Source organism: Ochlerotatus camptorhynchus, unplaced genomic scaffold (assembly GCF_037179485.1).
Source record: "Ochlerotatus camptorhynchus isolate MF236.1 unplaced genomic scaffold, CSIRO-AGI_Acam_v1.1 ptg000038l, whole genome shotgun sequence".
NCBI classification, from domain to species: Eukaryota; Metazoa; Arthropoda; class Insecta; order Diptera; family Culicidae; genus Ochlerotatus; species Ochlerotatus camptorhynchus.
Window position 1 is genome coordinate 139,386 of NW_027040529.1, and position 144,179 is coordinate 283,564.

General features: G+C 39.9%; 3 protein-coding genes across 4 annotated transcripts in view; all 3 read right to left on the minus strand.

Moving 5' to 3' along the window:
* Nucleotides 1-35,630: 35,630 nt before the first annotated feature.
* Hrs (Hepatocyte growth factor regulated tyrosine kinase substrate) lies at nucleotides 35,631-38,848 on the minus strand. Of its 2 annotated transcripts, XM_065234431.1 has the most exons (4): nucleotides 38,680-38,848; nucleotides 38,487-38,571; nucleotides 38,134-38,398; nucleotides 35,631-37,768 (listed from the first exon to the last, which is right to left on the minus strand). In XM_065234431.1, exons 1-4 carry the CDS (start codon nucleotides 38,711-38,713, stop codon nucleotides 35,918-35,920), a joined length of 2,235 nt encoding a protein of 744 aa, XP_065090503.1. In that variant the 5' UTR covers nucleotides 38,714-38,848; the 3' UTR covers nucleotides 35,631-35,917. The 2 variants fall into 2 exon arrangements, with proteins under 2 accessions (XP_065090503.1, XP_065090512.1); XM_065234440.1 differs by lacking the exons at nucleotides 38,134-38,398; nucleotides 38,487-38,571; nucleotides 38,680-38,848 and adding an exon at nucleotides 37,893-38,006.
* Nucleotides 38,849-44,911: 6,063 nt separating this feature from the next.
* Gyc32E (Guanylyl cyclase at 32E) lies at nucleotides 44,912-99,780 on the minus strand. The gene is made up of 18 exons (XM_065234590.1): nucleotides 99,508-99,780; nucleotides 95,776-95,906; nucleotides 94,843-94,954; nucleotides 94,590-94,772; nucleotides 94,412-94,529; nucleotides 94,199-94,345; nucleotides 93,974-94,130; nucleotides 93,803-93,893; nucleotides 79,487-79,639; nucleotides 79,101-79,423; nucleotides 78,917-79,031; nucleotides 78,791-78,860; nucleotides 46,798-47,206; nucleotides 46,573-46,742; nucleotides 46,335-46,512; nucleotides 46,137-46,277; nucleotides 45,413-46,065; nucleotides 44,912-45,351 (listed from the first exon to the last, which is right to left on the minus strand). Exons 1-18 carry the CDS (start codon nucleotides 99,778-99,780, stop codon nucleotides 44,996-44,998), a joined length of 3,780 nt encoding a protein of 1,259 aa, XP_065090662.1. The 3' UTR covers nucleotides 44,912-44,995.
* Nucleotides 99,781-138,907: 39,127 nt separating this feature from the next.
* LOC135711853 (D-3-phosphoglycerate dehydrogenase) overlaps nucleotides 138,908-144,179 on the minus strand; it is a 10,085-nt gene continuing 4,813 nt past the window's right edge. The window contains exons 3-6 of the mRNA XM_065234826.1: nucleotides 140,051-140,205; nucleotides 139,619-139,971; nucleotides 139,320-139,538; nucleotides 138,908-139,221 (exon numbers count right to left, since the gene is read on the minus strand). Of these exons, the coding sequence (XP_065090898.1) occupies nucleotides 139,085-139,221; nucleotides 139,320-139,538; nucleotides 139,619-139,971; nucleotides 140,051-140,205 (864 nt within the window). The 3' untranslated portion in view covers nucleotides 138,908-139,084. The remainder of the gene's footprint in view (nucleotides 139,222-139,319; nucleotides 139,539-139,618; nucleotides 139,972-140,050; nucleotides 140,206-144,179) is intronic.

The following is a 144,179-nucleotide window of genomic DNA, read 5'->3' on the forward strand; positions in this document are numbered from 1 at the left end:
CCCTGTCCAATTACTACCTCGGTCGTCCGGTAAACAAAGTCGCGAGAATCAACACGATCGCGTCAAATGTGAAGGTATGTAGCGCGCCTTCCCATGTTCCTGAGATCATATTAGACATGCAGAGTCGCGTGCTGTGCACGAGGTTAAGGGAAGCTACAATTTAGCTGTCGTGCGACAAAGCTGTGCTACATTACGTTGTGCCGATGATACTGGCACATGCACAGTATAAAAATACTCCAATATTACGTTTCATATATTTTTTATTCCATCAAAATAAACAAAAGTAAATTCCAGAACTACTCAAGCTAACACAAATTGATATAATTAGACCTGTAGAATAGTATTGGCAATATTTATGATTTAATTATAATTCGAAATGTGTCATCAAGACAAGTATAAATCAGGGGAATGACACTCATTCCGATGTATTTTATTTTAAAAAAGAACTAAGGGTTGTGTAGGACGTAGGACAACGAGATATTTTTTTGCTGCTTCATTCAATAATATTTTAATAACAAAATAAATGGTTTAGAAATTTCAACTCCAAAATGAACAATTTCTTTGTTATTTTTTTTGTAATTGGGCGATTGTTGAATAAATCGTGAAATTCAGATTCAATTTTTGAAATAAAGTTCCTTTATTATTCATAATTAGGTTCTAAACATGTTCAGCCATCTTTCGGAAATTAACTAATGCAAGTCATGGGAAAAAAAAACTTTCAAAATCAAAGTACACCTGACATCACAAAGCTTGATGCTGCAGAACTATGGCAGACAAGTGGCTATCAAATAAAATTTGTTTAAATTAACTTAAATTCATTTTATCTTTACCTGTGCTCAATTTAAAATCTATAAAATAACAAGCGTTGTTATTGAATCAATGGAATGTCAGCTACGGATAGAACTCTCCTTATACCTTTTGGCAAATTTCTATAGCTGATTATCCATAAAATGTATAATTCAACTAATAAGCAGACACCTTGCAAAAAGTTAATGAAGATCATGTGTCAAATGAAATGTATAAGCGGTCACACATACCTTTTATGCATTCCTATAGGACCTATGTGGTTTGTCTTATGGAATGTCTTCTTTCCTTTATTTAACGTCGGTCTCTGTTCCGCAATCTAGTGCAGAACTGTTCGGTAAAAGTTTAAAAATCAGTGAAAAATCCAATTATTAGAAAATTTATTCTGAACTTGTACAGATTTTGTTCGGTTTACCCCATTTATTGATGAAAAATAAGATTTATAAATTTGCTTGATTTCTCACGTGCAACGGTCATTTGAAAATTTTAACGACTTGTTCTGCTGTTCAAAAACCCGGTAAATTCCTACCGACTTCGGTGATCTGAATTAAGTGTGTATAAGGCTGATGTTTTGGCAAAAATTTATAAGTGAAACCATGAATAAAATAATTGATTTTCGTTTCGTGTATGCACTCACTAGAATGGATTAAACCCAAATTTTTTGCCTTGATTTGTTTTCCGTCGATCTTGTTTTCCGTGCTGAGTACCAATGCTACCGACGCCAGGGAGGCAGCTCCCACACCTGGACCCTACTTATCGACCCATCAGCTCATAGACCGGGGACAAACGACATAGCTTCCCTTCCGTGATCAGAGATGTTATGCCTCAAATTGTCCCCTACCTGTTAGTGGTGTTAAGTAAGCGTGTGCGAGCTACCAGTTACGCCAAATCAACGATCAAATGCATTGTTTACAAAAGCTGATACGTCCCTTTGAAAAAGTAATCGAAAACTAGTTGGCATTGAATACAAGGAACTCATTTTCTGAGAAATATTGACCATTGATCATGTCGTTAAGTCTGGCAAGGGTTATTACTAAATAGTTGATTTTTGAAGAAAAATAGCTTTAAATGTCGTCAATGTTTATTTTATTTTGTTTATTGTTGTTTTACATCAACAGGCTGGATGAAGACCCAATGATGTTAACCATATAAACTATGGTAAAAAAAATACATTCAAGCATAATCATAACATAAAAAACATTAAAAAACATATATCTTATAGTCAGTTACTCCTGCCGCCGAAAAACAGAAGAAAACTTTCGACGAAGCGCATCACGGGAGAGTCCGCAAATCGCACCGTGTGCTCCATAATTTGTGCGACGTAGAGGCAGTCTTAGCAAAAGGTTATTACGAAGCGGTCGGGGTTGAACATTCAGGTCAATTTGCCTCAGGATAGCCTCGCAATCTGTCCTTCCTTGCTGATGTCGGCCACGGCTAGGGCTCTGCTTGTGTCTCTTATAGTCCGGAGAAGTTCTAGGTCGATAAGTTGACAACGGCTTTCGTAACTGGGTAATCGAAACGAACCATTCCAAGGCAATCTACGCAACGCAAAACGAAGAAAGCGACGTTGAACAGATTCAATTCTCCCGGCACCGTTGTTGTAGTTTGGGTTCCAAACCGCTGAACAATACTCAAGCGTCGATCGAACAATCGACCAATAGAGACATTTTAGACAGTAGATATCAGTGAAGTTTTTAGCTATCCTAAAAATGAACCCTAAAGTTCTTGACGCCTTATCAACAACGTATGCAATGTGTTGCTTGAATGAAAGCTGTGAATCCAAGATCACACCCAAGTCTTTCACCTGATTCACGTGTTCGATTGTCGAGCCAAGCAGGTCATAGCTAAATATTATCGGTTGTTGTTTTCGTGAGAACGTAATAGCGGAGCATTTGGCTGGGTTCACTACCATTCTGTTTAACCTGCACCAACTAGCGAATACATTCAGTTGACGTTGAAGAAAGTGACAGTCAGCAATGGAGCAGATTCGTAGGAAGATATTGAGGTCATCTGCATATGATAACCGAGGAGCTTCGATGACCAGATGCACGTCGTTGAAGTACGGTATAAAAATTAACGGTCCCATGTGGCTTCCCTGATGTGACGAAGAAGCTAGCTGATCTGCAATCTCCTATGGAAACCTTTAGTTGCCAACCGGTAAGATATGATCGAAACCAACTCAGAAGATTACCCCATACACCGAGCCTGCCGAGTTTAGCAATCGCAATAGCATGGTTCAACTTGTCGAATGCTGCGGATAGGTCTGAATAAATAACGTCCGTTTGAACCCAATCCGACATGCTTTCGGTTCTATACGATGTGAGACACAGCAGATTGGTGGTTGTAGAGCGGCTGACAGTAAACCCATGTTGATCAGCACTCAAATACTGCTTGCAATGGGACAGCAACGGTTCCATAATCACTAGCTCGAATAGCTTCGAAACGGCACTTAACGATGTAATTCCTCGATAGTTATCCACAGCTCGTTTCCTCCCTTTTTTGTGGACGGGAAACATGTGCGCAAATTTCCAGCAAAATGGAAATATGCCACCTGAGAGAGACATTCGGAACAGGCGAAGAAGCGGAATTAACAAGCCAGCAATATGTCTCTTCAAAAATACAGATGGAACTCCATCAGGTCCAGGATTGAAGGATGACTTGAGCAGAGTCGCGGCCTTAGAAATCATTTCTGCATTAACATCAATTGCACCCAGCGTTTGATCGATTACTGGAACGTTCCTGGCAGCCAGGTTAATATGGTCGTCAGTTAGTGTCTCATTAGTGAATACACTGGCAAACTTTTCGGAAAAAGGTGGCATATATCCTGAACAGTGGCAGCAACTTCTCCGTTGAATTCCATAGACGATGGTAGGCCGGATTCCCTGCGTTGCTCGTTCACGTAATTCCAAAAGGATTTCGGGTGTAGCTTAAGTTTGCGCTGGATGCCTCGTTGGAAACTTGAAAAACATTCACTTGCTGACTCGCTGGTACATGTGATTCAGCCTCACATAATGTAGTTTCAGAGGAAGCGTGCGATACTTCGTAAATCTTCTCAATGCTGCTCTCTTGATTGACTACAACCTACGTAGCTCTCTCGTCTGCCAGGGAGGGTGAGACACTTTGTGGTGAGTTCTTTTCGGGACGAGTCTGTCAATGACATGTGAAAAGGTTTGCGCTGCAGCCTCAACGTCATCTGAATCAAGGATGTTCTCCCATACCCTGCTAGACAATACATTCATGATGCTACGGTGGTCAGCTTTACGGAAGTCATAAGAAACCGTAGCAGGATAGTTGTCGAAATCACGCACGAGTTTATCCTCAACAGTGACAATTAGAGGAGGGGGGAGAGGTAGCTCATCGATTCTTCGGGTTCACCTCCTAGCATCGTGCTATAAGGTACCAGGCGATAACCAGGGTAGTTGATCGATAGCTCGATGACGTCATTTCGTAGGCGTCTGCAATGGAAAATTCTCATAGCAGGCGTTGACGATGGGACGTTGTCGAGTTGTTGAATAGCAACTATCGTGGTAACTCACCGATTACCTGTCGATCTGCCAAATTTGGAAAGACGTCTGCATTGAATTGTCTCATATAATAATATTCCGCCCACTATATCACAAGAAATTTCGAGTGGCTGAGTGGAATGGAGATAAGTTAAGCATTGGGTACAGGACCAAGTCTCCCCTGGGTGGTGCCAAAAGATGAGCGCAATAGAATCATCAAGTTGCCATAAGGCACGGAATGAGACTATTGCATGGCTGGGTAGTCAAAGTCTTCCATTCGTTAGTCATTTCAGGTGGATTAGAACAGGTTTAGGTTTACGGTGGGCGTTGGCCAGATTTGGATTTTTCAGATGTAATCCTGGATAGGACCCTGTCATTGAACGTCGCGTGAAAGTGGAACTTAATGAAGGCCTAAGTACTTTTTCGTAGTTTTTAGTTTTCGGATTTGAAAGATCGTCGGTTACAGTGGCCTGCTTACTGAGCAAAAAAACGCGGTCCCAGGTCCTTACATATCAAAGAGATTTATGGTAAAATCGCTTGTGTATCGTGTATTTTGCGAAACTCGTTGTTGTCGTTGGTTCCGGGTTTGAATGGATACATAAATTTGAGCAACGGTATTATGTGATATGAGGGGCTCGGTGGCCTTAGAGCAACCGTTTTTGCTTACTGAGCAGAACATCATGAGTCTAATCTCAGGCCCATCCACATTCAAGATTCGTCAATCGTTTTATTTGTTAATATGACTATATGGTAATAACAGCAACTCGGTGATTAAAAAGGTGCTCGTCTGCCTAGTGGCAAACGTTTTTGCTTACTGAGCAGAAGACCGTGGGTTTAGTCCCAAGCTCCTTCGCGTTATATGATCGTTAGGACATCAATTCAGCTTATCGTTTACCAAAACGAACCCTGCTGCAAACCCAACCCTCTTATCCAACATCCCAGTGATTCCTCGTGGAAGTGCAGAGGTGTTCTCGGCTTCCATCAAAGTGAGTGTCATGTCAACACAATCCTTCCCATTCCTTTCTTGACCTGTGTTCGGGTGCGGCCGGCGCTGGTATTGCCTAATTTAAGATCACCAGTTTTTACACATTGAGGATGATTGCTAGTCTCAAGCATCGTCTATTGGTTCTCTATGTAATTACAACTGATCTGGCAGTAACAGAGTAGCAATCGTGGGCGGTCAATCAAGCTCAAGCTCAAGCTCAACAGTGACAATTAGAGGAGGGTCATGTGGAACTAGTTTAGTTAGTGCACAAGGAGCTGAAGAAATTGATGGAGCCCTGTCCTGTGTGCTCACGAGGCAGAGGTCCAAACTACGATCATTTTCTTTAACTACATGGTTAATTTGAGATATCGTCGCTGCGCTGTAGTTGTCGAGAAGGCTAATAGCTCCTGCGTGAAATGTAGAGCTATCAGGATCTGGGTACAGGAATCCGCTATGAGATGGACTCCACGAAACGCCTGGCAGATTGAAGTCACCAAAAATGAATATCTCATCAACTGGAGTGGCGCTTTCGATAACTGTGAAAACTGACCGACAGTGAGTATCGATGAGTTTATTGTCGCGAACTCGATCAGATGAAATGTACAGAGCGCATAGAAATAGTGTGCGATCATCCAGATTGATGGCTGTCCAAACCTGCTCCACATAGTTCCATGAATCGTTCTCGATGGCCTTTGCCTCCAACCCGCCACGGACAGCTACAAGGACACCTCCACCAGTAGATTTACGGCTGTTGTTAGGATCCCAATCGCAACGAAAGACCTTGTAGTCACTTAACATGTTTAAACACCATTCAACATATTTCAACCATTGCCACTTTGTGCAGCAAGTATTTAAGTACACAGAAAAATAAATCAATATAGAAAACCTCAAGTTATTTTTTATTATTTTGGCAGCTTTTTGCTCTGGGTGCACCTCTGTGAGTGTTCCATACCAAGAGATTTTTTAATAATATTTCTAGGAAATTTCAAGATAAATTATGGAGAAAATTTTAACCAATTCTCGCCAAAAATTATAAAGCATACGTTGATAAATAGGGGAATTTACGTATTCTCGGCAACCTAAGCAGCGACCTTCTTTCTATAGCCTTTTTCTCTATGGAACGCACACATATGCAGTATTGGTTTGTTTACAATCTTTTGCTGCCAGCTGCTCTAACAATTTCAGTCGAAAGAATTGTCAAAAACTGTTTTGAAACGCTTTTACAAAGCTCTAATCTTCTCTAGTGAGAGCGAGTATTGTCGGCAACCAGTTTTTCTTCGGCAACCGTTCCATTTGAACTGCATGTAAATCTGCTGTTCTATTATCGGCAGCTCGAAATCAGCTACAATTTGAAGTGCGTGTGTTTCATTTCAAGAAAACCCTGCTAGATTGCTTTTTCTCAGTGGTAAAAATATAGTCAAATTGAAGCTGAAAGCATAAAGAATCGTTTGCATGCATTCATCGAAGTGTTTTCGTAAGAAAATCCAGTGAAAATAGTGTTTCAATTTGGGTTGCCGAAAATAGTATGTCATGCCGAAGCCGTCATTTCCCCTATTACATTAATTTCCAGAGTATTCTGGTGGGAATTCCTAAAGTGCTTTAATTTCACAAAATTCCAATAAGCTTACTAGGAAATACCGGAGACAATTGACCACTTTTTCAAACAGTTTTGGAGTGAATTTTTACCAGCGATTTCACAAAACTGGACCAACTAATTTCTATTTTTTTATGAAACGCACAAATGTTGGCTACTTTTCTTGTGGTTCTAGAAGAAAAATTCTCAAAATAAGTTCGAGTGGTAGTAAACGTCATTTTAACTGCTCGAATGAAGTGGTTAATTTCTGGGGGTAACCCTGGCGTAGTGATTAGCCTCCATACCTTTCACGTCAAAGTCACAAGTTCAAATCTCACCCTCGAACAAGTCACGAATGACCCAAGAGCGTTAAAGTGACAATAATAGAAATAAAAATAAAAAAAGAAGTGGTTAATTATAGATCTATCTCGCTTAAGAAAACAAGTTAAAATATCATCACGAATGACCTTGACCTAAAATGAAATATTTTTGATGATTCCTAGGGAACTAACTAAAACTAACATAATATGAAAGCTCTAGGTGATGATGGAATTTTCAATATCCTCATCAAAAAAACTCCCAGAGAGTACCTTGTATTACTTGGTAAAATTATTTAACAGATTTTTCCATTTGGCATACTTACATTAAAAAATGGAAAAGTGCAAAAGTTATTCCAATTTTGAAGCCAGATAAAAATCCAGGTGAAGCTTCTAGCTACCATCCAATAAGTTTGCTATCTTCAATAAGTTAACTTTTTGAAAAATTATTTTCAATAGAATAATGCTTCACATCAATACGAACTCAATTTTTGCAGACGAGCAGTTTGGATTCGCCAAGGGCATTCAACTGCTCATTAACTCTTAAAAGTTACCAATTTAATTCGTTCAAACAAATCTGAAGGCTGCTCAACTAGAGTTGCTCTTCCAGACATAGAAAAAGCATTCGACAGTGTTTGGGCATGAAGGTTTGATTGCTAAATTGAAAAAGTTTATATTTCCACTCTATATTATGAAATTAATTCAAAATTATTTAACTGACAGAACTCTGCAGGTAAATTATCCAAATTTAAAGTATGAACGACTACCTGTTAGAGCTGGAGCATTCTTGGGCCTATATTTTTTAACATTTTCACTTTGGACCTCCCTGATTTGCCTCAAGGTTGCCACAAATCTTTATTCTCTGATGACACAGGCATTTCCGCTAAAGGAAGAAGTCTTCGTGTTATTTGCAGCAGACTGCAGAAAAGTTTAGATATTTTCTCTACTTATTTACAAAAATGGAAGATTTCTCCCAACGCTTCCAAAACTCAACTTATAATATTCCCACATGAGCCTAGAGTTTCCTTTTTGAAACCTAGCAGTAGTCACATAGTCACTATGAACGGAGTTCCAATTTCCTGGTCAAACCAAGTCAAATATCTTGGATTAGTACTTGACCAAAAATTAACTTTACAAGCTCACATTGGGGGCATTCAAGCCAAATGGAATAAATATATAAAATGTTTGTTTCCTATTATAAACAGGAAATCCAAACTTTGCCTGACGAATAAACTTCTAATATTTAAACAAGTTTTTGGACTGGCCATGCTTTACGCTGTGCCAATATGGTCTAGTTGTTGAATTACCAGGAAAAAAGCACTTCAAAGGATTCAGAACAAAGTTCTGAAGATGATTTTGAAGTTGCCTCCCTGGTACAGTACTACCGAGGTACATAGAATTCCGAATGTTGAGACTTTAGAACAAAGTCCAACAACATAATTAATAATTTCAGGCAAAAATCGTTGCAATCCTCAATTGCAACGATTAATTCCCTTTATACTTAGAAAAGATTTAGTTTTATTTATTTTTTTTTTAATCTAATCCTGGAAAATGATGGATATTCCTCCATAATTTTTCTTGTCTATGTTTCACATCGAAGATGCGTCACACATATCAAAACGGTCAGGCCTAATATGCAGCATTGAAGGGGCAAGATGATTCAGAAAACTCGGGTGAATGGATGAAACGTGGACATCTCTTTTTTCCTTTGGTTTGTTTTTTCCGTCGATCTTGTTTTCCGTGCTGAGCACCAATGCTACCGACGTACCAGGAAGGCAGCTCCCACACCTGGACCCTACCTATCGACCCATCAACTCATGAACCGGGGACCAACGGCTTTACTTCCCATCCGAAGGAAGGCGTGATCAGAGATGTTATGCCTCAGAACATCCCGGCGGCGCCGACTGGGATTGAACCCAGGCCTGCTGGGGTGAGAGGTAATCACGCTTACCACTACACCACCGGCGCCGTTGACGTGGACATCTCGTACCGTACGTTCCGTTTTTGATAATTATATGATTGGTTGGTTGTTGGAAGCATCAAAGCTAGAAAGGTTAAGTGATGCTCCATTTGCTTCTGACGGTTGGGACATGAGCACTAACTCTTGTCCTAGCCTTCTATGGCTTATGGCTATAGCGCCATTACTCACTTTCTGAAAAGAGAAGAGGGAAAGGAAAAGGAGAAGGACAAAGGGAAAAGGATTATGTAAACTCTAATTTTTGATTTGAAATATACAATATAGAAATGCATAACGACGGTGGTCACTACCCGAGTCTTGTCACTATTATCAAGTCATAAAAAGTAACAAGCACTAAAATGCAATCCTTTGACTACTGGAAAATCCTGATTTCCTGATCCTGAGTTTGAAGTTGTCACGACTAGGGTTCGGTGGTAGATCTTATACCAGTAACGCACCACAAAAAGGTGATCTCCCAACGTTACTGGTTTGAAAAGATAAAAATTTACAAAATGCAACAACCTCACCAAGTTTAGCCAATTGAACCTGAAGGCTGCCTGACATGTGTTGATATCGAAGTCTAAATTGTAGACGAAGCATGACGAAGATCAACATAAACTAGTCCGGTTTATGGTAGTTGCGTGGAATGTTTTTTGAGTCGATTTGAGATAAAGAAATGTTCGGATGTATGTAGTCGATTTTTGATGTGCATTGGCAAGCCTTTTCGGGGCCAATAGTCAGGTTCAATGCTGCGACTCAACGAATGATGGAACTAATGTAGGACGAATGATGGGACGCCTCGTGGAGGTTCTACTTGGCTTCGGAACATCTTCTCAGCGACAAATAATAGGGACTGAGGAACTAGAAATTGTCTCCTGGGCCTGGTTTTGGCCAGATCAGCAACCGATTATAGATATAAAAAAAACTCAACGAAAAAAAAACAAACACCAGGTTCGATCACACGTACAGCCTACTCCGTAAGTTTTAGTTTTTTTTTTTTTTATTTTAAGATGTCAATTGTCAAAAGAAATCTAAAATGTAATGAATCTTTAATAAATATCCAAAGGTATGGTCAGTTAAATTCTAAAGAAATAAGTTAGTTAATTCAGATATTGAAAATCGTCTCCTATCAGAGACGTGTTGGCAACCCGTGATCTCTGCTATATGCAGTCCGTTTATGTTTTTCTTCAAATGTCTAGTATAAGAATTTAATTTCTTTTGTCTTTTGTCTCTCTTTATTAGTTTTTGTTTGTCTTGTCCCCCCGTCTCGATGAGTCTCATCGTCGCCCACTGGTCACCCACCATAGCCGGTCGAACTCCGGACGAAGCTAGAACAGCACTACCGTTCATACTGGCGACAACGCTCTGATGAGACAACGAAACCCTACCCCAAGCTCCTCCCCTGATCCTATCCTTCGAAAATGTACCCTTCTAACCTCGAGTAAGCCGCGAGTAATCGGCCCAACTCCTACTAGACATAGAATTAAGTGAATTTTGTTACACACAGTGAACAATGAATTATCGGCTCCGTAAAGCTAACGCGATTGAGCCTTCCAAATAAACGAACTAGATAAAAAAAAAAATTGAAAATTGTACTTGATTTTTTCTGATGACTTTTAATCAGTGGAACCAGCCACTAGATTCCGGTCACAGATATTCAAGTCAAAGATTAATACATTTTTGTAAGATTAGAAGATTTTGGTAAAAAAATGAAGATCATGGTTTAAGAAAACTTCAAGCTTAGTTTATTCTGAGTTATTAAACGCTTCCAACAAATTCAGCATTTGCTTCGTGTACTCAAGAGTAGCGATCTAGAATTCTAACTCTCTCTATTTCCTTTTCTCCTCCCGAAGGAGATATTCCTTCTTGCATCGAAATTCATTTTCTTCCAGATGGAACTGTTTCGGTGCATACTTGGCACATTGCTCCAAATTAGCAGTAATCTGCCTTAGGTATTCAGTCTGATGTTGAAATAATTTCGTTGATTCGATAGCCTTTCTCTTTTTGTTTCGAGGCGAGATCCACAGCTGGTGCCTGCCGATTGAATATTGTCGATGTTTTCAATATCTGCATCGTTATCATCTGTTATCATCATTGATAAGTGCAGCGTGCTCCAAATGCAGGTGCTCTAGCGGGGCCATTATCAGCAGACCATAGACTGAACCTACGTATATAAAAGGAATTAAATGATTAATTATATATAAAAAAGTATTTATGACACATTTACCTTCGTGGATTACTGCTTTGTCTAAGGACAGCAAGCTAATGATAACCGAGAAAGTGTACATTTGACTGTGACCAACTCTAGTAGCCCTGGCCACATTTTTGTTCTCAATCAACGTTTTTTTTTTTTTGCTTTCAATTTAAAGTGCGCGCAGACTTGTATTAATCAACAAAAAATATTAAACGGTGGAAACAAAGCTGTTATTTGCATTCATACATTCTACCATTCCGAAACATATATGGATGGTGATTCAAGAGCGTTAAACGCGGCTGTAGTGTCGAGCCACGTCGATAAAAAAAAATAGGCTTATGGCAAGCAAAACATACAAAATTTAAATCTATTTACTTTTTGACTTCCATTTTAACACGAGTTGATGGCAGATAGGGAGACGACTTCAAATGTTACAAAGTGACTCGAGTCACCTCACCTAACGCGTGGTGCAGAATAAGCCTCTATTTTATTTAATAAACTTTTTTCATATATTTGTCGTGTTGCGCCAGCTATAAATTCTCGACAAGTGCCCTGCTTTCATAGATAACCATGCAATCACAAAGGTGACTAGTATAACCAGGGATGCCAGAAAGTCATTTCATATTTTGTGAAGACTTTTGAAGACCTACAAAGACATTCGAAAATTAATATATTATAGCACACAATTCTAGTTTTTTTTTTAAAGATAACATTTTGACTTCACATTTTAAACAGTTTTTTTAAAATGGTAATTCTGTGCAAAAGTGTAGGAAAGTCTAAAAATATATGGGGGAAACCTCGAATAAAGTGATCATACTTTAAAAAAACGACAGCATTGAAAAATAATTTGATGTATTTTTATCTTAAGAAAACAAATTGACGACCGCATTTCTTATTTTTTGTTCAGATCAAAATATCGAATGAATGTATCTTGGTTTCAAGATTATGTTTAAGTCCAATTTTTTTGAAATTTTTTGTCTCACACATTTGATTTATTTTAATTTAGAAATTAAACAGTCCAGCATTTCGATTATTACTCACAGAGTCTTGATGACATGCGGTATTAAAATCTGACAATAGATCACAAAGTTTTCGAAGTCTAAAAATCTTGAAAACTTCCTCAAATGTGGATCTTGATTTTAATTCTGTTTATAGAATATTGATAGTATGTTTCGGTACTCTTCTCTAGTATTTCATCAATATTGTTTTCATATATTCTAGGAATTGACTACAAATCCTTTGGATTCCCCTTCGAAATCTCAAAATAATTCTCATTGAATTTTCCTCAGTGTTTTATGAGTATTCTCCCAAAACTTCAATGGAATTGATTTTAGAATTAACTTTGCTCAGGAAATCTTTGAAATGTTCCTCTAAATTCTAATGGAGTCCTCATTTTTGGCTCCATTGAAATTTCTTTCAGAATTTCGATAAAATTCTCCGAATCCCTTTAATACACTCTTTTCCGCTCATTAGGAGCTCTTTTTTATTTCTTTGGAATACTTCTCAAAATTCTTTTGGAATTATCCTCAACCTCAAGTTATCCGCAGAATTATACTAGACCTCTACTCAAAACTACCTTATCATCATATTTATCTTGGAATTCAACCAAATTTAGACTTAACAAAACAATTAGATTCAAGGACTTGGATAATTTGTTGCGATCTTAAGGGGGTAGTACACTTTGAACGTCCAAAAAGTAAGGAATTTTCGTTATTTTTTTCAAGCAATAAAACACTCAGGGAGGGCAAATATGTTATAACCCATTTATTAGTCATCCTTCGAACTACAATTTGTGGCGTGGCCGGTGCACCAGGTCGCGCGGGCATCCTCGTGCGGAAGTCGGAAAACAGCGTGGGAAAATACTCCTTTCCATGTGATCCTGGAACATAAATCGAGCAAAAATCCTGATTAGTAATGAAATTTGGGTTAGAAATACGTATTCCGATTTTTTTTTAAATTAATTTTTGCAAAAGTTGTGGCTTTAGGAAAAGAAAGTCCATTTTTCCACCCTAAAAATGCTTACAAAATCGTGGATTAAAAATCCATTTTTGACAAAATCGAAAATGTGGATACGTATTTCTAAGCAGAATTTAATTTTGAACAAGAAAACCTAGGCAATATCCAAATTTGATGATAACTGGTTAGAGTTATTTCCCACGCCAGTTTGAAAAACCCCGTTTCGAGATAAACGCGTTTAAAGATAAAATTGCTCTCTCAGCGCGCCGGTACATGTTTTAGGAAATCGCTTCGCAAAGTGGTAAGGAATATTCTGGTGGACTTTGAGTCTTTTCTAAATTAAAGTATACATCCCAAGGAACATTTTAAGCCAAAAAAAATGCATTTTTTTTTGAAAAATCAAAGTGTACTCCCCCCTTTAGGGATGTCCATAAGCTACGAATATAGTTTTTCATACCAAATACAGCATTTGTATGGACTTTAGAGCAAACCCATCTGACCCCTCTAGCCAGTCTACGTAGTTGATGGACAGCCCCTTAGTAAAAATTCAGAAACAGTAAATTTTCAAAATCCAAATAATATATATTTAGAGATATTTTGTTGATCTTGTTAAAGGCATTTCTTAGACGTTCTGGCATCCCTGACCAGAGGAGATAGTACACTCAAAATAATCGACACGTTGAAACTACGTGCAAAATCACGTAAGCTCTCACTTTTTCCTCTTCCCTCAATTCAACGTGACTCACGTAGAATGTACGTGATAGCCCGTTGAATATCAAAGGGAGTTCCGATCAAGCACACTGACTTAGTCAATGCAATTTACGTGATTTTCACATACACTGTTTCTATGTGCGTTTATTGTAAACCTTATGTTATTTTCACGTCTGGATTGTGATGTGTTTATGTCCGTTATTTTTGTAAACTAATTTACAAGATGTAAGTAAAATTTGGATTATTTTTTAACATTATCAAACATACTGACTGTTTTATTGTGCTCAATAGAAAGACGGCAAACGATCTGGCAGTGTACAAAGAAAACTCGTCCTCTCCCCATACTTGTCTTAATCACCAGGAATGCTTGGGTTCCATATCGGATATCATAAAAAAAATCAACGTTGTGTTTTTGGAAAATGTGCATCAATAAATAACGAAATATTATAAGATTTTTATACAGAATTGATTTTATATTATTTGTGAAAACAGAAACAAAATGTAATACTGGTATCAACCAGTGAATTTCATCTACAAATTCACGTAACTTCTACGTAATAATCAAGTGACGTTTGGGCTTAATAAAATGAGTGCCCCTACTTGACAATCACGTAGCTCTTACGTGAAAAATATGATGAAAAAAATTTACGTACGTTTTCACGTATCATTGACGTGAAAAATATTTTGAGTGTAGGAGGCAGATCGTAAAATTATTGACTGCTTACACTCAAAATAATCGACACGTTATTGTTACGTGAAAAATCACGTGGAGTCTCTCTTTTCACTTTTATGTTAAATTTACGTGACACAAGTAGAGTCTACGTGATACCCCATATGTATCAACGGGAAGTCCCTTGATATTCACTAGGTTTTTTTTTAATGGAACGCACGTGATTTGCACATACACAAATTCCATGTGCATTTCACGTAAACCCTAAATGATTTTCACGTATGAAAAAAATAAATGAGTGCCTCACTCATAATGGTACAAAATATGGTGGAATTGCAAGTTGCATGTTTAGGTACATGCCAGTTAAAATCTTGAGGCTTATTTTCGTGAGACAATTTCGTGTTGTAAGTATAATGGCTGAATATTTTATCACACACAAATTGTATGGTGAGAATAATTTGTAACATGTTTCTTTGTTTTAGTCTGACCACAAGGAGTACCATGGATTGAAATTCGAGTTAAATGCCTTTGTATCATATGTTTCCCATATCCTTCCCGAGTCCAGTTTCGCTCGAATTAATTTCATCTTCTGTGTGTGAATCTACTCTGAAACTGTAAAGATACTGCTACTGTAAAGATACAATGGCCAAGAAATACTGTAGGATCTTTTTTCATTTGAAATCTAGAAAAACATTTAATTTAATCCGGAATAAAAATTATTGAAAACCACCAAGAATTCCATCGAAAGAATCACATAGCTTCTACGTGATAATCATCTGACCATCTCGCTCACTGAAATGTGTGCTTTCATATGAGAATCACGTAACACTTACGTGAAAAGTGCGATGGAAAAAATCTATGTATGTTTTCACGTAGCATTGACGTGAAAATTATTTTGAGTGTAGGCTGAATGTGAAAGCACTACACTGACAAAATTTCAAAGATTGTTTTTATATGTCCCACACATAAATTTTTGTAATGTGATCTAGAGTCGGTGTATAATGAGTCACGCCAAGAGAAAAACAGTTTAACTCGCATCACGGTTTTCGAAAGATTCTCTTTCTTTTCACTTGGCAACAGAGGACTTCTACATCAACTTCAAATGACTTCTAGCGTGAAAAAAAATAGCGGCTGTTGTAAATCATTATTATCAGTGATTTTGTCCAATTATCTGCACAAAAAATAGTAGAAATTCTCATTACTGATTGTTAACAAACGTATCCCATGACAATTTAATGCTCACTGCGTGTTTATGATCATTTATTCAATTATATTTTATATTTTATTGCAATACCTTTCGTAGACCTTTCATAGCATCGTAATGTATGTTTACTTTGCACGATAGGTAGCCGGTTTGACAGTTCAATAGGTAGACTTGGCTTCACTCTTGGCGAGACTCATTATACACCGACTCTAATGTGATCAACAAATGATACCTATGTGTCGGACACATACTTAATATGTGTACACAAGTTGGGCATCTTAGTGGAATACCTGGTTAAAGAAAAAGGAAGGATTAGTAATTTCCATTTAATTCCACTACCTTATTTACATATACGTGACAGATACGCGTGCAGACTTCTTCAGTGTCTTGTTCTAATACTCGACTGAAGAAAACATCGCAACTTACCGAATATACATTAACCAGAACCATCTCGAGTTCCATTTGAGCTTACAAGGAACATCGTCTGGCAGAAATATGCAACGGCGGTGACAATCGGTATCGAATCGATAGAAACACTTCCACTGATCTTATTTGACACCTGGATGGGACGAAGCAAGCACAAAATTGTAGGTAGAAATATCTGATCTGATGCTATCAACACTTTTCGTAGACACAAAACCTCCACATAAAAAACGCGGTTATTGGCACAATATCATCGAGGGACTCTCAAGAGAAACCTCAATGAACACCTTGTTGTGGAGGGTGGTTCGCAATATGCGTAACCGCTCATCTTCTAATGAGAGTGAAGAATACTCCAACCGATGGATATTCGATTTCGCTAATAAATAAGGTCTGTCCGGACTCAATTCCAGCACAACACATGCTTCGAGAAGCGTCTCCGAACAGCGGCTCTCTGACAGATGGCTCTTCTTTCATCGAACAACTTCTCACAGGGAAACGATATGATTGAATTCAATCTTCTGAAAAATCTCCCAGATATCGCTAAAAGACGCTTGCTAGAATAATTCAATTCCTTACAAGAAAACAACATTGTATGGCCTGAATGGCGACAGGTCAAAGTAATAGCCACTAAAAAAAACTTTGGAAACCAGGGTCTGGCCATAATTCATACCGTCCGATTGCGATGCTTTCGTGCATTAGGAAATTGTTGCAGAAAATGATCCTTCGGAGACTCGATCACTTACTTACCTTACCAATCAGGCTAAGGCCTTGTTGTGCTCTGCTGTCCGAAGAAGTCGTCTCCACTCTACTCGATCCATGGCCACACTTCGCCAGCCTCGTAGTCTGCGAAGGGCCCGCAGGTCGCCTTCTACTTGGTCGATCCACCTTGCCCACTGCGCGCCTCTTCTTCTTGTTCCTGTTGGATCGCTTTCTAGAATCATATTCACTGGGTCGTCGTGCGGCATTCTTACGACGTGCCCAGCCCACCGTAGTCGTCCAATTTTTGAAATGTGGACGATGGATGGTTCTCCCAGCAGCTGGTGCAATTCATGGTTCATTCGCCTCCTCCACGTTCCGTCATCCATCTGCACTCCACCGTAGATGGTACGCAACACCTTCCGTTCGAAAACACCTAGGGCACGTTAGTCCTCCACGAGCATAGTCCAGGTCTCTTGCCGTAGAGGACCACCGGTCTAATCAGCGTCTTGTAGACAGTCAACTTCGTGCGGCGGCGAATTTTATTCGACCGGAGCATCCTCCGGAGTCCAAAGTAGGTATGATTTCCTGCCATAATGCGTCTTTGAATTTCTCTGCTGGTATCATTTTCGGCGGTCACCAGTGAGCCCAAAAACACGAACTCATCGACCACCTCGATTTCGTCACCGTCAATCTGAACTCGATGTGGGAGGCTAACTGTCTTCCCTAGAACCTCTTCCTTTTATGTATTTTGTCTTTGATGCGTCCAATCCGCCTAGCTTCAGCCTTCAGTCTGATGTACGTTTCCACTATCGTCTCAAAGTTCCGTGCCATGATGTTGATTTCATCAGCGAAGCCAAGAAGCTGGATGGACTTCCTGAAGATCGTGCCACTCGTATCTATCCAAGCTCTTCTGATCACGACTTCTAACGTGATGTTGAATAACAGACACGAAAGTCCATCACCTTGCCGTAGCCCCCTTCGAGATTCAAAGGGACTCGAGAGTGTCCCCGATACTCGAACAATGCAAATCACTCGATCCATCGTCGCCTTGACCAATTGCGTCAGTTTATCCGGAAATCCGTACTCGTGCATAATCTGCCATAGCTGATCTCGATCGATTGTGTCGTATGTGGATTTGAAATTGATGAACAAATGATGTGTGGGCACGTTGTATTCGCGACATTTCTGCAGAACCTGCCGAATCGCGAAAATTTGGTCAGTGGTATTGCCCCACGAACTCTCTTGCAAATGGTGACAGGTGGCGGCATAGAATTTGGGAGAGTACCTTGTAGGCGGCACTCAGCAATGTGATCGCGCGGTAGTTGCAGCAATCCAACTTGTCGCCCTTTTTGTAGATTGGGCATACTCCCAAATCTTGGCAGTTACCCAGTGCAGCGCTCTAGCCAGTGCTTCACAACCGTATTTTAATAGCTCACTTGGTAGTTGATCTACACCAGTTGCTTTGTTGTTCTTCAGCCGACTGATCTCCTCCTCAACTTCTTGAAGATCAGGGGCCGGTAGCCTGTCGTTTTCTGCGCGAGCATCACTTGGTCGAATCAAATAACTTGCTATCAAATACACAGTTTGGGTTCCGCAAGAGCAAAGTAACAAACGATTGCCTAGCGCTGCTTTCCACTGATATTCAACTGGCCTTTGATTCAGTTTCCATTGAAATTCTGTCAGTCAATCTGCACAGATGTGGACTTTCTAGAATTTTAAATAATTTCTTGTACAATTTTTTGTCAGAAAAGCAAATGAACTTTTCACTTGGACAACTGACAACTTCCAGAATTAGCTACATGGGCCTGCCCCAAGGCTCATGTCTCAGCCCTCTTCTTCATAACTTTTATGTCAAAGATATCGACAACTGTTTGGCAGAACAATGCACGCTAAGACAACTTGCAGATGACGGTGTGGTTTCCGTAAGAGGTCCACATGCCGTGGACTTGCCATTGACCATTGCAAAGTTTCTTAGATAACTTGTCTTCTTGAGCTAGGAATCTAGGGATCGAATTCTCGCCGCAGAAAACTGAACTGGTAGTGTTTACTCGAAAGCGGTACCCAGCTCAAATGCAGCTTAATCTCATAACTCAATCATTGTCTTTCAAGTACCTTGGAGTCTGGTTTGATTCAAAGTGCGCTTGGAATACCCACACACTTAGAAATAACTAATTTTACACGAGACGGAATCCGTCTTTGACATAAAAGATGAGACGTAAACAAAAATGTCATGTAATATTAAATGCTCCGAGACTGAACAGCTCGTTGCTTGACGGAAAGTACGTATGATTGAGCTATATTTCACGTCTGTTATGACACAACTTTATGTCAAAATTGACGCTTGTATATGATTTTTTCTAAATGTGTATATTACGTATTTAAAGCAAAAATGTCAACAGAGAAGCAACTTTCTCCGTTCAATTTGCGGCACATGGTGGGGTGCTCATCCGGGAGACCTCATAACGCTTTATAAAACAACTATTCTCTCTGTTCTAGAGTACGGCTCTTTCTGCTTTCTCTCGGCAAGAAAATGTCACCTAATAAATTTGGAACGAATTCAATATCGTTGTCTGGGTATTGCTCTTGGCTGTATGCACCCAACGCATAACATGAGTATCGAGGTTCTGGCAGGAGTAAAACCTCTCCAGAACCGTTTCTGGGAGCTCTCTGTCAGAATACTAATCAAATGCGAAGTGACAAATACACTTATAATTGTAAATTTTTAAGAAATTCTTGGGCTGAACACACAATCTCGATTTATGAGAATCTACCACCACTACATATCGTCGGATATGTGTCTTCCTTGTTATACTCCAAACCGTGCTCAATTGAATATGATCTGACCATGAAACAAGCATCTCATGGGATTCCCGAACAACTTCGACCTGCGAATTTTTACTAAAAAGTACCAAGACGTCAATTAACCACTTTATTCGAGCAGATAAAATGACGTTTACTACCACTCGAACTTTGAAATGAAACATTATTTTGAGATTTTTTCTTCTAGAACCTCGAGAAAAGTAGCCAACATTTGTGCGTTTCATAAAAAAAATAGAAATTAGTTTGTCCAGTTTTGTGAAATCGCTGGTACAAAGTCACACCAAAACTGCTTGACAAAGTGGTCAATTGCGTGAACAGATATGTTACTATACAGACGGGTCTCGTCTCAGTGGATCCACTGGATTCGTTGTCTTCAATGAAAACTCTAGCGTCTTCCGCAAACTTCTGGAATCTTGTTCCATTTATGTCGATGAGCTGGCAGCAATCAACTTTGGATTGGGGATGATTTCCAACATGCCCGCAGACCATTACTTCATCTTCTCGGATAGTCTCAGTTCAATTGAGGCTATTCGGTCGACGAAACCAGGTCGGCACACCCAACCGGTGGATGTAAGATTCGCTTACAATTATGTGGGATTCATCATCAGAGGATGTAAGTGGAGACCGCATGAACCGAGGATGCGATATACCTAGCTGCGGTCCGATGTAAGAAAATTGGAGACCGAAAAATGTGGAGTTGTATTAATGAGTGAAATTAATTATGTCGAAAAAAATAGAAAAAAGGTTGGCGACTGGACTCGAACCACGGACGTAGCGACTATCAGACCTGTGCTTTCTCCACTGCTCTCTCCATGCTTCTGAGTATGGATAGCCTAAAAGCAAACATGAAGCGCTCATTTTCTTGCATGCTCGACTTCGTATGCTTTTTCTGCTGGAGAGATTCGAGATAAGTGTGTGCGTCGTTCTACAATGTTCTACAATGTGCGTCATTCTACAAGCTTACTGGTATAGTCGAAAGCGTAGATGCAACACGAAATAAAAATGCTCGACTTCGTAAATGCTTTTTCTGCTGGAGAGATTCGAGACAAGTGTGTGCGTCGTTCTACAATGTTCTACAATGTGCGTCGTTCTACAAGCTTACTGGTATAGTCGAAAGCGTAGATTGAACCCGAAATAAAAATGCTCGACTTCGTATGCTTTTTCTGGGGGAGAGATTCGAGGCAAGTGTGTGCGTCGTTCTACAATGTTCTACAATGTGCGTCGTTCTACAAGCTTACTAGTATAGTCGAAAGCGTAGAAATAACACGAAATGAAAAAGACAAAAAACCATTACATCGCCTGTAAGGTCAACTTCTAACATTCGCTGCGATGTTCATGAACAGAGGATGATAGGAAACGGAACTAACATTCATTGTAATAGATTTTTGGTTTGCGTGCACTCATTTTATTTTCTTCTAAAGGTAAGGGAGCAGATGAGTAGGCTGGTCGAAAAAAAATTATATGATTACCTTTGTATAGGCCCCCTCACCTTGCTCAATCCCAGGCAATGAGAAGGCGGATTCTCTCGCAAAGATGGGTGCGGGAAGGCGAATTGTATGACAGGCAAATTTCACACTCCATAGAAACCTCGTGGACAGCAACATCTGTCGGAGTGGAAACGGTTACAATGACATCGATCACGCCGGTTGGCAATGTACGGATAATGACACCGCCTGAGAGCGACTCTGAATACCCTCGAGGCCCAAGGAAGACAACCCTATGTTCCTATCAGAGACGTTTTGGCAACCCGCGATATCTGCTATATGCAGTCGATTTATGTGTTTCTACAAATGTCTAGTGTAAGAATTTCATTCCCTTGTCTTTATTATCCTTATCTCTTTATTAGTTTTTGTTTGTCTTGTCCCACGTCTTCATGAGTCTCATCGTCGCCTACTGGTCCCAAAGCCGGTCGAACTCCAGACGAATCTAGAACCGCACTACCGTTCATACCGGTGACAACGTTCTGATAAGGCAACGAAACCCCATACCCAAGCTCCTCCCCTGATCCTATCCTTAGACAATGTACCCCTCTAACCTCGGGTAAACCGCGAGTATCCGGCCAAACTCCTACTAGACAAAGAATTAAGTGAATGTTGTTACAAAAAAGAACAATGAATTATCGGCTCCGTAAAGTTTACGCGGATGAACCGTCCAAGTAAACGAACTAGATAAAAAAACAAAATAGATTTAGTTTGTGCCATCCGCACTTAGAAATTTTCACACTATTAATTCATGTAGAGGCCCTTATTACGAGTGTCACTTCACGGTGAAAACGAAGTGAAGTGACCATTTGTCACTCACGGTGAAGTCATTGCCGTGTAAATCAAATGGAAATCACTACACCGTGAGTGATAAGTTGTCACTTCACCGTGAAGTGAGATCGGTAATAAGGGCCAGAATCGTGAAGTTATGTAACATGATTATCACTTGAAATGTAACTATCCCAAGAAGCATTTTTAAGTTTTATTAAATACTACAAAGCTACAAGGTCAAGGCTGTTTGGTCATTGATGCATCAACCAAAACCTCATTAAGACTGGAATCTGTATAGTTGGCTCACCCTGGAAAAGGTTCTGAAAGATGTATTCTCGGAGCTTTTCAAGATTGATTCAATACAAGAAGGTTATATGACGAACGCATTGAGAACCATTTGAAAACCGTATTTAAGCTACAATAAAAGCTATTAGGCAACAATAAAACCCTTTCTTCGGCCGTTTTCCTTAGCCGCTTGCCAAATACACTAGAAAAACATCAATCAAGATAGAAGGGAATTCATTATTACCATTCGATCTCACAAAATAACTAAAATGAAAACTGATCGTATTAAAATCCTGTTGAATCACCAAAATTAGTTAAATGGTTCTCATTAAGTGGCCTAGTTTTAGGTGCTATATTAAATCTTATGTGAAATGTACGTGATAACACCGAAAAAAAAATTAGTCCGCCCTCGGAAAACGTCGATTTCACCAATTATTTTATATTTAAGTAAAAACAAAATTATTCTTAAGATCGATTATCAAGCTTAGCCAAGATTTTTGACGTAGGACTACGTCTTTAATTTCTATACTGGGGTACACTTTGTGAAAACCGAAAATGGGACATGAAACAAAATTATGAAAGATTTTGAACATTAATAACTCAGCTGCCCCTGGATCAATTTCAATAATTTTATCACCAATCGATCAGAATTATGTTTATGCATGTTCCACTTGATAATTTCAACAAGAAACTATTGAAAAAGTGTTAATGTCAAGCATTATCCAAAGTAAAAATAAAAAGTGATAATTTTTTCACTGTTTTCATGAAATAAACGTTGTTCCCAAACCCAGTCGTAATAATAGAGTACCACTTGGTTGCACATCATTCTGCTTTATTCTGAAAAGATATAAAACAACACTGCTGTCTAGCCTCAAATCATTTTCGCTTTGGACGCCGTGGTGAGCAGACGGCAGAAGCAGCAAAAGCAGTCGTCTGGCTCGCCGTGGCGGTGTCAAACGTGTCTCCGGTCTGATCACTGAGGTGTGCTGAAGGTGTTCTTGGAAAATGAGATCCGTGATGCTGCCACCTACACTGAACACGCCAAGCGTAAGCGGCCATGGATGTGTCGTCTACGCTTTGTAGCGACAGACGCACTCTGTACGGTTTCGGAGGTTAAATCATCGCCAAGTTTGGCCCCTTCTCAGGGCCACCAAGCTTAAAACAGTAAAAAGTTGGAATAGTATTTATCTGTGCCTGTTTGTCCATATTCAGAACCATATGTCCCCAACGACCACACAAAATGCTCTCCAGAGTTGTAATCTTGTAACCAAACTTGGAAGCAGGGGTGCAAGTGATTTTGAACGATTCTCTTCATCAACTTTCTCTTTGAAAAAAAAATACTACAAATTTGGTACGCCTACAACCCAAACACGGAAAGAGTTAAGATAATAGATGATCGATCAATTAAAAGAACTAAATTTTCTTCAAATTTGTTTCGTGCCCTAGCGGTCCTACGTCAAGCTTCCGTTCGTGCCCCTTGGCACAGACCCTTCTACTTTTTTTAAAAAAGATTTTCGCATTTTAAATAGCAAAATTGCTAAATTGACCAAAATAAAGTTATATCCAAGGAAATGTAGATTGAAAACGAAGATTGTGAAAAACCAACAAAATGATTGTAATATTGCGGAGGCATAAAAGTTTATTTTCATGGACCATCTGTGAAAAAGTTGTTTTGCTTTCAAGAAATCCCTAACAAATTCAAACGGTTTTAAAAAGGCTTTATGAAGAAAACTTGCAGACTGAATTGTATTTATCTAAAGCCATTTTGCTTGATCCTAACCCGTTCAGATTTATGGCAGAATTTATGGAGGCAAATCTGCGAGCAAAAAAATAAACGTCAAAGTTTTTTTTTGTTTTTTTTTTCTTGATTTGTTTTCCGTCGAAATTGTTTTCCGTGCTGAGCACCAATGCTACCGATGCCAGGGAGGCAGCTCCCACACCTGGACCCTACCTATTGACCCATCAACTCATGAACCGGGGACCAACGGCTTTACTTCACTTCCGAAGGAAGGCGTGATCAAAGATGTTATGTTATGCCTCAGAACATCCCGACGGCGCCGACTGGGATTGAACCCAGACCTTCTGGGGTGAGAGGTAATCGCGCTTACCACTACACCACCGGCACCGCTAAACTTCAAAGTTTGTTTATCTTTCTATAGTTACGCAGTGCGATCCAGCGTTCTTCCAGGCAATGGATTTAACTCAGAAAGTGTGCGATATAGTATTATATTTAGCATTTCGAACAGCTTGTTCCCGGAGAAGATCCCCTTCTTCCGGATGGTTCCCGAAGTGCACCATCAAACGACGCAGGAATGTATGCTTGAATGAAATTTTTGATGAGTTGACCCTTTCGCCGAATAAAATCGCTGCCATGGATCGCAAATCAGCTAATCTCTGCTAACTGGCAGTTTGGTGGTTTGCTGCCGGTACTGATCCAAGTAATTCCGATCGTCACCTATTGGTACCGGTTCAACCGGACGTGCTGGTTCTTCTAAAGAAGTAAATTTTGCTGAAATAGACTTCCCTTCAATCGTTAGAATCGCTTGAATTTTTCATCCTACTTCGTCTATCCTTCGAGACTTCCTTGTCATAAATTTTAGTTTTATTCACTATGAGGATCCATATCTTTTAATTCAATTTGTAAACAGAGTAATTGTGGATTTTATGATACACTTTAAAAAGACTAAAAAGCCACTTTAAAAAGACGAAAATATGCCTTTTGCTCTCATTTAAAATCTAAAGATTTTATGGTTGATTTTTTAATGATAGAACACTTTTATAGAGTATTTGATCAAGAAATTAATAAATAATTGCCGATGAAGTATATGATTGAATTGCTGAACAGTTTTATGAAGGGATTGAGAACTGCTTTAAATTTATTTTTAAAACAAGGCAATCGTCGAATTTATCGCCGGACTATAGAAGGTTTTTGAAACAACAAAAAGCTGAATTACTAAACAGCGAAACGCTGTATTTAAACTAAATGGATTGTTCATTGCCATTATAAAACCATCATAAATTATAGTGGATGGCAAATGGTTGCTGAATTGTTACTTGGGATATATAATCTAGTTTCAAAGCTTTTCAAATTGTTTTTAATACAATTTGTAATGAATGTTATTAACATCATGTACATTTCAGATAATTTTTAATATCTGAAGCCTACGTGCTGTTTGCACTGAAATCCGTATGACGAAGAATATCCAATGGCTTTTCAATGCATTTGGACGGAATTGCAACTCGTATGACGGAATTGGGATCCAGAAGCAGTGCAAAATTCTTAACAATATCCAACAATTCGACTCCTTATCAAATCGAACGGTACGTTTTAGAAATTATGTTCAAAATACACCGGTAAACGCGGGTTGTACTTAGCAGGACGGAAATTAGATCTAGAAACCTAATGGTAAACTTTGTAATTGATTATCGTGTCCAAGTGTCATAAAAACGATAAGCTTACATTAGCACAATGTTAACAGTGGCATTATATTAAGTATATAAAGGTAATTCAGCATAGAAGAGGTGAACAAAACTTACACAAAGAAAGCAAATACAACACATCTATATTGCACTGCTTGGTGGCTGTTCATTAAATACAGTTTACATTTTTTTTGTGATTCTTGCCCGTAAACAATAGTCCGTACAGAATTAAAAAAAAGGTATGGGCCGTGGATAATTGCCAAACAGCCCCTTGGAGCAATACCAACAATTGGTTAACATAAATTGCTTACGGTTCTCCCTGAAAGCAACACCACAACCTTCATATCTCGACATCCGTACAAGTTCATTGTCATTTCCAGGTAGTAAGCACAGTGAAAGTGTTTTCCTATCCTTAGTGCGCTATCTGCGGCAAAGTCCGTCCTTGAAGGTAATCTCAACTCTTAACCCTTTTTTTCCCAGCCCAGCGAACCCGGGTTCATCGCTTCTACATTCAAGTCACTCAATCGTACGCTGATCATGAGGTGCATACAATCGAGGCATGGGTCGCACGTATATGCAATAATAATCACAACGGCAACGAAATTGAATCAAAACAAACAACAAAACTGTACCATTCAAGTTTATTCACCTTCCCATCAATCTCAGGATGGCTTGAGCGATTACACTGACCGTCCGGTTTGCCTGTTCTGGTTTACCTTCATTACCATTCTAAGCACGAGACGACTCGATCGATCGCAACGTGCATGGCTTGTGATCAAATAAAAATAAAAATCATGATGTGTCACCATCAGGTATGGACCTGATAAAATTCAGAACAGAATCTAAGCCGAAGTAGAAATGAGAATTTATGGTGGTTTCTGCTGTGTAAATACATGCACTTAAAAGTGACGCAAGTTACAGTCTAGATAGGTGAACAATTTGCTCTATAATTAAGGCGACATTAGAAAGACCAGCCTCGATCTTGGACGGAAACTGGTTTCAATTTTCCGCAATATTGGACGAGGAAACTGCGAAATGCGAAACAGAGTAAAGCTCGTTGCTGTTCGATCAGATCAAATGTGAAAGATCAACTTGCGTAGACAGGCAAACTAACAAGATGGACTAGTTTCCTGAATAAGAAAAAGTAGATGTTAAATTGCATTTCAAAAGACCAACTGTTTGATCTCTCTCACTCACTTCAATTTCGTGAAGCTGATCTTTGCAATATATTTGAAATAACTTGCTCTCAAACAAATGGTTTGAACTTGTCCTAGAATTAATGCAATCACTTAGTTGAGCAGTTTTGAGTATAGTCGCTATATTCATAGTCTGGCGGATATAATCTCGGGAACCAACTGAGCTGTCAAATAGCGGAGCCAATCGAGCAAATCACGACCAACAACAGAAAAGAGCACATTAGCTATTGCGAACAAAACTTCGGAAACGCTTTTCTCGTGACCAGTGTTGGGAAAATAACAAAAAATCAAATCTCACCAACGCCCAAGATCACGCTTGATTTTCGTAGACAAAAATCAACAAGCAAACTACTGCGGTTGATTTTGCTAGCTGTGATATCGCAGCTCGGAATATCAAGCTAAGAAAACTCACCAACTGCAAATCTCACCAAACTGTGGTGAGATTGAGTTTAATGATTTTTGCTTTACACCCGAATGCAACCGAAACTTCCATAACGGCTTGCAGCAGTCCCTTAGCGTCTGCCATCGGTGAAGATTAAAAAGAGATAGTTTGCTCTCTCTTTCTAAAAAAACGATGTGCAATGGAATCATTTTTGTGTCGAGTCATCTCTCAGGTTGATTTTTGCACGTTGTGAATTGTCTCGCAATATCAAAGGAGCTTGTAAAATAAATATCAAGCATGATATTTTGTTCCAATATCACGCGTGGGTTGGAGAAACTCAAATTTATGTCAAAATTGACGCTCGTTTATGTCACTCTCAGAACACCTACATTTACATGAATATTTCCAAGTGTGTGTAAATTCCAAGTATATCGGCTTGTTATTCTAACGACAGACCAAAACGCTACGATGTTTTATGTCCAAGGATTCGTCGTTTTTCGCTTATATCAGTTCTAGTTCCAGTCATCTCCCAATTCGAATTCTTTCGATGTACCATGCGAACTTGTGCCATCCTCCTCTAAACTTGTCTTTAAGATTGGTTCTATCATATCTTTAGAACGGTTACACAAACCTAATTTTACATACTAAATCCAACTGATAAGAATAATAAAAATGGAAACCATCCAGTCTCGATGGTAGATAAAAATTGCAACCTATTTGTTAAGCAATGGTTTGTCGTGGAGGTGTTGTGAAATGAACTTGGACAGAATCCCATCCACCTCAGGCCAGCTGCAACTAACGAACGGATCCATGCATCTTTCAAACAGCCGTCGCTGCATCCAGTCGCATTTTAAGCAGCTTTCCATCCTTCGCTCCGCTTCATTCATAAGGTGTCACTGGCATGCCTATCTACAGAGAATACAACTTGTATGTATATCTGAAAACGAATATCACTTAGGCAGGAGATATTGAGGAATAAGCATAAACTTAAAACAGGTTTGGTTGGTCCGATAAGGCATCTAGAATGCAGTTAATTAAAATAAACACTAGTAAATGCCACACCGAACGCTATGTAGCTGATTGATTTAGTGTTGGAAATCGGAAAATCAAAATCAATCACTGCTGTGGTAAATGGAACTAAATTAGAACCAAATGTGAACTATAGAGCAAGCTCATTAGGCTCAGTCTGAAATTTAAGACTAAGGTTGTGTGTTGCCAAAAATCACAGAACGGATTGTATTTCATCACTGATAACAATATTTTGACAATTTCTTGTATCGAAGTATCGAAGTTGTTTCTAAAATTATTATGTTGAGAGAAATAATTATCCCTCCCCCCAGGGTCGGTTAAGTCCAAGTATCAATTTAATACTTAACAAGCGTTGTTGTTCCAATGATTTCAATTCAACAAAGGTTTAAGCTATAATTAGCATAAGCATGAGCATGAGCATGATTGACCGCCCACGGTTGCTACTCTGTTATTGCCAGACCAGCTGTAATTACACAGAGAACCAATAGACAATGCTTGGGACTAGCAATCATCCTCAATGTGTAAAAACTGGTGATCTCTTCTTCTTTCCTTTATTTAACGTCGGTCTCTGTTCCGCAATCTAGTGCCAATCACCGACGGACATCGATTGCCATCCATTGACGGCAATCGAATGTGCAGGAAGGAGGCGCACCCATTCAACACACATGGGCCGGGACCAACGGCTTTACTTCCCTTCCGAAGGAAGACGTGACCAGAGATTTTTATGCCTCAGAAAAATCCCACCGACCTCGGCTGGGATTGAACCCAGACCCAAAAACTGGTGATCTCAAACTAGGCAATACCAGCGCCGACCGCGCCTGAACACAGGTCAAGAAAGGAAGGGGTAGAAATGTGTTGACGTGACACTCGCTTTGATGGAAGCCGAGAACACCTCTGCACTTCCACGAGGAATCACTGGGATATTGGGTAATAGGGTTGGGTTTGCAGCAGCGTTCGTTTTGGTAAACGATAAGCTGAATTGATGTCCTAACAATCATATAACGCGAAGGATCTTGGGATTGAACCCACGGTCTTGTGCTCAGTAAGCAAAAACGTTTGCCACTAGGCAGACGAGCTCCTTTTTTATCATCAAGTTGCTGTTATTACCATGTAGTAATGTTAACAAATAAAACGATTGACGAATCTTGAATGTGGATGGGCTTGAGATTAGACTCATGATGTTCTGCTCAGTAAGCAAAACCGGTTGCTCTAAGGCCACCGAGCCTCTCATATCACATTGTAGCGTTACTCAAGTTTTTATGACTATTCAGACCCGGCACCGACGACAACGAAAAATTTTACGAAATACACGATAAACAAGCGATCTAACCATACATTTTTAATATGAAAGGATCTGGGACCGCGTTTTTCTGCTCAGTAAGCAAGCCACTGCAACCGACGATCTTTGAAATCCTTAAACTAAAAGCTATGAAAGAGGCCTTCATTAAGATCCATTTTCACGCGACGTTAAATGTTTCGATTTTCTCTTTACGCATGGTTCAGGTAATCATAACAAGCTATGACAATTGACGTGACGATTGTTTAAGACCTGGTTGAACAAGCTATTCAAATGAAATTACGTTCTCGAATTTTACTTGTAATGAACAACAGAATTACGCGATAATTCATATTTTCAGCGGTTGGTGGTTAATTTTAAATATACTAACGGTACTGACTACGACTACGACGGCGATTACGACAGCGACTACGACGGCGCCTACGACAACGACAACAGCGAATTTGTAACTTACCATTTGTCTAGGATAAACACCTTTGCCCGGCACCTCCACTGGTTCTTCATTTCCGCTATCTGTCACTGCAATTACCTTCCAATACCAATACTTCCTGTATTGCCATGGTCATCTGGGAGGAGAGTCGCATCTAGTGCTTTCCCCAGGAACCGTTCACGGCCACCAGCTACTGCCCGTCCAGTCTTGGGCGTATCCAGCGAGGCATCCTTCAGATTGCTTACAATCTCCGACACTCAATGCAAATCGCAGGCACACTTACGCTAGTTACAAAAAAACACACCCGTGCAAAGAAACGGATCAAATAAACGTCACTCTCGCGAAAGCACACCCGTCGTCGTCAAACGGCAAAAAAAAAGGAATCGGTGGGCAATTTTGTGTTACGGATTTTCAAAATCAACCGAGAATGCACGAATTTCACCACACCCAACTACGAAACACGTTCAGAAGCACTTTTGGTACACTTTCGTTCGAAAACACTTAATTTTTTTCAAAAATAGTTGCGAGTGAACCAACATCATCACCGCTTAAATAAACTAAAATTAAAATCATCGGTCGCGATGCCACAAATTTCTGGACCGGGAGAAAAAATCAAACCCGCTCCCTAAGCTATAATTAGTTCGAAAAAGTGGGAGTCTTAGCATAAGACTGTTGCGTAGTGATCGTGGTTGAACATTAATGTTCACTTGTTGCAGAATTGCTCGCAGTCGACTCTTCCTTGCAGAGTATCGGCGATGGTTAAGGCTCTGAAAACATCTCTTCTGATACGTAAGGGCTCGACATTGATCAATTGGCAGCGATTCTCGTAGCTTGGAAGACGAAGTGGGTATCTCCAAGACAGCTCACAGAGCGCGAGGCGAAGAAAACGTCGTTGCACAGATTCAATTCGCTCGGCGCCATTATTCTAGTTCGGGCTCCAGACTGCAGAGCAGTATTCCAACGTAGATCGTACGAGGGAGCAATAGAGCGATTTCAAGCAGTAAATGTCTGTGAAGTTCTTAGTAATCTTGAAGATAAAGCCAAAAGTTCTGCACGCAGAAAAAACAGTGAGGCATAAATCAATTAAATATTTTGTTCTCGATTTTGTTATTATTAAATGCGAAATTTCTAATGGTATCGACATCATAACATCGTTAGTAAAAAAGTTTCTCCGTATGGAAAATCTGTCTTCGAGCATAAAGTATAAAAGATAAGTCTTAGTTTTTTGTTATGTCTATGTATAAAGTTTCTCAACTAGCAATCAATCTTAACTAACATTTCAGTGCTGACGTGTGATAGGGCATTGTAGAGCTATGATGGATTCATTATTTAGCTTCAATACCTCACTCAGACGAATTGGCAACGTCGTGTGCTTAACGATGAGACTTTTCAGCTAGCGACTCGCGAAGCTGACCGGGAGGAGTTGCATAAGGATTCGATTCGGCGAGATAGTAAAAATGGTGATTCCAACTTTGACAGAAGCTGAATAAATTCACCAGCGTGGGGATCGATGATTTGGAAATGTTTGTGTTTGGACGAGGCTGAGCATACGGGAAACTACTATTAGATTTTGATGTGGAAGGTGAAAGGTTCAATACTACTTAGGTTCAAAATGAGCATTTTCAAATATTCTATCATTACAGGAATTCCTCCTCTGCACCGCCGAAATGCGTCAAAATCGGCATCTGCAGCAGAATCGGTACCAGCAGCACAACAATCGTAAAAATTACCACCAACAATAACATAAGAATCTACACCATGGTGCACAGAAAGGCGCACAAGGGCACCATGTTCTTCCACCAATTCTCGCTCCAAATGCAATGGACTGATCAATAAATTAATAAACAAGCAGTGGCTTAGTTGGAAACCATAATTGAAAATGTGGGTTTATTTTTCAATAATGACAGCTAATCTGACCAGGGAATTTAAATAAGTTTGATTTTGAAACAATAAAAATAACATTTCAATCCAACAAAAACAATAATTACTTTATATAAGGCTTCAATTTGATTCAAGTAAACATTTTGTTAATTCAATAAAATTCGATGTTCAATTCAATAAAGTTAGTAGTATTATTACAACTCAATTTTGTTGTTGAATTGATCTATCAATTTTATTGATCCATATTCTATTCAAAATTTTGTTTAAAATTAAACATGATTTGTTTGATTGCACTATGTTTTTTTTTTCTGCGTGTGGACGCTTTGTCGACATATGTCAGGTGTGAGTATGTCAGCTTTGAGTCTACACGGTTAGAAAAAAGTACCCAAAATTAAGTTCTTTTCACTCATCTCGACACTATAGTGCAGGAACCCAAAAGTAGGTAAAGCGGGTCAAAGTAATTTTCATTTACTTGTGTGCAGTTCGTATGGAATTTTCCACTGTCTTTTTAACCAAAAGTAAGTTAGTTGTACCCAACAGTAGGTAAATATGATTATACTCAACGTTGGGTTCCCACACTTTACTACCCCTGTTGGGTGGTTTTGCTCCTCCGTTTTTGACAACATTAGAAGGAGAAAAGGAGACAAACTAGTCAAAAGTAGGTAAACGTGAACTTTCCGTTGGGTACTTTTTTCTTACCATGTAGACAAACGCCTAAGTCTTTCACCCGTTCGATAGTCGTGCCTAGTAGGTTGTAAAGGGTGATACGGTCAAAATTTGGTCAATATCAACTTGACGTATTTCTTTCAATTTTGCATTTAAAAAACCTGAACACCCCTCATTTTGAAGGTGTGTGTGTGTAGAATGTTGCTCCTATTTTGATTTTGGAATTCACTCTTCAGTTGTCAAAATGCCGTCCAAGCAAGAAGAGCAGCGTATCAAAATTTTGCTCGCGCATCGCGAAAATCCGAGCTACTCGCACGCAAAGTTGGCAAAATCGCTAAAAGTTGCCAAATCAACCGTTACAAATGTAATTAAAGTGTTTGGGGAACGTTTGTCGACAGCCAGGAAGTCTGGATCGGGGGGAAATCGAAAACCGGAAGCCGCTGAGACGACAAAGAGAGTTGCCGGTAGTTTCAAGCGAAACCCTAACCTCTCTCTCCGAGATGCCGCAAATAAGCTAAGTGTATCGTCTACAACCGTGCATCGAGCCAAAAAACGAGCCGGACTATCGACTTACAAGCAGGGCTCTACATTTTCGAAGCTCTAAAATGAACTCGTGTTTTTTTTTCTCATACATACGTGTTCAACGCTTCATTTCTATAACGCCTAGCTAGACTATCAGCAAGAAATGATAGTGAAAAAGAAGCACGCTTAGAAGGAAACGCTGGCTGTGGAACTTCTCGTCGTTGCTTTGCTCATCGCTTTCAATGTAACTAACGTCGATTTTCTAGTTAAACGAACCTCATTATGGCTTTCAATCCCCTTTCACGAACACTCTATCACCGATCTTTCAATTTGTTTAAAATGCGTTATGTCCCGTTTTTGATCTTTTTTTTTAGATAAATATATGGATGGAAGATAAATTAAAAATATTACGTGTAATCTTCACTTGTTTTCACGTGAGAAATGCTTTAAATGTGTTATTTCATTTTCCGTCATATACGTCATGAAACCTCTGTTGATGTGTTTCATGAAAGAAAAAACTATCAAAGTCGAGCGCTCTTTCGCTCATCCGTTTCACCGAAGCTTGAAAGGAAGACCAATGGAGCGACGGGAGAAAGAGAGACAAGCGATTGAACATTTCGACAGTGAGCATTCATAAGGGCGTATACGCGATGATCGATTCTCTTCATCGATTTTCTCTTTTGTTAATAACTCGCTAGATTTAACGTTTGTCGGTGCGTTTGCTGTTGCTTTTGATAGCCAATGCAACCTGTTACAACTCTACATTGAAAACATTCTACAAAATTGTTTCGCTTAGCTGTAGCAATGCAAAGAGAAAATCGATGAAGAGAATCGATCATCGCGTATAGGCCCTTATGCATGCTCACTGTCGATTTGTTTGTGCACGTCGACTGAGGTTCTAGAATGCTGCGAAGCTGTTCGACTTTAACAGAAAAAGAAAGCCAGCAGTCTCTTCGTCGCATCGATTTGGTCGATTGAAGCTGATATTGTGACGCCCTGCTTACAAGAAGGTAGTGACTCCAAATCGCGATGATAAACAAAATACGACGGCCAAAGCGCGATCCCGGAGGCTGTACACGACGATGCTGACGAAGTTTGACTGCGTGGTAATGGACGACGAAACCTACGTCAAAGCCGACTACAAGCAGCTTCCGGGACTGGAGTTTTATACGGCAAAAGGAAGGGGAAAGGTAGCAGATGTTTTCAAGCACATGAAACTGTCAAAGTTCGCAAAGAAATATCTGGTTTGGCAAGCCATCTGTACCTGTGGCTTGAAAAGCAGCATTTTCATAGCTTCCGGGACTGTCAACCAAGAAATTTACGTGAAAGAATGTTTGAATAAACGTCTGCTGCCTTTCCTGAAGAAACACGGTTGTTCCGTACTGTTTTGGCCGGATTTGGCATCTTGCCATTACGGTAAAAAGGCCATGGAGTGGTACGCCGCCAACAACGTGCAGGTGGTTCCCAAGGACAAGAACCCTCCCAACACGCCAGAGCTCCGCCCAATTGAGAAATACTGGGCTATTGTCAAGCGGAACCTAAAGAAGACCAAAAAAACTGCTAAGGGCGAGCAGCAGTTCAAGGCAAACTGGCTTTCTGCGGCGAAGAAGGTGGACAAGGTGGCTGTACAAAATCTGATGGCAGGGGTCAAGCGTAAGGCCCGGCAATTCGGATTTGGAAAAGCGGAAGCCTAACTGAATATTTTTCCTGAATTTTATACTAATTGAACTTGAAAAAGAAATTTAATTTGATTTTTTAAATAAACGATTTCACCGATTTACACGCGTTTTCCCTTGACCAAATTTTGACCGTATCACCCTTTAACACCATCAAGCTGCTAGGCGCTTTATACAAACAAAGGTGACATACAAAGAAGAAGTTTTCGTTTGTTTGCTGAAATGAACTATGACAAGATGTATCAATTACGTAGGAAATTAATCAGGCAAGGCGTTTGTAACTGGCATACTCCTTCCGGTCGTATGAAACAGGTCCAAACCTGCCCAAATCCGTCCGTATTTCGCATTCCTTCCGTGCGTTCCAGTTCACCTGTAGGCCCTTCTTCTTTTAATTCGCATTTCAAGCTTATTACGTAGCGCATATTGCGTGCTCTCAACTTAGTGTTCTAAATGCACTTCCAAGGCTATTAATTGAGAGCTTTCGATGCCAATACCAGTGCATGAGTTTGTATATTGTGTGGCAAGCACAATGATACTCTATGCCCAGGGAAGTCGAGAAAATTTCCAATCCGAAAGATTCCCCCGACCGAACCGGGAATCGAAACCCGCCGCCTCCGGATTGGTAATACCGTGCCTTTACCGGCTAGGCTATGAGGCCCCCGGTACTGTCCCTGCTTATGTGGTTGGCTGCAACATATACCTACCATGTTTACGTAACTGTAGATTGAAATAAAAAGTGACTCTATACGTTTGAAATTTTATTGATTAAATTGAAAAGTGCACGTACATTTAACATTATGGGAACAACAATTGAGGTTAAATTACTCACGATGATTGCATTTGAAAAGCTACCGGCTTTGCTACGAGATAACCAGATTTTCAAAATATATAAGATTCGCATAGATTACGCAATCATTAATATTCGATATCATTAGCGCTTGGTAGATATTTAAGAATGGATATAATAATCTTCTATGCATACTGCGCATGTTCAAAAACCCTTGTGCCATTATGGATTAGTATAATTTTATTGAATGTTGCACAAATACGGTTCTGTAAATATGTTTAATCAAAGCTGATCAGTTCGGCCGTTGCTGGTTCGGGAGCAGACGGTGCTGCTGGAGGTTGAACTGGAGCTGGAGCTGATATCGGAGCTACGACTGGTGCTGTTGGTGGACCACTGGGTTGTTGTACAACTGGTGGTGGTGGTTGCTGTTGTTGTACTTCAGCACCACCGGAAAGTCCCTGCGGAGGCTGCATGTGACCACCGGGTGGTAGCGTTCCTGCAATACCCATCGGCATACCTTGCGGTGGCTGTTGTGGAGGTACCATCATTGGAGGACCAGGTGGAGGCATTTGACCGACTCCCGAAGGCGGAATCATGTTCATGCCGGGCGGAGGAGCCATTCCCGGTGGAGGCGGAACTTGTTGTTGCTGTTGACCTGGCTGTCCTGACGGTGGTTGCTGAGGATGGTTAGTATTGACATCAGGTCCAGGAGGACCTTGAGGCATACCAGGACCCATAAATTGGCCGCCACCGGGCATTGATTGAGGCCCTTGCTGCGGAGAAAATAGTTGCTGACCCATTTGAGGCGGCATACCGGGCTGACTACCCGGAGGGCCATAGTGGGGAAGTGTGCCTCCAGTTGGCATTTGCTGATAGCCATATCCAGGATAGTTTGCAACTCCAACATGAGCTGGGGAATGTTGTGGTTGCCCTTGGTTTGGAGGGGACATGAACGGGAAGGCGGTTCCCATGCGGTATTGCGCTTTTTGCTGCTCCTGACGTAATGCCATCTCTCGTTCTTGCTCCTGGATGCGCTGCAAGGCCAGCTGACGTTGATACTGAAGGTATTCTTGTTTCTTCTTTCGCATAATTTCCAGCTTCTGTGCCATTTGCATCTGCTTCTGTCGTTCCTGCTCTTCGGCAATTCGACGCAACTTCTCCTGGTGTTCCTGGCGAAGAACATCAAGAGCAGCTCGTGAGTCCTTGATTTGAGTTAGTTTATCCTGAAGCTGCTCGTACCACATGCGTTTATCGTCCATGTCTTTGATGAATGTCAAAAGACGAGAATGCAACGAAGTCAAGTTCATGAACAACGTTTGCACGGAGCTATCAGTAGAAATGCTGCGTCCACGGCTGGAGTTGGACTTCATGCGATTAACGAAAATCTCCACTTGGGTCTTCATCAGCTTTGCAAATTCATCTATCTCGGCATCCTCAGCGCCCATTTTCGGCACAATTAAAGTGGGCTGAACGGGCATTGGACTCGGCATCGGACTTGGAGCGGAAGGTGAAGCCGGGGAGTCTGCCGTTTGACGCTGCTCCCAGTAATTGCGATTCAAATAACGAGCGAGTTCCGGATCGGAAGGAATTTCCTCGATCGGACTTGGACTACGTTGAACCTTGACAGGCTCAGGACTCGGAGACTTATGAAACGTTTTACGAGGTTGCCCAGCTTTTTTCGTCTCCGCTTCTGACTGACTAAGAGCCAATGCCAGTTGTAGTTCTTCCTCTTCTCGCAGCTCCTCATCCGTCTTGCGAACTGGCGCTTGAGTTTGCTGAGCCAAAGAGCTGCTTAGATACTCGGCAGGCAAATCTTCCTCCTCGGTAGCCTTCTTCGTCAGAGTCGGTGTCGGACGCTGCAGTTGAGCATAGCATCCATCGCAAACACGGACCTCACGTTCAATGCCGAACTTGGGCAAAGTGCTGTTTTTAGAAGAGCACTGATGGCAGAACACCTGACCACAGTTGCGGCAATGATGTTTTCGCTGCGTGAACGAAAAAGCCACTCGACAACGGTGGCAAACTTCACCATCGGCCCAATCAGGGGCATTCTCCGAGGTAAACATAGCGTCCGCTTCCTTCAGCTCAGGGAACTTGTGTCCTTCGCTCTTCAAAATGTTCATAGTATCCTGGAATGGAAATAGGCAATAATGATATTATATGATTCGAGGTTGTATTGCAATCTTTAGGAAGATGAAAATGGTACAAATTCAATATACGAATAGTCAACCGATCTGCTAACTCGTTTATTACCCCCATTTTTTCAACTTTCAAACCACAAGCATAGACAATGAATATGAGTCACTTGCAAATTAGATTATCAAACAAAAATTCTCCACTTTATCACGTCTACTGCAACACATCAGATTGTTACACTCTCCAGACAACACTGAAAGTCTCTCCCGATTCGACACTTTCTACGACCGTTCGTTGTCACCTCAACACACACATCAATAGTGATAATTGAATTAATCTTGCGTATTGACGAACTTACCCGAATCGACCGATACTTGAACACCGTGCGGAAGGCACAAGCCCAGGCCTGAATCAGTTCTAGCATTTTCATGCGAACCTCGTCGTGCGGGCTGCTGTTCACCAGACTCTGGAACATCTCGCAATTGGCCTTGTTCGAAATCTCGTCGTGAATGGGAGCCCCACAGTTTTTGACAACACTCTCCAGCACCAGTAGGGCATAGTGCGCCGTGTGCGGATTCGGCGAAAACATCTTTTTCTTCAGCTGCTGCATCACGTATTTGGCCCTGAAAGATATAGGGAAAATCGAAACAAGAAAAACAATGATTCATCCGAGAGCAAAATTTTCGCGAAACAATGAAAGCTTCAGCTTACGTGACGTCACCCTGGCGGATGGTATCGCAGATGACCATCGTTGCTTGCCAATCCGGTTCCAGGATAAGGTTGCTGGTGGCACTATCTGTAAATTGCACGATTATTATTTTTAGAAAATTGAACCATTGAAAAATCATAAAATTCAAAACAAAAACAAAAAACTTCCACGGCACAAAATCTTCCTTCCACATACCCAGACTTTTATCGAAATTAGACGAACGGAACATGATGATTCTGTTTCGATAACTTTTCTAGGCTGTCCAAAATGCGACTCCCGACAATGAAACAGTAAAATTGTATGGAAATTCAGCAATATTTTGAGAAAAACAGTCCTCAAATTTTCATTTGATCTGACGTATACAAAAATTTTCACTTTCTTGACAACTTCGTCACAGCTGATAAGAACAATTTTGACAGATGCTGCTGTGTGACGGTCGTGTTTGGATTTGGCTGTGTGAGTGAGATCGGCTAGAAAGATCAATTTTATTCATGCTGAACATTGCATTAGGTCCTAAGTAACATTGATCGATTCTCTTCGTCGATTTTCTCTTTCTTTAATAACTTGAGCACAAAACCGTTTCTTGTTATGTTTGTCGTATAAGATGCTGGATAAAAATTCTTTTATCGATATGTGTACCGAAAAAAAACTCGAATGTGGGGATACAAAGAGAACGCCGACAAAAAGAATCTGACAATGTTACTAAGGACCTAATGCAATAATCAGCTTGAATTATTATGGTGCAAGCATTTCATTAGGGTGAAACTGCTTTAGAAAAAAATGATCTCAATTACCGATTTATCGCAAATAAAGTTTACTTATGCAAATTAGCTATGCCAGCAGGTAGAGAAATCATTCATCTACCTGATAGTGTCTTTAATTTGCATGTGAGTGCATTAATTCACGACACATTAGCGACTAAAACCATTGATTGCAAAAGCAATTTAGGCTTTTTGAAATGTTGGCACTGAATAATTGCACTCGCCGAGGGGTGCGCTGAACCTGTTTATTACATGACAGATACACTGAGGAAAAATCAATCATAGATTATTTCATGCAGAGTCGATGTTATAATAAGAGACCCGACAAAAGAAGATGTAGTGAACAATCAGCACTGTTTGTTATTTATTTTTCGTCAGAGTAAACGGCAACCAGATTTTTTGCTACTTTCATTCTAAAGTGAAAAATTTCCTGTCGATAACGGAGCTTCTGGGAGACAAAAACAATTGACCACTTTGTCAAGCAGTTTTGGCGTGACTTTCTACCAGCGATTTCACAAAACTGGACCAAATAATTTCTTTTTTTTTATGAAACGCACAAATGTTGGCTACTTTTTTCGAGTGTCTAGAAGAAAAAATCTCAAAATAATGTTTTATTTCAAAGTTCGAGTGGTAGTAAACGTCATTTTAACTGCTCGAATGAAGTGGTTAATTAAATTAATTCCATTAACTACTGCTTTAATTACATTAATTGCGTTGTTTAGGGGTATTGAGGTAAATACATAGTCGTTATCTGCATTAAAAATGGAACCGAAAGCCAAAATTTCATCAATTTTGGTACACTGGAACTTTTTTTTTAATAAGTACGATTACATTAGCAAAAATCATCATCTTAGCGCTCCTTGGTGGGACTTTGTATGGGAGCGTGCTGTCAACGAATAGATCTAGTGTCAATGATCAAAAATTTAAATCTTGATTAAAAAATCGGGATCTACGGGATCGATAAAAATATCGTTGTGCTCAGAAAACGAAGCTCTATCAGATGATGTATAAACATTGTTAAACAACCCAATTACACAATATAGAACAATAACTACTTTTTAACTCCATTAATTACAATTGAAATTTCGTAATTAAAGTACATTAATTATATTTTCAATACTTTTAATTACATTAATAACGGATAGATAATTTTAATTACCGTCAGTACTACCAAAGAAGGAATACTAAGATGAAACAGTCGAAGGAAAAACTTTCTATTTTAGTGTCCTCTATTACGGTCCCTTTCATCCAATGAATACCTCCCGTATTCTAGGTAATTTTGTGTTTTTGCTGCCCCCTCGGTAGAGATGAAATTTTGCGCTCATTTTTATCAAAACCAATCTTACGAAAATCAGAGATGTCCCATTTTTTAACTACTCGATTAACAATTAATCGATTATTGTTTGTTCGCTGTGCTGTCGTTTTTCCACCCATTAGAGTGCAGCACATGTTTGAAACGATGGGTGACGATCCTCTGGAGAAGTTAATGCTTGTATTGGCATGATATAACCAATTACAAATATTGCACTATTCGGTTCGTTAATCGATTATTCGAATGAAAATCGGCCATCACTAGATGAATGTGAAACGTCATTTCAAATATAAGGAATAAATAATGATACAATTTGAAAGGGACCGGGGCTAATCGCAAATTACGTCCCCACGGTAACTGAAATAAACACGAGTGCGGACCGGTTGATACAACCAACAATCAATACGAAACTAACGATTTTAAATTGGCTCACCACTTTAGTAGCCTATTGGTCCCAAGCAAACGATTAACGTACCCTATTCTAGTTGAAATTCTATTACTACACTATGTTTGTTTTGATTCGCTATGAAAGTTTGACAGATAACATCAGGGGTGTGTGGATTCATGCAGAACATGCAGGGGTGAGTGAAATAGCTTGGGACTGCTTGGGACCGTTGTTCTGGTACTGAGTGAGCCAAAAATAATAATGATTTTCTTCGGGACCCAGCGGTCTTAGAGTTACCTCTATGATACAACCATAGAGGTAACTCTAAGACCACTGGGTCCCGAAGAAAATCATTATTATTTTTGGCTCACTCAGTACCAGAACAACGGTCCCAAGCAGTCCCAAGCTATTTCACTCACCCCTGCATGTTCTGCATGAATCCACACACCCCTGATGTTATCTGTCAAACTTTCATAGCGAATCAAAACAAACATAGTGTAGTAATAGAATTTCAACTAGAATAGGGTACGTTAATCGTTTGCTTGGGACCAATAGGCTACTAAAGTGGTGAGCCAATTTAAAATAGTTAGTTTCGTATTGATTGTTGATACAACTGTCGGTACACGGTAACCACATAATACCCAATAATGACTACAAAGTACACGGCGAATGAGAACGACCCAAATTTGAGTTTAGTTCACTCATAATCGCCAAAAGTGCAGAAACTCAGCGATGAGTAAATTTGTCTCGTGGTTTCCTGTGGAAAACCTAAAAAATCTGCCGGAAAATGAGGAAATTGACGAAAATTTTATTCAGTCTCGGAGTAGTACCAATAGACTGAATGAATCCATTTTTTACTTTTCTCAAATTCGGGAATTTTCCCCTGGAAAATCCTGGAAAAACCTGGGAAAACATGAGACAAATTTTACTCATCGCTGAGTTCCTACACTTTTGGCGATTATGAGTGAACTAAACTCAAATTTGGGTCGTTCTCATTCGCCGTGTAAGCATTTTCGAGGAAGACTGGGACTACCCATTAAATGAGTAAACATATTACCCATTTATGAGTATTTGTTACTCAAAAATGAATACTTACTACTTATTTTTGTAGTTGTAATTACTCATAAATGGGTAAAATTTTACTCATTTAATGGGTAGTCCCAGTTTCCCTCGAAAATGCTTACTTTGTAGTCATTATTGGGTATTTTGCGGTTACCGTGTAGACTGTGGACAATCCTCGCTGTTCCCCTTGATCAAGTTTAATAACCTCTAATGTTCTCAACCTGCTAATGTATGAAGGGCCAAAAACGTTTGGGTGAATCCATAGGCAACATCGCCCAATTGGGTTCTTTAAGGGTATTGAGGTAAATTCATATTCGTAATCTGCATTAAAAATGGAACCCAAACCCAAAATCTCATCAATTTTGGTACACTGGAACTATTTTAAATAAGAACGATTACATTTGCAAAAATCACCTTGGTGATGGCCGATTTTTATTCGAATAATCGATTAATCGATTAACGAACCGAAAAGTAAAATATTTGTAATCGGTTATATAATGCTGATATAAGCATTAACTTCTCAAGAGGATCCTCACCCATCATTTCAAACATGTGATGCACTCTCATTGGTGGCAAAATGACAGCACAGCGAACAAAAAATAATCGATTAGTTGTTAATCGAGTTATTAAAAAATAGGAGATCTCTGATTTTGGTGTGATTATTGTTTTGATAAAAAAAGAGCACATAATTTCATCTCTACCGAGGGGCTGCCACAAACCACAAAATTACATTGCATACGGGGATATTCATTGGATGAAAGCAGGCCAATGACAAGGCCTATACCAACCGGTGAACACTCGTGTTTATTTCAGTTACCGTGTGGACATATTTTGTGATAATTTGTATCATTATTTATGTACGATCCATATATTTGAAATGACGTTTCACATTCACCTAGTAATGGCCTATTTTCATTCGAATTATCGATTAATCGATTAACGAACCGAAAAGTAAAATATTTGCAATAACCGATATATGCCGATATAAGCAATAACTTCTCCAGAGGATCATCACCGATCGTTTCAAACATGTGCTGCACTCTCATTGGTGGAAAAATGGCAGCACAACGAACAAAAAAAAATTGATTAGTTTTTAATCGAGTAATTAAAAAATGGGACACCTCTGATTTTGGTGGGTTTGTTTTGATAAAAATGAGTGCAAAATTTCATCTCTACCGAGGGGGTAGCAAAACCACAAAATTACCTTGAATACGAGGGGTATTCAATGGATGAAAGGGACCGTGAAAGAGGACACTAAAATAGAAAGTTTTTCTTCCGACAGTTTCATCTTAGTATTCATCTTTGCCTATACCAACAGCAGCGTTTGACAGTAGGCAGCATGTCCCGGTCGTTTATTTTGCTGTGCTGGGCCCGCTGTCACGGTATAACATGTTGCCTACGCGCCTGCCACTGGGCTGGATGAAAGGGACCGTGAAAGAGGACACTAAAATAGAAAGTTTTTCTTTCGACTGTTTCATCTTAGTATTCATCTTTGGTTGTATTGCTACACTGAGTGGTAGCACCGACGAACCGACATGCCACTGGACCATTTCGTTTGTCCACAATTCTATTTGTCCAATTAGCGATTCGATCTGTCAAACGGGCGATCAGATCTGTCAAACGAGGCGAGAAGCAAACCATGTCAATGTAAATTTTACGTGTGTTCGTGTCCTTTCTCACGAAATGACGCGATCGGATGAGTCTTAAATATGGCGTCTTGGGCAAGAATTTGAATGTAGCTCTTTGAACTGGCACGTCACTTCGTCGGTGGTGGTAGTTCCATAGAGGTAACTCTAAGACCACTGGGTCCCGAAGAAAATCATTATTATTTTTGGCTCACTCAGTACCAGAACAACGGTCCCAAGCAGTCCCAAGCTATTTTACTCACCCCTGCATATTCTGCATGAATCCACACACCCCTGATGTTATCTGTCAAACTTTCATAGCGAATCAAAACAAACATAGTGTAGTAATAGAATTTCAACTAGAATAGGGTACGTTAATCGTTTGCTTGGGACCAATAGGCTACTAAAGTGGTGAGCCAATTTAAAATCGTTAGTTTCGTATTGATTGTTGGTAGTTCCATTTCATATCATAATTATATCAACATGATAATAATAGACTTATAATACTTGTTCAATCAGGCAGTGCAGTGGAAACTAACGATTTTAAATTGGTTCACTACTTGACTATTGGTCCCAAGCAAATCGATTAACGTACCCCATTCTAGTCGAAATTCTAGTACCACACTATGTTTGTTTTGATTCGCTATGAAAGCTTGACAGATAAAATGAGGTGTTCGTGGATTTTCCTATGTTTCGAGGGGTGCATCGATTAGCTTGGGACCGAAGAAAGTACCAGAGCTGAGCCAAAAAGTTGAACGCGTTTCTTCGGGACCTTCTAGCCTTAGAGTTACCTCTATGGTATAAGTTAGCAACTAAATGAGCTTAAATGTTAAATCTTAAAGGACCTGATTTGGCGTTTCCAGAACAACATGTGAAAAGGGCATACAAGCTTTTTGTAAACAAACCTTTGTAGGCCCTTTTCTCACCAACCGAGGGTCGCCCACGCAAACCAGCAATATCATCGGGAAGGGGAAAGTGTCCCCTAACCGGTGATGTTGAAGGTTTGCGTTGGTGTCATATGGGTGACGAGAAAAGAGCATAAGAAGGTTTGTTTACAAAAAGCTTGTATGCCCTTTTCACATGTTGTTCTGGGTTTGTATTAGATTAAATTAGATAAGATTCCGATAATCAGAACCTGACTGACCTGACCTGACTGGTGGAGCATATTACACATGCTAGAGGAAATTGATCCATTCTTTCAGTGATCTATTTTTATTAAACAACATTTACCACCGGCAAAACATCTATTAACATTCAATATGACAACCAATATGCATGCTGTTTTTATATAAATTTGTATAACGTTTAGCATTCAGTATTTGTATGAAACCGGTTCGTTGCTACGATTACTCATCAGTCCTGTGGTTCACTGCATAAACGTTATTTGTGGAGCCGACCTCGGCTCCCGGATGGTTCTAACGGTCATCAGATTATCATTGTAATAATCAAACAGACAGTGCTGCCGGCGGCAGGTGCAAACGGCTTCGTCTCCAGCGTTACCAGCTCCGTTTACCGAATAACTCTGTGATGATGCATGTGGAATCATGGGCATTTGATAGACTTTCCGCTTGTGACAGATGTAACAACCTATGTTCACGGGTACATTGCCTGCAGGCAGCTCCTGGTCACTGCAGGTATGTAAAGGTTGTCGAGAGGATGTATAACGTAGCTCGACTTGAGACTGACCGGGAGTGCAAATCAAATCTGGGATAATCGATAATGCTGCAAAAGTTAAATTAAGGTCATACACAACAGTACTGAAACAAATAGAACATAAACTTACACATATTTCTCACAGCTTCATTCGATCCGAATCTGTCCATTCTTTTTTGGTCATCCTCTCCAACCAACCAAAACGTCCGCATATCACCTTTTCCCTTAACTTTGATTACACCTCGTTCCTCGAACCTGTAGCCACCGATCTTCTTCAATAGGTTATAAGTAACCGATGAAATATGAATCTTCATTGATTCCCCAGTACTTTCCATTCTAGAAGCTGTATTCACGGTATCTCCAAAGAGGCAATATCTAGGCATCTTCAGTCCAACCACACCGGCAACACACTGTCCGGAATGGATGCCGATCCTTATCTGAATAAACTCCCCTGGACGATGCCGAATTTCCAAATTCGAAAGTGACTTCAGCAAGTGCAAAGCCAGCGAAGCGATTTCCCCAGCATGACGATCTCCGTTCCGTATCGGAAGTCCAGAGACAACCATGTATGCATCACCTATTGTTTCCACTTTGTACACATCGTAGCTGGAAATGATGAAATCGCAACACGTGTACAGATCATTAAGCATTTCCACTACCTCGAACGGTGTACTTTGGACACACAGCTCGGTGAACCCAACTAGATCGCTGAAGAAAATTGTGACGCAATCAAAACACTCCGCTTCGACGCGTTCTCCACGCATCAGGGACTCGGCGACGCTTCTAAAAGCAATATATTATAAATTTCGAAATTTAATCCACTGTCCAAAGGTGTAAAGACTATATAGGTATACCTTGGTAGCATTCTCAGAAGAAGGGATTCAGTTTTCTTCTTCTCCTCCGTCAATTGGTTAGTCCGTTCCTGAACGATTCCTTCCAGGTTGTATGCATACTTCTCCATAATCGCTAGCATGTTGTCAAATATATTGGGTTTCCTGTAGAAAACGAGAACTCCTAGTAGAAACTCAGATCAAGCAATAAGGGTAACCTACAATCCAGCCTGCATTGGCTTCAGCTTGACCCGTATCAAGCGGATATCAGGACGATCATCTGGTTCTTCCTCCCAGCACGCTTGCAAACATTGAATAACGTAATTCGGAGCGTCAAGACCACGCAGCGGAGGTCGAAATATTCCGTAGTTCTGCGGTGAAATCACCCGGGCAATAACTTCTGCAGAATATCGAAATTTACACAATTCACAATGTAGCTATTTAACATTATTTTCTTTACCTTGGTAATTAAGATTGATGTCTCCCCAGGGCCCTTTCCGGCCTATAATTTCGTACAGAACTATTCCAAACGAATATACATCACCTTTTTGGGTTCCTTTGCTCGGAGTGTTCGGGTTTCGTAAGATTTCTGGTGCTTTCCAAAGACTTCGGCGTAGTTCCTTTTCAAATCTACAAACGGATAAAACTTGGATTCAATTTCCTTTTGTCAGCACTCCTAACCTACTTATTGGGTTCTTCCTGCCCAGATTTGAATTCATGCAGTCCAAAGTCCGAGATTTGGGCAACCCATCGCGAATCAATCAGGATTTTGCTCGACCGCAAATTGCCATGCGATACGACATCGCTATCGTGCAGATAGATTAGTCCCTTCACAATATCGCTAACCAGTGACGATACGAACATATGATCCAGGGTAAGATCCTCGTTGGCCAACACATCGGCCAGGCTGCCGCGGGCACAGTAACTCGTCAGTATTGCAACAATGCCATGATCAACCGAAGCGCCGATAAATGTGATCAGATTTTCATGCCGTAGCTCTCGCATCTGCTTCAACTCCTTCCGAATGGTTCTCGTTATGTCGACCGATCGCTTGTGCAGATAGTTGATGGCAACTATGTTTCCACGGAAGAGACCTGGAATAGGAAATTGACGGAAGAACGATCTCGAGTTATGCTGTAAACACTATATAGTAGCTCTATACTAGATTTTGCAAAATACTTTTATGTCATAATCATTCCATCTTTTCAAATGATTTTTAAAATCCGCGACCTTGAACTTTCCCACAATACTGAAAATGTTCTGTTATAGATCTTGAATTTCTTTTGAAGGTTCAGCCTCTTTTTTGCATTGTTCCGGACATACTGCGACCAGTAATTTATTCTGTTGTGGTAGGGGAAATGGCTCTAATGTTGGCCATGGATCTGAGATTGGGCCCATCGCTAAAAAATCTGCTATTTATCAATTTTATCTAGTTTAACGATTCATTAAGACGTTACAAAGAGATATTTTACAGACGGGTCCCGTCTCAATGGATCCACTGGCTTCGGTGTCTTCAATGAAAACTCTAGCGCCTTCCGCAAACTTCAGGAACCTTGTTCCGTTTTTGTTGCTGAGCTGGCAGCAATCAACTTCGCATTGGGGATGATTTCCAACATGCCCGCAGACCATTACTTCATCTTCACGGATAGTCTCAGTTCGATTGAGGCTATTCGGTCGATGAAACAAGGTAGGCACTCATCTTATTTCCTTTCAAAGGTAAGGGAGCAGATGTGTGTGCTGGTCGAAAGATCATATATGATTACCTTTGTATGGGTCCCCTCACATTGCTCAATCCCAGGCAATGAGAAGGCGGACTCTCTCGCAAAGGTGGGCGCACAGGAAGGCGAATTGTATGACAGGCAAATTTCACACGATGAATTTTACCATTTAGTGCGTCAGAGTACCTTTTCGAGTTGGCAAACCGATTGGGACACTGGAAATCTTGGACGGTGGTTACATTCAATTATTCCTAATGTTTCTTCGGGAGCGTGGTTTAAAGGCTTGGGCTTAAGTCGTGACTTCATTCGCGTGATGAGTAGACTTATGTCCAACCACTACTCGCTAGATGCTCATCTCAATAGAATAAACCTCGTGGACAGCAACATCTGTCGGTGTGGAAACGGTTACGATGACATCGAACACGCAGTTTGGCAATGTACGGATAATGACGCCGCCAGAGAGCGACTTTTGAATACCCTCGAGGCCCAAGGAAGACAACCCTATGTTCCTATCAGAGACGTGTTGGCAACCCGTGATCTCTGCTATATGCAGTCCGTTTATGTTTTTCTTCAAATGTCTAGTATAAGAATTTAATTCCTTTTGTCTTTTGTCTCTCTTTATTAGTTTTTGTTTGTCTTGTCCCCCCCCCCAGAGATGCCAGATCTACGGAAATCTCCGTAGATCTACGGTTTTTGCAAATTTTTGCGGAAATACGGATCCGTAGGCAAAATCTACGGAATTTGGTACAGTTTCTATGGATTTTTTCTTCAGTGAACGTCTCTCTGTGATAATCGACTGCCATTGCTTCCGATATTTGCAAAACAATTACAGTACCAAACTAAAATGTCATACAACAGGCTCTGTCATACGACACTGTCGCCGAAGGCCGTCACAAATGTATTTATTTTAGTTTTTAATATACTAAGAGCTGCTGATGTTGTGCTTGTGTAAATTCTGAAAATAGCAAGCAACGATGTCCTAGTTACAACATTTCTGATCAGAAATGGTTTAATTTACACCAAATTGAGCAATTAAAACGAAATCACATGTGTCACTTGATAGTTATTTGATAATTTTCTTTTTGCTCGAATGTTGTCCTACCGTTTGCGTTGTGTAAGAGAGACGACGCTCTCTTCCCTATCAGCTCGATGATGATCAGACCGTCATCAAATAGCTCGCAATCCATAAGTCGTCGTACTTGTCCGACTTTATAAAGGAAACTACGGTTAAAGCGTGGCTTTCTTATTAGATTACGACACCACTATACCGCCGCTACGGGATCAAAATTGATCAGATCGCCATAGATGGACTTGAAACCCCTGTAGTGGCTCCTCAAATTGAGCTGGAAACCTTTGCCGTGGATAATGAGTCAGAATGGCTGCTTGGGCAACAGGAAACGCTCCTATGGAATGAGATGTCTGGAGATCGCTCCCGCGCAAAACAGGGTTCCTCTGCCATTAATATATGATGAGCACACAAAGAGATAGCTTTTCCTGCCATACGTTTCGGCCATCTATGGAAATTCAATCCAGGGGTTCAGGTGACATATTTCATGATGGCATCCAGTGAAACTCGTCGTCAAGACAGCTGTTTGGCCAAACCACAACATTTGTTGTATATGACAATGAAAGCCTTAGAGTTTCCGAAGACTTGCAATGCACTTTTAAGTGCACGGGGACTGCAAACATTACAGGTGTCAACCTTAAGGACCGCCTTATTCATGGAGCAGTGCATTGAGCGAAATCTATCCTTCCTCAATACCGAATTCAGTACAGTACAAAGGAAGAGAAATTTGTTCACCATGATGTGACAATTGGGAAAGCCTACAATGTTCCTCACACTCAGTGCAAATGAGATGAAGTAACCCCATTTGTTGAATCTCCTACATCGATTGTCAGAAGGACACAATGGCAATGACTTAACAAATCCTATCCAGGAATTGACTGCACTACAAAGAGCAACTTTGGTCAATGATAATCCAGTCACGAGCTGTGTGTACTTCAACAAGCTGGTTGACACGATTGAATTTCAGCACCGTGGAAGTCCTCACGCGCACATCTTGCTATGGCTGAACAGGATCCCCGTGAAGCCATCAGTGAAAGTATGTCAAAAACTTCAGGTGCAACAGTATCATGGTATTCATGCCTGTACTACCATCGGCCCTTTTCAGGGCCACTAAGATTTTCCAAAAGGGATAAATTTCTGAACATTTCCCAACTAAAATTCTTATCAACAGCTTCTTTTCAGGGAAATCATAGTCATAGATCAAATTCCCATTCCCACACAAAACACAAGTCCTGCCGCAGTTAAAAAATAACTTTATTATATACGACCACGTAATCCAACGTCACCAACGTCCAACGACATAGAATTAAGTGAATTTTGTTACACACAGTGAACAATGAATTATCGGCTCCGTAAAGCTAACGCGATTGAGCCTTCCAAATAAACGAACTAGATAAAAAAAAAAGACGTTACAAAGGGATATTGTTGGTCGCTGTTGAAAATTTAGTCGATTGCTGAATTTATGTATGGGCCCAAATTAAGGGCATTTAGGCCGACATTACATCCATTTCTCCTATTCGGATTTGATAGTTTCCATTCTTATTTTCAACGCAAGCAATTCCAATTGAAAGGTTCCACTATTTATTAGAAATACTCAGAAGGAGAGATAGGCGAAGAAAACAAAATACAATTTGGCAGCAGGGATTTGTTCCTAAATTATCTTGCAACCCATAGCTAGAAGCTAGCATTTCAAATGACTTTTATTTTTGATTGGATTTACGTGCAAAATAATAATTGATTACATTGCAATATTTTGCACATTTCTTGGTGCCATTTATTAACCAACGAAGATAAATTAATGAAGAGCGTTAGAATATTGTTTTTGGTTCCAAAAACTAGTTGAATTTGAGAAGCACACAAAACATAAAGGAATTTCTGTTCGATTGCAATACTCTCAAATTTATTCTAGTAAGAATAAAAAATAATCGGAAAAATTCTAATTGGAATGTCCGATTGGCTCAGATTTTGACAGTTCATTTGGCTCAAAATATTCTCTCCGCCCATCTCTCCCTCGAGTATTTCTACTATTTATATACTTCGAAGAGTTAAAGCAACAATCAATACGAAACTAACGATTTTAAATTGGCTCACTACTTGACTAGCCTATTGGTCCCAAGCAAATCGACTAACGTACCCCATTCTAGTATAAATTCCAGTTCTACACTATGTTTGTTTTGATTCGCTATGAAAATTTGACAGATAAAATAAGGGGTTAGTGAATTTTCCTAAGTTTCTAGGGGTGAATCGATTAGCTTGGGACCGGAGATAGTACCAGAGCTGAGCCAAAAAGTTGAGCTCGTTTATTCGGGACCTTCTGGTCTTAGAGTTACCTCTATGGTTAAAGCACCCTCCAAATCGCCAACCCTTTACCAGTCCAAATCGGATTCCTTAGCAAGAAAATAATAATGGGCATGAATTAGGGTCGAATCGAATTCAGTTTTTTACTCGACATATGACTGACGATCAGCTAATGTGCTTGCAGTTAAAAAAAATCAGTGGAATAAATATACTCAATTTGAGCAGCAACAATAATATACTGGACATGCAATTACTCAAAATTGAGCAGCTGTTTATAGGGGTTTAAAGTAAAATAAAGTTAACAAATATTTAAAATCAATAAATTCAGTGTTGTCCTAAATTAGGCTAAAACTGCCCAGCCTAAAGTTAAAGATATCCTAGTATAAACTACCCAAACATAGGTTGAAAATACACAAATCCTGCCATTCAAGATCAACAATTGAAAAGGCTTCAATTTCATTTTGTAAACAAACCTTGTAAGGCCATTTTCGGGGCCATTTTATCGCGTACCGAAATCTGCATTCGCAAATCTAAAGCACAAACGGGTAGAGAAGAATTTCCCCACCTGTTCATTTTGTTTTTTTTTTTAACTTTTTATTTGTTCCAAATTTAAAATAAATTACATTTCATTTTTTTTAACCTAGGTGCTCCAGTTACTGCAGTAACGTACCAGCCTTAATTGTTATGATATATATCTAAGTGTTTTTACATTGTTCATGTCTTGGCAATTCAGTATTTTAAACAGGTTTTTTAACCTGCATGTCAGTATAACAATTGATATCTTAAAACTAAAAACTAAAACTAAATCTTATCTAAGTATAAAGGGAATTAATCGCAACGGTTTTTGCTTGAAATTATTAATTATTTTGTTGGACATTTGTTCTAAAGTCTCAACATTCGAAATTCTATGTACCTCGGTAGTACTGTACCAGGGAGGCAACTTCAAAATCATCTGCTTTGAAGTGCTTTTTTCCTGGTAGTGCAACAACAAGACCATATTGGCACAGCGTAAAGCATGGCCGGTCTAAAAACTTGTTTAAATATTAGAAGTCAGGCAAAGTTTGGATTTCCTGTTTATAAGAGGATACAAACATTTAATATATTTGTTACATTTAGCTTGAATGCCCTTAATGTGATCTTTAAAAGTTATTTTTTGGTCAAGTATTAATCCAAGATATTTCACTTGGTTTGACCAGGAAATTGGAACTCCGTTCATAGTGACTATGTGACTACTACTAGGTTTCAAAAAGGATGCTCTAGGCTTTTGTGGAAATATTATAAGTTGAGTTTTGGAAGCGTTGGGAGAAATCTTCCATTTTTGTAAATAAGAAGAGAAAATATCTAAACTTTTCTGCAGTCTGCTGCAAGTAACACGAAGACTTCTTCCTTTAGCGGAAATGCCTGTGTCATCAGCGAACAAAGATTTGTGGCAACCCTGAGGCAAATCAGGGAGGTCCGAAGTGAAAATGTTATACAATATAGGCCCAAGAATGCTACCCTGAGGAACTCCTGCTCTAACAGTTAGTCGATTAGATTTGGAATTTTGATAATTTACCTGCAGAGTTCTGTCAGTTAAATAATTTTGAACTAATTTCATTATATAAAGTGGAAAATTAAACTTTTTCAATTTAGCAATCAAACCTTCATGCCAAACACTGTCGAATGCTTTTTCTATGTCTAGAAGAGCAACTCCAGTTGAGTGGCCTTCAGATTTGTTTGAACGAATTAAATTGGTAACTCTTAAGAGTTGATGAGTAGTTGAATGCCCATGGCGAAATCCAAACTGCTCATCTGCAAAAATTGAGTTCGTATTGATGTGAAGCATCATTCTATTCAAAATTATCTTTTCAAAAAGTTTACTTATTGAAGAAAGCAAACTTATTGGGCGGTAGCTAGAAGCTTCAGCTGGAATTTTATCCGGCTTCAAAATTGGAACAACTTTTGCATTTTTCCATTTATCAGGAAAGTATGCCAAATGGAAACATCTGTTAAATAATTTTACCAAGAAAGACAAGGTACTCTCTGGGAGTTTTTTGATGAGGATATAGAAAATTTCATCATCACCTGGAGCTTTCATATTTTGAAACTTTTTAGTTATAGACCTTACTTCGTCCAAATCAGTCCCCCAGGAATCATCAAAAATATTTTCCCGAGAGAAAATATTCAGAAAATCCCGAGCAACCTGGACTAGGACTAGTAAGACCCAAACTGAAATTATGGGAACTCTCGAATTGCTTAGCAAGTTTCTGAGCATTTTCCAAATTTGTGATCATAATTTTACCACTTTCTTTAAGCGCTGGAATAGGCTTTTTAGGTTTTTTCAAAATTTTTGTGAGTTTCCAAAAGGGTTTGGAACTCGGGTCTAATTTAGAAATATTATTTTCAAAAGTTTTGTTCCTCAGGGCAGAGAATCGCTTTTTAATTTGTTTTTGCAAATCCCGCCAGATAACCTTCATGGCAGGATCGCGTGTTCTTTGATATTGTCTCCTACGGACATTTTTAAGACGGATCAAGAGCTGAAGATCGTCGTCTATTATAATTGAATCGAATTTAACCTCGCATTTTGGTACTGAGGCAGCTCTTGCTGCAACTATAGAAGTAGTCAGAGATTCAAGAGCATTAATTTCATCTTTGGTTTGCAAAGGAATGTTTGGATCGAAGTTATATTCCATAAATGTTCGATATTGCTCCCAATCAGCTCTATGGTAATTGAAAGTAGAGCTGTTGGGATTACAAATTATTTCTTGGGATATTTCAAAAGTTACTGGAAGGTGATCAGAACCGAAGTCAGCATGGGGAACCAGTTGGCTACAAAGTTGACATGAATCAGTTAAGACCAAATCAATAGTTGAGAGATTTCTTGCTGAAGAAAAGCATGTTGGGCTGTTTGGATATTAAATAGTGTAATAATCTGCAGAATAATCATCAAACAGAATATTAACATTGGAATTGCTTTGAGCATTATTCCATGAGCGGTGTTTTGCATTAAAATCACCAATAATGAAGAATTTAGACCTATGACGGGTAAGTTTCTGGAGGTCGCCCTTGAGAAAATTCTTTTGCTGGCCTACGCATTGGAATGGCAAATAGGCAGCTATAAACGTAAGTTGTCCAAATTTTGTTTCAACAGAAACTCCCAAAGTTTCAAAAACTTTGGTATCAAATGAAGAAAGAATTTTATGTATGATTCGTCTATGAATAATGATGGCAACGCCACCACAGGGTCCATCAAGACGATCATTTCTATAAATCAAGTAATTTGCGTCCTTCTTAACCTTATGGTCAGGTTTAAGGAACGTTTCAGTTATAACGGCAATATGCACGTTATGAACTCTCAAAAAGTTAAACAGCTCGTCTTCATTATCTTTAAGAGATCGAGCATTCCAATTTACAATATTTAATGCTTTAAAATCCATTACTGAATTTTAAAGTCATGACAATATTATTTGCAAATTTTACTCCAGTTTGAATAGCATCAAACATGGAGTTAGATTTAAGCATATCAGAAATCATGTCAATTAATGATTTCTGTAAAAATTCCATTTTAGGGGCAGTAATGCCATAGAGGTAACTCTAAGACTAGAAGGTCCCGAAATAACGTGCTCAACTTTTTGGCACAGCTCTGGTACTCTCTTCGGTCCCAAGCTAAATGATTCACCCCTCGAAACATAGGAAAAATCAATAACCCCTCATTTTATCTGTCAAACTTTCATAGCGAATCAAAACAAACATTGCGTAGTACTAGAATTTCGACTAGAATAGGGTACGTTAATCGTTTGCTTGGGACCAATAGGCTACTAAAGTGGTGAGCCAATTTAAAATCGTTAGTTTCGTATTGATTGTTGGTAATGCTTCCTAAGTCAAAATTTTCAAAATTTCCGTTAGAATTACTTTGGTTAGTATTTTGATTTCTACCCGTTACAATAGCAGCATAGGTAGCTCCATTAACTCGCTGAACATTGTTAGCAGCGAGGGGAGTAGGTACAGATGAAAAATTTGAAGCAGAGGTGATATTTGTACCTACGGGTACGAATGTAGAATTTGTTCCTCGCTGACCGTTGTTAACAGCAGAGGAATTTGTACCTGGTCGGAAATGTTGAGCGTTTCCTACCTGTCACTTAGAACGAGATTGTAGGATCGCTTTGCGAAACTTACATTCCCAAAAATTGGATTTGTGGTTTTCACCACAATTTGGATCTTCCTTCACAGGACAGTCGTCCTTTGCGTGAGAGGAATCACCACAATTCATGCATTTAGCTGGCATGTAGCAATTTTTAGTTCCGTGGCCCCATCCCTGGCACTTACGGCACTGAGTGAGGTTTTGTAAATTTCCTCCAGTCTTCCTAAAGTGTTCCCACTTCACTCGGACATGGAGCATAAGGCTAGCTTTTTCTAAGGCCTTAAGGTTGTTTAGTTCACTAGACTTGAAGTGAACTAAATAAAAATCATTAGAAATCCCGTTGCGCGAATCGCCAGGACGGGATTTTATTTTCATTTTGATTACTTGGAGTGGCACAACTCCAAGTAATTTTGCCAGTTCATCTTTGATCTGATCCAGGGATTCACCACTGGGCAGTCCTTTCATGACAACCTTGAACACACGTTCAGTTTTGGTGTCGTAAGTAAACAATTTGTGCTTCTTCTCAGTAAGATACTTGAGAAGACATTTAAATCCGTCCAAGGTTTCAGCCAATACACGGCATTCACCCCGACGTCCAATTTGTAGTGAAAACTTAACTTTCACGAAATTCAAAAGTTCCATGCGAAGAGCATGGAAATCGGAAGTGGTTATCACAATAGGGGGAATCTTTTCCTTCTTGGCATTAAGCCGGGAAAGTTTACTAGAATTTTTCTTGGATGATGGATCATTCTCATCATCCGTGAGCAAATCAAATTGATTACACAAATTAATTTCATCAGAAGGGGGGTCAACAGTTTGCCCCTTTTTTTGCGTTTAGGCGCCATGGCGGCAGTAAATTTTTATCCAAATCGACTTCCAAGCAGATTACTATAAGAATCTGAAGGATCGAAGAGGAATTTTCCAAAACGATATCCAAGAAGGATTACCTCGGGTAGGGTCCAAACAAGGATCGAAGAGGAATAAGAGTTGAACAAGGTGGAAATTTTTTTTTTACAGGTTGAGCACTGGAAAGTGCTGTTTAAATTTGTTGTAGCTTTAGGTAGTAGTAACACTTCCTTCAGCAAAAAGCAAATAGATCAGCACGGCAAGAGAGCACGATGCGGACTGCCCAACAAACAATTTTAGCTGCAGCTTAGCTTATACAGGCAAAAATTAGCTGCATAAGGCAAATTTTGGCTGTATAAGCTATTCTGCAGCTAAAATTGTTTGTTGGGTGGCTGTTCATTTTGTTGGTTTGCGTTAGCGGACTTCGGTTAGTGACAAAATGGCCTTACAAGGTTTGTTTACAAAATTTAGGTGAGGCCTTTTCAATTGTTGGTCTTAAATTTATCTGCGCTTTTTTTTCCTCTGTTCGGGACATAAATCCACTGTGACCAGTTATTTGATCTATTGTGGTATACCCCGTGTCCTTTGTTTAGTGCATGTCATATTACCAACAATCAATACGAAACTAACGATTTTAAATTGGCTCACTACTTGACTAGCCTATTGGTCCCAAGCAAACGCTTAACGTACCCCATTCTAGTCAAAATTCTTGCCTTTATCGCAAGCATCCGACTTTAATTGTAAGGTCCCGCTCTTTATACCCTTTGGAGTGTTGAAACACCCTCCAAAGGCGCGCCCCTTTTGCAGTCAAAAACGGATTCCTTAGCAACAAAATCTAGCAATAACACCGATAATGACCATGCATCAGAATCCTAGTCTTAACCACTTCAAACTAGAGAACAGCGAATAAAAGATTAGGAATCACGTAGATGAAAAATAACTACCTAACTCATTTTTTCCTTGTTTCAAGATCATCCTCGGTGGACAAAACCGAGTCTTTTCGCTATTAACAAGGCATTACAAAGTAAAACGCACTAAGATGTGTTCCTTTGATTACAAAAAAATCTGTTCCTCTAGTTTGAAGTAGTTCGAACCAGGCTTCGGTTGCAGATCTTAAGGGGGATTTCCGGTTCAATTGACCTAAACTTTGGATTTTTTTTCCCAAGGAACTGGTAAAGTTTTTTTGTCAAATCTTTATTCATTCTTGCTCTACAACTGGGAATTTTTTCAAGTCCAAAAATCCAAAATGGCGTCCAATATGGCGGCTGCCCGGCGGGTACTTCCCAAAACTGCGAGCAGCCTAGAGGTCGCAAATCGTCACCTAGAAAGAAAATCGGATCAGTTTCTTGAAGAGTATAGTTCAGAGAATGGAATGAACTAGAATCTTTGAAAAATCTCAAAATTTGACAAAATGGCGGGCATTTGAAAAAAAAAAGTCGTTTTTTTCGGTCGATTTTTTGACTTTGACAGGCTGTGAAAAATCGAAAATTGCACATTTCTCCTTGAGTCTATAGTTCATTCCATGAAGAAAAGTGTTTTCAATAAGGGAAGCAAAGAACGAAGTCAATGGGTTGAACCGTTCAAAAGCTAGAGTGCTCGCAGTTTTGAAAAATGTAGTTTCGAGAAAAACGCGTTTAAAGTTTGCGAAACATTTTTTCTTATACCTGCGCGACCCATACCGCTCGGGAGGTCGATGCACTCAAAGGCCTGTAGCGACGTAAATATTTGCCGGATCGAAATATCCTTTTACCCACATATTCTAGACATGTTTAGCTTTGATTTCATGCAAAAAATCGATTTTTTGAAAATATTGAACCGGAAATCTCCCTTAATGCCAGTAACGCACCACGAAAAGGTAATCTACCAAGCGGTACTGGGCTATCTGCGCTTACTCGAACATTTTTTTTCCTTTATTAAAGAGACTTTCAGCCATGGTTCATCTCCATACTCGAACATGTCATTTAAATCAATTTTACCTTTATTTCGAAGTGCTAAATACACTGAATAAAAAAAAACCGTTGGGTGGTTGCAGGACATGTTCCGGTCATAAATTTTTTGATCAAGTTCACTCTGGTTTTCCTTTTGTACATACTCAAAATTAGGTGAACATTCAAAGTCGCTATCTTGAATCGCTACTATGATATTGAACTTTATTTGAACAACCCAACAAACAATTCAAGCTGACCATTGCATTAGGTCCTAAGTAACATTGACAGATTCTCTTCGTCGACTTTCTCTTTGTATCCCCCCGGCCATGTAAAGACAATCCCAGGTATTTTTAACACACAGATCGATAAAAGAAGATTTTATCTAGCATCTAATACGACAAACACATCAAGAAACGGTTATGTGGTCAAGTTATTAACTAAAGATAAATAAAGTCGACGAAGAGAATCGATCAATGTTACTTAGGACTGTAGAGTCCATGATTACCAGTTGTTTCTTAAACTAAGTGTCACACCCCTTGGTGATGATAGAGAGAAAGAGAGAGAGAGAGAAAGAGGAAAACAGAGCAAAGGAGGACACCGACAGGATAGGTGAGTGGGGCACAGGGTAGGAAGAGGCAGTTGAATGTGAATGGTGATCAGTATCGGACGAATAAAAGTAAAGTTGAAGCGTGAGATTGGTGGAGTAAATTAGAAATATTTTGGAGGAATATCACGGACCGGGAGAGGATTTTACAAATTGGCGCAGCCGGTACGATTTTGAAGTGAGTAGGTGAAAGTGCGAAAAGCTTGGATTTATAATCCGTTCAACATCTAGATCAATCAATTTTTTTTTTTTTTTTTTTTGTATGGGAGTGGGAAATGGAGGCTGAGAGTGAAGAGTTGTATTGATATGAGGATGTGAATGTGATGCTGGTTAATAGCCACGGTGCTTGCAAAGGAAGATTAATAAAGCTAACTTAGAGTTCACAGTAAACAAAAAAAAAAAAAAAAATTTGAAAAAAGATTATTGTTCACGATGGAAAAATATGCGGGTCCAGTTGACGACCGTAGCGCTGGGCAAAGAGCACGAAGAAAAAAAAACAATGAGAGATAAAACGATGCGAGACCGGTTGACGACCGAAGTGCACACATACAATGGAATGAAAAAACGAACAATTGTATTAAAGCTCGACTGCGTAAGAAAAGAGAGGCAACCTGCTAAGGGTACGCAATAAGATGTATACATGTAGAAAATTTTGAAAGTGTGAGTGTGAGCACAGTTGTCACACCAATTTATATCTGAGACATGTATGCAAAAGCAAATTTTTATAGCACAAAATAAAAAGGTGTCAGGTTGAATGTTTTTGATTTGTTTTTTTTTTTCTGATTCTTCGACATTTATCGGTGAGAAGTGAAATGAAAAGTGAGATTTATATATTTTGTTTTCAAATAAATGAAGAGCGTTAACGTTCGGCAGGTATGAGCGATTGAAAAACTTACTATCTATTTCACAGATGGATTCTGAAAAGTACTTTCACTTGGACGGCTTCAATGATTCGGTGGATGCTTCCAATTTGCGGCAGGAGTGGGAAGAATGGCACAGAGCGTGTGAGCTCATTCTAGAACTGATGAATGTCAAATCGCAGCATGAGAAACTTCTCTTTATGTTGGCTCGAGGCGGAAGAGGTCTACAGCGAATATTTTATAATTTAGCACCGGTGGTTGGGGAAATTCATCCAGGTCCGGTCAAAGTACCACTCGCTCCGCAGGAAGTTCCGGAATACGACAACGGCGTAAAGCGTTTGAATGCGTTTTTTGTAGGAAAACGAAATGAGAGGGTCGAGCTGGAAGTATTCAGATCGCTCAAACAGAAAGCCGGAGAATCATTCAACTGTTACATTCTGAGATTACGTACACAATCAGCACGTTGTGACTTCCGGGATCGCGAGGAGAAAGAGCTGTTGCAGCAAATAACGGTTGGAGCTTTTGATGAAAGAATCCGTGATAAGGGCCTTGAAAGTATTATGAACCTGGATGAGCTATCCTGATGAATGTGGGCGTCTGGATGAGCTAATTAATTACGCTATGAATCGAGAAATATTGATAAAGCAGAAGGAGAGATCTCAACCGCTTCGTTCTGAAGCTGGCGTAGTAGCATTGGTTAAGATGGATTCGGACAGGAAATCAGGATCAAGAGGTGGAAATTATGGTCAATCTGTAAAGCGTGAACGGAAGTGGGAGAATTTTGGTCGAACTGGTATTGAATGCAACCGATGCGGATCTTGGAACCACCATCGAGATTCAAGAGATTGTCTTGCAAGGAATGCCAACTGCCACAAATGCGGACGCTATGGCCACTTTGCAAGAAAGTGCATGGCTGGAAGAAATTCGTCATCGAAGACTCGCTATGCCTGGAAGAAATCTGATGCAGCCAATACTCTTCGCGATGAGGATCCATATGAGGCAGGATCGGGACGGGAGGAATTCCGTAATTTGAAGAACGAGACGCTTTCGAAGGTTGATACGGCAAACGATGGTACTGTCACGTGTATCATTGACCAACTTCCCGTGGAGTTCTTGATAGACTCGGGTGCGGTAATAAACACAATTACCGAGCAGGTTTGGGAACGCCTTTCGAGAAGTAACACTAAAATTTTCATGAGGAAGTTTCAGAGCAATCGGCAATTTACAGCATACGCTTGCCAAGAGCCGCTACAGGTACTAGTTGTGTTTGAAGCATGGATTTCGATTAACGAAAATAAGCCCAAGTCGTATGCTGAGTTTTTCGTGATTCGAGGCGCACGCAAGTCGTTGCTTTGCAAAGAGACAGCCGAAAGTCTTAAAGTCTTGAAGGTGGGGTTGGCAGTGCAAAATGTTGAACAAAACAAAGCAGTTTTCCCCAAATTCCCGAACATTTAAGTTAAATTGTCCATTGATCATAGTGTCCCTCCAAGAAAAATCGCATACCTTAGAATCCCCGCAGCAATGGAAGATAAGGTTGACCAAAAGATTCAGCAAATGTTGGATACAGATGTTATCGAACAAGTCGTGGGTCCTGCGGAATGGATATCACCCATGGTGGTTGTTCCCAAGGGAACGGATGACATCCATTTGTGTATCAATATGCGATATCCCAATCAAGCGATACAAAGGGAACACTATCCGCTGCCATTGATCGACACCTTGTTGAACAAGCTTAAAGAAGCGAAGGTTTTCTCTAAGTTGGATATTACTTCTGCCTTTCACCACGTTGAGCTACACCCAGAATCACGCGGAATCACAACATTCATGACGAATAGGGGTCTGATGAGGTTTAAGCGACTTTCTTTCGGCATCAATTGCGCACCGGAAATATTTCAACGGATAATGTGTGAGATGTTGGCTGGTATTGATGGAGTAGTGGTGTATATTGATGACGTCGTTTTGTGGGGAAAATCTCAAGAGGAACATGACGAGCGTCTAGCGAAGGTGTTGGCTGTTCTTGATAGGAATCTTTTTTTTTTTTTTTTGTCTTTATTTTAGAGATTTTTAGCCTGAGGCTAGTTCATCTCTTCTTGATAGGAATCATGCGTTGTTGAATCAGGATAAATGTTTGATAGGAGTTGGCGAGCTTGAAATTCTGGGCTTTAAGGTTAGTGGCGCTGGGATCAGTCCAACCGACAACAAAATTGCTGCGATTCGAAACTTCAGAGAGCCGGAAACAAAAGAGGAAGTTCGGAGTTTTCTCGGTTTAATCAATTTCGTCGGTCAGTTCATCCCGCACTTATCAACAAGGACTGAGGCCTTGCGACAATTCATCAGGGGTGAGGCAGAATCCTTCGGTGAAAACCAGCGTCGAGCATTTGACGATCTGCGTGATGAACTGACTAAAACTGTTCACCGGCTGGGATTTTTCGATCCGAAGGACACAACAGAGTTGTATGTTGATGCGTCTCCGGTGGGTCTCGGGGCGGTGTTAACTCAGAGAGACAATTTGAATATGCCAAGGATCATAAGCTTTGCGTCAAAAGGGTTGACAAAGACGGAGAGAGTATATCCACAGACTCAGCGTGAAGCATTAGCTGTCGTGTGGGCTGTGGAAAAGTTTTATCTGTATTTGTTTGGAATTCGGTTTACGGTGTACACCGATCACAAAAGCCTTGAGTACATATTCCAAGGAAAGCATCAGGAAGGAAAGCGTGCTTGTTCGCGAGCTGAAGCATGGGCTTTACGTCTACAGCCCTATGATTTCTGCGTAAAATATATCCCTGGAGCTGACAATATCTCCGACATCTTCTCAAGACTATGCCCGCAGTCCGAAACATCTTTCGATGAAGATTCTGAGCATTACGTATGTGGAATTGGCGAGGGACCATCAGCCATTACGCTGGAAGAAATTAAAAAAGGAACCGAATGTGACGAAGTTCTCATCACGGTGGTCAAAGCTATTGAAACCCAAGTTTGGCCTCCGAATCTATTTTCATACCAGGCGTTCTCGAAGGAACTCGGAGTCATTGATGGTGTTGTAGTGAGGGATGATAGAATTATTCTCCCATCAGCTCTACGCCAGAGAGCCCTAGATATCGCACACAGAGGACATCCGGGAGTAGTCACAATGAAACGAAATCTAAGAGAAAAAGTTTGGTGGCCGTACATGGATCGCGATGTTGCTAACCGAGTCCGAGAGTGTGTAGCATGCACGGCAGTGAGTTCCCAAGCCCCACCGGAACCAATGCTGCGAAAAGAAATGCCAGACCGCGCGTGGCAGGATTTGGCAATAGATTTTTTACTGCGAAGGAATGTGCGACGTTTTTAGTAGTAATCGACTACTACAGTCGATTTCTAACAGTTACTGAAATGAAGGGAACCAATGCTGGAAAGACCATTGAAGCTCTCGAAAAGCTTTTCAACGAACATACCTATCCGGAAACCATTAGAGCTGATAATGGGCCTCCATTCGCCAGCGAGGAGTTTGCAAGCTACTGCATCAGTAAAAATATTCGGGTTGTACATTCCATTCCATACTGGCCGCAAATGAACGGCTTGGTTGAGCGGCAAAACCAGGGTGTCTTGCGAGCTTTAAGGATTGCCAGGGTGTTGAAGGAAGATTGGCGGAAATCAGTACAGAATTATGTGTACGCGTATAATACGACACCGCATTCTGTTACGGGAAAGTCACCGTTGGAGCTTCTGAATGGGCGACCAGTGAAGGACCTTCTACCATCATTGAGGACAGAACCTTATTGGAAACGGGACGACGAAACACGCGACAGAGATGCAATCAAGAAGATGCAAGGAAAGCTTTACGCGGACAAGCGGCGCCATGCAAGACCGGCTGAAATCGGTGTGGGAGATGACGTAATGCTACGGAATTATAAAATGGGGAAACTGGAGCCTTGTTTTCGTCCGGAAAAGTACAAAGTTGTACAGAAAAATGGTTCGGATGTAATCGTGGTGAGTGAATATGGTGTTCGTTATCGGCGTCCTGTTGCCCATTTGAGGAAATGGCCCACTCAACAATGTGAAGGAGCTGATTGCAATCCCTCACAAGGCGTTGAGTTGCAGCAATTACCAACTACGACGGATCACACATCGCAGGAGTCGAATGACATGGATGTTCAGGATGCTGAAAGTGAAGAAGTTCCAGTTGCCAAACGTGCCAAGAGAAGCACTAAGCGACCCACTCGGTTTGATGAATAAAAGTATTGCAAGTGTTTTTTTTTCTCGTATAATTTTTTTTATTCATGGAGTAGAAAAGGGATGTAGAGTCCATGATTACCAGTTGTTTCTTAAACTAAGTGTCACACCCCTTGGTGATGATAGAGAGAAAGAGAGAGAGAGAGAAAGAGGAAAACAGAGCAAAGGAGGACACCGACAGGATAGGTGAGTGAGGCAGTTGAATGTGAATGGTGATCAGTATCGGACGAATAAAAGTAAAGTTGAAGCGTGAGATTGGTGGAGTAAATTAGAAATATTTTGGAGGAATATCACGGACCGGGAGAGGATTTTACAAGGACCTAATGCAATGTTCAGCTTGAATTCAGAGGCACAAATAAGCTTGTATATTGAATAAATGCTGTATAACAGTGTACAAAGCTGAATAAAACGGGTTGTCGAATTATGTGCTGAAAAAGGTTATTGCGAACGATAGATGCACCTTTATTCCGCTGCTTGCTATGATCTGATTAATTTACTTATTAAAAGCTTTACAAACGTTGACTGTCTTCTCGATTCAACACCAGAAGTATGATCACCGACGAACCGACATGCCACTGGACCATTTCGTTTGTCCGCAATTCGATTTGTCAAATGAGCGATTTGATCTATCCAACGGGCGATCAGATCTGTCAAACGAGGTGAGACGCAAACCAAGTCAATATAAATTTTACGTGTGCTCGTGTCCTTGCTCATGATATGTCGCGATCGGATGAGTAGATGGCGGAAGTGTTTAACGTATTTGGTAGCTTCTATGAGCTGTCACGTCGGTTCGCCGGTGGTATGATCTAATAACAAACTGAATAAATGTAATTTGCACATACATTGGCGCTTTAATTCGTCTGTTTTCAATCGATTTAATTACATGCTTTATTAGACGTCTAATAAATGTTTTATAGCTCCATTATTAGATTTCATTGCATTGCTTTACACTTTTGCTGAATAAACGTGAATAGCTCTTATAATACTATGCGTCCATGTTTTAATCACATGCTTTGTAAATGCTTTATAAACGACGTATTAGATTCATTATTCCACAAGACTGGTTCAGCCTAACAATCAGACGAAATCAGTAGAAAAGTGGTTACCGTTTTCGTTTTCCAAGTAGAAGGTCGCGAGTTCAATCCCAATCTTAACCCTTTTTTATTTGTGTTCTTCGTCTAATTAATTTAAATTGTAAATATCGATCACATCACACACGACAATGAATTCACTGATCTAGTTTAAAAAATAACCCAGCATCCTTTCCTTGGAAATTGGAGAGGGGAAGAGGTAAAATTGGTCTAATGTAAAACAACGATGAATGAATTAATCATTCCCACAGGGCCTTGAAGAGCTAGAGTTGCGATCGGAAGTGCTGATGTATTCTAGGATAGCTCAGATGACAAGGCAAGCTGCTGGTTATCGGAAGGTACATGGTTCGAACCAGGGCCCCACAAAGTCACTTTCAATCGAAAATCGTCAACTGACGATGAAGCTGTCAACCATCACTTTCAATTAAAAGTCATTCTGTCTTCTCTTCGAGCAGATCCCCGTCAACATCAACAGAACCACTTTCGATCGGTTTTCATGCTGTTTGTTTTGGCTTGACTCGTGCTCAGTTCTTTTTTCATTGTCAAATGAACTTACATTTGCATTGAAACGAAGCTTGCGCAGTTTTTATGACTTTTGTTGATTGTTCACTCGGTTCATTGAAGCGTGTGCGCATAGATCTGTGCACGTGGTTATAAATTTTATCATTGTTGGGTGGTTCGTTTACCCATCAATATGGGTATTTTTTAATCGAGGTGACGTCTAGAGATCGAAAATTTATATGCGACGCCATTTTTAAATCCAAGATGGAGGCTTCCAGTTTAAGAAAAAGTGGGAAAAGCTGTCAAATACTTATCAATAAAGGTATTTTTTGAATCGAGATGATGTCTAGAGGATGAAAATCAATATCCGACGCCATTTTGAAATCAAATATGACAGCTTCCGATTTACGAAAAAGTGGAAATACAGTCAAATACACATCAATATTGGTATTATTGTGATAGGTGTGAAGTCTACAGATCGAAAATTGATATGCGATGCCAATTCTAAATCCAAGATTAATTAATTAATTTATCTTTATTAGGGAGGCTTTCAGCCTGGGGCTGGTTCGCCTCCAAATATACATCCAAGATGGCGGCTTCCGATTTCAGAACAAGTGGGAAATATTGTCGAATACCCATCAATATAGGTATTTTTGGAATCGTGATGGCGTCTAGAGGCCGGAAATCGATATCCGACGCCATTTTTAAATCCTATATGGCGGCTTCCTATTTCAGAAAAAAATGGGAAATGATTATGCCGTCCCATCAATATAGGTATTTTTGGGATCGGGGTGACGTATGGAGATTGGAAATCAATATCCGACGACATTTTGAAATCCATGATGGTGGCTTACGGTTTAAGAAAAAGTTGTAAATTCTATCAAATACCCATAAAAACGGTTTTTTAGAATCAGGGTAACGTGTAGAAGCGTTGTCCCTGTTCTGAAAATAACCATATTGTAGGGTATTTGACACCTTTTCTGAAACCCTATGGCCGCCAATGTGGATTCCAAAATAACGTCGAATATCGATTTTCCGCACCTTCGTGTCGTCCTCGTTCCGAAAATACCCATATTGTGGGGGTTTTTGAGACTTTCCCTGACCCCGATGGCCGCCATCTTGGAGTCCAGAATGGCCTCGTTAATTTAATTTTCGTTTGATATAAAATAATATATTTTTACTACATATAATCCGGATACCATCCATATCGGCAACCAATATTGTGCGGATACTATCCGGATACTATATGTTGATGCCTGCGTCGTCAGGCCGTGACTTGTCGAATAAGCCCCGAATTGAAGTGAAAGTGGAAAAAAACGAAGGAAGCAGTTTTCGAGTCATTAATTGCGTCAATTGAAACAAGTTTTTGCTTTAAATGAAATGAACTGAAGCACTCGACGAACGAAACAAGTGATAGTTCAGTCATGTTTGAAAAGAGGAATGTTCATCGTGCCTCGATAACAATAAACACGATGACTTACACGAAAATGATATTGCTCGAAATGAACCGATTCTGCGGAGAGTTCATTTTCTTATCTTTGTTTCGAAAATTCAGGACCCTGGTTGGAATCCATGTAAAGACATTTATGTATTTAATAAATATTCTAATATCTGGTGGTGCGACCACTGACAAACCAACTTTACACTAAATTCTGACTTATGCCCGAAAATCTCAAACGGCCGATTTTAATGTGCAGTGATCCGAACTGTCAAAACTATTGGATTTTTTTTATATTAGTTAAAAATAATTTGTCTAGAACAGATCAGACACGAACCAATTCATAACTTTTGCATGCCGGTTCATGGCTTAGCTAAATATTTCGCGCTAGGTGCCAGTACGTACACAGTACAATACATCTCATGTAAGTCGAATAAAAGGTTCTCAAAATACCTTATACAACACCAAGTAGTTCAATATTGTGGTTGAATAAATTCTCCAGATTTGTGTGAACAAAGCCTGAACAGAAGTTATTATTAAAAATAGTACTAGTTTTATTAAGTATGCAGTTGAATAAAATCGTCAAAAAGTCAAGCAGAACATTGCATTAGGTCCTAAGTAACATTGACTGATGGCCATGTCCCAGGTATTTTCAGCACACAGCATCTAGCATCTAATATGAAAAACACAACAAGAAACGGTTATGTGCTCATGTTATTAACGAAAGAGAAAATCGACGAAAAGAATCGATCAATGTTTCTTAGGACCTAATGCAATGTTCGGCTTGAAGTCGTTTCTTCAATAGGCAATTGTTTGTTGGGAATGTTGCCATCGTAAAGCATAATTTTGAATAAATTGTATCCACTCTTTGCAGAACATTCAATGCCCTATCTTTAACGATGCCGTATTTTTAACGATATCGAGATATTGAGCTCTATTTGATTCTATTCTAACAGTGCTGCCTTCTACCGGCTGAATTTCGAATCATTCGCGAAAAAACTGGGTGGCTTTTGACTCATACTCCAACTTAGCTAAACATTAAAAGTTACTATCTTGTGGAATACAGCATATATGAGAACACCAGTGGTCCAGTGAGATCGAACAAAGACAACGGCAGCAGCGCACCCCAATTGTCAAATCCAAAATAAGACCCATTAAAAAGGCATGTGAAAGCTCTGCCCTGTGGCAGGTTTATTTATATATTTGTCAATTCAATTTTGGAACCGGTAATGTAGAATATTGTAGAACATTGAACTACGAAGCACAGACAAACAGACATAACACTCACAATCACATTCTTCGCAAATAAGGTTTCAGTTCGGAATGTGCTCACATTTGTCATGGTGGCGCCACTGAACCGTCAATCAAGTCAGCACATTTTGAACTTATCAGTGGTGCCAATTCGTTTTCAGGTCAATTTAGTAGATGTCAGCTCTTGAAATAAGGAGACAACGCAAACAAATCACCTTTCATTGTTTCTCGGGAAGGCATCCCACATACTAATCTGACGAATACAGAAATAAAAATTATTTATGGTGATGATGATGGTCTCACCACTTACCCCTACAAATATTTGAGCATGACGATTTATCTTTAAGATAATTAAGTAAAACAATTAACCAGATCAGCAAACAAAAACGAACTGGTTACAGTTACAAATATAAATTCTCTCTACACCTTTAAGTTGCTTCACAGCGTTCACTCTTTGTTCACTCTTTTGTACAGCTCAAATATTCACAAGCATTCCCAGCGATCAAGAGTTCATGAATAATCAACAAAGCATTATAATACACTAGCAATCTGATGCTATCGTAATTTTCAGCAACGTCAGGAATGCATTGAATATTACATTCGAAAAGCTGCATATTGGTCGTTCCGTTTGTACTGTAATATTACGCTATTACGAATTTGACAACAAATCATTTTAATGAGTGTAATATTGTATCCACTTTTACAATCAATACATCATCATGAATAACATGTTATATTTTTTGCTGTGTACATATTAAAGTGATGGGCGGTGGTAGAAAGATGATACATTATCACGATTGAAAGCTTGTTTCCAGCAAAATAAAAATCATGCAAAACAAACAAAACAAATCCCTCAAAATAGACTGAGCTTTTGTCATACGGATCCGTATTTGTGCTAAATTCTATCAATACTGAACATTTCATTGAACCGGCATCACTGACTTGCATTTGTTTTGTTTTTATTCAACACAGCTGACGCGTTGACAGAACGAGGGAAAAGCAACTAGTGAAAAAATTGCATGGATGAGGGATGCTTCGGTTGCAAATCAATGCTTCGGAATGTGCAAGATAGAGGATGCTAGTGTACATACAAAATACGCTTGACGATATTTTTTGAAGAATTTTCTTCTAAGAGTTATGTCTTATGTCTGTTTGTCTGTGCTCCAAGTGTGTCACAATTCGAACCAATAGTTGTCTGTGCCAATAGTGTTGAGGCATGGTTCAAAGCATAATATTCACACATGAAATGGATGTGTTTCACAATAAGGGGCTGTCCATAAACTACATAGACATGTTAGGGGGATTGGGAATTATCCACGGCCCGTACAAAGTAAAAAAAAATGGATGGACAATTGTCTACGCAGGGGGAGGGGGGGGGGGGTCAATAATCCCAACGAAAACTGTCTACGTAGTTGAAGATGCTAATTTCAAATAACAGACTGTAGTGGTAATTTTTATACGATAGATGGAGTAGATGAAAGCAGGGTTCCTTCCATTCATTTTGGCAAATAAAATGTTTTATAAAATTATGGAATAATAAGATATTATAATAATATTTTGTTTGTGTAAGCAACAAGAAAAGATTGTGGAGTTTGTGTTTGACACATAATACCAGCCAATGTTGCTGCATGAGAGTCGCAATAAGCGATTTTGTCATTTATCTCACCCACTCTTCACTCTTCACTCTTCGCGAAGAGGCGATCAGAAAATCGCTCATTGTGGCTCTGTCAAAGCTAAATTTGCAGGTTTTATGTGTCAAACACAAACTTTAAAAATTTGTCTTGTTCCTTACACATACAAAATACCATCATAATATCGTATTATTCCATAATTTCCTAAAACATTTTTTTTAGTCAAAATGAATGGAAGGCACCCTGGATGAAAGCATAGAGTTGATAGTTCCGTTAGAGTACGGCAGTGTGAAGATGTCGACGACATCCCACTGCGACCTAGCAAGAAGTACAGTCGACTTGTTTCGCGCTCCGGTATTTCGGGAGTTTTCTCGGTATTCGGTTGGTTTAAATTATCAGTTTTTTCTCGCTTAGTGATTACTGGCATAGTTACCGGCTAAACAATTATCTGAAAGTGAGTTTTTCTGAGAAGAAAGTGGTTTTCGGCGTCATCGGAAAGAAAATTGTTCACTTGCAATTGGATATTCGCAAACCAATTTGCGCTTCATCGGTGCGTGATCACGCATACCTGCACACAGATCATCGTCATCGAGTGTCAGCATCTGCCTCCGCATTTATACCGGTCATCCATCATCGTGTGTCCAGCTGAGTGCCGAGCCTCATACAAGCACACCACTACAAAGATCGCCCGCACACGCGCATCGAAGGTCACCCACGCTGCGCGTCGCTCCGCTGCTGCTGTGTAATCACTCGGTGGTAGTAGTATAGCAGATAAGTTTTTTTTCCTGTTTCTTTCTCTCGCCCATCAGTTAAATTTAATTTTGTGTTTCTGTGTTTGTAGTTTTTTTCTGTTTATTGTGTCTGTGTGGTTTTAAGCATCGTTTCAGTCGTAGAGCGTTTACCGCTCCCACTAGTACGGCAAAATGGACGTCTCGTCAGAAGACGATATGGACATTTTGTCGGAAGATGACACCAGTTTGCCACTCGATGGCAAGAAAAGACGAAAACGTCCTGTCATTCATGGTTCGTCTCAGAAAAGCCCCCGATCGCGAGCCTATCCAGATGACTCGACTGGGCCATGGGTTGTCTACTTTCAGCCCAAAAACAAACCGTTGAACTTGATGCAAATTTCCACTGATCTGACGAAGCGATACTCGGCCGTGACCGAAATCACGAAGGTTAGGCATAATAAACTTCGTGTTGTCGTTTCTAACCTGAAGCAGGCTAACGAGATTGCTGCCTCCCAGCTCTTTACGATTGAGTACAGGGTTTACATACCAGCTCGTGATGTGGAGATCGAAGGTGTGGTCACCGAAGCGAGTCTGACCCCCGAGATCTTGGAGAAGCAGGCGGTTGGCCGTTTCAAGAACCCCTTGCTCCCCCCGGTGAAGATACTGGATGTCCAAAAACTGGGCTCAGTATTTGTCAGCGAGGGTAAAAAGAGTTTCTTCGGCTACCTGTGCGCTTGTTTGTTCCTCGGGTCATGATCTGCCAAAACTGCAAACAGTTGGGACATACGGCCTCTCACTGTGGCAGCAAGGCACGCTGTTCCAAATGCGGGGAGAAGCACGAGGATGGCGCCTGCACAGTCACGGCACCAAAATGCGTGTACTGCAAAGGATCTCCTCCTCATGGTCTCTCGTCGTGTCCGGTGTATAAACAACGCGGGGAAAAACTAGAGCGCTCTCTTAAAGAACGTTCCAGGCGGTCTTTTGCAGAAATGCTTAAGACAGCCAAGCCATCGACCAACGAAACAAATCCCTTCGCTCTTTTGTCAGATGACGAGTCTGGCTCTGACTTGGCTGAGGAGGGAGTTTCTTTCAGTTTTCCGGAAGGTTCTGCCCGGAAACGAAAACGCATCCGTTCGCGGAAAGTTGCAGATCAAGAACCCCAAATCAGCTTGCCCAAATCAAGGAGTGGTGGAAAAAAGGAGACTTCTACTCCTCCTGGATTCCGCAGAACTGATTATACCCAGGATTTTCCACCTCTCCCGGGGACATCCAAAACCCCCGATGCCCCAATTTTCAGAACACAAGCCCCTTCTTCATCTGGGTTGTTCTCATTTGATAACATTGTGGACAGTATCCTCAATTACCTCGATATTTCTGATCCTCTGAAAAGCATTGTTCTGGCAATGCTTCCTACTGTGAAAACCCTCTTGAAGCAGTTGACATTGAAGTGGCCCCTCCTTGCAGCAATCATCTCCTTCGATGGATAATTTTCCAAACGAGGTCGGGGATTTGATCACTGTTCTACAGTGGAATTGTCGAAGTCTTATTCCTAAGATAGAATCGTTTAAGTTTTTGGTTCACAATAATGATTGTGATGCATTTGCTCTGTGTGAAACTTGGCTCTCTTCAGATATCGATCTTCCTTTTAATGATTTTAACATTATTCGACTGGATCGTGAGGATTCGCGTGGAGGAGGAGTACTTTTGGGGATCAAAAAGTGCCATTCCTTCTATAGAGTGAATCTTCCACAATTTCCAGGTATTGAAGTTGTCGCATGTCAGGCTTTTGTTAAAGGCAAGAGCCTTTGTATTGCTTCTGTGTATATTCCTCCCCGAGTTTCGATTAGTCAAAAACAACTTTCAGATATCTGTTCAGTTCTCCCTACTCCACGGTTGATTATGGGAGATTTTAATTCCCACGGTACAGGCTGGGGGGAACTGTATGATGACAACCGTTCTACTTTGATATATGACCTCTGTGATAACTTCAATATGACAATTCTTAACAATGGAGAAGTAACACGTCTGGCTGGTTCATCCTCAAATGGAAGTAGATTAGACCTCACACTTTGCTCTAATTCATTATCGTTGGATTGCACGTGGAATGTGATACAGGATCCCCACGGTAGTGATCACTTGCCGATCGGCATTTCGATTGCCAGTGGGTTCAATTCTTCGGAATCCGTTAACGTCGCGTACGACCTCACCCGTAATATCGATTGGACAACGTTCAAGACCGCGATAGATGTAGCCGTGTCGTCGGTAGAAGAGCTTCCACCGTTGGAGGAATATAACTTCCTCTCCAATCTGATCTTGGACAGCGCGCTTCGAGCTCAAACTCGGCCGGTTCCAGGAACGTCTTTTCGTAGGAAACTTCCTACCCCTTGGTGGGACCAGCAATGCACTGAGGTTTATCGTAAAAAGTCCGACGCGTTTAAGCTTTTCCGGAAACGCGGAACACCCGAGTATTTCGAAGCGTACTCGACTCTTGAACACGAACTCAAGAGCCTCATCAAAGCCAAGAAACGCGGATACTGGCGGCAATTCGTGGACGGTTTATCGCGCGAAACGTCGATGAATACGCTTTGGAACACGGCGCGAAGGATGCGTAACCGGTCTTCAAACAACGAGAGCGAGGAGTACTCGGATCGGTGGATTCTCAAGTTCGCGCGAAAAGTATGTCCTGATTCCGTGCCGGCACAGATGATTCCTCGCGAAACGACGAATTCGGTAGACGAGATCAGCCAGCCTTTTTCAATGCTGGAGCTCTCACTCGCGCTCCTTTCGTGTCGCAATTTGGCTCCGGGGGCTGATAGGATCAAGTTCGACTTGTTGAAGAACCTCCCAGACGTCGCTAAGAGGCGCATGTTGAACTTGTTTTGTCAGTTCCTGGAGTTCAATATTGTTCCAGATGATTGGAGGCGAGTGAGAGTTATAGCCATTAAAAAGCCTGGAAAACCCGCGTCAGATCATAACTCGTATCGTCCCATCGCGATGTTATCGTGCATTCGAAAATTGTTGGAGAAAATGATCCTTTTTCGCCTCGACAAATGGGTTGAGACGAACCACCTACTCTCAGATACTCAATTTGGTTTCCGTAGGGGTAAGGGAACGAACGACTGTCTCGCGTTGCTTTCCACAGAAATCCAGTTGGCTTTTGCTAAAAAAGAGCAAATGGCTTCTGTGTTCTTGGATATTAAGGGGGCTTTTGATTCAGTATCGGTTAAAGTCCTTTCAGACAAACTCCACGCTTGTGGCCTTTCCCCATTAATTAATAACTTTTTGTACAATTTGCTGTCAGAGAAACATATGAGCTTTTCTCATGGAAACTCTACAGCTTCTCGATTTAGTTACATGGGTCTCCCCCAGGGCTCATGTTTAAGCCCCCTTTTGTACAATTTCTATGTCAGAGAAATTGACAATTGTCTAAGTGACAACTGCACGTTGAGACAACTTGCAGATGATGGCGTAGTGTCTATGACAGGGCCCAAAGAGGTCAACCTGCAAGGACCCTTACAGGATACCTTAGACAATTTGTCTACTTGGGCTATCCAGCTAGGTATCGAATTCTCCACGGAGAAAACTGAGTTGGTCGTTTTTTCTAGGAAGCATAGCCCAGCACAACCGAAGCTTCAACTTTTGGGTAAGCCGATCACTCATTCCATGTCTTTTAAATATCTCGGGGTCTGGTTCGATTCAAAATGCACCTGGAGATCCCACATTGAGTATCTGAGACGAAAATGCCAACAAAGGATCAATTTTCTCCGAACAATTACCGGAACGTGGTGGGGAGCTCATCCGCAAGATCTTCTAACGTTGTACCGGACAACGATTTTATCGGTTTTAGAGTACGGTAGATTTTACTTCCAGTCGGCGGCTAAAACTCACATCATCAAACTGGAACGTATCCAGTATCGTTGTCTTCGTATCGCGTTAGGATGCATGCACTCGACTCATACGATGAGTCTCGAAGTGTTGGCGGGCATGTTGCCACTATCGGATCGGTTTTCGGAATTGTCCCTTAGGCTCCTCACCCGTTGTGAAGTTATGAACCCACTGGTAATCGAAAACTTTGAGAAGCTTCTTGAGCTAAACCCTCAAACTCGTTTTATGTCATTGTACTACGTGTACATAACTCAGGATGTCAGCCCTTCACAGCATAATCCCCATCGTGTATGCTTCTCCGACTTCGGCAAATCAGTTAGTTTTGATTTATCTATGACGCGGGAGATTCGTGGAATCCCAGAACATCATCGTTCCATGATTGTTCCGTTAATTTACGCTGCAAAGTTTGGCCAAGTTGATTCCGCAAGATCGTTCTTCACAGATGGATCACTAATAGAGTCGTCCGCTGGTTTTGGTATTTTTAACGAATTTCATAGCGCCTCTCGAATGCTTCAAGCTCCTTGTTCCGTATATGTTGCTGAACTGGCGGCAATATATTATACGCTAGAAACGATCGCCTCACTTGCACCAGATCATTATTTTATTTTTACGGATAGTCTCAGTTCTGTCGAGGCTATTCGCTCTATGAGGCCGGTAAAGCACTCCGCGTATTTTCTCATGAAAATACGAGAGCTTTTAAGTGCTTTATCTTTAAGATCTTTTGTCATCACCTTTGCATGGGTCCCATCTCATTGCTCGATTCCGGGCAATGAGAAGGCGGACTCACTTGCTAAGGTGGGCGCTATGGAAGGCGATATTTACGATCGACAAATCGCCTACGACGAATTTTTCTTCATTTATCGTCAACAGTCCCTCGCCAGCTGGCAAAATAAATTGATTGAAGGAAGTTTGGGACGATGGCTATTCTCGATCATCCCTAAGGTGTCGAAGAGTCCTTGGTTCAAGGGGTTGGATGTGGGTCGAGACTTCATTCGTCTGATGTCTCGCCTCATGTCCAATCACTATTCGTTAAACGCTCACTTGTTTCGTGTTGGGCTGGGAGACAGCAATCTCTGTGAATGTGGACAAGGTTACCAAGACGCCGATCACATCCTTTGGTCTTGTGCTGAGCATCGTGGAGTCAGATCTGAGCTGTGCGATTCCCTTCGGGCTCGAGGTAGACAACCTAATGTTCCAGTTCGGGATATTTTGGCTAGACGTGATCTGGAGTTTATGAAACTCATATATGTTTACTTTAAGAATACTAACCTTAGATTGTAAGTTTGATTAACCTTGTGTTTAGTTTGTGTATTGTGCGTGTAGGTTTTTTTTTTAATGTTTGTCTTCAAGATGAATAGAAATAAGTTCATGTTTTAGGATATATTAAATATTTGTATAATAAATCATATTTCAAACCTCCTTCGCCCTTTCCCCATCCAAAAAATTGTAAATCTCCACTAACCTCGAGACGACCGCGAGTAATCGGTTCAATTCCTTTAACTCTAGATTTAAGACATTAATCATGTATAATGAAAATGATAACTCGGCTCTGTAAAGTTTATTCGATTGAGCCTGTACAAATAAATTAATATAAAAAAAAAGATGTCGACGATGACAGGAGCACATATCGTGGTAGGGGTAAACAATAGTTGCAATTTCCAAACCTACGACTGGATGCCTTCCTTCAAATAACAATTGAAGTGCGGTAAAAATCGGTAGAACTGTTTCAAACACACAGTTGGTACTTGAACGGGTCGGTTTTCATCTCTTTTTGCCAGTGGTGGCGGGGGGGGGGGACACCCCTCACCATCCCTCTCCAAAAGGGGGAGTTTGGTAAAGAGAGATGAAAAAACGGATTTGTACCTTCCTTAAAAGTTGTCCTAGTTCGCTATTCTAATATCTATATACAATCTTCACACTGCCGTACTCTAACGGAACTATCAACTCTATGCTTTCATCTACTCCATCTATCGTATAAAAATTACCACTACAGTCTGTTATTTGAAATTTGCATCTTCAACTATGTCTACGTAGTTAATGAACAGCTCCTAAGTGCATAATTAAGTGTGAGACACATGATGATGATGATTGAATTTTTTTGAGTGTGCTGATACACTGAAAATATTTATTCGTTAATTTGTCCACGCTTATTTCGTAGAAACGGGTTTCGTACATAAAACATCTTTTTCGTTAATTGTACGAAATATTCGTATTGCATGTTGTTAGTTACAACGACAACATTACGCATAATTCGCAAAATACAAGAACTGAATTTCGTATTGACGTAAAGCTTGCCTACAAAAATCATTCGAAGTATTCGTATACACTACGGAACTTTTCGTAATCCTACGAAAAACATTCGTGCGCACTATCTATCATAGCTACGTTATTCGTACATATTGCGAAACCATTCGTTTTTGTGTTGCATGAATTTGTTTTTGTTATTAATGTTTATATACAACGATGGCAATGACAAACAAATTTATTTGTGAGATTGTGTTATTTGTGGCGAAAACTTTTCGTGATTCATTTGGTACTATTATGTCGGACGGTAACGGTGGACTTTGATGGCTTGATCTCCGGTTTGACGAGGATCTGCAGTTTCTGACGACGAAAAAATAGCGCATCTCCAACAATGTAATAGCATCATGGAAAAGTACAAAGTACAAGTGGAATTTCTCAAACGGAGAATCTCGTCACAAGAGCTGGCCGTTACCCGGCATCAGTAATCTGGCGTGAGTGATTTATCATAGTTTTAACATTTATATTGCAACTAATCGCCTTCTACATACCCTATCTCATCCACAGCCTGAAGATCTTTCCTTAGACGGCAAAGCGTTTTGGCATGTATATTGCGCTGGTTCAGCTTGTAAAGGTCAGCCAATACTACCTGTATCGCAACCTGGACCGCATCCTTTTCGTGACTACATGATTCCCCTAGGCCACACCATCGATATAATCAGGTTGGGATATTTTTTAAAGATCCTGGAATATGCCACATGCTGCTGCAGCACATAGGGTTTTGGATTCCGTTGTCGTTTTCAAAACTTCATGGACATGCTACGATCGCACTATAAGCCAGAAATGCTGTCTGACATGCGACTGAATTCAACTTCTTGGTTCAAGAGAAAGATTTTTTTTTTTTGTTTTTTATTATTTTATTTGTTAAGGCTCAACCGAATTAACTTTACAGAGCCGAGGATTCTTGGTCACTATACAATACATCTTAAAACTATAGTCAAAAGGTACAACACAATAAACACTTTATCTTCCGCTATCCAAAAAGCCTCCTCCATCAGAACTGGAGCCGCTTCCAGTAGTTTCATTGTATGGCAAATTGTTGTACGCCAACGAGGGTCAGAGCGCGTCCATTGCAGCAATGGACGCGCTCTGACCCTCGTTGGCGTACAACAATTTGCCATACAATGAAACTACTGGAAGCGGCTCCAGTTCTGATGGAGGAGGCTTTTTGGATAGAGGAAGATAAAGTGTTTATTGTGTTGTACCTTTTGACTATAGTTTTAAGATGTATTGTATAGTGACCAAGAATCCTCGGCTCTGTAAAGTTAATTCGGTTGAGCCTTATCAAATAAATTAATACACAAAAAAAAACATCGAGAGTGGCCTGCTTTTGTCGGCAGCCGAGTGAACACTGCAAGAGAAAGATGATGATTTCGAATTTTCTGCGAGTGCTCCTGTGCTAATTAATGTCAATAAAGTTTTTACTTTGACTTCTGAACATTATTGATTTTTATTTTTTAAGATATTTTCATTTCCCTTTGCCTTTATTTTCGTACAATGAACGATATTGTTTTGGTAGTATACGAATGCTTCGTATTATTTACAGTCCATGCATTTTTTCGCACGAATAATTCGTAGGTACCTATCTTATGAATCAATCGTAGTGAGCCTGACGACGCTTCGTAAAATACACGAATATTACGAAGTAAACGATTTTGGGAATCTAAACGAAACTAGATTCTTACAAAGTACGAATCTATTTCGTTGCAGATATTGCTGATTGCATCTGAAACTGGACTGTCCCAAAAATGCAAAAAGTGTGATAAAAGTGCACGTTTCTGTCCAATCGTTTTGATGTCTTCGGAGCACTTATTGCTTGCATCATAAGGCATAAGTGCACCCAAGACACCAAGACGATTTGACGTAAACTTGCAGTTTAATCACACTTTTTTAATAAGTGAAAACGCGCTTATTAGTCCAATTTGGTGTGAAACGCGCAATAACAACGAATAGATTCGTAGCACAAACGAGCGCGTTCGTTGAATGAACTAAATTTTATTTTCAGTGTAGGAAGACATAAGATCGAAAAGAGAAACAGGCCCTGCTGAAGGGTACTATTTGGAAATCCTAACCCAATTAATTCATTGATGTCAGCCACCCAAAGCCACGCGTACCGATACCACTTATACAAGATACACACACTTATACAAGAATAAGCCTGCTCCATTATGATGTACGAACCCTAAAAAACTCTTACCGATGTTTGTAAAGGCACGTTTGGTTGTGTCTGCTCCGGCTGCCAGGATACTTTGCCTGCAAACCTGTGTCTGCAAAAGAGAGGCTCAGTTATCTAACAGACAAGTTGATGCCCATCAGTTCTTACCAGCTTCTTTTTCGTATCATTGCCATACATCAAATCGGGCGAGCTTATAATGGTAACGTCTTTCATTTCGACCCTCCACAAGAGACATGCCAACGTCTGTTCGTATCGATAATGTCTACAAATATGAATGCATCTAGAATTAATATAATTAATCCACCTAAAACTAATCAAAATCAAATACTACTTGAAGAGTATGACAGCAAGTATGGTGATAAATAGCGTGCCCATCATTATTCCGCTTATGTACCGCCAGTCGCGCGCTATCAGGCGACATTTCTCGCTATGGAATCCACACGGTGGCTCAGCCAATGGTGGTCGTCCTTTAACCCACATTATTGGCCGCTGTGAACTATACTTGAACTCCGGTAGATGCGTACTGTTGCTGCTATACACGAACATCCCAACGGGTTGCATCGACTTGTTGAGCGAATTATTCACAATCTCATCTTTCTGCAGAGCGATGACTGAAAAATTCCCTTCCGCATCACCGTTTTCGTCTATATGGACCTGTTTCCAGAGAGAACTACTTTGAAAAAAAACTGTCCCAAAACCCATAGCACGTGTACTGACATCGAATCCCTGTATCGAATGATACGGTCGGTTTAAAATATGGCGCATTATTTGTCTTCCATCGTGCAGGTTGCCTCCAGCCTGGATGACTTCGGTGGCAGCGCGGGCATAGATGAGCACTGCGTCGTAAAGATGGGCGGCATAGATCGGTACCTGAAGGAAAGGAAACGTTACACCATGCAATGAAGATGATGTGCCCTAGTTTAATGCAACCACCGCATGGACAAACGAGGACAAACTACGCGAGGAACAGAAATTAAGACTAATTTGTTATTTCCGTGCTCACTGCTCAGGGTTAAATCATTATCCAGCAATAAATTAATTGCGAACGAAATTTTCACAACTTTCGTTGAAAAGGAGTTTCATCTGATTTTTCCCGAAGCAGCTAGATGGCAACGATGCTGCTCTCCTCTGCGAAGTGGTCATAAATCACACCAAGCCAAACAGGCAGCCGGATGGATTCTCCGAACTTTCGACAACCTTTTCAGGTTGGAAGTTTTCTCTCCTGGGCTTCAGATTGTGCTTGTCACGTAGCAACAGTCAAGCAATAGAAGTGTTTAAAGAACGCTTAGTTAAGGACAAGTGATTATTCAAGTTATGCCAGAAAAAAAAGGAACATTAAATATTGTGTTTATGTGGTCTTCGTCTTCGGTAGTACGATCATGAGCATTGATGACCGTAAGATTCGTAGTTGCTACTTCGCGATTGACCAAATCCAGATAAATTTGAACAAGGGAGCAATTGAATTAGGCTTGCACGTTCAGAAATGATTGTTATGTTTGGTAATGTTTTTCCGAAATCTCAACAGCTGAACGTTCGGTTAAACCTTTACCTTCATTTTAAAGCATATTTTTCTCAAAAATAATTTCAGAACACATTCAACCTTATTCAAATGATTAAATCTAGTCATTGGAGAGGACTTTTCTTTTTATTTATAGCTTTAAATCATGTTAGATCCATATAAGCTGGTGGGCCAGACATTTTCCATTTAAACTGGAGCCGGATTCTACGTGTTATATTTTTAACGTTTATAAATACAATCAAATTATCTGATTTGACCCAAAAGTAATTAAATTGAATACTGAAAATAATACAATTTTTTGTGTAAAACTAGAAATAAAAAAATGAGTTTTTGACCCTACCGTGCTAAAACTACTTGAGCTAACAGAACCCAAACATTTGAAAATGTTTAAGCATGTGTATTCAGCGACTGCCTCTCACTCCAAAGGGTCTGGGTCGGCGCCGCCAGGATTTTCTGAGGCATACATATCTGATCACGTATTCGGAAGGGAAGTAAAGCCGTTGGTCCCCGGTCCATGAGTTGATGGGTCAATGGGCAGGGTCCAGGTGTGGGAGCTGGCTTCCTGGTGTCGGTAGCATTGGTACTCAGCGAGGTACTCAGCAGGGCCCAATAAAGTCACTTTCAATCGAAAGTCGTCAAGTGACGTCGAAGCTGTCGACCATCACTTTCAATTAAAAACCATTGTTCGGCTACTTGAGCATCTCTAATACACACACGATCAACAACCGTAGGTACACTCTGTGCACCAAACGCAAACTAGACTCTACACACCTTTGTACGACAGACAAGAACAATAATAAAACATTGACGTTTAATCTTTCTAGATGACGAGTCGCGTTTTTTCTCTTCTCGGAAAGGAAAATCCGGATTCCGAATTCCCGATAACAAATACAGTCCACTTAATTGAAGCAACATTGTGGTCCATCGATCCGGATCTGCTAGTGATCGGTGCAAGTTCGAGGCAGTGTTGTTTTTTCACGTGAAAAATAGAAATTGAACATTCGTCCGTTGCTGTCGGTCGAGTGTGGCGAAGCGCTAGCTGCTTTTGCACATGGCGGTCGCTCTGGAGGAAAAGTTTCCTAATCGACGCTGGAAGTGAAATAAGAACAGTCTGACAATTGTTTTTGCAAATGGCGTGGTAAAGTCGCCACAGAAATGAATCCTTCTGGACGTGTTTAGTGTTTTTTGGTTATCTTTGTATTTTTTGCAAATGGCGCGTGATCGAAGTGATGTGAATCTTCAGAAGGAAGAAAAAGAAGATGTTTTTAACACCGCCGGTTAAAAAAGTTATTACACCGAGAACACCGATCAGCGAACAGAAAAATAAACAGAAGCAAAAAGAAGAAGCGAAGAAAATGGAAGATCAAATAAAAGTGCTGGTTCATCAGAGAGGGGCAGTGAAGGGGAAGTTAACCCGAGTGAGAAGTGCTTTACGGCATAGTGCTGAAGAACCGAATCCGAACATTATGAACATCCATTTTCTGCAGCTTCACCAAAAGACGGTGGAGCATTGTTACCGCGAGTACAATGAGTTTCAGAACAAGATTTACGAGCTACCCCTCTCTGATGAACGTCGAGCGGAACAAATCGAGAAATACATCGAATTTGAATCGCTTTACAATGACGTGGTGATGCAACTGAGCATGTCGATGGAGCGAGCGGCAGCTGCAGCAGTAACTCCCTCACCTGCGTTCCTTCGGCGGATGCACTCCAGAAATCATTCCAGAAGTTGATGTTCCCGGCTCAGCCCTATCTTCCACCGTTACAAGTGCCCTTGCCGACCTTCGACGGGTCGTATGAGAAGTGGTACTCCTTCAAGTCCATGTTTACCACCGTCATGGACCGGTATCAGCAGGAAGACCCAGCATTGAAATTGTACCACCTGAGGAACTGCCTTGTTGGGCAAGCGGCTGGTATCATTGACCAGGATCTAGTTAACAACAACGACTATGATGCTGCGTGGATGGTACTTAAGCAGAGATTCGAAGACAAGCGAATCATTATCGACAAGCACGTCGAGAACCTGTTCAACCTACCGAAAGTTGGACAAGAAAATGCAGCCAACATAAGGAAAATGACCGACACGTGCACCAAGAACGTGGAGGCCTTGAAGAATCTTGATCTGCCAGTCGCTGGGCTTGGGGAACAGATGCTGGTAAATCTCATTGCGGCGAAGATGGACAAAAAACTACGTGTCGCCTGGGAGGCTCGACAGAAGAAGGAAGTTCTGCCGACCTATGTTGCCACGCTGGAATTCTTACAAGAACAGTGTCGAATATATGAGAAAATCGACACGAAGCCGACGACGGAGAGTGTAAAAACAAAAGCAGTGGCCAAGAGCCACACGCTAGTGTCAACAAGTGAATCGAAAAATGAACATAAGTGTCAAGTGTGCAAGGCACACCATGAACTATGGAGATGTGAAACATTCAAGAACAAAAGTGTTAGTGAAAAATACGATGTGCTGAAAAAGTGCGGTTCCTGTTTCAATTGCCTGACGAAAGGCCATCGTACCAGTGCGTGTTCCTCGACACATTCCTGTCGTGAGTGTGGAAAAAAGCATCACACCTTGCTACACGTCGAGGACACTTCAAGCAAAGTTTCCACCGCTACGAAACCAGCAGAAGATCCAGCGACACCGGCTGTGAAATCCGAGGGGGATCCAAACGTCAGCAACCGAGCGGGGACGACGACTCTGTGCGCATGTGTCAGTGGTACACAGAAGCAGACTCTGCTATCGACTGCCGTGGTATTGGCCCATGGCTTGTTCAACACTCCGTACCCTTGCCGAGTGCTCCTGGATTCCGCATCGCAAATGAATTTCGTTACGGAGCGGTTTGCAAACCTTCTTTCGTTGAAACTGGAACCTGCTGACTACACAGTTAGCGGACTGAACGGCAATAATACACGAATTCGCCGTATGCTGCATACCACCATTAAGTCGTGTCACGGAAGCTACACTGTTGGCCTGGACCTGTTGGTAACCCCCCGGATCACTGGTGACTTGCCGGTGAAATCGTTTGATGTTTCGGAATGGCCTATCTCGAGCAAACAAGAGCTGGCCGATCCGACATTCTATAAGCGAGGACGTGTCGATATGCTTATCGGCGCTGAATACTTTTGGGATCTGCTGAAGAATGACCGAATTGAACTCGGCCCAAATCTTCCAGTGCTGACCAGCACCAAGCTAGGGTGGATTGCTGGAGGAATGATCGCGAACGATGCCCCTATTGTTGCACGCACGTTCTGCCAGATTTCCGAGGAAAACGAGCCGCTCATCGAACTGCTGAAAAGTTTCTACAAGGTGGAAGCCTGCGACGAGATCCGCCTATCTCCCACGGCGGATGACGAGAAGTGCTTGGATCATTTTCAGCGCACACACCAACGAACAGAGGAAGGAAGATACGTTGTACAGCATCCCTTCAACGAACGCAAGCACGAATTGGGCGATTCGCGTGAGATGGCCCTGAAGCGGTTCCTGAATCTGGAGCGAAAACTTGAGAAGCAGCCGGAACTTAAAGAGCAGTACTCTCAATTCTTACGAGAATATGAGCAGCTCGGACACATGCGAGAGGTACAGGAGGATCCGAGCGAGAAACCTGACTCGGTGTATTATTTACCACACCACTGCGTGTTGAGGCCCACCAGTACGACGACCAAACTAAGAGTCGTGTTTGATGGATCGGCTAGAACGTCTACGGGCGTTTCGATCAACGATGTTCTGATGACAGGGCCAACTATCCAGAAGGACCTCGTCACCATCCTACTTCGATTTAGAGGATTTCAGTACGTTTTCACGCTGGATATCCCCAAGATGTTTCGACAAGTTCGCCTTCATCCTTACCTGCGAATTTTCTGGCGGTACAATCGAAATGATTTTCTGACCGTTTACGAGCTACTGACGGTCACGTATGGTCTGGCATCATCACCATTTCAAGCTACCATGGCGCTCAAGCAAACAGCCCTGGATCACGAGAACGAATTTCCGGAAGCCGCCAAGGTCATCAAAAAGGGTACGTACATGGACGACATCCTGACGGGTGCTGATACTCTAGCTGAAGCGTGTCAATTGCAACGAGAAGTGACAAGTCTGTTAGCAAAAGGTTGCTTTGGCGCTCACAAGTGGTGCGCAAACCACTCCGATATTCTGCAAGATGTTCCTAATTCACTACAAGGAAACTCTTTCGAAGTTACGGATGACAGTACGAAGACGATTGTGAAGACTTTAGGCGTGACGTGGAATCCAGTTGAAGACTGGTTTTCTGTGTCTGTTTTTAAAGAAGATGATTCGGATATCGTGACCCGAAGAAAACTTCTAAGTCAGCTGGCCAAGATTTTTGATCCGCTGGGCTTCTTCGGTCCGGTGATTACGATTGCGAAGCTGATGTTGCGAGAAGTTAGTGTGATGCAGATTGATTGGGACGAACCAGTCCCCAACGATGTTGGTTCTAAATGGCGGAGCTTTCGAACGGAAATGACGATCCTGAATGAGGTGCACTTGCCGAGGTGGATCTCCTGGAAAGGTTCGTTCAAACTAGAACTTCACGGATTCTCGGATGCGTCCGACTTAGCGTATGGAGCATGTCTCTATTCACGTGCCGCTCTCCCAGATGGTACCATCCATATGATGCTGGTTTGTAGCAAGTCTCGCATACTGCCAAAGAAAAAAGCGAAGGATAAGGCCATCACCACTCCTCGTGCTGAGCTCCTGGCAGCTGTACTGCTTGCTAGACTAGTCGAGAAGTTCCTGGATTCTACGGAGTTGGATTTCACGTCGACCAACCTCTGGAGTGACTCGAAAATTGTACTGGCATGGATCAGAAAACGTCCTCAAGAGTTGCACACCTACGTTTCGAATCGGGTAAGTGAAATTCAGAAATTATCCCCGAATTGCAGCTGGCGCTACATTCCTACGCACGAAAATCCAGCCGACTTGATATCCCGAGGAGAGCAACCGAAGAAACTTGTGGAATCTAAGATGTGGTGGAATGGTCCCCCTATGCTCAACCGTGCCGTCATCGAGACGATGGATGAAGATGAGATCCCGAATGAAGAACTTCCAGAAATGCGGAATGGTGTTGTACTGGCTTTGTCTGCACCTACTGAACGAATGCAGATTTTTGACAAGGTGAGCAGCTTCATCAAGGTTGTGCGTTGCATGGCCTACTTGGTGCGCTTTGTGAAGTACATCAGGTCCAAGAAGAAGCAGGTGGTGAAGGGACCGCTCACTGCTCGAGAGACAGAGAAGGCGACTCTGTTGATAATACGCTTGGTTCAACATGAAATGTTCCAACCTGAAATTGCTGCACTGACGGACGGTGTTGAAACGAAGCATCGACTAAATGGATTGAAGGCGTTCTTGGACACCGAGCATGGTATTTTACGAGTTGGAGGGCGTATCAAACGAGCCTTCATTCCCTATGATAGCCGTCATCAGATGTTGCTCCCAGCGAAACATCCGATCACCGAAGCTCTAGTACGATACTTGCACCAGGAGAACTTGCACATCGGGCAGAAGGGTCTGCTTGCGATCGTTAGACAACGATACTGGCCACTAAATGTGAAAACTACGATTCGTAAGGTGATTCGGAATTGTGTATTGTGTTTCAAAGCGAACCCGCTTAAGACGACACAAATGATGGGTGACTTACCGTCTTATCGCATCAGACCTGCTCCAGCCTTCTCAAATACCGGCGTCGACTATGCCGGACCGTTCTGGATCAAATCGTCATCCACTGCGCGTAAGCCACTTATCACGAAGGCCTACGTGAGCTTGTTTGTGTGTATGCAGACACGTGCCATACATCTTGAATTGGTCTCTGACCTGACGACAGATGCGTTTCTTGCGGCCCTGAGACGATTTACGAGCCGACGTGGATACCCGAAAACGATGCGTTCCGATAATGCGACTAACTTTGTCGGGGCCAAAACCGAACTCCACGAACTGTGGCTGCTGCTCCGTAATCAGTGTGCCACCGGAAAAATCACGAGCTACTGCACCGGTAAGGGGATTGAGTGGTCCTTCATACCACCACGGAGCCCCCACTTTGGTGGCATTTGGGAGGCCGGTGTAAAGCAGGTCAAACATCATCTGACTCGAATTGTCGGCAATCGGAAGCTCAGCTATGAGGAATTGTACACCACGCTAACACAAATTGAAGCGGTTCTTAATTCACGACCCCTGGCGCCCTGTTCCGATGACCCAAACGATTACACAGCCTTAACACCAGCGCACTTTTTGATTGGACGTGAGATGCAAGCTGTAGCTGAACCGTCGTACTTGGATTTGAAGCAGAATACTCTCTCAAGATGGCAGTTGATGCAAACTATGGTTCAGCACTTTTGGAAACGATGGATTGCGGAATATTTACCGGAACTCCAGAATCGAGTTAAATGGTTAAGAACGAAAAAGATTTCGAAGGATGCTCTAGTTCTGCTCGTGGATAAGAACACCCCACCTCTGCAATGGGCATTAGGAAGGATTACAGCAACACACTCTGGAGATGATGGCGTGACACGTGTCGTTACGGTGAGAACGGCGAATGGAGTAGAGTTCAAGCGGGCAGTAACAGAGGTTTGCTTGTTGCCGTTAGACCAGGAGAATTGAAATCTACATTTCAACGCCGGGGAGAATGTTCGGCTACTTGAGCATCTCTAATACACACACGATCAACAACCGTAGGTACACTCTGTGCACCAAACGCAAACTAGACTCTACACACCTTTGTACGACAGACAAGAACAATAATAAAACATTGACGTATAATCTTTCTAGATGACGAGTCGCGTTTTTTCTCTTCTCGGAAAGGAAAATCCGGATTCCGAATTCCCGATAACAAATACAGTCCACTTAATCGAAGCAACAACCATTCTGTCTTATCATCGAGCAGATCACCTTCGACATCAATAGAACATAGAACCACTTTCGATCACTTTTCATGCTGTTTGTTTTGAATTGACGTGTTCATTTCGTCTTTCTTTGTAAAATGAACTTACTTACTTACTCGATCCAAATTCGTGCAGTTTTCCTGACTTTTGTTGATTCTTCTTCTTCTTCTTATTCGTATTTCAAGCATAATGCTTATCGCATTTTAGCTTATAGCGTGCTCTCAACTTAGTGTTCTAGATGCACTTCCACAGTTATTAATTGAGAGCTTTCGATGCTTGTACCATTTTTGCATTAGTAAAATTGTGTGGCAATTACAATCATACTCTATTGCCCAGGGAAGTCGAACAATTTTCCAACCCGAAAAATTCCCAGACCGGACCGGGAATCGAACCCAGCCACCTCCAGCATGGTCTTGCTTTGTAGCTACGCCTTTACCGACTGAGCTAAGGGAGTCCCCTGTGCACGTGGATGTCAAATTTATCATTGTCGGGTGGTTTGTTTACCCTTCAATATGGGCGTTTTTGGAATCGAGGTGACGTCTAAAGATCGAAAATAGATATGCGATGCCATTTTAAAATCCAAGATGGTGGCTTCCAGTTAAAAAAGTGAGAAATGCTGTCAAATACCATGAAAAAAGGTATTTTTTTAATCGGGGTGACGTATAGAGGATGAAAATCAATATTCGACGCCATTTTGAAATCCAAGATGGCAGCTTCCGATATCAGAAAAAAGTGGGAAATACTGTCAAATACACATCAATATTGGTATTTTAGGTATCGGGATGGCCTCTAGAGGCCGGAAATCGATGACCGACTCCATTTTTAAATCCAAGATGGTGGCTTTCGATTCCAGAAAAAGTGGGAAATACTGTCAAATGCCCATCAATATTGGTATTTTTTTGGAATCGGCATGTCGTCTAAAGTCCAGAAATCGATGTCCGACGTTATTTTAAAATTCAAGATGGTTGCTTCCGATTTCAGAAAAAGAGGGAAATACTGTCAAATACCCATGAATACAGGTCTTTTTTGAAGCAGGACGACGTCTAGAGGCCGGAAATCGATGTCCGACGCCATTTTTTAATCCATAATGGTAAGTTCCGCTTTAAGAAAAGGTGGGAAATACTATACCCATACATACGTATTTTTTTAGAATCAAGGTAACGCCTAGAAGCCAGAAATCGTTATCTGACGCCATCTTGAAATCCAAGACGGTGGCTTCCGATTTGAGGAAAAGTGTCAAATACCCTAAAATATGGGTATTTTCAGAACGGGGATGACACGTAGATACCAAAAATCTATGTCAGACGCTGTCTTGAAATGCAAGATGACCCATTATGTGGGTATTTTCAAAATCCCAGTAACGTCTACAGGCCAGAAACCGATGTTTGACGCAATTTTAAAATCTAAGTTGGCAGCTTGTGAAATACTGTCAAACACCGTGGGCATTTTTGGAACGGGGTGACATCTAGTAACCGGAAATCGATGTCCGACGCCATCTCTAAATTCAAGCTGGCGGCTTCTGAAATCGGTAGAAGTAGCAAATACCCTACAAATGGTGTCCAATATCGATGTTTGGCATCTGCGCGTCGTCCCCGTTCCGAAAATTCCTACACAGTTCGAAAAAGTAGTGTAAATTTCTGTTCAGTATGATGCACATAAATGGAGCGTCACATAGACAGCTAAAAAAAAGTAGTGTAAATTTCCGTTACTACGATGCACATTAATGGAGCGTCATATATCATACAAGTTTAGATTATAGATCGTGTAAATTTATGAGACATGTCATGCAATATTCCATATATTGTATGCAACTGTCCACTTTTGTTTACAACATTTCTTGCAAGCTGCTAGTTTACGTGAAAAGGAAGTTTACATGTATAAATTTACATCGCCAGTAAAATTCAGAATTTTTTGGTGAGTATCATATATTTTTTTTTTCCTTTATTAACGAGATTTTCAGCCTTAAACGCTGTACATACTGGAGAGTTATAACATGTAATAACGGTTGTCAAATATTTGCAACACAGAAACAACCATCAAGATAGCGTATTATAGTACGTTCAGACTACAGAGTTATAACATGTTATAGCGCTATCTTGATGGTAGTTTCTGTGTTGCAATTATTTGACAACCGTTATAACATGTTATAACTCTCCAGTCTGGACAGCGTTTTAGGCTGGTTCATCTCTAAGCACATATCATATAAGTTTACATTATATATCATGTAAAGTTCTGAGACATTCCATGCAAATATTGTATACAAAAGCTGTTTACAAGTTGCTCGGTTGCGGGAAATGAAATACGTGAATGAATGTTTACATCACTATTAAAAGTCAGAATTTCTATCAGTGTATATTCTAGGGTATTTGAGACTTTTCCTGATGGTTGCCATATTGGATTCCACAATGGCGTTGAACATCGATTTTTGGCATCGCCGCGTGGTCGCCGTTCCGAAAACACCCATATCTTAGAGTATTTGAGACTTTTTCTGAGCCCGATGGCTCCAACACTCGTATATTGTATATTGATCTTAAAAAACTGTCACCAAAATTCGCAAACATGATTCCAAATTTTCGTCTGACAAAGATTAACGAGGCCGCAGGCCGTACGTTGGGCAGGCCTGCTTTAAATCAATTAAACTGTATTTTACCAAACAGTTCAGCTGTAGAGATTCCGGTAAAATTTACCGAAGTCGATGATGATTCTAATTGTGTGGTTAGCGTGATTGCCTCTCACCCAAAAGGCCTGGGTTCAATCCCAGTCGGCACCGCCGGGATTTTCTGAGGTTTAAAATCTCTGATCACGCCTTCCTTCGGAAGGGAAGTAAAGCCGTTGGTCCAGGTGTGGGAGCTGCCTTTCTGGCGTCGGTAGCATTGGTATTGAGTACAGAAATCAAGATCGACGGAAAACAAACCAAGGGAAAAAGGAACCTGGTACGGCACCAAAATTCTCAGCTTATGAACCAGACGACGAAGCCGTCTGCCAAGAACTGCGGATTTAATTATCCAGCTAGCAGTTTTCTACCAACAGGATCCAGTATACAATTACAATACAAGTATACTCTCTAAAAGTTAGCCAATTCCTAAATCCTTTAGCTAATTTCTAAATTATTCCAGTTAACGCAACAACTTCCTTCTTCTGCGATTTTCTGCTCAGTAAGTAAAACTGGTCGTCGCAAGACGTGCTCGGTAGCTTACCGTTTCTGCTAACTGATTAGAAGGTCGGGAGTTCAATCCCAGGCCCGTCTCCTTCCTTGCAATTTTTCACTATACCATATTCTATCCCCATTGCTATTATAAATCTGCCAGCAACGTTTACCGGACGTATCCCATGGCTTTACCCTCCCCACTAACAAACCTCCAAGTTCACTGCATCCCTCTTAAGTAAGTGTCGAACAAACAATCCTTCCTCATCAGTTGCAAGGACGTGGCCAGGACAGTTCTGGATAATTGGAGATAGGGTTATTCCATCTAAGAGACCAAGATCAATCCCAAATCTCGGTCAATACGGTAACGGACGGAGATGGCAATCAGGGTTCACTCTAAGGGCCGAGAGGAGTTGTAATTTTTTTGACAAGCAATGTATTACGTATAGGAAAAACGTGTCGAAAGTGGAGGAGGGAAGTTAAAGTTTTCCTAAGTTTTGCGTGACATAATTAATGCATGGCCCCTAATCGATAACTCGATAACGCCTTTTCGTTAACGTCTGCAATGGGAAATTCGCATAGCAGGCGTTATCGAAAAAACGTTATCGAGTTATTGATTAACAACCCTGGTGGCAATACTCTCAAACAATGGTCTAGGATTTGTACCACCTACGAATTTGTACAACTTGCAAAGTAACCAAAAACCGTTTACCGCTTGGTCTCCGTGTCTTTCATATAACTACAGTTACGCAACTTAGGACTAAGTTAGCGTTTTTTAAAAAAGGTTTTTGAATTTCTTATTTTCTTCTAGATCATCTAGATCTTCTAGATCATACTTGTTCTGTGGTCTGACTAGAACTGATTTATTTCATCAGCATATCTTAACAGCTAAGCTATGAGGCTTATGTATAAATGATAATGAAAGGAAATCAAACACACGACATTGCTTTTGATTCGTAGGCATAACAATTTTGAATAATTGATTACGTGGCAACTATGGTGCTCCACTATGCTGTATGGTGCTGGTGGTAACTAGAGTAGGCTGGTCGGGTCGAATGATCTACCCTCCCATGGTGATTTTGATGAATTTTCTTCAAATTTCATATCTCCTGGGGCTGACAATATTGTTTATACATTGACCTCGATTTTTGTTATTGCTATTGATCAAGACTACTGATGCTACAATAACACATCTAAATCTCATCTAAAGGTGCTCAACAAATCTAACACTAGCAAATAAATCTTTGAAAAATCTTCTTTCTTTGCTCGCATCTACTTGCATCGCTGCATCATCTTTTTATAGGATATCTTCAGAATCGTCATCAATCTTCTTTATATCTACTCAGAGTGCGCGCAGCTAACCACAGCAAAACACATTTTTCTCCTGCATCATACATAGATTAACCCATGGTGGGTATATAAATGGTGATACAGCTTTGTCACTATATAGGCGAGGAGGTCGCGGGGGGGGGGGGAAGTGCGGTTTTAGTGCAAATTGTAAACAAACTCGGTCGCTGTCCCATACAAAAATCCAACATGTCTGAATTATGAATTTGACACATTAGAACACCTATATGTAGTCACCTTGGAGTAACCCCCCTCGACTAATGCAAATCAAGCTGAACATTGCATTAGGTCCTAAGTAACATTGATCGATTCCCTTCGTCGACTTTCTCTTTCGTTTCTAACTTGAGCATATAACCGTTTCTTGTTATGTTTGTCGTATTAGATGCTAGATAAAAGCTTCTTTTATCGATATGTGTGCTGAAAATACCTGGGAATGTCTTTACATGGTTGTAGGAATACAAAGAGAAAGTCGACGAAGAGAATCTGTCAATGTTACTTAGGACCTAATGCAATGTTTAGCTTGAAATAGTTTCAAATATTGTTAGGTTCCATTTTATGGATTTTTTCTCTAGGTAAATATGTTGTATCATTACCCTTTGTTTCAGTGTTAAGTTACCAAGATATTCCGGGGTTGGTTTATGGATGATATCTGTCTCTAGTACTATTAATCAAATCACTGAGCAATACGGTTTACTTCTTAATTCCGTGATGTAATTTGAAAAATATATGGTTGTCCAAATGTAGTTCGCATTACTCAAACTGTATTATATCAGGCGTAACATTTGATAAGGCCCTTAACACGCGAACCGAAGTACGCTCACGCAAACCAGCAACATCATCGGATAGGGGCAACTCTCACCGTTCCGAAAGTGGTATTGGTTTGTGTGGGCGTACTTTGGTTAGCGTGTAAAGGGTCTTAGAAAGTTTTTTTACAAATGCTTTTGTGCCGTTATCAAATGTTACGCCTGATATATGAACCTTACAAAATGCGTGCGTTGTTACTGCAGCTGGTTTTTCATGTTATGTTCACAATAATTCTGTAGTATAGTATTAGTCAGATTAGTTTAATTATTCCAGATAAATTCACTTTTTTGTAAGTGCAATTCGCATGTTTTGATTGAATCAAATTGTTGATATTGCAATTGATTTGCAGGATGCAGTAATTGGGAGTCACAAAAAAAATCTGAATCCACTTTGCATGTAATTTTTTGGTGATATAATAATTTGATTCATCATAGATCCTGATCAATCACCTCCCGGTTTGACGTTAGGCTCTTACCGGCCATATGGCAGTTTTGTAGAAGGCTCTGATTTCGAAATGAGAAACTTGCAAAGGACAGATCTTTTTTATCGAATCTACATTTGTTTTACTTGCAGTAACATGCAAATTGAGTGCAGTGCTATTCGAATTGTTTGGTTTTGGGTAATAGCTAATACTCTTTATAGATGAACCTCCGTCAATGTTAATTATTATGACAGAGTATTTCGAACGAACAGATTTATAAGGCCTGCATCTTCTAATTTTTTTATATTCCTAAGAGTAACTTAATCTTTGATATTGAACGGAGATGTTATTTCTAAGATTCCAGACTTGAACTTCCAATAATGATGTCAATATAGAGCATTTCGATAGTGAGCATGCATAAGGGCGTAAACGAGATGATCAATTCTCTTCGTAGATTTTCTCTTTAAATTGCTACAGCTAAGGGAAGCAATTTTTTTGAATGTGTCCAAAAAAGTGCTGTAACAGGTTGTATTGGCCATCAAAAGCAACAACAAACGCACCGAGAAATGTTAATCCAAGCGAGTTATTAACAAAAGAGAAAATCGACGAAGAGAATCGATAATTGCGTTTACGCCCTTATGCATGCTCACTGTCGATTTAATAAATCAGTATCGGTGCCCTTTCCTTTACTTTGTGCCAAAATGATTACTACTTTTATGATCGACTATATACATAATATTGGTAAAGGAAGTTTAAAGATTGTCTATGTGTGCCTTTGAAAAAGGAAGCTAAAAAGTTGTCCAAAAGCTGCCTGAAGTAGTCAAATCCGAAAATAGTCTCGATTGGACCGAGAATTGTTCCCACTGTCTGCTTTAGGTATCAATATAAACCTTTTTCTAACAATCATACCTGAATTTCCTGAAATATCTTCGGGTTAGTAGGTAGCGGTACCCGGAAGGGCTCCTGTCTTGCGTACCACTTTATTTGATGACATAGTTTTCTGTTGTGAGAATAAAGTGTGTCATAAATACTTGCAAATTACCCCACGACCATCAACGACTCTAAAAAAACCAAACTCACTTGTACTGAGGGTTCATCGGAAAAAGTGGTGAAATGCGTAGCACCGATAGGAACGCTTCCTGCAGTCGTTCCTGTATATCCTTATAGTTGTATCGCTTCCGGTTGGAGAACATTTCCTTTGAATTGCGAATGTATTTTTGATAGAAATCCGAGTACTCTGAAAATCGATATCGTTACTGTTTGGCGAATGGGACGCGGCCTAGTGGGCGCAGTCTGCTCGATTACCTTGATAAATATTACGTTTCATGTTCGGATCATAGACCTCGTCGTCAATTGATATCACCATGTAGTCACCACTGCTCAGAAGGTTCCTATTTTGAAGGCAGCGAACAAAGTCTACCATCTCGATGTAGTCCCCGACGAAAATGTAGACTGTAGAGGAAAGCAATTTGTTACAACCTAGGAGTAGAATCGTTCCCTTCTGTGATGTATATTTACTTCTCGTGGTAAGATATGTTTCGTCAACTATATTCTGTAATTTGTAAATTTTTGACGGTATGTAATCGGAGTACTCGCGAAAGTGATTGACAGTTAAATTATTTCCCTCAGCTTGCACCTAGGAAGGAAAACGCATAATTAATGACTGTGAAATTAATTGTCTGCGTCGCCCTTATACCTTGATGGCCTGTGCAATTTCCATACTCCAAGCGGGATGTTTACCGGCCACTATGGAAAAACAGTGCCAATTGTAAGCCATCAGCAGGGAAACCACACTTTTGGAAACCTTTGTAGCCGGGGGTAAAGTCCTGGCGAAGCTGCTGTAGACGGTTTTGTCGGAAACGGCAGCATCGGCACATTTCTATACGGTTTGCATCAAGACGTTTGTTAGAGAACGTAAATCGGTTGCCGCAATCCATTAAGATACTTACATACGATATCATGGGAATATCCCAGGCAGAGGCAACCAATGCCTCAGTAGTGCACGTTTCATCTGGTCCAATGAATGCCACAATCCCTTCATCACGCATCTCTGTCATTTTCCTGGTGATTGAATTTTGGAGCCAATTGGTAAAATGATGAACTGACTAGACAATGAACTCAAGACTTATGCAAAATATGAAATTTTCGCTCCACAGCGCATAAATGGTTCCAAATTGGGTCCTGATTAGCCTCTCAAAATTTGGACTCGTTTGGTTACAAACCGACTATGAACAAACCGGGAATCCAAACCTTTTGTTCATTCTATTCTACCCTTTTTCTATATTGCTCTGAGAGAAAGATCAATAGCTATTATTGTAGGAAATTTTCTCAGGCAATCATTTTAAAGTAAAAAGTTCAAAATTAATCTACATGTTTGCTGCGAGATCCAAGCATCGCGTTTAATTTTCACATCTGTATGACTTCTGGATGGTGAGATTAGTTCCAGTGAAAACGCGATGTGGAGGAATTCCATGAACCTTGTACTTAAGAGATTGGAAATCTTATGAATGATCAAGCATCTATTTATTCTTCACACAAATATTTATATCTTTTTAACAAAACTCAGGTAATCATGTCACGGTCGGTTTTGAGTTTAAATTGTCAGAAGATGATCAGCAACCGGCTTGGACTCAATTTGAGCACTGTGAAGCGAAAATACAAAATTTTGCATCACTCTAATCAACACTCATTACATGAAGAGTAATCATACAAACGTAGGACTTGTGATAGAATCCATAACATACCGAAAAACAAATCGAAATGAATTGAGCTGAAACAAAATGATGAAGCATACAATAATCAATAGAACACAATCTGAGATCATAATAATTCAACAAGTGTAACAAATCAATCAAAAATTGCTTCACACGTCACTTTCATACCTGATAGGAAAAGCCTTTAAAGACTTTTGGGCTCCGATGTCTACGGGTTTGAGTATGATTTTCCTTCCTGGAAGCAACGCGGTATCGTTGTTGATGGTCTCGATTGCCAACAGCAGGGCTCCGAGAATGACCTGCGGATGATGGCGTGTTAATGGCACATTAGTTGCATGGTGATGAGCACACTCATTAATCAATTGCGATATAAAATTTGTCTGACAGCTGGAGTGTTCCAATAAGCAATTTTTATTGTTCGGAGAATAATGCTCAATCAAAAACTAGAACATCAAAAGGTGTGCCATTTGCAGCTAAAAAAATTATCTCTGTCGATACATCTCAACAATCGTTAAAAGGTGAATTGTAGCTTATTCAACACAAAAATCGGACTATTAGCTTAATTTAGCTTAGATTGACTGCACATATCAATGGTTGCTACTCCGTGATTAATCAGAATTAGTTAAATTGCACAATGAACCAACTGAATGGGGCAGGGAGTGACCATCCATTCCCATTGTGCAAGTTTCAGTGATACCATATATTAAAGATCTATATCGGCGCCATTTGCTGCAATGTTGTTGCCTCAGCTGAATCCAACCACCAGCCTAAGTCACGTCATATGGTGGTGATAGCACCGACAAACCGACATAAATGACTAATAAGAATCGCATTCTCCTTTCGCATGCACACTGCGTCGACAAGTACAAGGTTCAAACAGTGCGCATAGCAGTGAACAAACAGTATATTGCTCTTGATCAATCCAATCTTGATCAGTGATGTTTAGTACTTGACACTGATGAAGTCTGCAAGTAGTAGACGAAATACGCGCATCTGTCAAAAGATAAACAATTATAACGGAATTAAATGGAAATAAACCAACACACTCAAAGCTGTTTTTGTCCTTGCACTTGGCTTGTACTCCAGCAGTGCTGCCAGCCATCAACCCTGTAACTAAGCACCGCCAGTTAGGGTGACAGAAAATGTTGCCGAACATTCAATATGTTTTAGAGATGATATAAAGGACAAACCCGAATTTATTGCAACGCACATAAGCTGCTGTAACTTTTTAACAACGGTAACAAATGACTTGAAATTTTCAGAGAAGATTCTTAGACGAATTTTTAGTGAGACGAAAATCTACCAAGGTTCTATGGCAAACTAATACCCACTTTTCAATAAGGGAATCCAAAAGCTGTCTTTAAATTTTATACTGTTGCGAAAAAGTCCATCATCAGAATTTCCTGAGGTTCTTTTCGAAGTTTTTAGAACTCTTTGAACTCTTTTGAAATTCTTCTCAGAAGTGCTCTGGAATTACTTTTAGAACTCTTCTTGACTTTTACTCACAACACCTTGGAATTGAAATTCCCCTTGAGTTTCAGTAGAATTTCCTCAGTATTATCCAGAAATTATTCCCGGAATGAGCTAGAAATTATCGGCAAACCTTTGCCATTTTCTTCAGAATACCTTTGGAATTTCACTCAAAATTTAATTTTCTCGGTTTTGTTTTCGGAATTACCATGGAACTATCTGCAGGATTCACTAGAAATTATCCGCTGAATTTTCTTGGAACACTTCCCAGAAATCCTTTTGAACTGTCCTCGGAATTCAATATCGTTGAGGTTCTTCTCAGATTTTTTTTTGAACTTTCCTAATAGCTCTTTTGAAATTCTTCTCAGAAGTCCACTGGTATTATATTTAGAACTCCTCATGATTTTTTTTTTCTCAGAACACCTTATAACTGAAAATCCTTCAGAAATTCTTACCCGTTTCTAGAAATTATCCTCGGAATTCGTATGAAATTTTGCTTAAAATCCCTTTGGAATTTCACTCAAAATTTGATTTTCTCGGAATCTTCTCGAAATTCAATATCCTTGAGTTTCTTCTCGGAATATTTAAGAACTTTTTTTCGTATCATTTCAGTTAAAGCCCTACTATCGCATCCATTTGACGAACCGATCGTCGTCAACATCGTCGATGGGATTAAATTGCCAATTTCCATTGGCTGTCTGAAAGTAGTTTGCATTGAAGAAGATGAACCACCACCGGAGCAAAAAATAAATAAAATTAGCTAGATTGAACAGTAGGGAAATGGTGGGAGGTGGACACTATACACCACGCACTTTGGAGTACTCCCTATCCACAGATTATAAAAAAATTGCCCATCCTTAACAAGATTCCTGTGCCCGCTAGTGACTCATACACGATTAAAACACTATACATTGTTTATGTGGGGTCAATTCTGGCATATTGTAGCATTGTATGGTCTCCCTTTTCAATCACACACGAAGAAAGATTAGAATCAGTAAAAAAAACAATTTATTTTATACGCCCGTCGTAAATTAGGTTGGGCCACCCATCCACTCTTCCAACATATAAAGCACGCTGCATGCTAATAAACATACACACATTAAAAGAGCGTTGTGAATATGCAATGGTTTCATTTGTAAACGATATCGTTTCGCAGTGCACTGACTTAACAAAACTGTTATCAAAATAAAATTTCCAAACACCTGCTCGGCAACTCCGAATTCAAAATTTATTTGCTATTAAACATCAGCACTCAAAATATGCAAAATATGGGCCATTAAATGCATTACAATTATTACAATCAATACTGGGAAACCATATACTAAAACAATATTTTAACTCCATACGGAATCATAACGCATAAGAAGAAAAATCGGAAAGCAGACACTGCTTGATTTTTATTTAAGACAAAATCATACTATGCCCCTAATTTGGGCCCATGCATAAATTCAGCAATCGACTAAATTTTCAATAGCGACCAAAAATAGCCATTAGTACCGTCCCAATGACGCGGTCATCTAGATAAAATTGATAAATAACAGATTTTTAGCGATGGGCCCAATCTTAGATGCATAGGCCAACATTAGAGCTATTTCCCCTATTAAAGAAAAAAAAATACTCTACATGTATTTGTACAAGTCTACGTGGCTTGACGAAATAAATAAAATGAAAAAAAAAGAATTGCAATGATCAAGTGATTAAGGAGAATCACACAATAAAAGTATAAATATACCAGCATCACTAGTTATTGTTCGGTTATTGGGTTAATCTCAAAGCTGTTTTTTAGCCTTTGGGTAGGCAAATTAATACGCACATCTTTTATTAATCTAAGCGTAGCCAACATACTGGCTGCAACGCTCTGATGCGACAATGAAATCCCACCCCAAGCTTCTCCCCTGATCCTATCCGTTGACGATGTATCCCTCTATCCTCGGCTAAGCCGCGAGTATTCGGCCCAACTCCCACTAGACATAGAAATAAGTGTAGAAATGTATTATCGGCTCCGTAAAGCTAATGCGATTGAGCCTTCCATAGAAACGAATTAGATAAAAAAAATAAGCCTAGCCTAGAGCAAGTTTCCCACCTATTGCTTCCCCCCCCCCTCGTCTGAACACGCTGGGAGGCATACACATTAATCGAAAATAACCGACAGTTCGATATCGTATACATTTGTCAAATACTAATCAAATCACGAGTAAATTAAATTACTCGGCTGTTGATTTGTTAGGATTATTCTAATATTAGAATATCTGTTGACTTTGCATTGTTGCAACCGATAGTGAACACACAGTTGAATGAAGTATTTATGGGATTCCCATATGCCATTCTCATAGAAACAAACCATAATTGAAATTTACGGTTCACACTGGCTCATCTACCCTATTCATTTGATTTAGTATGTAGTTCACAGCTACAGTAGATTGAACTTACCTTCGAGTGCACGTATCCTGCGAGAAATCCAATGGGAACCTCGTGTTCCGCCATTGAAAAAGCCGGATCCTTTTTTCTCCCATTAACCGGCGATATGTTCCAGCTTCCGTTATTGTTGTTATGGTCACTCATTTGCAGACAATCGCAACTAGCAGCATGTGGTTGCCGCAGGAGGCTAAGCGTTGCTCCGATGGACATCTGCAAACAGCACAGCTTGGCCACCATAAATAACAGCACCGAGAGGTGATGGAACTTTTGATTGCTTTGCTCCATTTTAGCACTGTATCTGAGGACGGTATGCCTCTATAGATAGGTGTTTAACTGTTTACGCACAGATGGTCTATCGCCTGCATTGGTGGCGTATGATGATGATTGATATATATTGATTTGCGAAAAGTTCCGTCTTCGGGAGAGCAACAAACGTGGGTTTACTTTTACTTTGAAGGAAACGGTTGGAGTGAGAAAGCATGCAGCCAATTGTGTCCAGTCCTACTAACATATTAATTACTCAAAAGCAGATATGGAAGATTTTCGTGGCGAAGCAAATAAAACCTGAAAAATTGAAAAATACCTATCATTAGCAATTTCTTACAAGCCAATCTGCTTATGGACAAATTAACGGAACCGAAAGTCAAAAGGCAAGTTACTAGTTAACACAATGGTTACTAAAACTTCGGATTCGCCAGAGCACCAATCGTGGATACTACATACTGCGACTTCGTGTGTGAAATTCTTATCCCACATAGAATTACATTTGACCCCGGTCTAGTTGTTAACATCCACACTTATCACGCCAAAGTCGCAAGTTAAAATTTCATCCCCGGGTAAGTCACGAATGACCCAAGTGTGTTAAAATAACTATAATAAACAAATAAATAAATAAATAAATAGAATTATATAAAGATTGGTGAACTACACAGTTCGAAAAAGTAGTGTAATTTTCTGTTCAATATGATGCACATAAATGGAGCGTCACATATTATATAAGTTTGCATTATAAATCATGTAAAGCTCTGAGACATTTCATGCGATGTAGCAAATATTGTATACAAAAGCTCATATTTGTAAACAACATTGTTTACAAGTTGCTCGGTTGTATGAAATGAAATACAAGTTTACGTGAATGAATGTTTACATTACAATTAAAATTCAGAATTTTTATCTGTGTATCTTTATGATAACTAGGGCTAAAACAAATCTCTGATCAATAAATCAATCGTATTGCTTTTGAATCATAAGAACAGGTTTCAATATAAGTATATTACAGTGCAGCAAATGCATTAAATAAATAACTTTTGTGGATAAACATACTGGTTTAAGCTTCAAATTTTAAAGATATTGTTGAAAAACCGAAAAAACATCAACTTTTTAACTTTAATATCTCTTAAAGCGCAAAAAATCGCAACCTGACATTTTCAGCAAAAATTTAGCAATACTCGATAAACAAAATGTTTAAAAATTTGAGAGAGGTATATATTTTGGTGTTTTTGAGATTTCATCATTTTAGTGGAGCATGTATTATTTCTATAACGTTTTTTTAATGCATTCAAATAGCGTTTTGAAGACTTGACTTCTGCAGCAAAGTAGTTTATCTTGATAAAATAAACAACTCTTCTGAAGAAGTCAAAACTCCACAGACTACTATTTTCGAGTTATATGGATTTACAAAAATAAATGCGAAAAGGTGCTTTAATTTTTAATATATAGTCAAAATGCATATAACTCGAAAACAGTAGGCTGTGGAGTTTTTAGTTCTTCAGAAGAGTTGTTTATTTCATCAAAATAAACAACTTTGTTGAAGAAGTCAAGTCTTCAAAACGCCATTTCAATGCATTAAAAAACGAGGATTGCAGGGAAGCTGCGTAATGAAGGGCTGCAGTCTCGGCCGAGAAGACCGAGCGTTGATCGGGGAGTCTTCAGAAGTGTTAGGTCTGTCCATCAGTTACTCCAAAGCTGACCCTGCCTCCTACCTTGGAGCCGTCGGTGAAACGGAGTTCGTAGCTGTGGTATCGTGTTTGTAGTAATTCGGTGAGGCAGGATCTCATTGCCGTATAGAGTTGTCTGCTGCTCGGAACTACTTGGCCATGGATTTGTCCACTCGGATGGGGGAAGCATCCCACTTTCTGGCTCCGTTCCAGTGAAACTGGGCCACCGGGGTGGCTCCTGGTGAGCGATTTTCTGAAGGATTCGTTTCCCCTCGGTGAGGAGATAGAATTGGCCGTCTCCACTTAATTTTTCGTCGAGGCCCACGGCTCTGGTATAGATTGTTTCCAATGTAGTATCGGAAAGGGAGCACTTCGATTTCGATGCAGGCGGCATCGGCTGGTGTTGAGGGTAGAAGTCCGGCCGCAATTCGTGTTGCCTGGTTATATATGGGCGCTAGTCGGGTGACGACCGAATCGCTGGACGCACAGAGGAGCTCAATTCCGAAGATCAGTCCGCTATGAAAAATGGCTCTGGTGGTATTGAGTACGATGACCCTGTTGCACGTTTTGTGCGGCCCGGAGAGGAAGCGGAGGATGTTCAATCGTGTTTGACAATTAGTCCTGACATCATTAAGGTGGTTGCCGAACCGGAAGTTCCGGTCAATCGTGACCCCGAGGATCGATATGGTCTTCTTTCTAGGGATAGCGTGGCTGTCAATTTTGATTGGCGTTGAAAGTGACCGGTGGCTAAGGCGGCAGATGTGCGAGATTGAGCTCTTTTCGGCAGATATCTCAAAGCCGGTCCTAGCGACGCATCGGCCAACAGCGGAGACCGCAGCTTGGAGCTTTACCCTCATGGCCTATTCAACAATGTTCCATTTGTGCCAAATATAGATAATCTCAACAACACCAGACGATGAAAATTCAACCTGTTCGTGTTCACCCTTTTTCAACTCGTGTCTAATGATGCCTTTTTGCAGGAGTATCAGGGGAAACAACGGACGTCTCTGGAGAGAGTTGACTCTATAACCAACAATCAATACGAAACTAACGATTGGCTCACTACTTGACTAGCCGATTGGTCCCTAGCAAATCGATTGCGTACCTCATTCTAGTCAAAATTCCAGTACTACACTATGTTTGTTTTGATACGCTATGAAAGTTTGACAGATAAAATGAGGGGTTAGTGGATTTTCCTGTGTTTCGAGGGTTGAATCGATTAGTTTGGGACCGAAGATAGTACCAAAGCTGATCCAAAAAGTTGAGCACGTTTCTTCGGGACCTACTAGTCTTAGAGTTACCTCTATGCTATAACTCTGACTTTTTCAAGCTAAATATTCTCAGAGATTTATATCCCTCTTCCGTTATCAATGCTTGTAAATAAAATTTTCCCTATTACGGAACACCATCAATATTAACAATTATTATTATTGATGAGTTTTCTCATTTCATGGGAAACCTCTTTTACCGATTTTATGATATTGAGTATTAATTTTCATGATTTAAAAATAATCTTATGAATACATTTGGTCGAAATTCCAACTTCCTTGGTCTTGAAATCACACCACTTTGTGTTTCCTACGCCGCCGCCAGTAAAATTTTGCAAGAGAGTTCGTGGGGCACTACCAGGGGGGATTTATGGGTGCCCACGCTACCACAGACTAAATTTTCGCGATTCGGCAGGTTCTGCAGAAATGCCGCGAATACAACGTGCCCAAAGGTGATGCAAATTTTCACTCCACAGTGTTCAAAAGGTTTCAAATCGGGTCCTGATTAGCCTCCGAAAGTTTAAACTCATTTGATAAGAACCTGACTTGGCACAAACCATTTGAAGTTTATATGGAAATTACTATGGGAAAACAAAACTTTTTGTTCATTGTCTTCTAGCCTTTTTACAAATTGTATTTTTAACAAATTGGGAATTTTTATCAGCTACAACTTTGCAGAAAATCGTTATTCAACTAAACGTCAAATTAAATAGTTATTAATTGTTTAAGAGATTGATAATCTTATGGCAAGATTAAGAGCAACCGTACCAGTCGTTGCCATTTGCGGCACTATTTTACTTATGCACAGCGTTTCCATTTTGGCTTAATCACTCCTCTCTACACCGGTCGTTGCTATCAGAGTCATAATTTAAGTTACCGTTTTCCACACCGGCAAAACAAACTTTTGGCGTTTATTCAAAATAGCAACCGTCTGATGCGTTGCTACCGGGTTGCTAAATTTATGAACTCACTACTTCCCAAGGTGCGGATTGCTATTTCCCCAACCTGAATAACAACTCCCGGTACGCAAGTAGCGTTATGGTAGAGGTTGGTAAATGTGCCTTACTTACTCATTGGTACGGTTGCTCTAAGCAACTGTATTGTGGATAACACTGTATTCTGCAGTGTGACATAGTAGCCATGATTTTTTCTTCTATTATACGCGCCATAAACACCAATGTTGCCTGCTGAACAGTTGATTTAGCAAATCATAAGACATCAGTGACTTGGATCATTATTAATTTTTGTTCCTTACATTTGATCGAAAAGTGGTTTTGAACAAAGTTGAAGCTGAGAAAATTTACAATAAGCTCAGCTATTGGATCCGTTTGAGCACTGTGGAGCGAAAATTTCAAATTTTGCATCAGTCTAGTGCCCACACATCATTTGTTCGTAGATTTCAAATCCGCATACGACACAATTGATCGAGATCAGCTATGGCAGATTATGCACGAGTATGGATTTCCAGATAAACTGACGCGATTGGTCAAGGCAACGATGGATCGAGAGATGTGCGTTGTTCGAGTATCGGGGACACTCTCGAGTCATGGCACGGAACTTTGAGACGATGGCGGAAACGTACATCAGACTGAATCCTGAAGCTAGGCGGGCTGGACTAGCCATCAACGTATCAAAGACAAAATACATGAAAGGAAGAGGTTCAAGGGAAGACAATGTTAGCCTCCCATCCCGAGTTCAGATTGACGGTGACGAAATCGAGGTGGTCGATGAGTTCGTGTATTTGGGCTCACTGGTGACCGCCAAAAATGATACCAGCAGAGAAATTCAAAAACGCATTATGGCAGGGAATCGTGCCTACTTTGGACTCCGGAGGACGCTCCGGTCGAATAAAATTCACCGCCGCACGAAGTTGACAGTCTACAAAACCCTGATTAGACCGGTGGTCCTCTACGGCCACGAAACCTGGACTATGCTCGTGGAGGACCAACGTGCCCTTGGTGTTTTCGAACGGAAGGTGTTGCGTACCATCTACGGTGGAGTGCGGATGGATGACGGAACGTGGAGGAGGCGAATGAACCACGAATTACACCAGCTGCTGGGAGAGCCATCAATCGTCCACATTGCAAAAATTGGGTGACTACGGTGGGAGGTATGAAGAAACTTCGAGGTGAAGTCGGAAGTGTCTTCTGGGGGATATCAGAAGAATTCACAAATCCAGCGGAGTAGAAATACACTGCCGTAAGGAAAGCTGGAAGAAACTTCCGGAGAAAGTTGGAAAAAAGTTTTAGGGAAAATTGATAGAAAGTTGGAAAAACTATTAGGGAAAATTGATAGAAAGTTTGACGACTCTTTAGTGCGAACTCAGGAAAGCTTCCAGGCGAAGAATCTTCCAAACGAAACCTAGACGCTTCTGACACAATCTGTGATATATTCTCGGGTGAAGATAGAAGAGACTTCCAGGAAAAGTTGAAAGAAATGTCTGGGTGTCAGAAGACACATGCAAATGTAAGCAGCCGGATGAAGCTTCATAATTCAGAAACGTGTTCCGTTGGAAGTCCAGGGAGAAATGGGAAATAATTTCCACTTCCAGCGGTAGCCAATAGGACTTCTGCGGGAACTCAAATTTTACTCACTGCAAATATATTAACTCTGAGCCTACAGTTGTCTTGCCTCGTGGCATAATGACAAGAATCGATTGCTTTATTAAAGCTAAAAGTGTTTTGTTATTGTTTTGAAGCACAATATAGGCTTTGAAATAAGTTCGCCCTTGGGTATACGTTGGGATAGGTTGTGTGATGATTTGCTCTCCGTTATATGTGCGCGTTCGTGTCGATATGTGTTTCGGCTGCCTTTCGCTGGTTTGAGTTGGCGAATGTGAATGTAAAATCTAAAAGGATGACCGGGCACGAACCAGCCTTTGGGCTGAAAGTTTGTTTAATAAAGAAATATCAACAATTAAAATGATGAAGGAAATAACATCCGAACCAAACCCAAACCCACTGTGTTTAGTTTGGAGAGACGAAGACAAATATCTATAGTCATGAGGAAAGTTCAATGTCAAGAATACCAAAAATGAAAGTGATTGGATTTATCATTCCGTGTCTTGCAACTGCATTAGCGAAGATTTAAAATTGTGTCTTTGCAAGTGTTAATAATAATACTCAAATAGCACCTATCTAGTGTAGAAAAATCAGAGGAAAAAATGGTATATTTTATCTATTATCCCCAAAGTACATGCGTTAATTAAACGCTAATTGCTATTTGAGCTAATTTTCCGGGCGCCAAATAAGTAGTCAATTGTTTAATTAGGTTCTTTAATGTATTTGGGGAAAAAGACAAGTTGTGGAGGTCTCAATCGTCAACATGAAATGGGTGGCACTTGATTTCCCTGATATTTTTCAATAGATGGGTGCTATTTGAGTTCAATTTCCGGGTACCAAATAAGTTTTCACCCGTTTTATTAGGTTCACTTAGCAATTGAATATTCAATCTTTATACATACTACTTCTTCCCCAGCAACTGGGAGTACGAGGAAGTGACGGAATTTCCTAAAGCAAATTAAGAAGAAGCCAAACGTATACTATGTACAATAAGTTGGCAGGATATAATAAGTATTGAAGGAAATGTCGACACTGAAGCTGGCAGATTTCATTCAATTATTCAGAACCTAATTTCAGAAACCATACCAATAAAAAGAAGAGGTGAACACAAAACAATAAACAGCCAGTGTGGTTCAATCAACAACTAAAACACTTGATGAACAAAAAGCAGAAAGCACACAAATTATACTAAAAGGAAAGCACTAGCGCAACTATTATAACATATGCAACCAACTAAACGCAACCATTAACTCTGCACATGAAGTCGTATAATCGTAAAGTCGAAAATTACATCAAATCATGTCAAGAACATTTCAATTATGCGAAAAACGAAATTGAAATTAAATAATTTTCCAACAAGAATACATTTTGACAGAAATGTAAGTGAAAATCCTTGACCCCAGCAGGCCTGGGTTCAATCCTAGCAGTTGGTCCCCGGTTCATGAGTTGATGGGTCGATAGATAAAGTCCAGCTGTGGGAGCTGCCTCGCTGGTGTCGGTAGCATTGGTTCTCAGCACGGGATCCAAGATCGTCGAAAAATAAATCAAGGGAAAAAAAAAAGTGAAAATCCTTCTGAAATCTCAAATCTCTTAACAAATTTCTTTCACACCACATTTTCTGAAAAAGACCACGACCGCGACTTCTTTGCATTCATTTTCGAAGTTTTTAACAACATATCTGTCCATTAACTATGTCCGCATGAAGAAATTCGGACGCATCAAAAGGACCAGGACCTGACGGAATTGTACCTGTATTCTTGAAGGATCTTTTAGAACAAATTTCCCTACCTTTAGAACGCCTTTTCAATATGTCTCTGAAAAATTGAAAACTCTCCGAAATATGGAAATCGACTCATTTGGTGCCTATTTTCAAATCAGGCAGGAAACCTGACATCCGTAATTATCGTTGAATTGCTACTATCTTTTGCATTCCAAAACTTTTCGAATTAATCGTAAACGACAAAAAAAATTCAGCAAGTTAAAAGTCAAATTACAAACAAACAGCTCGACTTTTTTAAAGGTCGCTCAGCTACTTCTAATCTTCTTGAATTTATTTCCTTCAAATGGCTTTAAGAAATTTAGACATCGTCAAACGACCTGACGGAATTCCACCAGTACTTATGAAAAGCTTAGCAATAAAATTTACGGCCCCATTATTTTGGCTTTTAATAAGTCGCTGGAACTAGTACAAATTTACTCGAATTTTTTAACTATTCGCGGATTACAATGGATAATGGAAACCACAGCAAGGCTTTTGATTGCTTTGACATACCCTTACTACTCTTCAAATTGCAAAAAAAAAGGGAATTGAGTCAGAACTTCTCAAATGGCCAACAAATAGTTAGATACAAAATGAACTAAATCGAATTGAATGAAGTCACTTCAGGAGTTCCGCAAGGCTCTCATCTAGGCCCCCTTTTGTTTACACTATTTGTAAATGACATATCCTTCATTAAACATAAAAGTATTAATTTATGCCGACGACATGAAGTTATTTCTAGAAATAAGTGACAAATAGACATCAAGACATTCCAGAATGAAATACACATGTTGAGTATTTGGTGCATCAAAAGCCTTATAAAACTGATCGTAAAAATAGAATTCAACAGTAATTAGTAGAAAACGAAGTACACCATATATTACAATCTTTTAAGGAAATCAACCTGTAAAAAAGTGTGAAATAGTTAGGGACTTAGGAGTTATCATAGATTCCAAACTAACATTCAGTGATCATTATAATACAATCATCAACAGAGCATGCAACATGCTTGGCTTTATTAAACGATTTAGCTATAATGTTCATGATCCGTACATAATAAAAACGCTGTACATTGCCTATGTGAGGTCAATACTACTGCAGCACAGTTTGGTCACCTTATCCAATAACGCACGAAGATCGAATAGAATCGGTACAAAAGTGATTCTAATTGTTTGCGTTTCGTAAATTAGCTTGACTAAGATTACCTCTTTTGTCCCTTCCCAAGCCCCTCTTGGTTGTAAACCATCAGTCATCTCGAGAGAGATCAAAAGCACTTTCCCGTCGTCCCATGGTCAATCGTCGATAAACAGCCATTCAATGGCGGTGGAGCTAAATATATTAATAGCATCCTTTTTTCCAACGGCTTTACTTCCCTTCCGAAGGCGTGATCAGAGATGTTATGTCTCAGAACATACCGGCGTCGCCAACTAGGATTGAACCCAGGCCTGCTGGGGTGAGAGATAATCACGCTTACCACTACACCACCGGGGCCGCTTTATAGCATTCTTGTGTACCTTTTCCTTAATCCTTTCCATACCTGTTAATGTATTGTAGCCCATAACCTCGTGTAAACCGCGAGTATTCGGACTCCTCTTGTACTAACTATAGTATTAAGAAACATTGTAAAAAGTAAAATGAATTTCGGCTTCGTAAAGCTTCCGCATTTGAACTTTGGTAAATAAATTAATTTACGAAAAAAGGATTTCTTCTTCCGTCCTCATGGTGCATATGCTCATCAACATTCAAACATTAAAAAAGCGTCGAAATTGCAATGGTCTCATTTGTAACCGAATCGTTTCGCATAGTATTGATTCTGTAAAGCTCCTATCAAAACTAAATGTTTATGTACCATCTCGACAACTGCGCAATCGGAATTGTTTTTACAAACCTCCATCGTACAAATTATGCTCAATTTGGACTAAATCAAATTATGGTTACTTACAACAAGCACTGCAAAACTATTTACAATGATAAAAACCTAATTGAAACAACAGTTCAATTTAGTTCGTAATTTTAACACGTAAAAATAGAATATTATTAAGGTAGACACTGCTTAATTTATTTTGACTTTTTTTATTCATTATTATTTTAAAAACTAAGAATGTAATTATTTAACAAAACAATAAATAAATTAATTAATAATGGAATGAAACTTAAGAGACAAACAAAGGAAAGATCTCACCCGCTATGTTGTAAAAGAATCCATCACGATGATTTCGAAGAGCTCCCATAGATTTGCTGCCGCTACTTATTCAACCGGTGTTAAAAACCGCTATCTCGCCGTTCCTTCGTCATACAGCAGTGGAACCCCCCCCCCCCCTTACAACAGCCACTAAACACACTCTAGCTGCTCCGATTAGAGGGATCTCAGTAAGAAAAAAGGACTGTTACCATTTTCCATTATTCGCGACACAACGGCTTCAGTTCACCAGTACACAGTCTGGAAGACGCAGCACCAGTCCCTCACCGGCCGAATCAACTCGCGACCAACGCTGAATTCAGAACCGACAACTCCAGCGACCGAAAACAAACGCGTCTAAAAGCGGCCACGGCACACTTCGATTGCATTTTTGAAACACAACGCACAAACACGACGACGACAACATTTGATCAGAGACGTTGAATAGAGACACGTATAGACTGAAGCTGAAGCAAGAAGAACCAAACGATCCGTCAAACGCTGAACCAAACGAGCAAAGTAAATAAACATTACTGTTCGCTCAATTCACCAGAAAGGTGTAATGTTTTCAATGATGAAAAAAGTGTTTAATTTTTTTCACGAAATATTTTATATCTGTTATTTATTTATTGTTGATTCAATAAAATTCAACATTTATTAGTGATAAAAAACAATTTTGAATCGGAACGATTCATTTAGATGTGTAGTACTAGAATTTCGACTAGAATGAGGTCCGTAATCGATTTGCTAGGGACCAATAGGCTAGTCAAGTAGTGAGCCAATTTAAAATCGTTAGTTTCCACCGGTTGGTTATACCAACAATCAATACGAAACTAACGATTTTAAATTGGCTCACCACTTTAGTAGCCTATTGGTCCCAAGCAAACGATTAACGTACCCTATTCTAGTTGAAATTCTATTACTACACTATGTTTGTTTTGATTCGCTATGAAAGTTTGACAGATAACATCAGGGGTGTGTGGATTCATGCAGAACATGCAGGGGTGAGTGAAATAGCTTGGGACTGCTTGGGACCGTTGTTCTGGTACTGAGTGAGCCAAAAATAATAATGATTTTCTTCGGGACCCAGTGGTCTTAGAGTTACCTCTATGGTTATACTGGCATGGTGCGACTGCCATCTCTCGTCTTCGCTTTATTTTTGCAAAATGTTGCCGCGCACTTCATTTATATCCAGTTCCGGTCGAACGTTCAAATTTTCTCAACAGCATTGCGGCTCTGTATGAAAGACATTTGAAGCCACTCGAAGAAACATGGTTGCCAGTGACATTGCCAAAAAACCCCTCAAAAACCGTGTGCGTCTCTGCATTTGATATACATACGCATTTCGTCCGGGAGGCGGAACGCCAGTAGCGCGCAGCAAGTGAAAGGAAGATAAAACAAATACACACACAGAGCACGGCACGAGCTGAACTGCTAACGATGAAAGTCAAACGCGAACTCTACGGAGAAAACTGTACACATATACTAGAACTACCCCCAAGTAACATTGCAAGATTTTTCATGGTTTCAGAACCCTCTTCAACCCAAATTGTTACTTGGGCCTGTCATGATTTTTCAACATATTAACGAGTACTCTACACGATAGTATAAAAATTACTTGAAACTGAGACGTGAACACTCACAAAATGTAAGGGTGGATTTCTTACATCCTCTGCATGTTTTCTTACAAAAAAATATTGGTAGTTCTTACAATGTAGCGTACAAGCAAGTTTTTCCAGAATTAATTTCTAACCGCAGTGCATTTGGCTAAACAAACTTTATTCCAAACATTTGCTAACATAAAAATAACAAAATTGTTAAAAAATCTTCCGACAAAATCTGTGCATGCGGTGAAACATTACAAATCCTGCATACTTTTTAAGCAAATCTGTAACAGAAACTTAAGGTTGGGTGATTAATGGAAACCGGGAACTTTTTAAAAGGGGTACGATGACAGCAGTTTACAATGCAGATTTTCCAGGATAATATAGATTTATTCACTTATTCTTCGTATCAGTCGATAAACGTTCCTGAAACAATAATTAAAAGGCTTAAAAGTCTAAAACAGGAACTAGGGGGCCAATAATAGGCCAATTTATCCTATTTTGCTTCCATAAATTAATTTTGTTATTAATCTTGCTAAGCTATCATCAATCAAACCGATCCGATAGCAACAGTTTAACCTTTCCCTCCGTCTTCCTACATGCTGCTCAAGGTTTCCTTCCTGCTCCGTGCTTGTGATCCAATATCAACCGGTCCCTGAACCTGTTTACAACTCTTGATACGGTTGAATTATTGATATGCAGCATTTTTCCTAAAGCACGATGGGACAGCCATCTTAGCCGCATCGAAACAGATAATTACGCAAATTACAGGATATAAACAATACACTTCAAAGAGAAACTATGCAACGTTCGGTTAATTTCCGCTTAGTTGGAATAAAGATACAGCCAGTTGTAAGTGTAGCAATAATTTCGTGTTCGCCCTTTAGTCTTACACCGCATTCATTATGATTCCTCAAGCATACCAGAAAGTTTATTACGCGAAATACTTGATGGACTCCACGAATCCCAGACGCAGCAACATTTTATTACATCTTTCATTATCACGGCGAAGTTTGCGACGAGCACAGTTTGATTTATTGAGTACGGAAATGGTTCTTCAGTGGTAGGGCAATTGCAAAAACAAATCTATCTATAGGTATCTACCTATAGGTATAACGATGGAATCTGTTTCAGAAGATTGCTTTCTTTCATTAGCTGATGGCGAACCACCTTCAATTGGCACTGGAAATTCCGCTTCGGATTAACATTCCAAAAGTTCCCATCAATTACGATGGCTGACAATGGTATCTTGTTTTCAGTCTAACGAATTGAGGTTTTTGTGGCAACAACAAGTTGGTCAATCAGGTTGCTTCCCATATAATTTATTTTTCATCTCAGACATAAAAAACGTAGCTATCCTTAACAGGCTTGGATCAAATTAATAATCTCCTAATTGAATTACGACCAGAACTATCTTTTTAGTGCCAAAGCATTCTTGGCATCTTCTGCGCCATCAATCGTTGGATCCATTGTTGTATTACAAGTCATCACGCTGAACCCACCTAAAGCCCTCAAGTTAAAGCATGGACGACTGTCACCACAAAACTGAAAAAAGCTGTTCCAATCTGCACTGAAACAAATCGACATGTACCGTTTATTGGATCCATCTTATAACATAGCAATGTCAGCAGATTTATTCATTTTATGTGATGTTTCATAGATTCCATCGGATTATCACTTAAAAACTATGACTGCGATATGGAATGATTTCTATTGTAATTTCACATACTTAGTACTTGATAAAACTTTGCTTCGAACGTGGTTAGCGATAGGTAAGATGTATATGAATAGTGTCTGATATATTTCATGGTGAAAAACTGGTGATATGTAACGGGTGGGAACAGACATCTAGAAACTTTAGAGATGAATTAGCCTAAGGCTAAAAATCTCTTTAATAAAGCCTTAAAAAAAAAAATCTAGATACTAATGGAAAATCATATAAGTTTGCACTATGAGAAAATCCAGTAAAATATACCTGTTTTCATGATGAATAATGCTCACTTAAAGATAAATCTTATAAGATAATCATGCATATTTTATTGGAGTTGTTTTTAACGATGTTTGACGTTTGTTAATATGTCGCGTGTAAACAGACATGTAGAAACTATTGGACTGTCATTTAACTTTGCAGTATAGGAAAACATGTATATCTCATGGGAATAGCTTCCTTTGATGTTTGAGGTTTAAAGATTGTAAATAGATCTATCTCAATCATTATATAGTCATATAGATTTGCCTTTTATGAAATCCAACAGCAAATATTTGTTTTGGCATGGTTTTCTGGGATGAATATTGCTCCCAATAAAATACATCTTACATGATTGTTCTTTATAAATTATTGAAACAATTTTCAGCGATGTTATCGTACACTCATTAAAATTATTAGTCGAACTAAATATTGCTAACAACAATGATACTGTATTGAATAATCTTTGTTTGTTATTGTTCCATAAGATAAGGGGTTCCGGAAAAGAATGAATTGAGATTGAAAAAAAAAATGATTCTACTGCAATGTTTACTTTGCTAAGATTCTAATTGTAAGCCTTCTACACGGCTAATTCAGATTCCAGCACTAGTACTCGAACTTCACAAACCAGTTCCATGAACTCATATAATGTAGTCGTTGTTTTATTGCACACAGGAGCAATAAGAAAGATTTGAATACACGACTCCACTGAAACGGAGCATAAATTTGTCATCAAAGCAAAACGAGCATAACGTTGCACTACATTCCATGTCGGGAGAGCTGTTCTTACTTCATGCTAATTGAACGAGCTCAATATTGAAGTTAGCATGGGCCCAGTGGAATCGAGCGCAGACACCGAAAGCATCACACCTCAACAGTTCTGGATCGAATCCCAAATCAGCTACAATAAAAAAAAGACACAACTGTGAAGCTCCTGATGTTTATTTTTCGATTTATTTTTAGAAATCGATTAAACATATGTGTCAAAAGAAGATGTAAATTTCATGTGATTTTCACATAAACTTTACTTCGATTAATTTATGACACATATATTATATTGTGGTGCAAAGTAATGCTTATGCTTATGGGTTTCAAATCCGTTTCAGTTATTTATTATAATATGACCGATTTTCATTTATCATATGACGATCATATAAAAGTTACCAAATTATCAGCATTGTAAATGTATCAGATATTCATATAGAATTTACCTGACACATTTTCAATCATATCATTTTCAATGGATTATCTTATAGCGCAAATTTATTAGACTTCCACATAACAGGAATATGTCATATTGGATCAGTGTGGGGTGGGACATGCTGTCAAATCAGCCTACTGTTCATTCTTGTATGAAATTGGTTCCAAACTTTAACAAACCCTGTAGGTTTCTTATGGCTTGTTTACGTTTGGAATCAGTTATGCGAGGTAGGCGACGATTGTTCGTATTTGACAGCCACCTACCCCCCCCCCCCCCTTGCTTCAAATCTAGCAAAGCGGTGCATTTTGACGGTTTGATTGGAGCAAATTTTGACACACTAAGAATTTTTTACATTCGGTAATGGGCACTACATTCGGTAATGGATTCGGTATTTTTTTTTGTTTTATTACAGTTTATTCAGTAAACCTATCTCTGCTCTTGACCTGTCAAAATTTACTGAACCGTATTGTAAAATTTTTTGAATTATTGGCAAAGTTTGCAATAGTGCGCTATAGTGTTGCGTAAATTTTTTACCGACCATTTTGTTAAATTTTATTTTGTGTGTGTGTGTGTGTGTGTGTGTGTGTGTGTGTGTGTGTGTGTGTGTGTGTGTGTGTGTGTGTGTGTGTGTGTGTGTGTGTGTGTGTGTGTGTGTGTGTGTGTGTGTGTGTGTGTGTGTGTGTGTGTGTGTGTGTGTGTGTGTGTGTGTGTGTGTGTGTGTGTGTGTGTGTTTTTCTTTCCATTTGATTATTAAAACAAAGCAAATGGTTTATTTGGCTCTTAAAAACGTTTATTTTTATACGTACGTGTTCATATTGTTCATCATAACAGAAAACGGTGATTTTTCGGTGAAGTTGCAAAAAAAAACTTAAAGGCTGACTAGAAGTAAATTGGTACGCCCCTCGCGCGACGCTAGCACGCCTCTAGTGTCGGGAATCGAAATTATTTGACAGTGGTTTGTTTACACTTCTATAGAGAACAACTGGTGAAAGTTTGATCAAAGTTCTATCGCGTTAAGAAATAGGATTTTTGGTCTAATTTCCGTCCTACTGAGCACAACCCGCGCTTTACCTCTTTTTCTTTGAACAAGTTTGAACAAAAACTGGAACATTTCTGTCAAATTTGGCTTTTAAATTTATTCACCTTTCCATACGTTCCGTTGGATTTGATAAAGAGTCGCAAATAGCGGAGATATGGTTTAAAATCTAATACAGCTTCTTGATTCTAAATTCATTCTACGAGTTTCAATTCCGTCCTAACGCATTGAAACGCCATTAGATTTTCTTCGTCCTACGGATAAACGTAGAATAAGGGGTTTGGCTAGAACGGTTTCTTTTGTTTCGAGAACAATAAGCGTAAATATTCATACAATGCACACTGGGCCAGGAACCAACATTAGCAAGACAAAACCTCTAGCGCATTGGATTTGCATTATATTGAAATGGTGTATCTGGCAAAGTTTCTCGGTTTAACATGCGCCTTCATCTGGTAATGGAAATTAGTTCCAATTTTCTCCGCATAGATGGTGCTGCGATACTAACTTTCTTATTTCACATGATAGAGGTTTTATGTCTTGAGCAAAGTTGTAGATCATCAAAAAATATAAAAAAATGCTGGAGATTTTAAACTTCTAGGTCTTCAAATAACAAAGATATAGTGAATATTGTAAAATTTAACTGAAATTTACGTTTTTTGTACTATTTTCCATACAAACGACAAATCCTTCATTTTTAACGCCGTGCATCTTTTAAGTTGGATAATTTGTTTTAAGGAAGAGTTTTCAATGTTTTGGGTCGATGCAACCGAAATATTTGCCAAAATAGTGAAAATTGCCATGATTTTCATAATCCGGTTTCTCGAAAAGTAGCAAGTATTAGCAAAACTTCATTTACTTTCTGAAATGTACCATTTATCATCAATCAGAGGTGAAAGTTTGCCGGACATATAATTTTATATATTTGAGATATCTGAATTCATAGACTACAATGTTTATTCAAGCAGCGTTCGCCAACGCACGGCTTGCTGGCTGCATGCGATAGAAACGATGGAATATGTCTCTTATGCTTCGTTAGCTGTACGTTGGCGAACGCTATACTAATGTATGCATAAAGCTTCTTCATGTATATTCTCGAACATGTGTGCAAGTGTGATGAGATATCTAGATTCAAAGTATTTTTTTTTTATTCTAACAACTACCTGTTATCTTGCAATGTCGATTATGCATGGTGAAATCATTGATATTATTGATCTTTTCTAATCGATAAAACGGAAATGGGCGAAAACGACGAAGTAGTGCTCTACCCTAACGTCAAATGGAACTCGAATCAAGAAAAAATATTGTGCACAAGCACCTGGAAAATCCGGAGTGGTCCGGTTCCAAGCTGGCTAAACCTACAAGGAAACCCTGCGTGTGGAAAGGAATTAGTGGACCTACGAAAAAAACTGGAACCAGGGATCGTCAGCTGCGCAGCAAGGTGTTGATGTGCGTTAAAGCCAACCCTGGTCGTTCTATCCAAGATGTGGCCAGAAGGTACAACGCCAACTTTCAAACGGTGTGGAATATCCTTGCCAGGGAAGGATACAAGTCGTACAAAGTCAGTAAATATCCGAACTGGCACATGAAGCACAGGAATTCTTTCCATAGCCAAAAAGCGTGCCTGGCTCTTGTACGACCGTGTTTTGACGAATCACAAGGGCTGCACTTTGATCGATGACGAAACATACGTCAAACTCGATTTTAAGCAACTTCCCGGTCAAAAGTTTTACCAACAATCTATACAAAACTAACGATTTTAAATTGGCTCACAACTTGACTAGCCTATTGGTCCCAAGAAAACGATTAACGTACTCCATTCTAGTCGACATTCTAGTACTACACAATGTTTGTTTTGATTCGGTATGAAAGTTTGACAGATAAAATGAGGGGTTCGTTGATTTTCCTATGTTTCGAGGGGTGAATCGATTAGCTTGGGACCGAAGAGAGTACCAGAGCTGAGTCAAAAAGTTGAGCACGTTTCTTCTGGACCTTCTGGTCTTAGAGCTACCTCTATGGTTTTACATCGCGACTGGACGTGGGGATGTGCTGGGAAATTCGTGTTTGCCGACAAGTTCGCGAAGAAGGCCATGATTTGGCAAGCGATTTGCAGCAATCTCACGCCAAAGTCACGAGTTTTAGTTTTTTTTTTTTTTGTTATAGTCACTTTAACACTCTTGGGTCATTCGTGACTTGTCCGGGGATGAGATTTGAACTCGTGACTTTGGCGTGAGAGGTATGGATGTTAACCACTACGCCAGGGTCGGCCCCAAGTTACGAGTTCAAATCTCACCTCCAGACAAGTCACGAATAACTCAAGAGCGTTAAAGCAACCGGTGGAAACTAACGATTTTAAATTGGCTCACTACTTGACTAGCCTATTGGTCCCAAGCAAATCGATTAACGTAGCCTATTCTAGTTGAAATTCTAGTACTACACTATGTTTGTTTTGATACGCTATGAAATTTTGACAGATAAAATAAGGGGTTCGTGGATTTTCCTATGTTTCAAGGGGTGCATCGATTACCTTGGGACCGAAGAGAGTACCAGAGCTGAGGCAAAAGGTTGAGCACGTTTCGTCGGGACCTTCTGGTCTTAGAGTTACCTCTATGGTTATAGTGACTATAATAATAAAAAAAAGCATACTTCCGGGGTGATTTGAGATTTGGGCGTAATTGCTTTTGTAAACAAACACGTCAATTGCCGATTTCTCTTGAATAAAAGCTCAATCTCCTAAACAAACTATACCAAATGATAGAGGAATCATCCCTCTACCTCATAATGTTATTAGTTTTTTAGATTGAGCTTTTATTCGCGAGAAATCAACGATTGACGTGTTTGTTTACAAATGCAATTACGCCCAAATCTTAAATCATTCCGGACTTACGGAACATACTGACGAATTTTTCGTTGTTCTCCTGCAGAGTTTCCAAAATATCTTCCATATTATTTCACTTTGGATGACGGATGACTTAACACATTGTGTACAAAAACTACAGACACTGAAACCAACAATCAATACGAAACTAACGATTTTAAATTGGCTCACTACTTGACTAGCCTATTGGTCCCAAGCAAACGATTAACGTACCCCATTCTAGTCAAAATTCTAGTACTACACAATGTTTGTTTTGATTCGCTATGAAAGTTTGACAGATAAAATGAGGGTTTAGTGGATTTTTCTATGTTTCGAGGGGTGAATCGATTAGCTTGGGACCGAAGAGAGTACCAGTGCTGAGCCAAAAAGTTGAGCACGTTATTTCGGGACCTTCTAGTCTTAGAGTTACCTCTATGATATAACACCTTTGCCCGGCACCTCTACTTGAGTTTCATGTCTGCTATCTGTCACTGTTAGCGAAAATATCCAAGAACAATTACCTTTGTTATAATACTTCCTGCATTGCCATGGTCATCTGGGAGGAGGTTTGCGTCTGGTGCTTTCCCCAGGAACCGTTCACGGCCACCAGCTACCGCCCGTCTAGTCTTGGGCGTATTCAGCGATGCATCCTTCAGCTTGCTCACAATCTCCAACACTGGTGAGAGACCAGCAGACGACCACTTTTCCAATCTGTAAACTCGCTGATTCATGGCAACGTCAGCCACCAAATCACCAACAAAACTCGCGGCGGACACATTAACAGCAGTTTCCCCAGCTAAATTACCAACCGGACCGTGTTCAAACTCGCACACGATGACAAGACTCTCGATAGAACTACAAGCCGAAAGCGTGACATACAAACACGGTGAACCAGCCTCCCGGTAGGCAATGAAAATCACAAGCACACTTACACACCGCTCACAAAAAAAACACACCCGTGCAAAGAAACGGATCCAATAAACGTCACTCTCGCGAAAGCAAACCCGTCGTCTTCGAAAGGCAAAAAAGGAACGTGGTGAGCAATTTTGTGATACAGAATTTCCATTGAAAATCAACAGGGAATGCATGAATTTCACCACACCCAACTTCGAAACACGTTCAGAAGCACTTGCGATACACTTTCTGTATCAATTTCGGTCGAAAAGACTGATTTTTTTGCAAAAACAGTTGTGAGCGAACCAACACCGTCCGTACCGAGCTCTTTCACGCACCTTACAGCGCGTAAATAAATTGAAATTTAAAATTATCACTCGCTATGCCACAAATTTCTGAACCGGTAGAAAAAAATCAAACAACGGAGATAGCAACATCTCTGTGATGCTTGCAAACATGATGAATCACGTTTTCTTTCTCGATTCTAAAACTTCCCAAAAAGCGAGAAAACCACCAATCACACACGTAGGGTAGAGCACTACTTCGTCGTAATCGTCCATTTCCGTTCTATCGATCAGAAATCATCAATAATATCAATGATTTCACCGTGCACAAATCAATAATTGGTTTGTTCCAATGTGTTAGTTCATTAGCTACAACATAAATCCTATTAGAGCGCATTGTATGAATATTTACGCCCATTGTTCTCAAAACAAAAGAAGCGCTCCTAGCGCATCTCCTTTTTCTACGTTTATCCGTCTAATGGCATTTCAATGCGTTTGGACGGAATTGAAACTCGTAGGACGAATTTAGAATCAAGAAGCAGTATTAGATTTTAAACAATGTATCAACAATTTGTGACTCTTTATCAAATGCAACGGTACGTATGGAAAGGTAGTAAAAAGAAGTCATCTTAGACAGAAATATTCCATTTTTCGTTCAGACCCGTTCAAAAACGAGAACCCTAATAAAAAATAACCATAAACGAACGATAACCCAAATCATTGAACTATTCCATAAATGGTTTGGATGATACCCAGAACACGTCGTTAAGCAAATTAACCATACAATTTTTATTAGGGAAGTCAAACGCGGGCTGTGCTTAGTAGGACGGAAATTAGATCAAAAACCCTATAACCTTCCGGGAGGCCAGCGCTAATCCGGCAAATGGAGCCGAAAACTATGAAAACGAACGCACGCACAAAACAGAGAACAAACATAAAACACAACCGTATTCAAAGGGGTTCGAAACTGCACTCCTATTTAAATATTAGCTAGTCGTATGTGAGGCCAAATACAAAAATGCACCTTTCCCATACGGCCTCTTATTCATGATTTATTATTTCGTAGCTCGTGTGTCTGATTTATAATCTGCAAACTGCTTGATTTAAGGAAATTTATTGAGCTTTTTGTTGAAAATATTTGCAAGACTGGACACACATGAATCATATTCCAAAAGAGTGAAAATTGCACAGCACCAACACATTTTTGTAAACCACTTAGGTCCTTTTCATGGGAATCGAAGTACGCCCACGCAAACCAAGAGCACTATCGGCACAAACGAAGTGACAGACGGAGCGGCTCGAAATTTGATTTGACGCACTTACATTTTCAATTTTCGAGTGTACCTCACGGCAACACTATCTACTCATATGTACTAGATTAAACTAGGGGGTACCGCCTGTTATCTCTTTTTCTCTAACGAAAATTGAAAGGGAGAGCCTGTTGTCAAACAGCATGTCATTATATCGCTTCTTTTGTATAATGAAAGACCATAGGCCAAAATGATTAGGGATGAACACATCGGGTTAACATTTGCTTACAAGTAAACGATGTTGAGCTGTCAATGACTCGCGCTTGTTGCAATTGTTGCTACAGATTTCTTCAGTCCGTGCTAGAAGCCTAAGTCACAGTCATTCGCGACCGAGAAGACAGACATCGTTGTTGGACGCCAAACAGAACCCGGCCATTCTCGGTATGCTGGTATACATTCACTCCTCCGTAGCGGAACTGGAAGGATCCACCCAAGCTGCCGGATATCAGTTTTGTTTGCTCCAGCTTCTTATTATTCTGCAGAACCAGACAGTGCGAGTACTGGTCGTGTTTGCCAAACCAACCGGTGGAATACTAATCTGAAAGCCGATTTCTTAGGCACGTTGCATTTGTCGCAGTAGATCGTCACTTGCTGCTGCACTTTCATGGAGCGGATTACAATCGCCGTGGCAGTAGTTTCGTCGTACAGATCGATCACTGGATCGATATCAACCCGATAGGTATGGCCGGCATGCTTCGCGTAGTGACGCTCGCTCATGTCACGGGGAATCCTTTCCGAACAGGCGGCGCATTGAAACTTCTGTACGAATCGATCGGGACATAGGATTTGATGTCACGCTTTTGTCTCTTGCTGCCTCGACTGCTCAGCCTCTACTTATTCATCATTCAAAACATTTTCCGGTACGGGTGCGGGTAGTGTATGTCCCTGTCGAATTGGTTGATTAGACGAGATCATCGTCATCGACAAGTACCAGTTATCAAACTTTCCAGCTATCATGCAGATGAAGTTTTCAACGGAGTAATCTCTTCCACCTATGCAGCACAAGCTCGGTTAACAAGCTGTGGCAAGTTTTTACGTCGATGCAAATGGGAAATTGGAATTCAATCTGAAATTGAAAACCAACCCTAATAATTGTTATGGTTATTTTGCTTAACGACGTGTTCGGGGTATCATCCAAACCATTTGTTGAATAGTTTTATTATTTGGGTTTTCGTTCATGTATGGTAGTCTTTTATTAGGGAAACAGTAAAAAAAAAGTTGTTGAATATTACAGCAGATAAGCTGCACATAACATATACACATTAATCCAGTCAGTAATGTTTTACTGGGTTTTTGAATTGCGGACTGTTCGAAAAAAGTTTAAAACTCTGCAGGAAATTCAAAAATATGAAACTTTTTCTGAACTTGTACAGATAAAGTTCTGTTAATCTCATTTCTTTTTTTTCCTTTGATTTGTTTTTCGTCGATCTGGTTTTCCGTACTGAGCACCAATGCTACCGATGCCAGCACTGATAAAAATCCCCTTATACATTTTGGCAAATTTCCATTGCTGATTATTCATAAAATGTATAAGGCTACCACCAACCAATTTGTTCCGAACGGCCGGAAGACCAAGCTGAGGCATGGGATGCTCACTATGCCCCACTTGTTCACTATGCCCCTCTTACCCCTACCATAAAATCACAACGAAAATCATGGTATATGAGAAATGTACAATAAAAAAGGGGGCTTGTTAAGCTAAGCATCTTAAAAATAAAAAAAATGATTTTTGTCGAACAAATTTGATCTCATCAAATTAATTTTCATTGATAATTGTATCGTTAAAAACGAAATTTATTATTCCTCCTTTCCAATAATTTAATAATAAATTTTTAATGTGCCCAAAATTCAACCGTAAAATTCATTGTAATTTCGTTATTTTATTATAATTTTTTTTGCGTCCATCCTCGGTATGCATTCGTTACTCCGTAGCGGAACCGGAAGCTCTCGACGAGGACGATCTAAAGGAGGAAAATTTACTCCAAAATCATGCCGAGATCCATCGAATCAAAGAGGCGATCGACGTGCTGGAGGTGAGAATGAAGGAGGATCGGATGAAACTGATTTTTTTTTAATTTATTACGGCTAGAGATGCTGTATGTCAAGCGTTTGAGCATGATTGCGGTACGATGCACTATTCTGGACTGGTTTACTATACGTGGCAAAACTAGTCATTATACTGAAGACGAGGAGGGAATCTTCGGATTCATGGAGGAGGACATCGGACATCAGAAATGAGGAAGCTCGTATGCGAGGACAAAAGTGTTACATCTGCAAGGGTTGATGCATATATTATGTCACGCTCTAGGGGGGGGGGGGTCTAAGATTTTGTGACAAGCAATGCATTAGGTATAGGAAAAACGTCACGATAGGGGAGGGGGTGTAAATTTCTCTTCGATTTAGCGTGACAAAATTAATGCATGGGCCCCAAGGAACGGTATGCGAACGTTTTGTGTTGCACGAAGAAGTGCTTCCGTTCATTTCAGACGCTTTGTGGGGTGCAGAATGAGTGCCTGTCGCATTACGTGGATACGTTCCAGTCGTGGTGCGATAAGCACGTAGCGCTGGTGGGTAAGGTGAAATAATCTGGGACCGAAGCCTGTGGGATTTGCTACGATGAGATGGGACCGTACAGGAAGCTGGAATCGATTCGTGCTGTCAGAATGTCTGGTTCCATCGGAGCTGCATGGCACAGTTTGCCCAATCGGCGGGGTACTTTTTCAAGTGCCCTTTGTGCAACAACAAGGACGACTTTAGTCAGCAGATGCAGCAACGTGGCATTTATATTCCACTGCCACGAGGAACTTCCGTCGAAAACTTCGAGGAACTTCCGTCGAAAACTTCGAGGAACTTCCGTCGAAAAATTGCTTCGAGCCAAACCGGTCGTATCAAATCGTTGACTTCTTCGGACAATGAAGACGAAGCATCCTCCGCCGGATCGTCGACCGTGTTCGATTTCAACTATCGTGTGAATTTAACCAAAAAAGCAGTGCCGAAAATCGATGGTAGAATTGCAGTCGATCAAAGAGTTCATCCGTTCCGACACGGACACGCTAACGGATGCCTCGGTGGGACAGGAGATCGTGCGTCCCAAGACGCCTGCCAGAAATCTTTTGAAAATCTGTTCAAATTGTAGCTTTTCGGGTCGAAAACCGTCCCACCAAATCGGTCCACCAGCGAGTCTGATCCGGAGTACGTTACAGCGAAGAAAATTAGGTTGATTTAATTTTAATGGTGACCTTCCTTAGACGGTGAATTTTCCAGTACTAGTCAGGTCTTTCCCACGGCGTAGTGGATTACTGCCAACGGTGCCACCTCAAGTGGGAATGCGATTCGAAACCGAGTTGACGTTGATGCTCAAAAGTGAGAAAATGTTCCGGATTTCACTACCCACACAGATTAGTGGGAAAACAAACCGTCCGTTCATCCATGTGTGCTAGATAGAGAAAGATGATGAAACGTCAAAAAGGTCTATGCACCTGAAACCGACGGAGAATCGCAAGTGCTGTGGTGAGGCAGAAGGAAACAAGTTAGCACTTTCATTATCACGACGTTCTTATGCATAATCTAGTGTGACGTAACGTTGGATCATACGTAAGAACACCGTGAGAACGAAAGAGTTGTCAACATTCCTTCTGCCGCACCTACAGTAACGCACACGGTTCCCGCATGGATTGTTCCTTACTTTCTCACTCTAATCAAAATTTCCTTCGATGAGTGAGAAAACAGCACCACGTCTATGCGAGCGAGAACGAGGGTTGCCAGATCATTGCACACAAAACCAACTTGAATTAATTCAAAGCAAAAATACTAGCGAACCTGGCGGTGAAGGGCGCAAGGTGGACTAAAATTCTATTACAGAGAACCACATTATTTTAATTAATTTCTTCGGAGAAAGTCGTCTGTCACTTCGTTTGTGCTATCGGGAAGGGGAGAATTCCCCTTCCCTAATAAAATTTTTATGGTTATTTTGCTATCATGCAAAATATTTATGGAATAGTTCTATTATGTGGGTTATCGTTCGCTTATGGTAATTTTTATCAGGTTTACCCGATGGTGTTGTTAGTTTACGTGAGCGTATTCGGTTCGCGCGAAAAGAGATTAACACGTTTTTTGTGCAAAAGTTGATAAGCCCGTTTCAAATTTTACGTGAGTATTATTCATGTGATCATTTTTTAATAAACAGGGCCCGCTTTTGTTCCATTTTTTTCAGTAGATAAACATGGAACGCTTTGAAAACGGGTACCAATCAATTAGTTGAGCTAAAGTTTGTTTCTTTGAAAAACTCGAACAGCTGGTACAATTTGGATCTTTTGCGTCGTAAACGAAGGACGGACAAATGATACAAACAGTTATAGGTGCACGGTCGCGCGTAATAAATGTTCACCATTTATATACATAATGAATAAAAGAGGCCCCAATACACTTCCCTGGGGCACTTCAAGGTCTGTCCCCACGGGACTTGAAACAGAATCATTAAAAGCTGTCCGATGTGTTCTGTCAGAAAAACAGCTTTCTAACCATTTATATGCAAAAAAACATCAGCAGTGTATTATTCTAGCTATTTGTTGAATGTTGCACTCTTGTTTGTGTTTTATACCTATTATCGTCTTTAAAAAAATAGTGATTTCTGAGTAAATAATATACAATGAAAATGATATGCATAGCTCTTACACATAAAATCGAACTGTTTATATAAACTGACTTAGATAATTAATGGCATATATAAGACACGTTCTTTTCATCCATTAATTCTCATTGGGCATGCAATTAACTCTGCGTCAATATCAACTTTTTTATATGCAGTATGCTTTAATTGCCGCAAATCTGCCAGACACATACAATGCCCCAGCAGAAACCCTTTGCTGATTTGGGATGTCCTCATCTTATTGTATTCACTACCGCACAAATCGTAAATTAATTAAACCGTCTACCCAACATATATTACACACTCACTTGAATATAGCCAGCCTTCTTTCACTTAATTACCTATCCCTCTTTCTACTGAGTTACTAATCCAGTTCCTTCAGCCATGCATACCAATTCTCGACGTGTTCTGGAGATCAGCGTTGTATCCTTTCAGCTTCAACTTATTTTCCGCCGCCGCCTGATGAGAACAAAATCTGCCTTACCCACGCTTAATTAAAGTATATTATATTCACTGACGTTATTTTCATTTATTGCTTCCTCCGGGACAAGCATCCAATTGCCATATACGTCATTAATCAAACATAATTGCTAAACAATATTGGAAACTATAAACTATGTCAACAAGACGCCGTTACAATTTCACTTTCGTTTACGTCAACGAGGATTTTTTTTACACACACTCACCTCACATTTCCCAGCAAAACATATATTGCCACTTTCAAACACCTTTTGCTGTAGCTTTATCGCTCAAACCCGTACCGTATCCTTCGGAAAACTAACAGAATTGAATCCGATACTTGTTGCTTTTATATAGCCGCCTGTTGACGAGAAAAAAACGCGTTCTTGCTTCGGCAGTGATCGACAACCGCATGGAAAAGCTGCGGAAAATGTTATATCCTTTTTCCAATAGCCTTCGGGTGTTTGCTCTCCCTCTCTTTCGATTGTGGACGACGGCTCTCACCCACGACTCTCCAGTGCCGATCTGTAGGTGTAGTGCACGTGGTTAGAATGATTCAAGGCAATGTATTGTTTACAAACAGTAGGACGTGCACATGTGCTGCTGATATCCTGACTGTATATACCTTGTATATAAGAAAGAATGGTTAATAAATCTTCAATGAAATCTGACTTGATTTCACGAAACGGAACCGAATGATAATGGGCCAATTATCCTTCGAGTAGGTATCTCTATTCGCGCCAACTTTTGCAATACAAGTACTCGTGCGTGCGTTGTAAAAAGTTCATCATCCCAAAAAGTCTACCAAAGTTCTTGAAGCACGTAGAGCTTCCAAATTTACAACAAACTTTGATTGCATATTATATCAGTATCATCAGTATCAAATTTCATGAAATAACCGAAATAACTTTTCAAGTTCAGACTGACTCAAAGTTTTGTTCTTTGTACTACGGTGGGAGTGCACACATACTGTGTTAAACGTATCATAGAAATCAAAGAGTTTTAGTATTGCTTAAAGGTGTTCGCTAATTGTGTCGTCCTAGCTATAAACCAGTTATCCGTCAGATAATTAATTCAACCTAAAACTTAATTTTATAAAATGGATACATACCATTAGTCACAACTATTTTGTATGGAGCAGTTCCACGCCGAATGGCGAATCGGGAAAAGTCGAGCTTCTCCGATTTGCATGAAGCTTTGCATAATTGTTTTTTTATGGGCAATTTTTAAGAACTTTTAAGGTGGCATCGCGTCCACATGTACAACCTGTGCACGATACAGGTACAACTAATATAAAATTATTATAGCTATACTTATATACTCTATTATAGTATACTATTTTATAGTTTTGTTTGCCTCAAGAAGGATTAAATTTAGTTCCGATGGTCTGCCAAATGCATTGATTTCTAAACATGTCGATATCACTGCCATGAAAAAACTCGTAGCAAGCTTTTTAGGTGGCGGGTGGCATCGACTGTTAATCGTCAAATACCTGATGTAAGCTGTCAGAGCTTCTATCACCTAATTAAATCATGATTGAAACATAGCACAATTTATCTACAATACATGGTGCTTTGAGTCACCAATTGAAAACAAGCACGCGCTAAACGGGAGCAACACGGGAACAGCATTCTGGTACGCTTTGAACGTCTATCATACTTGCAGAACGGCTTTAATGAGTGAGACTTAGGCTGTGAACCATTTGCCGAGTTAAATTTAACTCGTGGTTAAAAGTGACATTTCGAAAGTTATTTTCTATGTTCGAAAATCCCTGTGCTGTCGATCAACCGGTTTTCGAGCCACGGTTGTCAAAATTTAACTTCTTGTCTGTCAGAAATAACCATGCTCGGATAGCAGGGTTAATCGATAACTTTCCATCTGTCAAATTTTAACCAAAAGTTAAAATAATCCACCAAATGGTTCAGAGCCTTAGAAGACTATTTAGGAATGTATGGGTACATACACGCTATTTTGAGGCTACTCAGTCCTGCCGAAAGGGCAGTTACCCAAAAATTACTCATATGATGACATTTGTCAACTGAGTAAATGCTTTATATATATACATTATTTCGTCCAGGTAGAATGCCTATTTAAAAAAACATTATGTTAATACTTTAACTAATATGTTTGTATTACTTCATGCGTGAAGTTATCAATTTACATAGTTGAAGATGCTTAACGTCAAATAATATTAGACTTAAAGTGGTCATTTTATACGATGGATGAGGAGAGGAAAGTATACAGTTGATAGTTTCGTTAGAGTACGGCAGTCCTTCCTTAGCTCAGTCGGTAAATGCGCAGCAGTCCTTCCTAAAAATTGTCCTAGCTCGCTGTCTACTCCTCTATATGAAATTTTCACACTGCCATACTCTAAACGGAACTATCAATTCTATACTATCATCTCCTCACTCTATCGTATAAAAATTACCACTTCAGTCTGTTATTTGAAATAAGCATCTTCAACTATGTAAATCGTTGACTTCACGCAGAAGTAATACTAAACATATAGTCAAAGTACAGAACAAATGTTCTTTGATTACGAAAAAAAACTGACGTCTTATATAAGATGCATATTCTTATATATCAAACTTCATAGCGGAAAATTTTCCCGATGAAAAGGTAACTCTAAGACCAGAAGGTCCCGAAAAAATGTGCTCAACTTTTTGGCTCAGCTCTGGTACTCTCTTCGGTCCCAAGCTAATCGCTGCACCCCTTGAAACATAGGAAAATCCACGAACCCCTCATTCTATCTGTCAAACTTTCTTATCGAATCAATACAAACATAGTGTAGTACTAGAATATTGACTAGATTAATCCATAGAGGTAACTCTAAGACTAGAAGGTTCCGAAATAACGTGCTCAACTGTTTGGCTCATCTCTGGTACTCTCTTCGGTCCCAAGCTAATCGATTCACCCCTCGAAACATAAGAAAAACCAATAACCCCTCATTTTATCTGTCAAACTTTCATAGCGAATCAAAACAATCAAAACATTGCGTAGTACTAGAATTTCGACTAGAATGGGATACGTTAATCGTTTGCTTGGGACCAATAGGCTAGTCAAGTAGTGAGCCAATTTAAAATCGTTAGTTTCGTATTGATTGTTGATTAATCGTTAACGTTAATCTATGTATTTGGGACCGATAGGCTAGTCCAGTGTGAGCCAATTTAAAATCGTTAGTTTCCACCGGTTGCTATTATCATAGAGGTAACTCTAAGACTAGAAGGTCCCGAAGAAACGTGCTCAACTTTTTGGCTCAGCTCTGGTACTCTCTTCGGTCCCAAGCTAATCGATTTACCCCTCGAAACATAGGAAAATCCACTAACCCCTCATTATATCTGTCAAACTTTCATAGCGAATCAAAACAAACATTGTGTAGTAGTAGAATTTCGACTAGAATGGGGTATGTTAATCGTTTGCTTGGGACCAATAGGCTAGTCAAATAGTGAGCCAATTTAAAATCGTTAGTTTCGTATTGATTGTTGCTATTATGGTGTTCCAATTGTGGCCTATGGGAATTCCATACGCCATAACTGGAACACACCATAATAGGAACGTATAGCCATAACTGGTACACCTACTCTAGTGACATATTTGAATTTCACATAGTAAATCGCAAAAATCTGCATCAAAGCTTTTGCGTGAACCCTAAAACATAATAAATATCTTTACCATTATATTACTAATTATAATATATTGTTATTATATGTAAAATTTACCTTTGCATTTCGGGATTCGAACCGGCAGTCACTGATTCACAGGCGTCAACTATACCTGCTTGACCTCTTAAGCATATGTAAGTGCTAGCGTCTTTATTTCGAGGATTTTTCAGGTTATCGTGGTGTTTAGTTCCATTAAATTGTAGAAATATAATGGCAGGTAGTGTTCGTGAGTGTTGTGCAGTTTTCTCCGTTGTCAAACTCCCTGGTAGGCAAAGATACCTTACCGTAGAACGCAGTAATCCACCTCACCGAAAATTGCAATACCCGCCACCAGATGGACGAACAACTGCCTGTTGGACGGCCATGAGGGGTCGCGATAGAGATGGCCATTTTGAATAAACGATAACGGGCACGACAAACTGGCGATGAACGACGAATGGCCCGCGTCGCTCTAGGCGAGTAAGAGAGGTGACACAGTCGGAAGAAGTGTTAGTTTGTTTACTAAAATGAACCATGCCCATTTTGTTATGGCAAGTTTGCTATAAGAAATGCTCATCGTGTTTATTAGCGAAATTCACATCAAAGATTGATTAATTGCGGAGGAAATCAGTTTTTCACGGCATTTGTGGCCAGCATACACCTTTCGGTCGTATGAAACAGGTCAAAAACTGTCCAAATCCGTAGATAAAAATGTTTGTTTTGAATTACTGCATGGCAAAATAGTGAACTTTTCGTGAACATTAACGGCAAATAACTCACCAATACTGAGAGATCGGTATCGCTGGCCGACAGCCTGGAGCAGTAACCCAATGACTCACTCAACTTTCAAATTAAAAAACACTGATCGTAAGACAACCAACGAAAACGGTCGAAAACCCGAGCAGGAAAAAATAACTTATTAATACCAAGTTCAGGTATAAAAATAGCATAACTGGCAACCTAAATATGGTATTAGCATAGAGGTAACTCTAAGACCACTGGGTCCCGAAGAAAATCATTATTATTTTTGGCTCACTCAGTACCAGAACAACGGTCCCAAGCAGTCCCAAGCTATTTCACTCACCCCTGCATGTTCTGCATGAATCCACACACCCCTGATGTTATCTGTCAAACTTTCATAGCGAATCAAAACAAACATAGTGTAGTAATAGAATTTCAACTAGAATAGGGTACGTTAATCGTTTGCTTGGGACCAATAGGCTACTAAAGTGGTGAGCCAATTTAAAATCGTTAGTTTCGTATTGATTGTTGGTATTAGTGAGGCTGACATAAGAGGTAAAATACCTCAAATAATACCTGAAAAATATTCTACGAATAACGGGCTAATAAATAATTTAGTTATTACAATAATAAACGGATAACAGACGATTTTTAAGATGCCAGAATACCATAGTTTGTTATTTTGAAGGTCTTCTAATACCAATTCAATAACTCTTTTAGGTGTTATTGTCTAAAACTGAAAGATCACATTTTATTTTGGTATTCATTTGATATTTTCCAAAATATTTCGATAACTGAATAATATCAAAACAAGGTTTTATACCACAAGCATACCAAAATCTTGTATCATACCACATTCAGATATTCATATGTTACCGATTAGCTATCGGTTCCTGCTCGGGAAGCTAGCTAAAATTAATTTGAAAAGTGAACCAACTGTCGAAAACGAAAATTAATAGTAGACCCAGGACGTGTAACCCGGTGCTCGCTATCGCCACCCCGTACAACCATAGAGGTAACTCTAAGACTAGAAGGTCCCGAAATAACGTGCTCAACTTTTTGGCTCAGCTCTGGTACTCTCTTCGGTCCCAAGCTAATCGATTCACCCCTCGAAACATAGGAAAAACCAATAACCCCTCATTTTATCTGTCAAACTTTCATAGCGAATCAAAACAAACATTGCGTAGTACTAGAATTTCGACTAGAATGGGGTACGTTAATCGTTTGCTTGGGACCAATAGGCTAGTCAAGTAGTGAGCCAATTTAAAATCGTTAGTTTCGTATTGATTGTTGGTACAACTACAGCAAGCGCGTGAAGGAGATCCAGAGAGGAAGCGAAAGACGACCGAGGACAAGCGGTTGACCGATGACACTTGGTGGAAGTGCTGCGAAGGGCCCCGAAAGTATTTCGCATGTATTTTTTTTTGTATTATTCTTTGGTATTTTACCTCTTGTGTCATGCTGGTCAGTACCAAATTTTGGTATCAGATCAGAATAAGGTATTCATTAGTTATTTTCTCCTGCTCGGGGAAGGTTAGATAAACTAGGTATAAGAAAGTGGGAGAAGAAAGGAGTAACTAAGGAAACAAAAGAGGAAAGTGTCAGGAAAGTTAAATAAATCTTTGAAATTTAGTGTAGTGAAGTGCTCGTGGTGTTTTTTTTTTTCTATGCGTCACGCGCGATCATTCCCTGCCCCGCGTAATTGCTAGCGGTAAGCGTGCCGACCTTAAGGCTATTCGAGTCAGGGAGTCTCAGAAGTGCTCCTGACTAAGGTGGCTGAGACTTACACATATGTGTAGCAAAAGGTATGATCATTAAATCGAAGCATGCCAAATTTAAGTTGAATAATAGCAACCGGAAGAGTATTATTCAGCAATGTAGAATTGTAAACAATAAATGGTGATAGTAAAACATTCCTCTCATTTTCAAGTGCAGTAAACACAATGTTAATACCAACAATCAATACGAAACTAACGATTTTAAATTGGCTCACTACTTGACTAGCCTATTGGTCCCAAGCAAACGATTAACGTACCCCATTCAAGTCGAATTTCTAGTACTACGCAATGTTTGTTTTGATTCGCTATGAAAGTTTGACAGATAAAATGAGGGGTTATTGGTTTTTCTTATGTTTCGAGGGGTGAATCGATTAGCTTGGGACCGAAGAGAGTACCAGAGCTGAGCCAAAAAGTTGAGCACGTTATTTCGGGACCTTCTAGTCTTAGAGTTACCTCTATGTTAATACTTTCGACGTCGTCGCAGTCTACTTCTTCCTGGAGGTATTCATAAAAAGCTCCTCTTCCTTGTCTCTATTTCTGGCACTGCTTGGGTTTAGAGAGGTAGGCAGTGAATTTAGAAGAACTAAAATGTCGGAAATTCAACATTTAACAATATTGTGCAATAGATACACACTTAGAAAAAATAATGTAAATTTAGGTGCCCTGAGACTGACATATACGAGCGTCAATTTTGACATAAAATTGGGTCATAATAGACGCGCAATTCAGCTCAATCAAACGTACATTTCGTCGAGTACCGAACTTTTCAGTCTCGGAGCACTTAATTTTACATGACATGTTTGTTTACGTCTCATCCTTTATGTCAAAGATGGATTCCGTCACGTGTAAAATTAGGTATTTCTAAGTGTGTACATATTATTCTATCAGGCTATCAAAATATTTCTAGCGCATTGCTGATTTTTGAAGTAGTGTTAAGCTTAAATAAGTCTTGTTAATTCTTTAGATCTGCTAACTTACTGAGGTTGAATTATGGGGATACAATTCGCTATATGCACTACTAATCAACTATATATTCAGCCTGGCGTTAATCAGCTTAGTACACATTGAATCAACCAATAACCAGCTTCTGTTCTTACTGTTCAGCTTGAATTGTTACATGGATTGTTGATTTTCCTTGATTTATTTTCCGTCGATCTTGTTTTCCGTGCAGAGTACCAATGCTCCCACACCTAGACCCTACCTATCGACCCATCAACTCATGAACCGGGGACCAACGGCTTTACTTCCCTTCCAAAGGAAGGTGTGATCAGAGATGTTATGCCTCAGAACATCCCGGCGGCGCCGACTGGGATTGAACCCAGACCTGCTGGGGTGAGAGGTGATGGGTTGTTGATGAATACCAAGTTTCTATATCACTTACATTTGATGTACATGCCATTTGTTTTGCATGTATTTCCCGGCTTGGTTTATGGGCCCTTCATATAAATATTTCTAGACTACGTTTTCAGAATGATCAATGTAACATTTCCGCCATATTGAGAAAAACTTCGACAGATTTTTTTTAAACTGTATTGAAACAATACGATTAAAAAAACTATTTTTGCCGTAGTCAGTGAATAACAACAGTGAACATTCAGGAGGAATGGTAAAATCACAATTTTATTTTGAATTACGTGCTCCAATATGCAAAACAACACATAGGCTGTTTTGACTAATCAAGTTGTACTTCGAAAATGTTACATTGGACGGTTTTTCTCAGTGAAATAATTAATGAGTGTTACATTGGACGTTTTGTTCTACATTATCTAGATTCTCTTTCACAGACTTAAGAATAGAGTACCTAACACCGGAAAGATGACTGGTGCCCATACATAGATTGGTTACACATGCCCCGCCTTAGCAGCACCAACATATCCTGAGTAACAATCAAGCACTCATCATTCTAAACTGTACATTCGACAATTTTTTTTACGTATGATTATCTTAAACAGTATTCGGACCTCACGTGTGTTTATTTGCCTATGAATTTTGTCTTGCTAAATTCACCTACGCAAAAATCACCGATTTTTCAAGTTCAAAAATTGACGCATGATATTTTTGCGTTATTCATTGTTGTTACTATTGTTTTTGCATCAGTCAATAGAAAACTAACACAACATTCCTAAGGATTCAATCAATTGAACGTTTGAGTGGATTTTATGAGTTTTAAGCGAGATTTATTTGCCAGATTCTGTAAGTTGCGGAAAACCTGCCGTGTGGAAGCTGCCTTCCTGCACATTCGATTGCCGTCAATGGATGGCAATCGATGTCCGTCGGTGATTGGCACTAGATTGCTGAACAGAGACCGACGTTAAATAAAGGCTTACCTGCCAGCCTATAGCTGGCCCGATTTTACCGCGGCGGGGTGGTCTCGAGCAAGGGTACTTCCCCCAAAGTCGTTCGTAGTTGGGTGAAACAACAAAACAACAAGAAGGAATCAATTTTATACGTCTGTTATCCACTTATCTGTGTCCTCCTCCTCGCTGTTGCTGCTGCTGTTCAGTGGGGCCCTTCGACGACGGTCTGGCGGCGGTTCTGCTGCTACAAAGCACGGACTGTGCTGAGCGGTTTGCTTCTTTGGCTGCTTAGCAGCTGTTCTTGACACTTAGCGGGGGGATGAGCGGGGCTCGTCTGTTGGAACCCCACCCCCGACAGACACCGCAGTGTTTCTGCCCAGGCGAACTCACCTCTGGTATCGCCTGCTTCGTCCTGCTTGACGATTAACTGCGGTGGCGAGACTGGCTCTATTGGCGGAGCCACCGTAGTCAGGAGGGCAGGTGTCAGATGGATCCATAATGGTTAGCCAGGAAACGAATAGCTCGGCTCTCCCACAAAGGCGATCCGACACCCTTTTCACTGGACTACCAGAACAGTATTCCTTTTTCCGCAGCCACGGAGCCGGCTTTCACTCGCGGTACACAAAAGTTGTCGTACTGGCACTCACGACACGACTGACAATCGATTTCCCAGCTTGAGGAGAACGATTTCGGCCTGAAACGGGGTAATTTGTCTCCGAATCCAAAACACGCGTTCACTCCATCGTGGCTCGGATACTTCTCCTCTTCACAACGTTACAATTACAAAAAAAAAATTGGTGGGGTTGTGTACAAGACACGGCCGCAGGGACGTAGACTACGTTAAGCTGTGTAGTGAAATTCTCGTGCATTTTTTCTAGATATTGATTTAAAATACAGTAGAAGTAACCTATGATTTCGGTCCTATGTACATATTTTGGATTTCCTACTTAGTAAAACTTGGTTAAATTCAGGACCTTATAAAAATGCGAATACATATTTTATTTCATTTCGTTCCTAAATTACAATCAGATATGAGTAAGGCTGTCTTTAGGTGATTCATTGAAGCGTCCAACAATGACCGCCATGAAGGCTGATATTCCCTATCACTACAAGATTTCTAGGACATAAATCTTGGACGGTTGTGACATCACTCATGAAATTGAAACTCCTTGTGTACTGGACTGCAACAAACGTGAAGTTCCAGTTTCTTTGTTAAAAGTTTTGTAAGAGCTGATATCTGTACTCTTGAAATTTTTCTATGGTAATGAGATTGATCCTCAGCGATTCAACTTCAAAACGCTAAAAATAAATGCACACACAAAAACGGAGTGCACAATTTTGCATCAATGATCGAGATGATATAAATTAGCCATGAATCCCTCCAATAAGTTCTCGATACATCTTTTATCTACCGATTGAACAAATAAAAAAATACTAAGGCTGTGTTCCATTTGGAAAATTTTCACTTAGATTTGACACTTCGAAAATAAATTAAGGTGTTCGAAAATCCCTCTGTTGTGATCGGCCGATTTTCGAGAAAGCGCCTGTCAAATTGATTCCTTTTCTGTCAGAAATAAGTCTGCTGGAATAGCAGGTTTATTTGAAAATTTTCCATTTGTCAAATTTAAGTAAAAATTCACCAAATGGAACACAGTCTTAATAACTTGAGCACAGGATCGTTTCTTATTTTGTTTGTCGTCTTAGATGCTAGATAAAAACTTCATTTATCGATATGTGTGCTGAAAATACCTGGGCCGAGTGGATTCAAGGAGAAAGTCGACGAAGAGAATCTTGTCAGTGTTACTTAGGACCTAATGCAATGTTCAGCTTGAATTGTTTCGCTTAGCTGTAGCAATGTAAACAGAAAATCGAACATTACAAGTAGGCCCTTTTAAACGCTAACTGAAAAAAAAACTCGATGGTACCTCTATTTATGCTAAGAGATAAACATTGCAAGTCCCTCCTACTTGAAGAATTATGCAATCGAACGGCTTGCTGTGCCTCGCCCCCATCAGCAAAAAACCGTATTGGGGTTGTATAAACCGTGCTATAGCATAATATTCCAAGTAGGAGAGACTTTCAAAGCTAATCTAAAATCATAAATAGAGGTACCGTCTGATAATTTCAGTGCTTCGTACAGAATACTGTAATCTGTGAAGAAAAATCCTTTTTATCACTGCAGAAACACCCCGTTCCCGTTTTCTTATGCAAAATAATGAATGTGCGTTCACAAAACGTACGAAATCTTCAAAAAACCATATTAAGATTTTTTTTTAATTCAATCAATAGATTAAAGATGTACCAAAAATTAAATGGAGGGATTTCAAGCTAAAATGTTCTGATCGCGAAATATTGACGATCCATACCGAAATTTCGCATAAATGTCCAACCCATTTTGTGTGGTGTGTGCTGCTGTCTTTCAGTGTGGCCCAATGATTAGGGAACTTTCATAAATAACGTAGTAGTTGAGAGAGGAGAGGGGTTTCAGAAGTTGGGACCGGCCATGTATTAGGTGTATTGCAAAACACGCTCCGAGGGAGAAGGGGGGTTAATTGGTCAAAAATATACGTAATTTATGGATGGCCCTAATTTTACTTCCAAGGCTGTGTCGCAATGGGTGAGTTGAATTTAACTCGGGGTTAAAAGTGACAGATGAGTTATCGAATAACCCTGCTATACGAGCGTGGTTATTTCGGACCGACTAGAAGTTAAATTTTGGTAACCGTGGCTGAGTTCTGTTTGAAAACTGATCAATTTCCGGCATTTTCGAACATTGAAAATAACTTACGAAATGTCACGTTTAACCACGAGTTAAATTTAACTCGGCCATTGGTACACAGCCCAAGAAGTATTTCTTGATTACTTTTTCGAAGGAACGTATTAGCTTTTGTAAACAACGCATTTGATCGTCGATTTGGCGTGTAGCTCGCCCACGCATGCTAGAACTACCATCAGCTAGGGGAAAATTTTCCCAACCTGTTAGCGGTGTTAGTATGTGGGGCGAGCAATTAGTTATGCCAAACCGACGATAAAATGCATTGTTTAAAAAAGCTGATATGTCCTTCCGAAAAGTAATCGAAATTTGTAGTTATCATTCAGGCAATGAGCGCTTGCGCCATCGAACTCGAACTCTGCGCGCTTGACAGGAACCGCCTTCCTACTGCTGCTACTGCTACTGCTGCTACTGCTGCTGCTGCTACTACCTGCTTACCCACCGTTCGAAGCGCAAATGAGTTGAGGCACATTAGCAGCGCTGTTTTATAACTTTTCTGATTCAAGCAGCACGATGTGCAACCAAATTGTACTTGATTATGAGGACTTGGTTTGGGGAGAACGTTTATTTCATGAAAACAGTGATAAAATTATCACTTTTTATTTGTCCATTTTTAAAACAGTTTTTATGAAAAATTGAAAAAAAAAAGTTTATTGCAACAGCTTACGAAAGGTATTTTTTATTGATTGGTGTGTTCGGATTTTAATTTCATCTATAAATGACAAAGCTTATAGCGTTCAAAAAATTACACCTTTTCGTGACGGTCGCAATTTTAGATTTTCGATTTACTCCCAGTACCTTTCCGTAAGACATAGTCTACGTCAAAAATAAAAAACCGCCATCGCTCCTGCAACCACGCTCGACTGTTATGCTTGTATGTTTTTCGCCTTCTTTGCAGCGGGAGGAGCTTTTGGGGCCTAATTTTATTTGGGACGCGATACTTTTTAATACGATATTTTTTCCTATCTAACTAAACTAACAACAACAAAACCGAATAAAATAACGTTCAATTTTTACAAATTAAAATTATTCACGAAGGCATAGTGGTCAGCAGGGTTGCTTCCACTCACTTGCTATAAAACATTTTTTTTGGGATTATGCATCATTAGATGTTATAATGATATTTTGTACTTGTAAATAACAAGAAGAGAGTGTAAAGTATGTGTTTGATTTATAAAACCTGTCAATTTCGCTTTCAGAGCGTCACAATCAGCGATCTTATGATTCGTGAGCGTTCGCTCAGAGTGAGCGCTCACGAGTCATAAAATCGCTAATTATGACGCACTGAAAGCAATATTGACAGATTTTCTATGTCAAACATATACTTCATGACCTCTTCTTGTAACTTACAAGTACTAATAAGCATTATACTATTTCATGATTTCATAATTCCGAAAAACATTTTTTTATAGCAAGTGAGTGGAAGTAACCCTGGTGGTCAGTATGTTGCCGGCCGTGAAATGACAACAAAAATAAAACATAACAAACACGGCTAAACTATACTCAGCGGCAAAATTACACAAAATGAGAAAGAAATGAAAAGATTTGAGAATGTTTTTCCTACCTCTAATCTTAAATAATTGAAAGAAAATTTAAATAGGCGTTTATGTAGCGTGATATAAGAGTAATCTATATCGGTTTGTTTACATTTGTGACATAGGGCCTTTTGAAAAAGTATTTGAAATATGTTGAATTCTGAAGGATGACAAAAGGTTATCTTTCGATTAGGTAACTGGAACCTCATGCAAGTGACTTAGAATGTTGTCTACCTAATACATCGATACATGCATAGGGGAAAATTGTGTAAAACGCGCCAGCAGGGTAATATGACCGACAGCGAGTTTTCAGGGACTTATTAAACAAAAATTAATGGTTGTTAATCCAGAACTACTAGATGGACTGCCGAATTATCATGTGGAGCTGTTCATTAACTACGTAGACAGTTTTTTTTTTGGATTCTTGCCCCCCCTCCCCCTGCGTTGACAATTGTCTATACATTTTTTTAAATTTGTATGGGCCTTGGATAATTCTCAACCCCCCCCCCCCTAACCTGTCTACGTAGTTTATGGACAGCCCCATTTGGTGTAATTTTCATTTAAAGTACAGCTTTAAAAGTACTTTAAAACAGATGGATGGTCATATTATCATGTCGGCGTGTATTTTATCCCTACATTCATTAGGCTGAGAAAGTTCACAAAGGGATAATCATTCTTTCTGTCCTGTTGAACATACATTTATTTAATTAATGAAACAATGTTTAAAACTTGAATGAATTATCCTCATTCCATAATACTAGCCTAGACATATCGGCTACTATAATTGAATAATCTCGAAACTGAAAAGTAAGCATCAGCTGATGAATAATTAACGAAGCTAAGAATATCCGATCCTAATTCAATTCAAAGCACATTCTTCAAAACCTCCCGATTAACAACACCCCCATACTGGGTGTATTCAGTCGATTTTCCTGTCAATGCGATAAACTGCTCTGCCACTTCCACGGCAACTCGCACCTGAGCCTCTGACGTACTTGCTCCTGTTGATTGGGAACCAAAAAAAAAGAAAACATTTAGAACAAAAGAAAACCCAGCACCAAAAGTCGCTGTCAGCAACAAAATATCAATTCTTGCGTACCTAGATGGGGCGTTGCAACAACCTTCGAATGATTGATGAGTTTTTTGCTGGTTTCCGATTTCGGTGGTTCCTCAGGATAGACATCGATAGCTGCCCCACCGCAATGGCCACTTTCGAGAGCGTCAAAAAGAGCGGCCTCATCGACGATGCCACCACGGGCTACATTTACTACACGAACTCCTTTTTTACACTTTGCCAACGTGACAGCCGATATGAGATCTGAAATTAACGGTATTGTTTGTTATAAGTACAACATGGCTAAGGCATCGAGCTTATCGCTAAGAGAAAGAAATACACACTCCTAGTTGCCGGAATCAATGGAGTATGAACGGTAATGTAATCAGCCAGAGGCCAAATATAATCCAGCTCCATCTTCTCGATACCTGCCGCTTTGGCTTCCTCCGGCGTTGTAATCGGATCAAAACCGATAACACGCATGCCGAACGCATTCATGCGAATGCCAACCTCCCGACCGATCCGTCCCAAGCCGAGGACTGCTAGTGTCTTGCCATAAAGCTCACTACCCGAGTACAGCTTACGGTCCCAGCGCCCCTCCTTCATGCTGCTGGCTGCTGGGCAAAACGGTCGCGCCAAAGCTCCAATCAAGAAACATGTGAGCTCACATGCTGAGATGGAGTTTCCACCGGGAGCACTATCAACAAGAAGGTAATGAATGAGCTGTGCATTCGATAGATTTAAAAGACTAGCCAACCTTCCGGTCGAATACTCACTTCAGGACGATGACATTATTTCTGGTGGCAGCGACGATGTCGATATTGTCAACGCCAGCTCCTGCCCGTCCGACAGCTTTGAGCTTTCCACAACCGGCGTCCAGTATTTCGGCGGTAATTTTTGTATCGGAACGTACGATGAGCGCATCATAGCCCTGAGCAAAACAAATAGTAATCAATCTACCACAAATAGCACCCGACATTGATATTAAGGGCGATTATATGGTGGGCATGCTGCAACATTGTATTAAAGCGTTAAGAATGATACTTAGCGGAGAACAGATGCTACAACGTATTTGACTTCAATGTTTCCCGTTTTAGAAATAAATGCAATTTCAAGGGTATTTTATGTTAATTTGTCTATAATAAGTATACTGTCATTGGGGTGCATATTTTACCTGTTGACCATAACATAAATAAATAAATAAAATAAACAAACACAAACCTTCCATAAAACGCTGAAGATACAATTTTTAGAAACGCAATATGGTGAGCAAAGCCGTTCTCAGGAAATGTGGCAAATTAGATTGACGACAAATTGGTTCATGCCAGAGGGTTCATTTATTAAAATATATGTGTGCCGCTAAATGACTTCTCAGTAACGCCTTGTTTACGACAATGTATCATGTTACAAAGAAATGTCATCAAGATAGCCTTGTAACATGTTATAACTCCCTAGACTGAACACAGCATAGTCTGATGTTTTTTTAGTTTTTAGGGAAAAGATATGCCGTGGATACACTTGCATGACAAACTATGAACATGAGCATTATTTGTATAATAAATTATGAGCACATCTATTGTCACACTTGTATAGTTTTTGTATAGTTGTTGTATAGTGCTCATCATTATTATACAAATAATGCTCATAATTTGTCATCCAAGTGTATCCGAGGCAATACTGTGAAGCTGATACTCATTAGGTTGACCTACATTTATTTGGCAGAAATTTTTTGCCATCACTCTCTGTAAATTTTTGCTCATTCGGCCAGCTCGTGCCCTTTCGGTTTAAAGTTTGTATGGGGATTTTGGTAAAAATGTATGTTTATTTATTTATTTGTCGTCAATCAGTGTAGACCGTTTTACAATTGTTGTCTTAAGTGCTATTTTTACAATTTTGTCTTTGTTTATATTTTTTATAATATGTCTTAAGAACAAGTTAAAACATTACTTCTAGTTGACGTTATGCGAGGAATTAAAATATTGCTTTAATTTGGTTTTTGTCATTGTAAAGTCAATGTTATCGCAGTGCTTATTATATGTATCCATCATTTGGTTCAAGGGTCCAAATTTGGCATAATTCGTACGATGACGATTTGTAGCAAATATATTTCTATTCCGTAAATGCCTAGATGGTGTATATAAATTTAAGGATGACAATAGTTCTATTGAATCAATTCGATGTGATACGATATCGTTTACGAAAGAAATCATAGCAAATTCACGCCGCTCTTTTAATGTTTGGATATTTATGAGCATACACCGAGCTGTGTAAGATGGCAGAGGAAATACAGTCCAACCTAACTTGCGGAATGCATACAAAAGAAACTGCTTTTGAACGGACTCTATTCTTTCTTCGTGTGTGATTGAAAAAGGAGACCAAACTATGCTGCAATATTCTAATATCGACCTTACATAAGCAATGTACAATGTTTTTATCGTATAAGGATCATGAAAGTTATAGCAGAAACGTTTTATGAAACCAAGCATGTTGTTAGCTCTGTTAATAATTGTGTTATAATGATCGGTGAAAGTAAGTTTTGAGTCCAAAATAACACCTAGATCCCTGACTCTATCACACTTTTCTACGATCTGGTTTCCTAAAGTGATTGTTATATCGGGTAGGATTTGTTTTCTACTAATGGTAATGGAGTTACATTTTTTTATATTTAATTGTAGCAGGTTTTTTTGACACAAAGTATGGAATATTTGAATTTCCTCTTTAAATGTGATGATGTCTTTGGCATCTTTTCCAAAAAAAGTTTAATGTCGTCAGCATATATTAAAACTTTCAATTTCTTAATAATGAAAGATATGTTATTGACGCCACCGGCGCCGCTACAAAACCAAAATTGTTACTTGGGATGTTCTACAAGAGCATGATAAAATCCAAAAACCTAAATTACCCACATTTTTCCGGATGATTATGCAACTGGAACTCTGAACTTTTCCGCAGTGAGCTTTAAACTTCTAACTTCTCTGAATGACGAATATTCCCGAAAGCTCATGAATCATCCCAATAGCACCCCTGAAGTTTACGAAATTACTTTAAAAAGTTCTGAACATCAGTGAATTTCTCAAAGGTTCTTTTAATTTCCTTTTAATTCGTGTCACTTTGTATTTACACGAATGCCTATGGGATTAAGGAATAGCCCATCAACTTTTCAAAAATTAATGAATACGGTATTATATGCAATTGGAAATTTTCGAGCCGGATGTGGATGATGGCATCCTTTCAAGAAGAACAATCGAAGAACGGAATGAAAACTTATATTAAGTGTTGCAGAGACTACGCAAACAAATTTAAAATTGGCACCGAAAAAATGTTAAATTTTGAAAACAGAAATCAAATATCTTGGTCATATAATAAATCAATATGGTAATAATACCAACCAAAGAAAATGAAGAAAGTATATTTATTCAAAAGGTGAAATGTCCATCTACAGTGACATATGCTAGATCATTTATAAATACAATTAATTTTTATGTAAAATTCATCCCAAACATTGCAAAATACAGGAAACCTTTGAACTTTGAAGAAGAATGTAAAATTTGTATGGACAAGTAATTGTGATGCAGCTCTTGAAATGCGTAAAACATGCCCTACATCTGAATCCTTGTTTGTATAGCCAAATTTTGAGGATACATTTGTCATCACCACAAATGCTAACAATTACGCGATAGCAGCGGTGTTATCAAATGAAAAAACTGTCGATAGACCGATCGCCTTTGCGAGCAGGGCATTAATAGGTGCAGAATCAGTCCGCATAGCTCTCTCTTGCCGTGTGAATCTATTTGATTTTTTCCTGAAGGAAGTGTTACTGCTACCTAAAGCTACAATAAATTTAAACAGCACACAGATAAAAATTATGAATTTTAATAGTGATGTAAACATTCATTCACGTAAACTTGCATTTCATTTCACGCAAACGAGCAACTTGTAAACAATGTTGTTTACAACAATGGAATTTTGTATACAATATTTGCTACATTGCATGAAATGTCTCAGAATTTTACATGATATATAATGTAAACGTATATGCTATGTGACGCTCCATTTATGTGCATCATACTAAACAGAAATTTACACTACTTTTTCAAACTGTGCACTTCTCAGCGCTCACTATTACCTGCAAATGATCTACCTTGTTCGACTATTATTCATCTAAGATCCTTGTTTAAACCCTACCCGAGGTAATCCTGCTTGGACATCGATTTGGAAAATTCCTCTTCGATCCATCGGATTCTTATAGTAATCTGCATGGAAGTCGATTTGGAGAAATTTAGTTCTGTCACCATGGCGCCTAAGCGCACAAGAAAAGGGCAATCGCTTGATCCCCCTTATGTTGAAATTCAATTCAGCAATCAATTTGATATGCTTACGGATGATGAGAATGTTCCATCATCCAGGCAAAATTCAATTAAACATTCCCGGCTTAATGCCAAACAGGAAAAAGTTGTAAACAGTTCCGATTTCCATGCTCTTCGCAAAGAACCTTTGAACTTCGTTCAATTTAAGTTTTCACTTATGCCGTGTATTGTCTGAAGCCTTGGATGGATTCAAACGTCTTCTCAGGTACCTTACTGAGAAGCAACACCATTTTTTACTTACTACATCAAAACTGAACGTTTGTTTAAGGTTATCTTGCAAGGTCTGCCCAGTGGTGAATCCCTGGATCAGATCAAAAATGAATTGACTAAATTACTTGGAGTTGAGCCTGTCCAAGTAATCAAAATGAAAATGAAATCCCGTCCTGGCGATTCACGCAACGGAAGTTCCGATGATTTTTATTTAGTTCATTTCAAGTCTAGTAAACTAAGCAGCCTTAGAATTGCTTTCAGCCTTTAGCTGGTTCGTCTCTTTTAGAAAAAGCTGCCTTTTTTTTTAGAAAAAGCTGTCTTTTGCTCC

Coding starts and splice junctions, on each gene's coding strand:
- Gyc32E (XM_065234590.1), bottom strand. CDS start 99,780: ATGGAGCAAAGCAATCAAAAGTTCCATCACCTCTCGGTGCTGTTATTT. Junction 95,907..99,507: donor CAGGATACGTGCACTCGAAG/GTAAGTTCAATC, acceptor CATCATCCGCAG/GTCATTCTCGGAGCCCTGCT. Junction 46,513..46,572: donor CATCAATCTTAATTACCAAG/GTAAAGAAAATA, acceptor GATATTCTGCAG/AAGTTATTGCCCGGGTGATT.
- Hrs (XM_065234431.1), bottom strand. CDS start 38,713: ATGTTCCGTTCGTCTAATTTCGATAAAAGTCTGG. Junction 38,572..38,679: donor TAATTTCGATAAAAGTCTGG/GTATGTGGAAGG, acceptor TGCAATTTACAG/ATAGTGCCACCAGCAACCTT. Junction 38,399..38,486: donor ATCCGCCAGGGTGACGTCAC/GTAAGCTGAAGC, acceptor TATATCTTTCAG/GGCCAAATACGTGATGCAGC.